This window comes from Oryctolagus cuniculus, chromosome 8, assembly GCF_051225735.1.
Source record: "Oryctolagus cuniculus isolate XC-2025 breed Fujian yellow rabbit chromosome 8, ASM5122573v1, whole genome shotgun sequence".
In the NCBI taxonomy this organism is placed as follows: Eukaryota; Metazoa; Chordata; class Mammalia; order Lagomorpha; family Leporidae; genus Oryctolagus; species Oryctolagus cuniculus.
This window is the reverse complement of record NC_142874.1, coordinates 139256053-139395708: the sequence shown is the minus strand read 5'-3', so window position 1 is coordinate 139395708 and position 139656 is coordinate 139256053. Positions and strand designations below refer to the sequence as shown.

The window sequence follows — 139656 nt, the reverse complement described above, 5'->3', positions numbered from 1 at the left end:
GGGATTATCTAGATCGGAGGACAGAAGGTCAAGGAGCACATCTGCAGATGCTCGGCCCGGGGAGGGAACACTGATCTGAGGCCGGGCTGCCCTCCCCTGCTGGAGCTGTGGGAACTGAGATGCGAGTCTGCAAGGTGCAGGGGCGGGCCCTCTGGCTGCCGGAACCCACCAGGCTGGCCCAGGTGGAGCCCATGCAGGGCCCCGGGCCAGCAGGACGCCTGGTGGTGTCCACGCTCAGCGAGAGCCTGTGAAATCCCCCATCCCAGCGTCATTGTGAGAGAAGGCACACTCGGGTACCCTCTACACAAACAAGGTCAGATCTGCAGCTGCCTGTGGAGGGAGAATTCTCTGTGTGTGTAGGGGCAGGGGGTGACCAGGACATTAAAACATGGCTTGGTTGGGGCCGGCACAAAGGGTTAAACTGCTGTCTGCGATCCTGGTATCCCATAGGCGCGTGGGTTCGAGTCCCGGCTGCTCCACTTCTGACCCAGCTCCCTGCTAATAGCCTGGGAGGGCAGAGGAGGCCCAAGAGTTTGGCCCAAGAGTCACCCACGTGGGAAACCTGGATGGAGCTCCTGGCTCCTGGCTTCCGCCTGGCCCAGATTCCGGCCATGCAGCCATTTAGGGAGCGAACCAGCAGATGGAAGATGTGTGTGTGTGTGTGTGTGTGTGTGTGTACCTCTCTCTGCAACTCTGCCTTTCAATTAGATATAATCATAAATCTCTCTAAAAAAATGCAGCTTTGGGGTAACCCAGAAACTTCATTTCAACACAACCCAGACGTACAAGGCGTGGTCTCCCCGTTTGCAGCCGGGGCCTCTCCGGCCTCCTCCCTGGGTCGGGGAAGCTGGGAGAAGCTCAACTCTTTGTCCATGGTGGAGGCGGTGAATGGAGACTCCGGATGGGAGTCAGCCCCCACCGCCTCCCAAACCGCTCCAGCACCCCAGCACTCCCAGCCTTAGATGCCCTTGAACGAATCCTATTAAAGAAACAGCAATGACGTCAGATCTACAGTGAGCCCTCCTCCTCCCACCACACACAGGCCCCCAGAACAGTGCACTGCCCCGGAGTGCGTTTTCTGTATTCTGCTTGTTTTACATACACAATCGGATGGCATACCTATTATTTTGCAAATTTTTTCCTCCTGTTTTAGTTAAGCTAAATTAATCAAAATGGTGTGTGTAGTATGAAACTCATTTTTCATAAATATGCAGCTACCTGCGAACTTTCATTCGAAAGACAAGCAAGGATGGCACCCAATCAACCACAAGGTCTCTCTCGATGTGGAATTACAAGTTATCTTATTTTTCATGCTGTTATTATTTGTATTTTCCACCATTAATAGGTTGCACTTCTGTAAAAAGAAGAAATCCATTATTATAGTTATAACATAAAAAATTTGCCATATTATTATTCACTTTTTTAAAAAAGATTTATTTGTTTGAAAAGCCAAGTGAGAGAAAGAGGGAGGGAGAGAGAGAGAGGAGAGAGCTCTTCTGTTCTCTGGTTCACTCCCTAAATGCCCCTGACAGCCGGGGCTAGGGTAGGCCAAAGGCAGGAGCCAGGAACTCCATCCGGGTCTCTGATGTATCAGGGTGGCGGGAGCCCAGGCGTTGGGACCACCTGTGCGGCCTCCCTGCACATCAGCAGGAAGCTGCATTGGAAGCAGAGGGGCGGGACTTGAGCTGGCTTCCCAAGGTGGGAGGTCCCGGCCGAGGCTCCACCCCCTGCCCCACAGTACCTGTCGCTGCTCTGAGCCCTGATCACTCTGCAAAGACCCCTCCATCAAGGGCGTGGGCGAAGCTTTGTTCCTTCCACACGGCCGAAGCGAGGGTGTCTCAGATACGACATATTCTCCATAGGGTCGCTCGGATTTGATGCCAATCTAAGACCCTGGGGGAGGGGCTACCGGGGCCAGTGGGCCCAAAGCAGCCTCCAGCAGGCTCCTACAGACCCCTTAAAATTTCCATCTTTAGAGTCTGATTTCTTTGAGAGGCAGATGGAGAGACGGAGGCAGAGACAGAGACCAGAGACAGGCAGAGAGAGAAAGAGAAAGAGAGGGTTTCATCTGCTGGTTTTTTTCCCCAAAGGCCCACATCCATGAGGCCAAAGCCAGGAGCCCCGAACCCAGTCTCAGAAACCAATGCTCCAGCCATCACTGCTGTCTCCCAGCGTCTGAGTCGGCAGGAAGCTGCAGTCGGGAGTGGAGCCAAGACTTCAACGTGCTCTGAGATACAGGACATGGGCCCTGGCCCGCGACACAGAACGCCCACCCTGCGGCTCTGCAGTCCTCTCTGTGGGCCTCCTCCCTCCTGCCGCGTGCCGCCTTCCCATCTGGATCCCTGTGGCCTCCCCGTCTCCCACTTCCTTTGCGAATGCCTTGGGTGGCCAGCCTCTCCCCCATGCACCCTCCCCCACAAGGAGATGACACTATTATTAGCTCCCAAACTTCCATTTCCACCGTGTTGAAATCCGGGACGCGAGAAAGCAGCAGCAAACATGCTCAAGTGTCAGGACCAGGACACCTGCCCCGAGGGCTTGTCACAAGCAATAACCGCTTAGCTCTGCGGCCACCATGAATAGCCTTAAAAAAAAAAACCCTGCACTGAAGGTCATTTACACACGTTTGATGCTGTTTCTTTGAAGTCTTGAATACAGCGCAGTGTTGTCCATGCCTATCTGGAGAGGCAGCTGCACAAGGAGGGTTATTTTTAAGCCTATCGGATGCATGTGATTTGCAGGCTGTTACAGATGGAGATTCCTTGCCTTCCCGTGCTGACGGCGTTAGCCAAGCAGACCGAGGCGGCTGTAAGCACAGATGCTCCCACCGCTGGGAGCCCGGGGTCTGGGCCAGGGGCTCTCTGATTTGGCAGTCCCGCCGCCGTCCGTGGTGCGTGATAGCCCCGTCTTCCTCTCACCGCCTCTCTGTGGCTTGATGACGCCGGTCACTTTCATAGAATGGCAGAGCTGGCAAGCACCCTTTCCCAGTAATTGAAGCGCAATTGGCAGAACAGGGAATGACTCACCCTGAAGTGGGAACACTCTGGCCTTCGCCCGTTCAGTGTGAAGCTGCCTCCACCTCCATCCAGTTCCAAAACTGTGCCCTGTCTCCCCCGGGATCACTTCCCCTAGCCTCCCAGCAACCAGATCCTGGGCACTGCTGCTTCTGGACGTGTTTCAGAACGCAGTGACACAAAGCTGACCGTTCGTGCTGGCGTCTTTCACGCAGTGACATGTATCTGAGGCGTGCTCGGGTTCTGGTGGGTGTCCCGTAGCTTTCCTCGTGGGGCTGAGTATCCCATTGTACACAGTATTAACCTGTGCTCATCCATCCAGCCCCTGATGAACATCTGCCCCCACGAGACTGCAGACGGTAAAGCTGGCTCAAGCACAATAGGGAATGGTGGGTATTGCGGCAAACCGAAGACCCAGCCCAACTGGAGGGGGACGAGGAATCAGTCGGAGCTGTTGGGAGCCTGGAGACAGCCGCCTTCTAACTTCTCAAGGGACACAAAATCCGGGTTTTTTATGAAAAGGATTTTAGTTTGTTGCAGACTATCGGCTAACTCATATTTTGTTATGCAAGCCAAACCAACTGAGCTAGTCGTCCAATTGAGTCCACTGGATCCGGGACTGCTCAGTTATTTGGGATTCAGCGCTGTTAGTCCCATTTTGTCACACAATATTGTATCCTTGCCACAAAGGACGCCATCATAGTCTCTGACTTTTGGGGAAGGTAAAATTAAGAAGACTGATCGAATGAAATTCCTTTAATTATCAAGACCCACTTGCAGCATTTGTTTCTAACTCCACCAGCATTTTGATGGAGCACCTGGTCTCAGACTGGTGCTGGCTTACCAGGCCATAAGTTCTTAGAAATGGACAAAGATGAAGTATCTTACACTGGCTGTAAATCTAGCCTGTGCATTGCACAGCCGGATGGTGCAATTGTATGTTGTACCATGTAGTATCTTATTTAGAAAGTAAGATGTGCTGTGCACTTCAGAAAATCTGAAAAGTACAACGCAGGTGAAAAATGGGATGACCGTGGATACTCCCCGCACGCAGAGATAATGTCCCCGTTCGAGTGGGTTTCCTTCCAGGCTTTGTTTCGAGCCAGAGTGAGTGATTCTGTGGGTGTGTCTCACCTGAAATGAATTTGAGGTCCGTAAAGAATTTCAGAATGGGATGAATATAAACTCGAATTACCGGAATCCAGCGCTGCCTGGTTCAAAGCCGTGTAAAGCGAGAGTTTTCTGTTTTCAGATGAGCACAGTGTCAGCATTTTTAACTTGCCCGATATGGCACCCTCCCCCTGTCTCTTTCCCGGCTTTCAGTATTCTCACATCGTTTTCAGCATGAAGTTAAAATGTCCATGTGTGTTTCTAATGAAGATGAACTCTGCGAGATCCTCCTGACACACCTTGGACAGCCGGGATCCTGGTTACGGTCCTGCAAATCGAAGGCTCTCAGACAGCGTCCGGCACAGGGCATCCCTCCCGCGGCTGAACAGCAAGTTCGAGGGACGGCTCTTTGCCGTGCACACACTAACTCCAGCGCGTAAGGCATTGTGTGAGTCCTCGCAGGCCCCTTGAACATCGCAAGTGGTAACGAAGCAAAAACCCGATCCACCAAATAAGACCCCAGCGGCCCACGCTTCCACAGAAGCCGATGCGCATGCGGTCACTGCTACCCTAAGCCGGTCTCCACTTCCCCCTTCCTAGCGGGACGCCCACTTGCAACCACACATCTGTTTATTACAGCCCAGAGGGGCATGAGACCCCCCGAAGCCCGATCAGAGGGCTTCTGATGCCATCTCCCGTTGAGGAAGCGTTTCTTCCGCTCCTGCCACACTCAAACAAGAGAGCAAGAACCCAGACTTGCACTCGCAGCCGAATGGCTGCCCAGAGTGAACGCAGGCTGAGCTGAGGTCGACGCCGGCAGAGGGGAGATGTGCCCGGGCGCTCACCCACCAGGATGGGCTGCGTCTCGGTAAACCCGGCACAAATGGAAACGCTCCTACGTCAAACCTGTCTGATACCTCGAGCTCCTGACCACCATCGCTCGGCCCCGCTGCCTTACACGCCCAAACCAGGGGCAACCCCACGGAACCCAGAGCCTGTCCTACAAAACCCGCTGGATAGCCCACGTAATTCATTGACTGCTATACTGACGTGCAGAACAAAGTGGTTTCTATGGCACACTTTTGTACCATTGCAAAGTCAGAAATGACCGTAAGTCGTTTTTCTTCAAAAAATTCATGAGAAACTTATATGATGAAAGAATTATGCCCAGATTTCAATTTCTTTTGCACTCAAATAACCTTTTATTTCAATTCCACTTTCCACAGAGTTTTTTTTTTTTTTTCAGGATTTTTAAATTTATTTCAAAGTCAAAGTTAGAAAGAGGGAGACAGAGAGAAAGAGAGAGGTCTTCCATCTGCTGATTCACTCCCCAAATGGCCACAACGACCGGAGCTGGGCCAGGCTGAAGCGGGGAGCCGGGAGCTTCATCCAGGTCTCCCACGTGGGCGCACAGGCTCAGGTGCCTGGGCCGTCTTCCACTGCTCTCCCGGGCCATTAGCAGGGAGCTGGATCAGAAGCGAGGTAGCTGGGACATAAATTGGCACTGCAGGTGGCGCTGTACCTGCTGCGCCACGGTGCCGGCCCGCCCACAGACCTTCTGAGTACACTTGTGTATATTTTTAAAGGAAAAACCGGCACCAGCTCACGAGCTGGGAGTACACTTGCAATAATCACGTGTGTTTAACTTCCCGGCACAGACTACTGCTGGAGCGCCTAACAGTCCCTGGAGAGCGGCAGCCGGGGGCGGGGCCGACAGACGGCCGTGGCCGGCCGGGGTGGCTGCGTGTCACTCTCGCCGTGGTGAGTTCGGTTAGGACAGTCTCCAGAGCTGGAGGAAGCTTGCCCTCACCCTTTACCCTTGGCCGTACTTCCGGCTCAGTTCCAGCACTAGGGAACCTCTGAGACGTTGCTGTATGGCGGGCAAAGCAGCTGCAGTGGGGACTGTCCAGTGTGCGTTGGTTGGCAGAAAGTTGACAAAAGACTCTGGTTTGGGCTGGCGCTGTGGCATAGCAAGTAAACCCCCGCCTGCAGAGCCAGCATTCCATACGGGCACAGGTTCAAGACTCAGCTGCTCCACTTCCAATCCAGCTCTCTGCTATGGCCTGGGAAAGCAGGAGAAGATGGCCCAAGTCCTTGGACTCCTGCACCTGCATGCGAGACCTGGAAGAAGCTCCTGGCTTCGGATCAGCACAGCTCCGGCCATTGCAGCCATCTGGGGAGTGAACCAACGGATGGAAGACCTCTCTCTCTCTCTCCCTCTGCCTCTCCTTCTCTCTCTGTAAATCTGACTTTCAAATAAATAAATAAATCTTAAAAAAAAAAAGACTAGTTTTTTTTTTTTTTTGACAAGTGCACTTATTTGATAAAGGCTATCACTTTTAAAGGATTTATTCATTTATTTATTTGAAAATCTGAATGACAGAGGGAGAGAGATCTTTCATCCTCTGGTTCATTCCACCAAATGGTCATACCAGCCGGGTCTGGGCCAGGCCGAAGCCAGGAGGCAGGAACTCCATCCTGGTTTGCACACGGGTGGCAGGAGCCCAAGCATACACCCCAGGCATATTGGCAGGAAGCTGGGTCAGAAGTGGAACAAACAGGACTCGAACTGGCACTCTGACATGGGCGGCCAGCGTGGCGGGCAGCTGCTTAACCCACTGTGCCACCACGCAGGCCCCAGCTTGGCCTTTCCCGCCTCTCCGTGCAGATCCTCTGAACCGGGGTGACGAGGTCTCCGTCAGCCGCCCTTGGTGAGCCCCGAAGGCAGCTGAGGGACCTCCGGGTGGCAGTTCGTCTCCGGGGCACACGCTGGCCGCGCTCGGTGCTCCTAGGTCAGGGTGTGCTTGGCGAGGCTTCGATGCACTGTGTATTCCGTACTGTCAACATGTGCTGCCATGTGCACGGATACCACCCATTTCAGTTAACTAAAGTAGTAAGCAGGGCATTAAAAAGAGGCACCAGCTGTGTGCGGTTAACTGTCGTGAGCGAACCTTGCCCATAGGGCCTGTTCAGACCTTGAGAGTAAGGCCCTGGTCTTGTACTCTTTTTTTAAAAATTAATTAATTAATTAAGAAATAGGTAGAGTTACAGACAGAGAGAGGGAGAGACAGAGAGAAAGGTCTTCCATCTGCTGGCTCACTCCCCATGTGGCCCCAACGGCCAGACCTGGGCAGATCGGAAGCCAGGAGCCAGGAGCTTCTTCCAGGTCTCCTACATGGGTACAAAGGCCCAAGGGCTTGGGCCATCTTCCACTGCTTTCCCAGGCCATAGCAGAGCAGGATTGGAAGTGGAGTAGCCGGGACTCGAACCGGCGCCCATACGGGGTGTCAGCGCTGCAGGCAGAGGCTTAGCCTACTACGCCATAGCACCAGCCCAGATCTCATACCCGTTTAACTTTTGGAATCCACCCCCCACAAAGAGTTGGCAGCCAGATAAATATTTGATCATTAAAGGAAGTAATTAGTAAGTGTGAAGGTTCTATCTATCTCAATACGTAGAATAATTATCATATGAGACAAGGGTGACCCAAAACAGATTCCAAACAATCAAGATTTTTATGCTCCTAAAGCTGTCTAAATGAAGTACATGAAATTTGCTCACCTTAAAAATATCTTAAAAATTAAATTTAAATTTAAAAAGTAGAAAATTATTGAAAATATTTTGCATATATATTTCAATTGATATGATTCATTTAAATACATTAGTATAAAATGTCTGAGTAAAATGCATTAATGAAATCTTATTTTAAGTGCTTCAGGGACTAAATATTTAAAACAGTGTATTTCACAGGATTTTAAAAAAAGAATTGGTAGAATACGCCCACCAGTAATACTTAGGTGGCAGAATAATCGCAGTATAATCGGTCTGTTTCCTAAATTCAGAAGTCTAGGTCATGGGGCGGCGCTGTGGCGTAGTGGGTAAAACCCTTGCCTGCAGTGCCGGCATCCCACATGGGCGCAGGTTCAAGACTCGGCTGCTCCACTTCCAATCCAGCTCTCTGCTGTGGCCTGGGAAAGCAGGAGAAGATGGCCCAAGTGCTTGGGCCCCTGCACCCACATGGGAGACCTGGAAAAACTCCTGGCTCCTGGCTTGTCTCACTCTCTCTGCTTCTCCTTCCTTCTCTGTAACTCTGCCTTTCAAATAAATAAATCTTAAAAAAAAAAATAAGTCTAGGTCCTATGTTGCCTGCCGCAGGACCCAGCTGTGCTTGGATGAGGCCCCTTCCTGGGTCGTGCTCTGACGTCCACCTCACTCGCCCTTCGTATCGTTCTTGTGGACGAAGGGGGATGAAAGGCTAAGGGGAAAGCAGGCAGGACCAGAAACTCGAAGGCGGTGGAGCCGTGGAGGCCCAAGTCGCTTTCTGTAGCAAAAGGGGAAGAGAAAGTGTGAGCGGGGAGCGGCAGGTGGCTGGGTGGCCCGGGGACGGGGAGGACGGAGGGTGGGGACGCAGGCAGGGCTGACCGCTCCTCTCTGGTCTCTGACTGTTAAGGGAGCCCTGGTGTGAGATTTCTCTCGGGCAGGACGATCTTCGAGTCACAAAGGCCAGGGGCCAGCAGTGGAGGTGGAGAGCTACAGCTGTGCTGGCTTCTGACCACAACAGCCGCCCGTGCGGCTCAGCCCCAAAGAGCTGGTTCCTTGATGGCTTCGGTCTTGTTACCAAAAATGGGCAGGGGGTGGGGGAGCAGGTTTTCTGCTGGTGTCTTGCTTTCCTGCCTGTCCAGTGGGGACTTGGTTGGATGTCCCCAGACACTGCCTTTCCCGGCTGTGTGCTCACGGGGATGTGGCGGCCCCAAGGTGGCTGCTGTTCTGGCCCCGATGCTGGGGCCACCCCCATACTGCTCCCTGCTATGGACGCAGCGCTCAGGAGAGGAGGAGGGACTGGCGGGTCCCCGTGAGTGAGCCCCCTGGGTCTGGCCCCTCCTCTCCTCGCTGGCATGGGGGCCCCAGGTGGGCTGGGACTGCTGCCTGCGCTGGCCACCACTGCCCGTGTCCCTAGCACCCAGCATGGTGCCTGGCAAGTGGTGGGCACCCAGGAAGTACGAAGAGGCTTCGGAAAGTTCACAGAAAACGGACCTGAAAAATAAGCTTCATTTTGAGCCAAAAGTTTTGAAATCCATGCATGGTTTCCTTCATCAAGCGCATTTTTTAAAATAATTATTTATTTATTTGAAAGGCAGAGTTACAGAGAGGCAGAGAGAGGCAGAGAGAGGGAGAGAGATCTTTCATCCACTGGTTCACTTCCCAGATGGCAACAGTGGGAACCGTGCTGATCCGAAGCCAGGAGCCTCTTCTGGGTCTCCCACGTGGGTGCCGGGGCCCAAGGACTTGGGCCATCTTCCACTGCTTTCCCAGGCCATAGCAGAGAGCTGGATGGGAAGTGGAGCAGCCAGGACTTGAACCAGCGCCCATATGGGATGCCGGCACTGTGAAAAATGCGCTTGATGGAGGCTTTACCCGCTATGCCACAGTGCCAGCCTCCATCAAGCGCATTTTTTCACAGACATTTGAAGACAGAGCGAGCTGCTGCCCACTGGCTCACCCCTGCGTGAAGGAGCAAGCTGGTTGAATGACAGGGTCTGGGCGGAAGACGGGGGAGGGAAGGGTCCCAAGCACCACACTGGGGTCTCTGTGTGGGGTCATCTCATTGCTGAGAAGGGGCCTTGACCAACTTGGCCATGCGACACTCACCCATTATTCTGCAGTCACCGTCACCGCTGGCCACCGAGGAGGATCAAAGGCACAGATTCCCCTCCCGTAGGCGCCTGGCACAGCGATGCGTTACCACAGAGCGTGCTGGACCGGCTTCTGCTGAAAGCAGAGACAGGTGCTAGCCGGCCGCCGCAGCAACCTCCCCGCTCTGAGCTCACCTGGCCGCTTTCCGCGGCGGCTTCCCTCCTGCTGGCCGAGCAGCCAGTGTCCCCCGTGGCGGCCAGTGTCCCAGGGCAACCGAGAGGCGAACACGGAGCCCAGCAGCTCAGGACGGAGACGAAGCTCTGAAGACAGCAGGGTCTCACCCCTTCCTGCAAGGGCACTGGGCTGTGCACCCGTGCCAGCCAACGCCATCGTCCCCAGCAGGGAGGATGGTGCTGCATCCCCCGCGCCGCTCACTGCTCCCCTGGCGTGCGTTTTGTTCATAATATCTGGATGCTTGAGCACTCACCTCTGCAGGTGGTTTCCCGATCAGTTTTCTTACAGTGTTTATTATCTGGGAGGCAGGCAATGCCGGGAGCTCTATCCTGCTCTCCACACGGTGGCAGGGACCTGGCCACTGGGCGTCATTACCAGCTCCCAGAGTGTGCATTGGCAGGAAGCCGGGGTCAGGAGCCAGAGCCGGGACTCGAACCCAGATGGTTAAACATGGCCGGCGAATGTATTCGCCTCGAGTAGGCATGTAGCCTACTCAAGGTCAGGTTCTGAAAATCCCAAGTAACCACCTCACTCCCTCTCCTTTGCATCGGGCAAACGAGCATTGATGCAGATACGTGGGTTAATTCCGAGGGGGTGTAGACCATGGTGTAGACACAGTCCCACAACTCCCGGAGCAGAGTGGGTACTGTGACGCCTTCCCTGACAGGCTTGTTCCAGGAGTCGGCGGCTCGTGCGCCGTGCGTGCGGCTTCTCCACCGCTGCTGCCTCCATCTTGAGACAGGAGGCCTGCGTGCAGAGACGCGGTGTAACGCAGCCGGAGCCCTGCGGCAGGCCGGGGCCAGCACCCAGGGCAAACGTGCTGTGGGTTCCCCAGAGGACTTCCTTTGGGAACCAGGAAGCAGCACAACAGCCCAGGTGTCCAGGGCCGCCAGCACACCTCCATCTCTCGCTCGTTTCAAAGGCGAGGACTGGGGACCCGGGGGCACAGGGCCAGCGGCCAGGCACCACGGAGGGCAGAGGCTCCGGCAGCGGCTTGAGCGGCTGCGTGCCTGGGCACCGGCCACGGATGCACTGCTGTGACTCACCCCAACCGAGTTGGCGTAGTTGGCCCATCTGGAGAGAGAGCCCCTGGCGCCTGGCTACCCTGTCATGCTGAGGTGATCTTCCAGGATGCCAGCGACTCCGTCCCGCCAGGAGGCCAGAGTAGGGGCTTTGGGTTGGAAACCGGACGCTGGGCGTGCGTCCTTTACCTGGCAAAGCCTCAGTTTTGCAACTGCGCAATGGGAGAGCTGAGAGGCGTGCGTGCGCAGTCCCTGGCAGACGCGACCCACCACAGCGACTGTCATAGGCCCGTGAGTCCCCGGCGGCTGGTGGTCCTTCAGGCCCCTGAGGACAAACGGGAGCGGCGGCCACAGAAGAAAGGACTTCCCCCCGCGGAGTGCGCCCTGGAGCCCCGGCTGCTGGCTCAGTCTGGTGGGGTTGGGAGCCGGTGTGGGGCCGCAGGCAGACTTGCTCTAACTGGCTTTCTGTCATCAGGAGCCCAAAGTCAGGGTCAGGTGCTCCCTTTCCCTCTGGTGGGAAGATGTCCTTCCAACCGCCAGCAGGCTGCGCTGGGGATGGCCCAGATCTCTCCTGGTAAATAAAATCCTACACCATGGACTACTGTGTATGCGGTTAAAACGCAGTGAATTGAAATCCATTTGCATCATAATGTCCCATGCAGGAGATCTGCTTGTGGTAAAGTGAGCCGTGAGAAAAGGCAGCTGTTTCTTGGGACGGGGAATCCAGGTCTGAAGTTCTGACTGACAGGTGTCGCCCGTCAGCCTCACCGTCCGTCTCGCCGGTCTCTCTGTTCGGGTCCGCAGGGGGTCCTCATGCCCACCAATGTCTCTGGGCACGTCCGCCTGATGCGTGCGAAGCCGGGGAGGTCAGCAGGACGTGCTGTTTGAAGTTGGAATCGTGCGTGCTATCTAACAGCCACACGCCTGCCTTATCACCCGGCACACGTCAGCCTGGAAGCCGCCGAAGCGCACCGCAGCCCAGGACCATCTTATGACGCGATGCTATCACACCGGGCGGTTGCTCGCCCTGCTCGTTCTAAGAGGCGGCAGGGGTCGGGGGGAGGAGGGCGTGGGTGCCCAGCACAACTGCCCCCTCGCCAGCAGCATTGTCCTAAGCCAAGTTCTCCACCTCTTCCAGCCTCAGTTTCCCCATTTGCGCCGTGAGAACTGTCCTGCGCGAGACTCGGCTCCTTTGGGGAAAGAGTCACCTCCAGCAGGCCTCTCGCACGGCATGCCCGACCCAGGGAGCTGTGCGGCGCTGGCTGAGGCGTGCCATCTGCGCCACCGCTCCTTGAAGCGTCACCCGATCCTATTTTCTGGAAGCTCGGTGGATTGCCAACTCGCTGGCCTTTTGGACACTTTGAAAACACTTTGTAGGGAGGTTCCACCTCAGGCAGGTGCAGTTTTGAATAAATAGCCCGTGGGCAGGACTCAGCTAACCGTCCAGCCGGCTGGGTAACGTAATCCCCCATGATGGCCTTGCTCCCAGAGGTAACCAGAATCCCAAGGCAAGGCCTGCGCCTGAAGGGTGCACTGCGTCCAGTGGCTCCCTGGGTTCTTATTTCCCATGCACGCAAGGTCAGGAGCCCCTGTTCAATATTCCAAGCCAGCTTGCTCCTTCGCGAACTCATTTCCCCAATAAAATGTCACTTCCGCTCGCCTAATGCTAATGAGACAAATGTCTGATGTTGATCGGAGATTTAGACAGTGGAGTTCGATCCACGGATTGTATCTTTTTTTTTTTTTTTTTTTGACAGGCAGAGTGGACAGTGAGAGAGAGAGACAGAGAGAAAGGTCTTCCTTTGCTGTTGGTTCACCCCCCAATGGCCACTGCGGCCGGCGCACCACGCTGATCCAAAGCCAGAAGCCAAGTGCTTCTCCTGGTCTCCCATGGGGTGCAGGGCCCAAGCACTTGGGCCATCCTCCACTGCACTCCCAGGCCACAGCAGAGAGCTGGCCTGGAAGAGGGGCAACCGGGACAGAATCTGGTGCCCTAACCGGGACTAGAACCCGGGGTGCCAGCGCTGCAGGCAGAGGATTAGCCTATTGGGCCACAGCGCCGGCTGGATTGTATCTTTAAAATGCTGACACATCCCCTGGATTATATATTTTCGTTCGAGGAACTACCAATGCTAACTACAACAGCCTCCAGGTTAGGGACCCGAGCTGGCCCCAGCTGCACCAAGGTGTCAGAGCAGGCACGGACAACACGAGTTCTTGAGTTGCCCTCCGGAATGTCTGCAAGGATCAGTCCCGGCTGCTGCAGACTGTGTGCCGAGGGTGGCAGCCAGCAGGTCATGGCATCTATGCCTGTCGTCATCATGACACCACGAAGCAGACAGAATTATCAAATGACATGTGCTCCAATGATCACACAATCAACACGAATGTTAGCATCATTCCCAGTGCACAGTGAACATTCAGGAAACAGTAACTCCTCCAGTTTTTGCAGGCCCAGTGACTGTGTTGTGGTTCCCAGCTGCCGAGCGGCACCTGAGCGAGTGCCGTGTGTGCAAGCTGACAACCCACACGTGCCGTCGCGACCCACATGGCGCTGGGCTGGCCTGAATTCTCCAGGGGCCAGCTCAGACCTTTCTGAGTCAATGACACGTTCCCGCGAAGTTCAGGTGCATGGACAGTGACGGGAGCCGATTCATTCTGCACAAATAGAATTAACCCACGTTTGGACGCATGCATAATTTGTTAAAGTCCCGGCGGTTTTTGTAACAAGCCTTTGAGAAACAGAGTAAAATATTCACGCAGTCCTGAGGCCTTTCTGCCAGGAGCCACCAGTCTGATGCCCTCTGCACTAAATGACTACACGACACTGTGTGGATTCCTCGGGGCCAGCGCGGTGGCACAGCCGGGCAAGCCATATGGGCGCTGGTTCGAGACCCGGCTGCTCTGCTTCTGATCCAGCACCTGGGGAAACAGTGGAGGCTGACCCGAGTGCCTGGGCCCCTGCCATCCATGTGGGAGACCCCAAGGGAGCTCTGGATTCCTGGCTTCAGCCTGGCCCAGCCCTGTTCATGGTGGCCATTTGGGGAGTGAACCAGCAGATGGAAGATCTGTGTGTGTGTCTCCCTCTTTCTCTCTGTAACTCTACCTTTCAAATCAGTCAACCACGATTCTATCATCAGGAAGGGCAGAAATCTAAGACCTTCCAAGCAGCAGCCAAATCCAGTCCCTGTGTATTTCTGACTCTGGTTGACACTGGGACACGATGGGCGAGATGCGGGTGTCTTTCATGCTGAGTCATGAAGGCATGCCCCCTTGGGCCTTCCCCCTTTTCCCTGGAGCCATCTCCTGACATCCCCCCGCCTCAGGCTTCCCAGGAGTCACATGCTCCTGCCTCACAAGAGGCCACGAAATTGCCACGGGAATGCCACGGGAAGACACGCTGAGCCAGGCTGATCAGACGCCAATGGGCGGAGACCACACTTGCAGCGGCTCTTTCTCGGCTTCCTGCTGTGGCTTTTGCTGGAACTGGCAGCCCCAATTCCCCGCTGCTGGAATCGAGGGGGTGACAGGAGGGAGCGAGGCCCAGAAAAGTAAGTTCCCTCGGGGAGTGCAGAGAGCGGTGGAGAGCAAAGGGAGAGGAAGAGCTGGCTTCAAAAAAAACCTTAGAATGGGCACTTGTCCAAAGGCAGACGCATGTGACATTTTCAATGGGTCTGGCTTTATGGTTGGGCCCCTGGAGGGAATTCAAAACAACAAAGGCACGGATAGGAAGGCAGGCTACGGCCAGATACAGAGGTCCGAGACGGCAAAATGCTAAATGGTACCAGCGCATCCACGGAGACAAGACAGCTCATTCCCCGCCGCAGATATAATTACTAGATTACGAGAGCAAGCGCCCTTCTTCAATTCCCACAGGCAGGTTGTAAAAAGCACTTAATTTAAGCCACAGCCTACCTTTCGGTGTGAAAACACAGCAGCCCTGGAGCTAAGACAAGTGATAGAATTAATTTTTACATCAACTTTTGAATGAAGGGAACTATTTCGCCGTTATTTGTCAACCTCGCAAACATTAAGGAGCGATTAATGACTCTTAAATTCAACATAGCCATTACCAAACTCATAAAGGCAACCATAGCCAAGATTCGGTTAGTCAAACCCAGCGGTGGGAAAGACTAAATTAGCGGAATGAAGTCCGATGATGGATTTTAAGACACAAATTGAAAACCAAGAACCACCCCCGTCTCGGATGGAGATGTTAAGAGAACTGCTCCCAACTCCTCCGACTCTGTCGCACCCCAGGCATCTCTGCTCCCGTCTTGTCTGCTGATGGCCTTGCTTCCGTTACAAGGACAACACTCAGGCTGCATTCCAGGGTGCTGCGTTGGCATTAGGTGGAATATACGCTGAGGTTCATTAGTTCACGCTCCCAGCAAATGGTCACTGTATTGTATGGGGAGCAAAGCATCAATCTGAGTTGTGCGTAGGTGAAAAGCTATGACCCTGACCTTGGAGGAGTTAACGGTCCAGCGAGGGCCACACACATAAAGGGAAATGCAGTGTAATGTGCACGTATCCATAACCATCATTACGACTGCAAAGGCCTGGTGGGAGCCAAAGCCAAGGAGGCTGAGGCCTTGGTGGGTGGGGAAGCGGGGGGCTCCCGCGGAGGGGGCAGGCTGAGAAGAGGCTGGCTGTGCACTCAGCGACAGCCCCTGGATCAGATGCAAGCCTGGAGTTCATGGGCTAACGCGTCCCTGCCATAGAAGCCCCCGTCGGGCCAGAGTGAGCCGCTGCCCCATCGTCTCACTACGGCGAAAGCGAGTGTCGGGAGGAATCGGCCAACGCGAGGGAGACAGAGCGGTTCTGCCCCGGTAGGTGAAGTGGCAGCTCCTGCCGTCCTTGGACGCCCGGCGGGCTGGGGCCACCGGGCAGCTCAGGTGGACGCAGTCCCATTCCAGGTGCAGGATCCTGCTGGCCTCGCAGGTGCCAGCCATCAGGTGATCACAAGTCCTCCCAAACAGTGCCCGGCACGGGGCGACCTGGAGGCTCCGGTTCAAGGGCTCTCCTGGGAGGGCAGACTTCTTCACTTGTTGTAGTTTGTGCCTTTTTATTTGAAAGTATTCCAAATAATACAGAAGAGTATAAAGAGGAGTTTGGTGAGCACACCACATTGACTCGTATGAAATATCGAATACATCCCAATTCGATAGCTGGGATGGATATATTCATAGCATAGAATGTGGGGTTCCTGACAAAGACCATGAAGGGAGGGAAGACAGGGATACAGCCATGTAAGAGGTATAGTTCAGTGGGGACAACGTTATAAACACCTGTATTCCAAATAATAGGGCGCCCACCCATTGGATATGTATGTAAAACTCCACCTATGAGAGAAAACGCATGGGACGTGTCTCGGCCTCTGGCTTGTTTCGCTTAGCATCGTGATCTCTGCTTCTATCCCGTCGCACTTGCCAGAACTTTACTCTCTCTCTGACCGAGTAATGCTCCATTCTGCCTGTGCGCCACGTCTTCTTTGTCCACTCATCCATTGACGGACATCTGGGTTGACTCTTGTCTGTTGTGAATTGGGCTGCAGTAAACCTGGCCGTACAGCGTCTCTTAGAAAGGTTGATTTTCTTCCCTTCCGTTACCTACCCGGAGGTGGCCTGGCTGGGTCAGATGGTAGACCATTTGGAGTTTTCCGAGGAACCTCCATGCTGTTCCCTGATGAGCACAGATACCAAGGCTCTTAACAAAATACTAGCAAGCTGAGTCCAGAAGAGACTGAACAGTGATTGAATCCAACAGCAAATGATCAGAAATACTCACCTCGTCCACGTGAAACTTATCGTAGGAAGGCAGGGATGGTTCAACATATGCAAATCAATCAGCATAACCCACGCGCCAACAGAACGAAGGATGAAAATCCTGCAATCAGTCCAGTAGTCACCGTTTATCCACTTGGTGCAATTCAGCGTGCATTCATGATAAAAACCCTGAACAATTGAGGTTGTCGGGGAGGCCTCTGGCTCGACCCAGTCCAGGTCCTCATCTCCATGTGAGAAAGAACTCAAGGAGGAGACACAGATGGAGGTGAGAGGAAAGTAAGATGCGCTTAGAGGCAAAGGGAAAGCACACACCCAAAAGGGAGTGCGGGCAACCTCAGGTCAGTGCAGGATGGGAGTAGGGGCCAGGTACAGGATGGGAGTGGGGTCCAGGTGCAGGATGGGAGTGGCGGCCAGATGCAGGATGGGAGTGGCGGCCAGGTGCAGGATGGGAGTAGTGGCCAGGTGCAGGATGGGAGTGGGGGCCAGGTACAGGATGGGAGTGGCGGCCAGGTGCAGGATGGGAGTAGTGGCCAGGTGCAGGATGGGAGTGGGGGCCAGGTGCAGGATGGGAGTAGTGGCCAGGTGCAGGATGGGAGTAGTGGCCAGGTGCAGGATGGGAGTGGGGTCCAGGTACAGGATGGGAGTGGGGGCCAGATGCAAGATGGGAGTGGCGGCCAGGTGCAGGATGGGAGTGGGGGCCAGGTGCAGGATGGGAGTGGGGGCCAGATGCAAGATGGGAGTGGCGGCCAGGTGCAGGATGGGAGTGGGGGCCAGGTGCAGGATGGGAGTGGGGTCCGGTACAGGATGGGAGTGGGTATGCTGAACCTGCAGCCATGTTGGATATTTGTAGCCCATGCGACCCTGGCAGCTGGGTCTACACAGAAGTGGGTGGGGCTTGGGTACATTCTGGGGCTGTAACACAGGTGCTGGCAAGTCCATGCTCCTCACCCCCTCCTGCCTACAGCAGGAACACTGAACTCCACGCCAGTTGTACCCCAGCACCTGCAGAGCCCAGTGCTTCGTTGCAGAGGAGGGGTAAGTCTGACAAGGGTAGGGCCGGAGGTCTGTTCAGCTTTGTTGGCACGGAACTGGTGTACAGAAATGGTGAACAGGGATGGCACTTGGCGTAGTGGTTAGACGCCTGTGCTCCATACAGGGCCCCTGCGTCCAGGTCTCGGCTCCACTTCCGAGCCAGCTTCTGCTAACAAGCATCCGGCGAGACAGCAGGCTGTGGCCCGAGTACTTGGGGCCTGGCCTGCCTTGTGGGAGACGTGCACTGAGTTCCGAGTTCTTGGCCTCAGCCTGGCCCAGCCCTGGCTGCTGTGGGCATTTGGGGGAGTGAGCCAGTGGATGGAAGAGCTCTGTCCGTCTCTCCCTTTCAAACACAAAGGAAGATAAATACAGTTTTCAGTTTTTCGAAAAGTCTTCGGGGGCTAAACGCTCACACCTTTGGAAGGAAAGAATACCAAAACGCGACGGATGCAGCCTATGGAGTACGGGCCGCAGTCAGAGCCGTGCGCGAGTGCTCACGCAGAGAGAGGGCTACAGCGTGCGCGGGGAGGACGGGGTAAGCAGCACCATTCGCGTGTGCCCACTGCAAACAGACACACACGCGGCGCCATGAAGGAGTGCGTGTCTGCTAAAGACACGCGGGCAACCCGTGAAAGCAAGTCCCCGTGGAGGCAGGGACAGGGAGTAGAGACTGGGGATGAAGGAGACTATATAAAATAAGACAAAACACGGGAACCTCGCCCGGGGCAAGAACAGCAAGGTGTTACAGATTCAGAAGTAGGGTTCCCTCCATCCTCAGACTGCAAGAAAGTATAATGCCTGCTTTAATAGCAAATTATGTGCTGTGAAGTGCTCTCAGATGCCTTCAAGAGTGTGGGCTCCCTGCCCAGGCCGGGGTTCAGCAACCTTGAAGGTAGAGGCCCAGCTGGGTCAGCCCAGCTGTTGCACTGCCCATGTGTCAACCCCGCTCCGCTCAATTTCAGCTCTGCACGTGACTCATGTTGCAGACAATGCCTGCAATACAGGCAAAACATTTCTTTAAACTCACTGCTGAAAAAAAATCTGTGGGGGCCGGTGCTGTGGCGTGCAGCCGCCGCCTGCAGTGCTGGTATCTGATACGGTCGCCGGTTCGAGTCTTGGCTGCTCCACTTCTATCCAGCTCTCTGCTATGGCCTGGGAAAGCAGTGGAAGATGGCCCAAGTGCTTGGGCCCCTGCACCCATGTGGGAGACCTGGAAGAAGCTCCTGGCTCCTGGCTTCGGATCAGCCCAGCTCCAGCTGTTGCAGCCAACTGGGGAGTGAACCAACAGATGGAAGACCTCTCTCTCTCTCTCTCTCTGCCTCTCCTTCTCTCTCTGTGTAGCTCTTTCAAATAAATAAATAAATAAATCTTTAAAAAAAGAAAAAAAAATCTGTGAATTGGCAGATCTAAACGAGGGCCATGGATGGACTTGAACGAGATGTATCGGATGAGAGACACTCACTCCACCATTCGTAAGGCGTTGTCATCCAAACGACATGCACTCTAACGTGAAATACCAGTGACGGTCTCATTCCACAGAGTCACTGACCCACAGTGTAGAATAATCTGGAACGTAGGAGACACAAGCCAACTCCACCGGTCCCAGAAAAACCAGCTAGACTAAACTAAGTTGAAACGAAACCATGGTAAAATTTCCAACTCATCAACTAAGAGATCATGAAAATTCTTCAAATTCAGCTAAAAAGAACGCCGTCCAAATCATATCGGTGCCAAGATGGTGAGCGGTTGAAAGCAGTAGGTCAGCGGCTCGGCCAGGCAGACTTATCGGAGAATCTGACCGGTCATTTGGCCAACTGCTCTTCTGCGAGAGGAAGGAGCGTGAGGCCGAGTCACTTCCTCCGCCCGCCCCGCGCTTGCCTTGGCTGTTGCTCGGAACGCCGGGCACCTGGATCCAAAGGCGAGGGCGTGGGCTGGGGGAGGGGCGGTGCGCTGCCAGCCCCAGCTGTGAAGTGGCAGGATCTCGACGCATCGTGCCCTCCTGAGCCTGATTACAGGAAACCAAGTGGAAACAACTCCTCTTGGGCTGAATCCAGTGCACTTGCAGCTGCAGCACGAGTGGCCTTTTGGGATCCTGCCGCTCCTCAAGGATCAGGCTCAAGTTCCAAGGGCATGCGGGGCTTTCAAGGCCCTTCAGGGGCAACCTGGGTCTCTGCTCCCAGCTGAAACCCCCTCCTCCCCACCCGCCTGCTCTCTGCTCCAGCTGTGCCCGGCCACAGGACACCTGAGCTTTCCATGGGCACCCGCGTTTTCTTTATCCCTGCTTTACGCTTCACCGGGAGATCTATCTTCCTTCGCCTCCCGCCCCCAAGTGCCGGCGGCGCTAGCCCCAACCCCCAGACATCTGCGAGCTCACCTTTATGGCTCCCCGACACTGCAGGACTGGGGACAGTTACCCACGGGTCTCCCACACGTGTGCACATCTTGCAAATGCACACGGTCACTGCCCTTTGCAGGAATGTTTGGAAAACAAACAGATTTAGAGACAGAGTGAGCGTCTCTCCAGGAGCCCAGAGCAGGTGGGCTCCTCCTGTCCACCCAGAGGTCTATCTGTCCCCAAGCACAGGGCATGCGGGCTTCTTGCCCGTCATGAATCGTGGGTTCCCGAAGCGCAGGGCCCCTCTCCCACAGGGCAATCCACAGCGTGTGTGGCTGGTGATGGGAGCATGCGTGTTGCCTCTGTGGAATTCAGAGACACCGGAAACTGACACGGACAGATTGTTCGCGCCCTGTGCTGTGCTCTGAGTGCTGGTGTCTCATGACTTCCACCTCTGGATGAGTCAGCTTGTTGGCTTGCAGGAAGGGGAACACTCAGACCCTTCTCTGTTGTTGGCAGCACTATACCCCCGCCAACGTGCTGATTGAGACGGTTACATCGTGTTGAGTAGGGCTGTGGTGTGGAAGCTCAAGGCACGGGAGTGTTGGGGCATCCTGTGGGCAGATTCCTCTGAAGGTGTCGAGAGTTTGCTATTGTGCTGGGTATCGTAACTTGCACCTTTTCCGCAGGTTTGAGATGATTTCCACCCGTCCTACAGATTGACAGGGGAGGGCAGACATTCGGCGCAGCAATTAAGATGCAGGTGCCTGGGGGTGGGTCCCGGCGCCACTCCCGACTCCAGCTCCCTGCTAATGCACCCCCTGGGAAGCAGCAGGTGCTGGCTCGGAGTTGGGTCCCTGCCACCATGTGAGAGACCCAGAATGTGCTCCTGGCTCCCATGTGTGGGCTGGCCCATGTAAACACATGAATAAGTACCTGTGTACAAGATCGACCTGCAGAGTCCAGTGATGTCAGCATGAACCATGCGACACAAAGCTCCCTGCCGGCAGCCTCTTGGGGGCTTTTGGCTTCCTCTGCCCAGATTTCTAACTCAGTTACAGGTTGAGCATCTTTAACCCGAAAATCCAAAATCCAAAAACGTTCCCAGGCCCAAACCTTCTTGGGTGTAGGCACGATTCCACAAGTGGAAAATCCCACATCTGACCTCACGTGTGTGCTCTAGTCCAACATAGGCACACTAAAGACATGGTGTAAGATCACCGTTAGCTTAGGCGTGTAAGACATATATGAAACATACATGAACTTCGCGTGTAGATGTGGGTCTCATCTCCAAGATACCTCGTTGTGTATGTGTGTGTGTGTGTGTGTGTGTGAATGGTCTAAACATCTGAAATTTGAAACATTGCTGGCCCCCAGCATTTTGGATAAGAGGTATTTAACCTGTATTCCTCATTCATTTATTTGAGTAATTCTTCGACAAGGAACATTTCCTCATTAAATTTTTCTTTGCCCTGAAATGAAATTTACACAGGAAAAAAAATTCCGTTCCTAAATTTTTAAAGTGGTGACTATTGCCGTAGGAAATGAGCACAAAAAATATGTTCTTGATTGTTGGCATTGTGAGCTTGCCATTTTTTATATTTCATATTTTTTAAAGATTTATTTATTTATTTGAAAGTCAGAGTTACACAGAAAGAGGAGAGGCAGAGAGAGAGAGAGAGAGAGACAAAGAGAGGTCTTCCATCTGCTGGTTCACTCCCCAGTTGGCCGCAACGGCCGAGGTGCGCTGATCTGAAGCCAGGAGCTTCTTCCTGGTCTCCCACATGGGTGCAGGGACCGAAGGACTTGGGCCATCTTCTTCTGCTTTCCCAGGCCACAGCAGAGAGCTGGATCGGAAGTGGAGCAGCCGGGTCTCGAACTGGAGCCCCTATGGGATGCCAGCGCTTCAGGCCAGGGCATCAATCTGCTGCGCCACAGTGCCAGCCCCTATATTTCATATTTTTAACCAGTGGAGGTCGCTGTTCTTTTAGATGCTCAAACTGCCCATCTCAGACCAGTGCCAGCCCCTTCGAGATGATGCCGTGTTCTGTCGCGGCTTTGTCAGTCTGCCCTTGCTTCCTGGCTGGACGCACAGCAAGAGAGTCCAGGCCCATCTCCTCCGTTTCCTTTCTTAAAGATTTATTTATTTGAAAATCAGAGTTAGAGAGAGAGAGATCTTCCAGGTCTTCCATCCGCTGGTTCACTCCCCAAATGGCCGCAACAGCTGGAGCTGCGCCAGTCTGAAGTCAGGAGCCTGGAACTTCCTCCAGGTCTCCCATGTGGGTGCAGGGTCCAAGCACTTGGGCCATCCTCCACTGCTTTCCCAGGCCACAGCAGAGAGCTGGACCGGAAGTGGAGCAGCCGGGACACAAACCGGTGCCCATATGGGATGTCGGCGCTGCAGGCGGCAGCTTTACCCACAGTGCCACGGCTTCGGCCCCATCACCTCCTCCATTCTTGCTCCAGTTTGTTAATCATTCTTTCTCCGAGGATCTGTACTCTTCTTAAAGGGGGCTGGGTTCCTGACCGCTGATACGTAAGTGTCTATATCTTGCACTGTAGTATGCCGCCCGCCATGGTTCCAAATCAACACCGCAGCAAACACTAAGGCTACTGAATGTAGTTCAGTGTCTCTTGTGGGTATCAAGGATTTCACTAGGGTGACCAGCTGACCCGCTTGTCCAGGAAGGGGTTTCCCCAGCTCGTCTCCGAAGCCGGGATGGCCCCAGGCAAACCAAGACGACTGCTCACCCCACTTCCTGCAATTTCCGCTCTGTGCCAGCAGCCACCAACGTGACATGGAGTTGGGGTCACTTGCTTCTGGCTGTTTTCATTTTTTAGGCATTCCTTTTAACGATGCTTTAAAAATATAAAACTTTATGCTCTTCCAAAGCCCAATGCCTTTGGGAAGGCACCCTCAGGGAGGGCCGGCTCCCATCTCTGCCTCTCCATCTCGTTCCCTCTCTCCCAGCAGGAAGCATTTTTCTCTGTTTTTGTTGTTTTTTTGAAAATATAAACAACGATACACATAGAATGATATCTCCCTTTTACAAAAAATTAGCATTCTACAAATACTTTATTTTTTCAAGATTTATTTTATTTATTTGCAAGGCAGAGTTACAGAGAGAGGGAGAGATAGAGAGAGGGAGAGAGAGATTGTCCATCTGCTGGTTCACTCCCCAAGTGGCCACATCGGTCAGGGCTGAGCCTGGCTGAAGCCAGGAGCCTGGGACTGCATTCGGGTCTCCCACATGGGTGGCAGGGGCCCAACCACTTGGGCCGTCTTCCGCTGTTTTCCCCAGACACATCAGCAGGGAGCTGGATCGGAGGTGGCACAGCCAGGATTCGAACTGGCGCTCATTTGGGATGCTGGCATCGCAGGCTGCAGCTGAACCCGATGCGCCAGATGGCAGTCTATAAACACTCTGTTCTTATGCTGGTTTTGAAAGGTATCCCACATCAGCATGTAGTCTAGGAGTGTAAAATCCTGCTCCCAAACAGCACACTTCGCATCCTCAGAGCGGCCCCAAACCTTGGATTCCGGAACAGAGGGGTGGGGGTGGGCGGCATCCCACAGTGCAGGCACAGAAAAGCAGGGATGAGTCGTGTTCCACTCCTGATGTCTCGCCCCTGCACAGCCAAGCCTCACCTACCCCGTCACAAGGAGCTTTAACCAAAGCCGGTGCTGAGTTCAGGCTCGGCGCGATTAAAGATCTTACAGAATGGGAAGCGACTGCTTTGAGGTCCCAGCTACGGGGGAGGGGGACCCGCCAGCCAGAGGCAGCGGTCAGCTCAGGCTGCGGTACCAGCGTGCACGGGGACGCGCACGCACGGGGACGCACGCGCGGCCCCCAGCCTGCTGCTGTGACGTGGCTCCCGGAAGGGGCGGGCTGAGGGGGGATCCCACGCAGGAGCTTTTTGTACGGGAGGAGCGGCTGGGGCCTGCAGCAGGAGGCATCGTGAGACCCCGTGGTGTCCTTGAACTACAGACAGAAGTAGGCCCCCATTTGTGATGGAGGGGCCAGGCTCTCCTGGGGGCAGACTGGGCCCCACGGCCTACACCTAAGGCACCAGGTCTCTGTGGCTGCCCGGTGTGGTCTGTGGCTCATGGGCGGCTGTCCACAGGTCAGCCACGAGTGCCCTGGCCTCCGCCACCTCCCTCCTTGCAGGGCCTGAGCCTCTCCCTTCCTCTTGCTGCTGGAGTGGGGAGTTCACTCTCCCGAGCACACAGCAAAGGTGGGCACTTCTAGAAGCCCACACTTCAAGCCCACTTGCACCCCGCTAGGGAGACGGGGATGCAGCCGCTCTAGGCAGATCAGCCAAAAACCCAGATCCGTGCGGACGCAGAAACGCAAATGCTCAGAGAAAGCCCCGAGGCACTGCCCTTGTGGGCGTGACACCCAGCCACGCTGCCCCCTGCAAGGGCTCGGACACATCTTCCGGCCCTCCTGTGCCCCGGCGCCTCACTCCCCAAAGAGCAGACACAGAACTCTGCCGACCTCGACCACTTGTTGGAAGCCGGTTTGAGCCGGCTCCCAGAAGCCGGGTCTGCCCAGAGCCCCGGAAGGAGATGACTTGATTTTAGGATGCACATGTGCAGACATAATTGACTTAGAGATCGTGAGATGTAAGCATTTCTGGGTTGACTGCAAGCCCTGGATACAGCGCCTGGTGTCCTTAGGGAAGAGAGGGAGGTTTGGGTCTGGAGACACGGGCAGGAATGTGTGTGATGGCAGAGAGGGGAGGGGCCCACCTGCCAGTGAGGGAACCAATGCCAAGGCTGGCGCAGGTGCCCTCTCAGGGCCTCCGGGGCCCACACCTGAGCACAAGACACCCAGAGACGTGTGTCTGTTGTTTGAAGCCACCAAGTTCATGGGAATTTGTTCCACAGCCCAGGAAGGTAGCACGGAGACGCGACCGCAGAGTACGGGCAGAGCAGCGCCCATAGTGTGGGTTCAGGAACACCCACTTCACTCAGAACAGGGAGAATACAGAGGTGGGCAGATGCTGTGGTGCCGTGGTCAAGTCGCCGTGTGGGGTGCCCACACCCCCTAGGCCAGCACTGGTTCGAGTCCTGGCTACTCCGCTTCTGTTCCAGCTTCCGGCTCACGCATCCTGTAAAAAAGCAGGTGATGGCTCAAGTGCCTGGGCCCCTGATCTCCGGGTGGGAGACCCAGATGGGATTCCTGGCTCATGACTTTGGAAAGATCTCTCTCTCTCTCTCTCTCTCTCTCCTGTGACTCTAGTAGATGAAAATAAACATAAAGCAGGAGAGAGAACAAAGATTTAAGTCAATCAGAGTAATCAGAGCGGGAGCCGTGTGTCTGAGCTAGAGGAGGCTACTGGAGAAAAAGCGAGAGCCAGGCAGGGGAGACTTGCAGCTGGGTGCAGCATCCCCGCTCGCCTGCGCCCTGGAGGTGAGCACTAACACAACCTGCCCGTCCGTCTCCGAGAGCCAAGTATCTAACAGGCAAACGGCTCCCACCCAGAACATCCAGCCAAGGCGTGGCTCTCATCTGTGCACCGCGGACTCTCAAATGCTTATCCTGGGGGCCGGCACTGTGGCGTAGCCGGTAAAGCTGGCATGTGCACCACCTGCATACCATATGGACACAGGTTCAAGTCCCAGCTGCTCCACTTCCAATGCAGCTCTCTGCTAATGGCCTGGGAAAAGTATCGGAGGATGGCCCAAGTGCCTGGGCTCCTGCTACCCACGTGGGAGACTGGAAGACGCTCCTGACTCCTGGCTTCCGATCTGCCCAGCTCCGGCTGTTGCGACCATTTGGGGAGTGAACCAGCGAATGGATGATCTTTCTCTCTCTGTGTCTTTGCCTCTCTCTCTCTCTCTGTAACTCTGACTTTCAAATAAATAAGTAAATAAACAAATCTTCCAAAAAATGCTGATCCTGAGTGGCCGTGCTGATATCTCTAGAATCTGGGATCGGGTGAGCTAACGCCCCCTCCTCCGCCCCCACCTCGCCCTTCTGACTGGTGAACTCGGGTGAAAGACCCTGGAGCCCCTGGCTTCTAAGTGAGAACACCGTGGGGCACAGCAGTGGGCGTGTCCCTAGACCCGGGCCCTGGCTGCCCCACCCCTGGATCCCTACAGTGGGCGCCCCGATGAGGCCCTGTGCCACCTCCCCCTCCACTTCCTGGCCCAGCCACAGGCTCCACCCCCTGCTCTGTCATCCAGGTGCAGACTGAGAATCATCCCAGGCTCCCTTTCCCCAGCCCTTGCACCCAGGGAGCCACAGCGGCCAGCCCAGGGAGCCACAGCGGCCAGCCCAGGGAGCCACAGCGGCCCACCCATCAGGGAGCCACAGCATCCCACCCATCCAAGGAGCCACAGCGTCCCACCCAGGGAGCCACAGTGACCTGGCGATTGGCTCTTGCTGGGAGCCCTCCCATCTCTCTTTCTTCACTCGGGCAGGTGCTGTGTCCCATCGGATGTGTAGCAATGTCCTTCCACCCGTCTCCATCCCTCCCACCACGCCCCAGCCCCTGGCCCTGCGTCCTCTCTCTGTGCCCTGCAAATCTGATCTTGCTCTGTGCCCTTAAATCTCAAGGTCACTCCTGAGCACACAGCTGCCGAACAGCCTGGGGCCCGGGGCCGGACAGCACAACAGGAAATCCAGCACCGAGCAGGCTGTCGAATGCTGCAGGTGCAAAGCTCAGGAGCCGAGGGCACAGCTCCGCAGGCCCTGAGAGCAGAGACACCGCCCAGCTGTGGTTTCCCGCGGTCCGGGATGAGTGACAGGCGACGGGGCGCAGGGGGTTACTGACATCGACCCCCGAGAAGCCAAGCTGGCATTCAGATGCGCCCCTGGCTGCTGCATTGCGGGTTAAAGTCTGCCTGCCCTGCGCAGCACACGGGCGCCTGCCTACGCCAGCGCCGCACGCAGCGTGGATGCCCACTCGTGCGCCGTGTGTCTGGGGTAGGGGCGCTGCCACGGAGGCCTGGCCGCGGGGCCGCACATTTTCTGGAACATTCCATCTCTGAAGGGGATTACTTTAGGGGAAGTCTGACGGCTCCCTGATGTCTCAGAATTCTCTCCAACCCGCCCTCCAACTGAGGGCCCAGCAGGTGCGGGACTGGTGGGGGCGGGGCCGCCCATGAGCTCAGGGCCGACGCCCCTGCCTTGGTGGACTGAAATGAACTGGAACGAACTGCAAAGCCTGCTCCCAGCACATGGGACCCGCCCTTCCCGAGTGTCTCTGGGGGCCAGGAGTCCCCGAAGCCCCTTGGCCTGCCTGGCTGATGACTTCCTGTAGGACGATGGGGCAACATTTCTGGACGTCAGAGGCCATGAAGAGCCGGGCGCACCGCAGGGATAGGGGAAGGGGGATGAGGAGCCGGGAGGGACTCAGGACTTGAAGGAGGCACCGGGCCCTGCAGAAGTGTAAAGGCTGGGGCCAGGAAGCAGAGACGGGTGTGGGAACCTGTAGGTGGGCGCCTCTGTCCCCCGCCGGCAAACGCTCCCTCCCCAGAGTGCAGCGCACCCAAGTTCTGGAGCCGGGGCGGGTGCTCCGGGGATGAGGTCAGGTCTCTCGCCCGCCCTACAGGACTGCCCAGGATGGAGTCCCGGCGGCTTCTGATCCAGCTTCCTGCAGGTGCACACCCTGGGAGGCTGCTGATGCCAGCTCAAGTGCGTGGTCCCTGCTGCCACATGGGAGACCCACATGGAGTTCTGGCTCCTGGTTTCAGCCTTTCTCAGCCCTCCCTGTTGTGGGCATTTGGGGCAGTGAACCTTGACCTTGTCTCCTGGGGTTGGAAGCCAGCTGCCAGGGCGGGGGACTGAGTGTGTCCGGCCAGGGGTGGGTTTTCCTGCAGGAGGGCCCAGCACACAGAAGTCTCTAACTGTGTTTGCAACTTGCGCACTTGAAATATCAGCAGCTAAATCCCGTCCAGACTGCTGCACGCACCACACCAAACAGCACAGGAGGCTGTCTGGGCCTCGGCGGGGAGGCCAGGGAAAACCCAAGAGCAAAGGGAGGCAGCTCAACGCCTCCATGTGTCCCAGCAGGGGACCTGGGGCATCGTGGTGGGGCCCGGCTTCTCGGGACAACTGCACGATCAGGGTCCAGGGACACAGGTGCCTGCGATTGAGACCGGCGCACCAGGAGCCACTCAGGGGAGAAGCTCCCTCGCCGGGAAGTGCTACAGGAAAGTACTTCCGGTTTACGCCAGGAGAGGCAAAGATTTCAGCACAAGGGGGGATGAAGCAAAGCCCGGGACAGAGAATGAGGGAGGCCGCCCGTTTCAGGCCTGCAGGCCACAGAGCGGAGCGCAGCAGGTGAAAGCCCTGGCCTGTAGCACCGGCATCCCACATGGGCGCCGGTTCGAATCCCAGCTGCTCCACTTCCGATTCAGCTCTCTGCTGTGGCCTGGGAAAGCAGTAGAAGATGGCCCAAGTGCTTGGCAGGGGCTCACGTACTTGGGCCATCTTCTGCTGCTTTCCCAGGCCATTAGCAGGGAGCTGGATGGGAAGTGGAGCAGCTGGGACTCGAACCGGCACCCGTATGGGATGCCGGCCCTGCAGGCAGAAGCTTAACTTTCTGGGCCACAGCGCCAGCCCCCAAATCATGTCGCCTCTGCTCAGATCTGTCCAGGGGCTTCCTGTGCTGCTCAGGGAAGAGGTGCCGTGGGATCCCACGCTAGTCTTTGGCCTCACTGCCTCCTGCCTCCCCTCCAACGTCAGCTTCCTCGCCATACTTGGAACCCTCTGAGTCCATTCTACCCCAGGGCCTTTGCACCCGATGCCCCCACATCCAGAAGGCCTTGTCCCACACAGCAGCATGGCCTAGTCCTTACCCCTCCAATGTCACCTTCCTGGAGCAGCTGTCCCCGATCAGCCCATATAAATCAGCACCCCGCTGTGACCCTCTGTCCCCTTATCATCTTTAGTATTTGCCGCCACCTGGCCCATTCTGTGTCTGCTTGGCGTCAGCTGTCTTCCTCGGGAAGGCAGGAGGGATCTTGTCTGTTGGGGGAGCAGCCTAGAACGGGCCTGGCAGACTGCAGGCACGCGGTAAATGTTTGATGACGGCATGCATTCATACGAGGTGTCGACTGACAGGTGCATGTGTTCTGTCTATAGGCTGAATCCAGAAGTGAATTCTACCAGGCTCCGGCTTGACGAAGCCCCCTGAGGCCCAAGGACTCCGAGGTTGAGCGCCTTGCCCTTCCAGTCCCCTGGGGGCTCCTCGCAGGAACCGGCAGGGCCTGGCACGGAGGCCGCCCCAGTTAGCTGCTGGCGGCACCGGGGCACCGCAGAGGTGTCAGGAATGAATGGGTCCATTCACACGCTGGTCGCCCCTCAAACATGCTCACCAGTGAGCCCGACCCACCCGACACAAGCGCTTCTGCAGCCCTCCCGCCCCCACCCCTGCCTCTGAGCGCTCTCCTGTGTGCCCTGCTGCTTCTCGGTGGAAACCTCCAGCTCCCAGACCCTTTTATTCTCGGACCCCTCCTCTGATCCGAAACACGGCTCCCCATCTGACCTCTGGGGAGCGGGGCCCAGCGTGTCTAATCACCCCTATCCCTTGGCAGCTGTGAGGTTGTCCTTGGAGTGCGAGTCCCGAAACTCTGCACCCCGTGCTAGGTCAACAAATCTGTTTTATAAGGAAGTCCCGTGCAGGCCTCTGCCCGGGCAGGTGCAGTGGGCGGGGGAGGGGTCAGAGCCCAGGAAAGGAGGCCCACTGCCCCTGCCTGTTGTTTTGCAAGGATTGTCCGTGGTTCTTGCTGGCACCGTTTTGAAAAGCTGAGCACTTGCAGGCTACGGGCAGAGAAGCCAGAGTTCAGTCTTCTAAAGGCACAGCCGGCACCCGACGGAGCTCCTTACCCCGAGGTGGGGGTCCTGGGAGAAACAAGCTTCCAGCAATCCTGAGGACACTCGCAGGCACGGGTCCACACTGTCACATGCAATCCAGTCTGCACCCAGCATTCTGTGTCTGTTCTTCCATGTGTTCAGAGCTCCAGTGTGAAAAGGCAGCTGGAGCCACCCACTTCCCCGGGGGCTGTCGGTGGGGCTGGGAGGGTGAGTGGCAGTCCAGGATGGAAGCAGGACGCTGAGCTGATTCCCGTGGGAGCCCCTGCCTGTGAAGAGACCCATTCAGGTCCACTGAGACGGAGCGATCGCCTGCGGCCAGATTGCCGGGCCGCGTCCCCAGAGAGAGCCGAAGTGGGAGCTGGGCCGGTGCCTGGGTCAGCCCAGGCTTCTTGTTTTCCCCTGGGGAGTTGGCTCAGGGCCCCAGGAACTTGCCTGCGGCCGGCTGCCCCGCCAGGTGAGTCTGGGTGTCCTTGGGGAGGCGTGGGCTGTGAGCACGGGGGCACTGGAGCAGAACACGTGGTTGGTGAGTTGAATGACGCTGCGATTCTGCACCCGGGATTAGCCTGTGCCTCCGGCCATCCCTTCCCCCACGGAGAGCCATCCCCCACTTCCGGAAGAGCCCCTGCCTTTCGCTGTCTCCCGACTCTAGGTTTTGCTGCCCCCCCCGTCTTACTGGGGTTCACTCAAAGTGTCCCCCACTGCTACTTGAGCCACACGTCCTCTTGTCTGGACTGAGCCCCCCCAAGGAACCCACGTAGTGCAATCATCCACTGGTGCACGACCCCTCCAGCACGGCCTGCCTGTGACAGGGACAAGTTATCAGGAACGGGCAGACATGAAGCCAGTCTCGGGAAGTAGGCAGCGAGAAACGGGGGCCACAAATTCCTTTCTCAATGCCTCCATCGGCTCCCTGCGTGACCTTGGCCTTCCAAGAGTTATCAGAAATACACAGAGCCTCGGATAACTTCCCGGGGTGATTCTGAGTAATCCATATTAATGAATCAGTTACATGACGCCGTGATCCTGATCCTGCACGGCCTCCTCCACAACGGTGGAAGGCGGGGCTGGAAGTCCAGGCGCCACAAGCACACAGCAGGTGCGTAGCGTGCACGGCCTCATGTGATTCCCCCATCCACCCTACGTTGTCAACACCTACTTTATTTTCTCCGTTTTACAGATGTGGATACTTGGGCACCAAAGAGTTGAATAATTTCCCCAAGTCTTGCAACAGAAGGAGCCGGAACCGGGACATGGGCTCTGAGATGCACTTCGCGACCGGCAGAATGTCTGCCTGTGCCTGGAGGTCTCAGGCCACTCAGGAAAGCTCTGGTGATTCTACGTCAGTAAGATATTCCGTATAGCAAACAACTCATACTTGCAGAATAATTACTGGGTGCAACCACACCTGTTAAGGTATTTAATTCTGGCATTAACGCTATGAGGTTGATTCTAGTTATTTCCAGTTTAGACATGAGGCACGGGGCTGTGAAGAGACTTGTCTACGGTTACACAGCTGGCAGGTGGCAGAGGCTGGCTTTGAACCCTGGACAGATTTCTTGCTCTTTGTTAACAAATATGCTAGTGCTGGCGCTGTGACATAGCAGGTAAAGCTGCCACCCTGCAGTGCCGGCATCCTATATGGGTGCTGGTTTGAGACCTGGCTGCTCCACCTCCCATCCAGCTCTCTGCTATGGCCTGGGAAAGCAGTGGAAGATGGCCCAAGTCCTTGGCCCCTGCACCTGCATGGGAGACCTGAAAGAAGCTCCTGGCTCCTGGCTTCAGATCGGCACAGCTCTGGCTGTTGCGGCCATTTGGGGAGTGAACCAGTGGAAGGAGGCTCTCCCTCTTTCTTCTCTGTAAGTCTGCCTTTCAAAAAAATAAGTAAATCTGGCCGGCGCCGCGGCTCACTAGGCTAATCCTCCACCTTGCGGCGCCGGCACACCGGGTTCTAGTCCCAGTCGGGGCGCCGGATTCTGTCCCGGTTGCCCCTTTTCCAGGCCAGCTCTCTGCTGTGGCCAGGGAGTGCAGTGGAGGATGGCCCAAGTGCTTGGGCCCTGCACCCCATGGGAGACCAGGATAAGTACCTGGCTCCTGCCATCGGATCAGTGTGGTGCGCCAGCCGCAGTGCATCAGCCGCGGAGGCCATTGGAGGGTGAACCAACGGCAAAGGAAGACCTTTCTCTCTGTCTCTCTCTCTCACTGTCCACTCTGCCTGTCAAAAAATAAAAAAAAAATAAGTAAATCTTTAAAATAATTATCATAATAAATATGCCCTGGCAATATAGATACGCCTCGACTTATAATGGCATTATGTCCCAACAAACCCACTGCAGGTTGGAAATGTCCTGGGATGCCCGCAGTACACCTGACCTGCTGGGCGTGGTAGCAGCCTGGTCTACGGCGAGCACCCGGAGAACGCACACACGCAGTCACCGTGGGCAGAGTCGCCTCACACACAGCCTGTCTTAGAATGGAGTGTTGACTGTGTCCCGTGACTTACGGCGGAGGGGGCCAACACTGGCACCCTCTGTGTGGGTACTCACTTGACTGACTAACAGATGTGCACAGTCACTGATGAACCCGGAACATTCCCAGAGTTGAAGCATGCTAAGAGTTGAGCATGCTAAGAGTTGAAGCATGCTAAGAGTTGAGCATGCTAAGAGTTGAAGCATGCTAAGAGTTGAGCATGCTAAGAGTTGAGCATGCTAAGAGTTGAGCATGCTAAGCCAGGGACTGCCCGTAGCTGGGACTGTGGAGCACACAGAATCTGTTGCACTCTCCGGGAGTGGACTTGGCCGTGAACGAGCTGAGTAGTCGGGGCCTTAGTCGCTTTATCTGTAACGTGGATGTGTTCCACTGCCCCCCCCATCTATCTGTCATCGTGCATTTTTATGTATCTGAAAGGGAGGGAGGGAGAGAGAGAGAGAGAGAGAGAGAGAGAGAGAGTCTTCCATCTGCTGGTTCACTCCCCAAAGGCCTGCAACAGCCAGGGCTGGGCCGGGCCAAAGCCAAGAACTCCATCCAAGTGCCCCGCCTGTGTGGCAGGGACCCACGTACTTTTTAATTTTTTTTTAATTTTTATTTATTTATTTTTGACAGGCAGAGTGGACAGTGAGAGAGAGAGAGACAGAGAGAAAGGTCTTCCTTTTGCCGTTGGTTCACCCTCCAATGGCTGCCGCCACCGGCGCACCGCGCTGATCTGATGGCAGGAGCCAGGTGCTTCTCCTGGTCTCCCATGGGGTGCAGGGCCCAAGCACTTGGGCCATCCTCCACTGTACTCCCGGGCCACAGCAGAGAGCTGGCCTGGAAGAGGGGCAACCGGGACAGAATCCGGCGCCCCGACCGGGACTAGAACCCGGTGTGCCAGCGCCGCATGGCGGAGGATTAGCCTAGTGAGCCGTGGCGCCAGCCTGGGACCCATGTATTTGAACTATCACCCGTGGCCTCTCCAAGGGTGCGCATTGGCAGGAAGGCGGGTGGGAAGCAGAGGCAGGCTCCGCCCCAGGCAGGCCAACACCCGGATGTGGGGATCTCCGGGGTGGCTTAACCCTTTACGCCGCCAAAGCCCCCACTGCAATCCCACATCCTAACGTGTTTGCTTTTCTGCCTAGGAGTGGAGCGAGCAGTCGCTGCTGTTCCAGGAACACGTGGGGAGCACGGACGACGGTTTGGGGAATTGGAAGGAGGTGGGAAGACCTCGTGGGTTTGGGATCTCCTCCCGGAGGCCTCACTGTCCGAGAGCAGTGTTTCCATGGCTGGTGTGGAGGACGGGGCCTGGAGGGCTCACACAGCATGAGTGCGAGGGGACAGCTCAGTGGACCGCACTGCCCGGTGTCTGCCGCCCCGGGCCGCAGCACCAGGCTGGGAGAGCCCTCCCAGGCGCAGGTGTGGGACGCGGGCAGGCACCACAGGCCGCGGCATCCTCACTCCTGGGCGGTTTCTCCTGGCGAAGCGGGGCCCCCACCCAGGCACTGAGCAGAGACCCGGCCCGGCTGTTTTCCATTCCAAATCCCTACCCCGCGCCCGAGCAGATCAAACCCCAGCTAACTGCCCAGCGGTGAGGAAGAGCTTTGATCTCAGCTGGGCCAGGAAGGCGGGGAAGGCTGCCAGGCCCCCGAGATGAAAGGGGCCAGCTTGCTCCCGAGATGAGACACAGGAGGCGCCCACCGAGACAGCACCCCGCCGCAGCCTGTTCCCGCGCCCCCTCCCTCGGCAGGGCTGCTCCGACGAGGGGCTCCCCCCACCCCTCAGGGCCGACAGCGGGAAAGCAGGAGGGGCGACAGGATCGGAACCCCCAGATGCACAGGGGTGGGTGCAGAGCGTGCTAACAGCTGGTCCGTGTCTGTTTCCTGGTGTTGCCACGGCAAACGGCCCCACACCGTGGCTCGCAGCTACAGCCACCGCCTGCAGCGCCAGCATCCCATAAGGACGCCAGTTCAAGTCCCGGCTGCTCCACTTCCTCTCCAGCTCCCAGCTGACGGCCTGGGGAGGGCTGTAGACAATGGCCCAGGTGTTTGGTCCTTGCCACCCATATGGGAGACCCAGATGAAGCTCCTGGCCTCAGCCTGGCCATGCCCTGACTGTGGCGACCACTTGGAGGAGTGGATCAGCCGATGGAAGGTCTTTCTTTCTCCCTGTGTTTCCCTCTCTCTGTGTGTCTTCCCGGTGGGCCAGCAGGGCAGCTGTCGGCTGAAGGCTGCCGGGGAGGCCCCGGCTCTCCATTTCCAGCTTCTCGGCTGCAGTGTGAAGCCACCCCCAGCCCTGCTCTGTCCTCCCGTCCCCTCTGACACCGACTCTGCTGCTTGCCCCTGGTCGGGGTGCCCTGGATCCTGCCGGCTGCCTCCCCATCCGCGGATCCCGGAGCCAGTCCCATTTGCCATTTGCCAAGCCCTTTTGGCCGTGCTGACTGATGGCGTCACAGGTTCTGGGCTCTGGTGGGACAAGGTGTGCCAAGTCGGGGCTGGGCTTGTGTGGAGAGGTTTCGGGCTGAGCGGGAGGAGGTGGTTCATTGAGACACCTGGGCCTGGTGAAGCTGCAAGGTGAAGCTAAGCTGAACTCACCGTGCAATCTACAACCGTTCCATCCGGTTAAACTTGAACTTGAACTTCAAGCACTCTAGCACTCGCACGCCTGCTGCCGTCCCTGTCATTCGCTGGCTCCCATCTCTTTTTCCGTCTGTCCCAGCCTGGCCCACCCGTGGGCTGTAGGAGGAGCGAGCGCTCAGCAGGGGGCTGGGCCCAACTCTGTTTCCGCCGGGAGACCCAGGAGTGCCTGTGCACACCCTTCACGTTGTGATGAAACGCCTGGGCAGCAGCTCACAGGGAGAAAAGGCGTCTGTAGCTCACGGCTTTAGAGGCTCCAAGTCCAGATGGCCTGGAGCAGGTGTTGGCTGTGCCGAGGGCCCCCTGCTGTGCGGATCGCGAGGTGAGCGAGGAAGTGGGGGGGGGGGCAAGCACAGGTTGTAGAACTGCGGCCTCATGAGACCGCCCTTCCGAGAGCTCGCCCCATGACGGAGGAGACCCCCACCCACCCAGGCCTCACCACCTAAAGGGGCTGCACTTCCCGGCACTCCCACCCAGGGACCAGGTCTTTACTGCATGGCCATTGGGGACATTCCACGTGCAAACCACAGCGGAAGGGGGTACGGGAGCATTCTCTCTCACCTATGTTTTTTTTAAGTATTTATTATTTGAAAGGTAGAGTTACAGACAGAGAGAGGTAGAGACAGAGAGAAAGGTCTTCCATCCACTGGTTCACTCCCCAGATGGCCACAACGGCCGGAGCTGTGCCAATCCGAAACCAGGAGCCAGGAGCTTCCTCTGGGTCTCCCACACGGGTGCAGGGGCCCGAGGACTTGGGCCATCTTCTACTGCTCTCCCAGGCCACAGCAGAGAGCAGGATGGGAAGTGGAGCAGCCGGGGCTCGAACCTGCGTCCATAGGGCATGCCAGCACTGCAGGCCATGGTTTAACCCTCTGCACCACAGCGCCGGCATCTCTCTCCTTATCTTGCTCCTCCTGCTCTAGGCGGTGGAGAACCTGGGGCGCTCGCTTTGAGGCTTTGACGTTCCTTTGCAACCTTGCCACCGTGCTTGGTTTTCAAGCCCAGCTTGTTCGGGACACGCCCTGCCTGCCGGGCTCAGGCTGGCTTCCCTGATGTCCCTCCCTGCTCCCTCCCCGTGAGGGGACAATATCAACAAGCCACAGGGACAGAGCAGGTCAGGTTTCTGTGCTCCTGTCAACGGTCTCCAAGAGCACGCCCCATTGGCTTTGTTCAGCTAAGCCTCACAACAAAGTGTTTTCTGCAACTCTGGGGTCAGACTTTTTTTTTATTGTGGGCAGTAAAACAGCTGCACCAAGTGCTTTGACAAGGGAGCGATCCTGCTGTGTGCGTCTTTCAGAATCCAAAGAACTCGTGGTGACCACAGCTCTTGGCGTGCGTGGGGATGATCAGCCAGCAGGGTCATGCCCCCCGCCTTTCATCTCTGTGGACATAAACTCTACGAAAGGGGGCGCGCCGAGGGGGGACTGCTGAGCTGTCTGCTTCCCGGGTGGCTGTTCATATCGGAAGGCGTACTTGACTTCCAGCCTTAGGGTTTGGTTTCCTGGAAAAGATGAAAAGCAGGCAAACAGTCCCAGGACGCAAGGGGAGACCCCTAAACAGGATATACCTGGAATCAGTGTCCTTCTACACACCCCCCCCCACCGCCGTGCCGATGTCCTGGGGCGGGCAGTCCACCCTCAGTCATAATGAGATTCCTCCTACAGTGGCCTCCTCACTGGTGTCCCCGGGGCAAGGCTTAGCCTGCCCCTGGGTGCTTTCTGTGTATACGACAGCCAGTGTGATGGTCAAAGAGGGTACATTAGTGAGTGACTCCCTGAGCTGGAACTCCGTGCAGTGCCCCGAGTGGTTTGACCCCTGGTGTCCCTCCAGGACCCGCTGAGAACACCACCCCTTGACTTAAAGGCTTTAGGGAAGCTCTTACAGGCCTCAGGACATTTGCACATGCCATACCTGGAAATCATCTTCCAATCCCAGCCCCCTCTGCCAAGGGACTCTTTCTTCTTTAGGAGTCAGCATCAGTGAGGGCCTCCACGACCACCCTAAACCGGGCTTTTGGTTCCTGTCATTCGTCTCCAGCTTAGTCTCTCTCGTGAGAGTTACGATGATCTGTCAGTCATTGTTTTAACCTTTAAAAAATTCTTATTTATTTATGTGAGAGGCAGAGACGGAGTGCCCACCTGCCGGTTTACTCCCCAAGTGCCCCTGGTAGCCGGAGAGTCAAAGCCAGGAGCCAGGAATGAGCGGCAGGAACCTAATGTCCTGGGCCGTCGCCGCTCTCTCCTGGGGTCCAGCTTAGCAGGCAGCTGGGGCCAGGAGTCGAGCGCAGACGCTCTGCTGTGGGTGCCAGCGTCCTGACCACTCTGATGAATGCCCACCCTCCTCTACTTATTAGTATTTTTTTTTGACAGGCAGAGTGGACAATGAGAGAGAGACAGAGAAAGGTCTTCCTTCCGTTGGTTCACCCTCCAAATGGCCACTATGGCCAGTGCACCGCGCTGATCCGATGGTAGGAGCCAGGTACTTCTCCTGGTCTCCCATGGGGTGCAGGGCCCAAGCACTTGGGCCATCCTCCACTGCACTCCCTGGCCACAGCAGAGAGCTGGCCTGGAAGAGGGGCAACCGGGACAGAATCCGGCACCCCGACCGGGACTAGAACCCGGTGTGCCGGCGCCGCAAGGCAGAGGATCAGCCTATTGAGCTACGGCGCCGGCCTACTTATTAGTATTGATTTGGCTTTTTTTCTGCTTCCTGCACCTGGGTGTAGACAGCTAAAATCATGTTTTTCTTTCTCACCCTTACTTGGCCGAAGTTAGGGACCCGGCCAATACTTGCTGAGTGAAGAAACACTTTGGACGGGGCTGGAGCCTTGGCTGCAGCTTCCACTGAGCTTACATGTGCGTTTCACTGGGCTGGTTCTGCGCAGTCCTGTGTCTGCAGTACCTAGAAGAGCACTTGGCGTCGAGCAGACGAGCAGACGATGTAAAAGCGACCCAGGGTCAAGTGCACAAGGCCATGAGCCCCTGGGGCAATGGCTCTCACAGAATTTGCGGACCAGAAGCCCAAGCAGCTGGAAGCGGATTGTTTGACCTGGGAGGTGTTTTACGTCATCGTCAACAGGTTGCCAGTATTTAAAAATGGGAAGATTTCACACAAAAATCCCCATGCCGACTTCTTGACGAGCCGGAAGGTGCCAGCCTGGTGGCCGCTCCTCTTTGCTCGGGGCGCAGGGGGCTGGCGCTGGGAGCCTGAGCAGGTCATGGACTTCCTGTTTGCCTTTTCTGACACCTGTGTTGATGGAAGGATCCCCCCTTCACAATCACCCTGAAATAGTGGTGGTCCCCCCTTCACAATCACCCTGAAATAGTGGTGGACCCCCCTTCACAATCACCCTGAAATAATGGTGGTTCCCCCCTTCACAATCACCCTGAAATAGTGGTGGTCCCCCCTTCACAATCACCCTGAAATAGTGGTGGACCCCCCTTCACAATCACCCTGAAATAGTGGTAGTCCCCCCTTCACAATCACCCTGAAATAGTGGTGGTCCCCCCTTCACAGTCACCCTGAAATAGTGGTGGGGGTTTTTCAACTCGGTAAGTAAACAATTCCATCAGGCCGATCATCAGAAGTGGAGAACTAACCCAGGGGATGTTTGTGTAAGACTGACTTGGTGTTGGGCCCAATTAGTCCTTCTGAGATTGGCTCAAAGCTCTTGTCAAGAGGCCCAGGGGCCTGGCTGTAATAGGGACGAGGTCCTGTGTGTTGTTAACTTCCAAACGTGGAGTAAGGAGCTAAGCTAAATCCTCACTCACGTAGACCCAAGCCAACTCAGTGCATAATTGAATAATGTCACCGCACCTCCAAATTCCACAGAAGGGAGGAGACAGTGCAAAGACAGACTTCAAATTTGCGAGCCCCAGGCCTTGAAAGGTAGCAGTGGAGGATGGTCCAAGTGCTTGGGCCCTGCACCCGCATGGGAGACCAGGAGGAAGCGCCTGGCTCCTGGCTTCGGATTGGCACAGTGCCAGCCGTAGTGGCCATTTGTGGGGTGAACCAATGGAAGGAAGACCTTTCTGTCTGTCTCTCTCTCACTGTCTAATTCTGCCTGTCAAAAAAAGAAAGAAAGAAAGAAAGAAAGAAAGAAAGAAAGAAAGAAAGAAAGAAAGAAAGAAAGGAAGGTAGCAAACAACTAGTGCCCTGACAAGATGAGTCACAGTGCGTGTTCTGTCTGTTAGGATGGACTAGCAGCAGTCTAACGTCATCATCACCATCACCAAGACCATCATCATCCTCACGTCACCATCACCTTCACCACCATCATCACCACCACCACCACCATCACCATCAACACCACCCATATCATCACCACCACCACTATCATCACCACCACCACCACCATCACCATCACCTTCACCACCATCGTCACCATCACCATGACCATCATCTTCACTAACATCACCATCATCGTCACCAACATCACCATTACCATCACCATCACCTTCACCCATATCATCACCACCACCACTATCATCACCATCACCATGACCATCATCTTCACTGACATCACCATTAACCATCACCATCACCAACATCAGCACCACCAGTATCATCACCATCACCTTCACCACCATCACCACCACCACCATCACCACCATCACCACCACCACCACCACTATCATCACCATCACCATGACCATCATCTTCACTGACATCACCATCACCATTACCTTCACCATCATCATCATCACCATCATCATCACCTTCACCATCATCGTCACTATCACCATCATCATGACCATCATCACCTTCACCATCACCATCACCTTCACCATCACCATCACCTTCACCACCATCATCATCACCATCACCATCATCATCACTATCAGCACCACCATCACCATCACCGTCACCATCACCATCACCACCATCACCACGACCATCATCTTCACTGACATCACCTTCACCATCACCATCATCACCATACCATCACCTTCACCACCATCACCATCATCATCACCATTACCATCACCATGACCACCATCACCTTCACCATCACCATCACCATCACCACCATCACCATGACCTTCACCACCATCACCATGACCATCATCTACACTGACATCACCTTCACCATCATCATCATCGTCGTCACCATCACCATCACCATCATTGTCACTATCAGCACCACCAAATCATCACATCGCAGGAATCAGTTTTCACACAGCTTTTCAAAACAAGTTAAATCCCCAGACAATGTATGCGGCAGCTTGAGCGTGCTGTGTGGTCAGGAAATTCTCCTGTGGCCAAGAGGCGCAAACCCGGGGGTGATTTATGAGACCTGGAGGTGAGCTGTTGGCCCAAGTAAATCGGACTGGTTTGAAAATGATGATGAGCTTTATGATAAGCGTTCGCTTCTCAGATTTTATTTTTGGCCTCTGTTCACTCGTTTTGGTCAGTTACGGAGAAAATCAGGCATGATGAGGGTAGAGAGCCAGCCAGCGCTGCTGAGCCTGATTTAGCCTGGCAATTAAATCCATTTTTCTAAGTGCTACTAATTGTCCCTTAAAATAAACCGGAATGCTCTGAAAGTGTCACAGCCTGAAATTGCTCATCTATTTTGAAATCTAATTCATGGCTTCCACTTAAATGTTTACAGATTATAGTAAAAAATAAGAACTATCAAAATTACAAAATGTTTAAGTCTAATTTATGAGGAATTTATCATTCATGATTTAATTAAGCAGTTCATTGCAGCTGTTCAGGCTTATTCCTGAATAAAAATATCTCGCTCCTGCAGTATCGCTGGAAACCAGAAGTTTTATCGTGAAGGTGTTCTCTTTAAAAATTGTTTCTTAAAGGTGTGAGAAAGTAAGAAATACAGGAAATTGGAAAAGCAGGATTTTTTTAAATATGTTTTTACTTGTATTTATTTGAGAGGTAGAGGAGAGAGAGAGAAAGTGAGAAAGTGGGAGAGAGAGAAAGAGAGAGGGGGAGAGAGAGAGAGAGAGAGAGAAAGTGAGAAAGTGGGAGAGAGAGAAAGAGAGAGGGGGAGAGAGAGAGAGAGAGAGAGAGAGAGAGAGAGAGAGAGAGATCTTCCATCACTTCACTCCCCCAGTACCCTCAAGGGCCACACTGGGCAAGGCTGAAGCCAGAAGCCAGGTCTCCCAGGTGAGCTGTGGAGACTGAGCTGCTGGGGCCATCCCGCTGCCCCCTGGGGTCTGCATTGGCGGGAAGCTGCAGTCAGGGGGCCAGAGCCAGGTGCTGAGCCCAGCGGCTCCGATACGGGGCTCCAGCGAGCTAAACGCCCCACCAGGTCTTCTCGGCGCGCAGAACGTTCACGCACGAGCACCTGCTGAGTCGGCAGCTCTGCTCCACGTGCAGGGCCACTGCCTGGCGGGAGATGGATCCGGAACTCGTGCTCCGCATGGACTGCCCCGCCCGTGCTGCGCATCGGAGTCACGGATGGAGTTTAGGGAAAGTACACGCGTCCCTGGAGTCTCGGATGGCCGAGTCGAGGCTGGGCCCTGAAGGCTGTTGTTTGTAAGCTCTGCAGGTGGACCGAGCGACGGCTGTGCTGGGCACGCATGCTCCCTCCAGAGGCGGGGGCCCAGAGGGTCCTTCACGCTCGCGTGAGCCCGGAACCAAGCTCTGAGCCAGGCAAGCGCCCACCAGGCTGATTGGGTCCTTAAGGTTCCCAGAGACGGACTCAAAGGCGCAGTCCCGGCTGAGTGGCTGTGACTGTGCGGGCGCTGGCCGTCCCAGGACTCCGGCTCTGGCCCTCTCCTTGCGTCCAGTTGATTGATGACCGCAGCTTCTCGTTCAGTCTCTCCGTCTGTGCTGGACAGCGGGCACAGGACGACTCCTAGACAAGGACTATGCACTGGTGGCTTCAGCCCATGCCCAAGCAACAGAGCCATCTTACTGGGCCTCCGTGGCGCTTGAAAACGAATTCTTTTTTTTTTTTTTTTTTAAGATTTATTTATTTATTTGAGAGAGTTACACAGAGAGAAGAGGAGAGGCAGAAACAGAGAGAGAGAGAGAAGAGGAGAGGCAGAGAGAGAGAGAGAGAGAGAGAGAGAGTTCTTCCATCCACTGGTTCACTCCCCAGTTGGCCGCAATGGCCAGAGCTGTACCGATCCGAAGCCAGAAGCCAGGAGCTTCCTCTGGGTCTCCCACGCGGGTGCAGGGACCCAAGCACTTGGGCCATCTTCTACTGCTTTCCCAGGCCACAGCAGAGAGCTGGATCGGAAGTGGAGCAGCCAGGACTCGAACCGGTACCCATATGGGATGCCAGCGCATCAGGCCAGGGCTTTAACCCGCTGTGCCACAGCACTGGCCCCAAAAATGAGTTCTAGTTAGCTTCCAAACAGGGGTCTCTCTCTCTCTCTCTCTCTCTCTCTCACACACACACACACACACACACACTGTATTTTCAGGTTCCTTTGCACAAGTCAGAAATTCTGGGCAACACCAGGCTCGCGTTCTGAGCCTCGCTCTCTTGTTTTCCCACGGAAGCTGCCCCTGGTACCCACCCCTCGCCTCTCCGTTTCCTGGCCGGGCCCCGCAGCTGTGGGGCTGTCGGTCATCTTCGGAGCCAGGGTCCCTGGGTTTGCAGATTGCTCCTGCGGGCAGGGTCCTCTCGCCAGGCCCGCGTCCCCCCGATCGGCACCCCCAGCAGCTGCTCGCTCCTCGCTCACTTTTTGAGTCAGCAAAGCAAGTGGAGCACTTGCTGCGGTGTGGACGCGCTCTGTCCCCTCGCGGTGGCTGTGGTGCAAGCTTGGCGTGGCGAGTGGTGGCGCTCTCCGGAGTGGGACAGTGCAAGCCAATGACGTCATCGTGGGCACTGCGCGCAGAGGGCGTTAATGGGGTCAGCGCTGTGGCGTAGCGGGTGACGCTGCCACCTGCAGTGCCGCGTCCTGTATGGGTGCCGGTTCGAGTCCAGCCCGCAGGGCCGGCGGGAGCAAAGACGATACCAAATTGCCAGGGTGTTGCAACTCATGATGAAAACTGTGTGGTGCTGAGTGCAATGTAATAATTTCTGTATGACTGGAATCACTGAAAGGAAGTGGCTTTTCTGGGAAAACAAAAAATGGGACTTTTTTTTTTTTTTTTTTTTTTAGCTGTTTCGGAAGCATCTTAACCTTCAAGATGCGGGCGTGTGTTCAGGATGCGTGCTGTGGACGGAAGCCACCTGCCTGTGAGTTCGCCGTGTCTCACGGCTGTCAGGGGAGCGACTTAGTCCGACTGTGTTTTTCCGCATCTCTCCCACCTCAACTTCAACGCGCCAGAGGCAGAGTGGCCAGTGTCGACGTCATTCTCAGCTTCCCGAGGCAAAGCAGTGTCACGACGTCCCTAAACCAGACATTCTTGGTGCCGAGTATCCGTGTGATTCTACCACACAAAAGATGGATGAGGCTGGGAGCTAGTTACACAAATCTGTGCGCGTGACAACAGCACATCTTGGGGGGCGGGCGCTGTGTTCCAGTGGCCCAAGCCATTACTTGCAGGGCCGGCATCCCATATGGGCGCCAGTTTGAGTCCTGGCTGCTCCACTTCCAATCCAGCTCCCTGCTACGGCCTGGGAGAGCAGCAGAAGACGGCCCAAGTGCTTGGGCCCCTGCACCCGCATTCCCATATGGGATGCCAGCACTGCAGACCGGGGCTGTAACCCGCTGCGCCACCGCCCTGGGCCCCTCCTAGCCTCTTGTAATCACTATCCTACTCTCAGGTCAATTTAAAAAATATATATTTTTAAAAATTTTTTTGAGAGGCAGAGAGACGGGGTGAGGGAGGGGGGCATGTAGCAAGAGACCTCCTATCAACTGGTTCACTCCCCGAATGCCTGCCATGCCTGGGGACTGAGCCAGGCTGAAGCTGGGAGCCAGGAACACAACCCAGGTCTCCCATATGAGTGGCGGCAGGACCCCAGTCACTGGAGCCATCACCACTGCCTCCCAGGGTCTCCACTGACAGAAAGAGCCAAGAGGTGGGGACATCATAGTTGGCATTTTTTTTTTTTTTGACAGGCAGAGTTAGACAGTGTGAGAGAGAGACAGGGAGAAAGGTCTTCCTTCCATTGGTTCACCCCCCAAATGGCCACTACGGCTGGCACTGCACCTATCCGAAGCCAGGAGCCAGGTGCTTCCTCCTGGTCTCCCACGCAGGTGCAGGGCCCAAGCACTTGGGCCATCCTCCACTGCACTCCCGGGCCACAGCAGAGAGCTGGACTGGAAGAGGAGCAACTGGGACTAGAACCAGTGCCTATATGGGATGCACTGCAGGCGGAGGATTAGCCAAGTGAGCCGCGGCGCCGGCCCCAGAGTTCACATCTTGAGTGCAGAGAAGAGGCAGGATAGAAGCGACTTGCCGCCAGGGCCTGGGCAGCCGTTCCGTCATTCACCATAAAAGCTGCAGCTTCGCCCAAGCTCATCTGCTCCTTCCCACCAGTATAACCACGGTCAAGGTTGAGAGCAGCAGCGTGGAGGGTGGCTGTTTTGCCCAGTGGGTCTACACCTGTTGAGGTGCTCACACCCATGTCTGAGCACCTGGTTTGAGTCCCGGCTCCGTTTCTGATTCCAGCTTCCTGTGAATGCACACCCCGGGAGGCAGCAGGTGACGGCTCAGGTGTTGAGTCCTTGCCACTCACGTGGGGAGCCTGGGTTGAATTTCTAGGTCCTGATTTCAGCCTGGCACAGTGGGCACGTGGGAAGTGAACTAGCCAATGGGAGCATGAGAGCCAGACAGGCTGGAGGGCGAAGCTGTTTCCAGCTGACTGGCTGAATGGCCTGGAGCAAGTCGCCTAACCTTTCTCTGCCCCAGTGTTCTCATCTGTGAAACGGAGACAGCAATCTCCATGTTCGTTCTGAGATCATCAACACGAGATATTCAGTGAGAGCAGGCTTATCAACCCGGGCACTGGGGCCATTTTGCACCGATGATGCTCCGTTGCAAGGCGCTGTCCTGTGAGTTGCGGGATGCTCACCAGGGTCCTCGCCTCCACCCACTCCATGCCTGTAGCCCCTCCCCTGCAGTCCTGACACCTCAGAAGGTCTCAGGGTGCTGACAAATGTCCCCAGCTGGCCAAAAGCACTCACTATCCCAGCCAGTGACGCTGGGCATACACCTGGCATGTAGTGCATGCTTTAGAAAGATGCTCCATTAGTGGGGCTGGCGCTGTGGCACACTGGGTAGAGCCGCCACCTGCAGTGCCTGCTTCCCCTATGGGCGCCTGTTCTAGTCTGGCTGCTCCTCTTCCAGGCCAGCTCTCTGCTGTGGCCCGGGAGTGCAGCAGAGGATGGCCCAAGTCCTTAGGCCCCTGCACCCACGTGGGAGACCAGGAGAAGCTCCTGGCTCCTGGCTTCAGATCGGCTCAGCTCTGGCTGTTGCAGCCAATTGGGGAGTGAACCAGCAGATGGAAGACTTCTCTCTCTGTGTAACTCTAACTTTCAAATAAATAAATAATTTTTTAAATCATTAATTTTTTTAATGATTTGTTTATTTATTTGAAAGGCAGAGTGACAGAGAGAGAGGGAGGGAGAGAGAAAGGTCCATCTTCCATCTGCTGGTTCACTCCCCAAACAGCCACAACTGCCTGGGCTGGGTCAGGCTGAAGCCAGGAGCCAGGAGCCAGGAGCTTCCTTCAGGTCTCCCATGTGGGTGCAAGGGCCCAAGTCCTCGGGCCATCCTCTGCTGCTTTCCCAGGTGCATTAGCAGGGAGCTGGGTCCAAGGTGGAGTAGCCGGGACTCGAACTGATGCTCTGATACCGGATGGTGGTGTCTGTTAGGAAAATGGCACAGTTTTATCTATGGTGCGATCTACACCCTGACACCATCCTAGGCTCTAGCTCTGGCCGCCATTGCTGGAAGCCAGGTGGCCACATGGCCCAACCACTGGGGTCAAGCTCCACCCCCATCCTAATGGGATTCGCTGCTCCTGCTTCCCTGCCCGCCCCCCGGCAAAATTTTAAAAGGACCCGCTTCTGAACAGGTGGCTCTCTCGGCTTCTCTCCCCTCTCCTCTCTCGCTCGCTCTCTTCCCTCTGTGCTCTCTGCTCTCTCTCTGCTCTCTCTTCTCTCCTCGCTAGCTCCTCTCCTCTCTCTCTCTCCCTCTCTTACACCCTCCTTCTCTCTTTCCTTCTTCGCCCCTTCCCTCCAGTCTGCTGGGTTCTCCCCAATAAATCCTTTCCCTTACTCCAGTGTCTGGTGTGTTTTGTGGCAGCCTTACAGTGTCCCAAGCGGCAACTTAACCAACAGCGCCAGGATGCTGGCCCCTCTCGCATCATCATTGCCATCATTATTGTTATTGTTTTTATTGCTGCTAAACAGCTGCAATTTTGTGCTTAGAAAGTCTACTTGTTGTTGTTGCCTACGTGAGAATGCAGGAAACATCGTCACATTCCAGGAGCCGAGGGCCAGGCGCTGCCCACGCTGGGCCACCAGCCCTGAAGAGTGCTGGCCCCCACAGCGATCTGCTTTTGTTCTTCCCTAAGGCAAAGCCCTGAGGTCCTTCTTGATGTTTCCCAAATTTCAGCAGAGAGAAAGTCGCCTGGGTCCCGAGCCTGCCGTGGGCGTGGAGGGAGAGGGAGCAGGAGCGCCTGCTGCCTCCCGCGTCCCCCCCTCCCCCCTGCAGGTCACCTCCCTGTATTTCTTCCCCTCTCACCTTCCACCGTCATCGCTGTCACTTAACCCACGGACCCTGAGCGCTGCTTAGGGACACTGGAATCCGTGGGGAAGCACAGAAGAGGAACACTGGAATCCGTGGGGAAGCACAGAAGAGGAACACTGGAATCCGTGGGGAAGCACGGGGGGCGTTGCTGGGACAGGGAGAAGCCTCTGATTTGCTTTCAGCTCATTGCCCTGGAGCCATTACAGGAGGAATTCTTCAAAGCTGGGCTCTGTCCTTTCTAAAACCGTGGTGTGCATTTCATTTATGCAAGGCGCTTCCCCTCCCCCATTCCCTTAATGACTGTTGATGAGCTCCTATTGTAGTGGCCGCTGTGTGTGTGTGTGTGTGTGTGTGCAGACATGGGGTGTGTTTCCAGCTGCCTGTGCTCTGAGAGGCATGTTAGGAGACAGGTTAGGACGGCAGGTGTGTCCGGAGGTAAAAGGGGGTTGGGAATGTCCCCTCCAAGGGGCTGTAGCCCATATCCGAGTGCCTGGGGGACGGCCCATCTCCACTTTAGCTTCCAGCTTCCTGCTAAATGCGCGCCCTGGGAGGCAGCAGGCGGTGGCTCAAGGACTTGGGCCCCTGCCACCCATGGGAGACCCAGATTGAATTCCAGGCTCCTGGCTTTGGGCTTGGCACAGCCCTGGCTGTTGGGGCCATTGGGGGACTGAACCAGCAGGTGAAAGATCTCTCTCCATCTCCTCTCTCTCTCTCTCTCTTCACTCTGTTATTCAAATAAATAATTTTTTTTAAATTTCTAAAAAGTTTTGAAAACAAAAACAAGTGAAAATAAATAAGTAGTGACATTGAGAGGAAAAGCTGGATTCGACCAGGAGGGAACATGGATGTTTTGATCTCTGAAGCGTGCCTTGCTCAGAAATGCAAGTGTCCTAGGATAGGAATGCTTCATTTGACTTACAGATACACTTTTGAAGACTTCTGTCTTTATTTGAAAGGCATCATTGCAGAGAGAGAGAGAGAGAGAGAGAGAGAGAGAAACGGAGAGAGAACTTCCATCCACTGGTTCACTCCCCAGACACCAGGTCTGAGACAGGAGGAAGCCAGGAGCCAGGGACTCCATCCAGGCCTCCTGTGTGAGTGACAGGGTCCCAAGCACCTGAGCCATCTTCGACTGCTTTCCGAGGCACATTAGCAGGGAGCTGGATCGGAAGTGGGGCAGCCAGGACTCGAACCCATGTCCATAGGGGTGCCAGCATCGCAAGCTGCGCCTTAACCCACTGCACTACAACGCCGGCCCCGTAAGTATGTTGTAACTCTCTCGTTTATTACAGAAAATATTGGAAATAGCAACTTTTATTTATCTTTTAATTTATAAGAAGAATATATGAACGTATCTGAATAAAAGCTGAAGCAGTTCAGAAACAAATGGAGGTGTCCTCCTGCGAGACCGGCCCTATGCACCTGCTGACCCCTCCCAGCCGAGGGCGGACGGGGAACAGGTGGGTGTGTGGCCCCTGGGGGGTGTCAGCCTGGGGCAGAAGTGTGTCCAGTCGCTGCTTTTCATGGTCAAGGACGGCTGAAGTAGCAGCAGGTCCACATCGCGCAATCTAATACCTAACGCCCCCGAGTCCTGCTAGCCCTCGTGTTCCGTGACCTCTGCCGTTCCTCCTCTCTACTCCTTATGCGAACAACCGGAGCGCCATCTCATCTCCCTGGCACACGGCATCTCTAAAAGTCTTATTAAAAAATCATCTCGAGAGGGTGGATGAGCCCTGCGGGGAGGGGGTGCTGGCGAGGTGGTGCTGCCGGGAAACAGGACTCCCGCCGGAGCCGCCCTTTAAAAGCTGGCTCCGGTGACCCTGGGTCAGCTCGCTGCACGGGCCCCGTTTTGCAAGGGGCCCAGCGCGACCGCCTGGCGGAGGAGTTCCCCGCGTGCAAACAAAAGAACGGCCCGTCCCCTGCCCGGCGCTGGGCTGGCTCGTACTGGCTGCTGTAATTTACCTTCCAGCCACCCAGGGCTCGCCAGCCCCTCGGCGCGGGCTCCAGGCTGTCTGGGGGAGAGGCCGGCTGGCTCCGGGAGCCAGGGGCCGCTGAGTTTTTGTGTTAACAACAAATGTTAACTTATTTCCTGGTGAGCGCTGGAGGCCCAGGACACTACCTGACCCTCCCGGATGGCTGTCTCGTGTCATTTCTCATGACCGTGCCCTCCGAGGGGGGCTGGAGCCGAGGCAGGCTGGACTTAAGGGCAGACGCTTGCGTTTCGCCGTCTGCTCTGCAGACTATGGAAACGGATGGACCTGGGCTAGCCCTCCCCGCCTCGGCTGTGCAATGGGGCAAAGTGCTGCCTGTTGGGAAGCAGCAGGCCCTGGTCTTTGTGCGCACATGGACATGGGCTCACAATGCCTGCGCTCATCCGGGCCTCGGCTGTGATCCTGACCCTCCTGCTGCCCCACTGTCCGCCGCCGCGGTCGGATAGCTTGCCCGGGGTCACCTGGCGGGGCGGTGAGAGTGCCATGGACACAGAGGAGCAGGCGTGGGGTTAGCAGCTCAGTGTGGCCACGGTGGAGCCGGGGCACAGACTTGGGGAACCAACCCCCCCATCCCCTCCAATACCCACCCCCCCCCCCCCCGCTAACTGAATCGTCCAGTGCGAGAGCAGGATATGGGACCTCGGAGCCTGCCGGGCCAACGCTGTCATTCATTTCAGGGGGGGACACTGGGCGCAGCCAGAGCACTTAAGGACTTGGGCAGGGTTCAAGTTGCTGATGACGGTGCCAGGCAGAGGCTTTGCTGCCAGCGGCTCTGCCATTCCCAGGGCTTTTTCCATTTGCTTAAATACCACAAACGACTTTAAAAAAAAAACTGTTTATTGTGGAAACAGCTAAACATCTACACAAGCACCCTGGCCTCCCACGCCCTGCTGCCAGGCTTCAGCCACCGCACGGTCCATGGAGCTGCAGCCGCGTTCCCACCGGCTCCCCCGGCCCCGGCCCCCAGTGCGAAATCCTGAGCTCAGACTCAGGCGCCACAGCATTGCCTCTCCGAGAGGGCGTACATCCTTACCCTAGGACCACTGAAGAATAACACTGGGCCCAGCGTGGTGGCGCGGGGGATCGAGCCACGCTTTGCAACACCCGCATCCCATATGAGCACTGGCTATGTCCGGCTGCTCCACTTCCCATCCAGCTCCCTGCTAATGTGCCTGGGAGACCAGCAGAGGATGGCCCAGATACCTGGGCCTCTGCACCCACTTGGGAGACCTGGGTGGAGTTCCAGGCCCCTGACTTCAGCCTGGTCCAGCTCAAGCCACAGGGGCCATTTGCGGAGTGAACCAGGGGATGGGACATAGTCTCTCTCTCTCTCTCTTTCTCTCTCTCTCTCTCTCTCTCCCCCTCTCTCTCTGTAACTCTGCCTTTCAAATAAATAAATTTAAAAAAAATCTTGCTAAAATGGTCAAATACCTTGGCAGGGTTCAAACTGCTCCAGTTGCCACACACAGTGGGTTTGCCATAGCAAGGCTGAACTTTGACCCTGCGTAAGACTCCATGGAGGGTCCTGGGATGGTTACACAGCAGTCCCTGGGATCTGAGCAGCCCAGTGTGGAGTAGAAACGGCTCCAGCGTCAGTGCAGGGCGGGGGGACCTGGCCTGCCTTGGTTTCCCCCTCTATGGAGACGGGGCTGTGAGCACCTGGCCAAGGGGCTGTTTGAGGGGGAAGAGCCGCCTACAGAGGCTCTTAGAGAGGCTGGCACTGCAGGTGGCAGCCCTGCCCGCTGTGCCACAATGCAGGGCCCTGGCTCTGGCTTTTATCCCTCCTGGGGAGGGGTGTTCTCCAATCCGAGATCCCGTAAAGAACTGCACACAGATCTCACACAGCCCCGCCTCCTCGGCCCCCACCAATCAGGAAGCGGCACTGATCTGTACTCTCTAGGGTGGAACGCACACTCGCTCCTGTCGGAGTCACACAACCATCCAGGATGGTCAGCCTTACGTCAGGTTGTTCTTCCTTCTCCAGCCGTGCAAGGCGACTTCTTTATCAGATCAGAAGGGAAACACAAGGCAGTAAAAAGGTGACGCTGTTCACCGGGATATTGACTGGGCTTTGGGTCATACAAGTTGATGACAATAATCGTAATGAAATGTGTGTGGGATTTCCTGAGGCCAAAACAAATGGGGATGCCATAAAAACCTAGGAACATGGGGCCGGCGCTGTGGCATAGCAGGTAAAGCCGCCACCTGCAGTGCCGGCATCCCATACGGGCACTGCTTTGAGTCCTGGCTGTTCCACTTCCGATCCAGCTCTCTGCTATGGCCTGAGAAGGCAGTAGAAGATGCCCAAGTCCTTGGGCCCCTGCACCTGTGTGGGGACCAGGAAGAAGCTCCTGGCTCCTGGCTTCAGATCTGTGCAGCTCCAGCTGTTGCGGCCGTCTGGGGGAGTGAACCAGCAGATGGAAGACCTCTCTCTCTCTGTCTCTCTGTCTCTCTCTGCCTCTCCTTCTGTGTAACTCTGACTTTCAAATAAATAATAAATCTTTAAATAGTAAAAAAAAATACCCTAGGAATAAACACAGGCGCTCTGCAAGCATGCAGCGCCTACTGCGTGCCTTTGGGGAGACTCGGAGGTGAGTTGAGCGTCTGCGGCGAGGCTCTGCAAGGTGACAAATCATTCTGGTTGGAGGCAAGGAAGGATGAGTGACTTCGGAGACAGAGGCTTTAGGGACTCAGGTGAGGCTGAAATGTAGAGACATTGCTGCTAAGCCCGGAGGCCGCGGGGATGGAGACGAGGAGCCGTGTCCCCGCGTGGAGCTCTTTATCTCTGCACAAGGCTCTTCGTAGGACGTTCTGTCACACAGCTGTTGACAGTTATGACAAAGCGAGGTCTGGGGGTCATATTTTATGCACACTCACACAGGGTGCACGGCTTATACGCTGGCCCTCTACAGAGATCGTCCCCTGGACTTGGCCCTTCCTTTTCCTTTTCTTTTTTTAAGATTTACTTATTTATTTGAAAGGCAGAGTTATAGAGAAGAGAGAGAGGGAGAGATGAGAGAGGTTTTCCATCCACTAGTTCACTTGCCAAATGGCCGCGCCCAGGTAAGTGGCGGGACCCAAGCACTCGGGCTGTCTCCCACTGCCTTCCCAGCTGTGCGGCTGAGAGCTGGATTGGAAACAGAGCAGCTGGGATATGAACTGGCATCCATATGGGATGCTGGCGCTGCAGGCTTAACCCGCTAGGCCTCGGTGCAGGCCCCACCCCCTCTGTTTTCCAGCTCCCATTCTTTCAAGGGGTTGTTGAACCCTGGTCCACATTTTGTATAAGTTACTTAATTTCCTTGTACCTCTGTTTCCTCATCTGCAGAATGGGTAGAGCATAAAGACATTTATTTTATTTTATTTTTAAAGAAGTATTCATATAGTTGAAAGGCAGAGTTACAGAGAGAAGAAGACACACACACACACACACACACACACATCTGTCATAGATCGATCTGTCATCTGCTGGTTCACTCCCCAGATGGCTGCAATGGCCAGGGCTGGGCCAGGAGGAGCCAGGAGCTTCGGGTGCAGGGGCCCAAGGGTTCCTTTAACATATCAGCAGAGACCTTGACCGGAAGTGGAGCAACCGAGACTCAAGCCAGCACCCACGTGGGATGCTGGTGCTGCAGGCAGTGGCTTAACCCACTTCGCCACGCCAGCCCCCACAAAGTCATTCTGAGGAGGAAAGAAGTTAGTGCACGGTGGCAGACGGTGGCAGCTCTTGCGGGAGCAAGCCTGACCTACGCCTTCCTGCTACATCTTGTTTGGCCCTCCCTAGGAGGCACAGCCCAGAGCCGAGCACCGCAGATCTAGAGTCCCAGCCTCCCCATTCCTGCTTTATCAGAACGAGAGGATCACAGTGTGGCCCAAAGTCTGAGTTGGCTTTCGCATTTGATTCCAACACAACGGAACCAGGATTTCCATGATTAGAGGAGGCTGGGTTTGGAGGCAGCAGAGGGGTGAAGAAAGCAGAAAGAAAAACCAAGAGGCAGTCAGGGCCGGAAGACAGACAATAGAAAAATAACCACTGGTTAACATCTGCCTCATCCAGGACCTTGTTTGTATGCAGGGATTAAGGGGCGGGGCCCTCATTATCATGCTGATTAAGGTGGCTTTGGGGGGAAGTTGTCTGTTATCTCCCTAACTCTGATTTCTGTCCTATAAACAGCTTCCTTTCAGCTGGTGGTGACCTGGAACTCCTTTGTGATTTTTAAAAAAAGATTTGTTTATTTGAGAAGGGGGCGGGTGAAGGAGGAAGCAGGGGGTGGGGAGAGAAATCTTTTTTGTCTGCTGGTTTACGCCCCAGGTGCCTGCTGCAGCCTGGGCTGGGCCAGGATGAAGCCTGGAGCCCTGGTCTCCCACTAGGGTGGTGAGAACCTGAGGACCTGGGCCATCACCCGCGGCCTCCCAGCACAGTAGCAGGGAGTTGGGTCAGCCGCGCACAGAGCAGCCGGGGCTCGAACCCAGGCACTCCGAGGTGGGACGCAGGCGTCCCTGTCACACCACAACTCCCTATTTCAATTTCTCGCCTGGCCTGTTGGGGCCTGGTGCAGGAGCTCCGTCTACAGCGGTGGCCTCCACACCCGTTCCCCGGGAGACAGCGCGTGCCCTCCGCTTCCCGGGTAGGGGTCTCTCCCGAGGGAGCTCACTGAGCTGGAAGTGCAGCCCTCTCTCCACTGCCCGCCCTACACTGCGCCCCAGGCCCGTGTCGGACATGAAGAAAAAGCAGCCTCAACTCCAGGCCTGACTTCCATGGCCGGCAGCTCCAGGCCTTGCTGGAGGGAGAATATGGCGCTCCCACCCTCCTGGGGGCCCTCTGTGCAGCCCCTAGGAGAACCTTCTGTTAGGTAGCAACATCGGGAACAGTGGTGCCCCCCCACCCCGCCCCGTACCACCCAGCATCGCACCTGCTGCTGTTCCCAAAGCGTCTGCACCCATCCAGTGTCCCGCCAAGTGCAGCAGGCTCGTAACTTACCTAACGAAAACACACAGCCTCTAAGTAGAGATCAGGCCGTGTGCCATTTCTATTTTGTTCCTTATGATTTGTGGTGTCTTCCACCCTTTCTGTAATACGCCTCTGTACCGTGACAATCAGAAACGCAACAATATTTTCGGAGGTGGGGATCTGGGCTGAGCGGGGCTGTGGCAACATCTTTTGTTCTATGCAGTGTCACTCTTCCTTCAAGGAGAGGGCCTCGATTTCTTTTTCTTTTTTTTTTTTTTAAGATTTATTTATTTCTTTGAAGGGCAGAGTTACAGAGAGGCAGAGGCAGAGAGAGAGAGAGAGAGAGAGAGAGAGAGAGAGAGAGAGAGAGAGGTTGGTCTTCCATCGGCTGGTTCACTCCCCAAATGGCCACTGCACCCATCCAAAGCCAGGAGCCTGGTGCTTCTTCCAGGTCTCCCATGTGGGTGCAGGGCTCAAGCACTTGGGCCATCCTCCACTGCTTTCCCAGGCCACAGCAGAGAGCTGGATGGGAAGAGGAGCAGCTGGGCCTCGAACCATTGCCCATATGGGATGCCAGCGCTTCAGGCCAGGGCGTTAACCCACTGCACCACAGCGCTGGCTCCTCAGCGTCAGTACTTTCATAGGCGATGTCTACAGGAGCTATGCTGAGAGCTGCCACAATGCACAGGTGTATACACGCATGCACACGCATGCACACACACCCCCACCACCCTTCAAGTCCTGGTTACTTTGGATCCTCGAAGCCAGCAAAGGCTGGATCCCTTACCACCCCTAGACTTGCCAGTGACAAAAGCCAATGCCTGTTGGTTTGCTTCAGCCAGTCTGGGTTTCTCCAAGGTACAACCAGGAGCCCACATTAAGGGGCCGCATTGGGTGCAGCGGGTTAAGCCACTGCTTGAGATGCCAACACCTCATATGCGATCACTGGTTTGAGTCCTGGCTGCTCCGCTTCTGATCCAGCTCCCTGCTAATGCTCCTGGGAAAGCAGTGGATGATGGCCCAAATCCCTGGGCCCCTGCACCCACATGGGAGACCCAGATGGAGTTCTGGGCTCCCCTCACCATTGGGGGCATTGTGGGAGTGAACCAGAGGAGTGAGACCTTCCCCTCTCTGTCATTCTGCCTTCCAAATACATAAAATCTTACAAGAGAAAAGTAATTGGCCTGCGGCTGGCGCTGTAACATAGCAGATGAAGCTCCGGCTTGTGCAGACCGCGTCTTACATGGGAGCCTGTTCCTTTGCTGGCTGCTCCACTTCCCATCCAGCGCCTTGCTTATGCACCTGGGGAAGCAGAGGACATGGCCCAAGTATTGGGCTCCTGCACCCACCTGGGAGATCCAGATGAAGAGCCAGTGCTGGCTGGTTTGGCCGTCTGGGGAGTAAACCAGCAGATGGAAAATCTCTCTCTCTCTCTTTCCAAATAAAGAAACAAATCTGTTGCCCAGCACTGTTTCGAAAGGCACCCCAGAACGGACCCAGGATCCCACCTGATCCGGGAATTCCCACCCAAGATCTCCTGTCCGCCCATGGAGCCCATCCCATAGCCTCCGCCACAGGGCAGCCAGGAGGGGGTGTTATTAACAACAGCTAACAAGCCCGGGAGCCCAGGCACTGCAGTCTGGGGGTCTCTAGGGTGGGCTTGGGGCGTGGTGGGGGTTGGGGGGGCTTTTCCTAATCAGTACAGAAACACAATGCTGTCCAAGCAACCCAGTGCTGGCTGTGGTCTCAGGGTTTATCGCCTCGTGTGTGCGTGTGTGCGTGCTGCCTGTTGAACTGGGAGTGCCCCTAAGCAACCAGGGAGCTGGCCTGACCCATTTTTGCACTTCTTGTGCCTGCTTTGTGCCCAGTGAAAGCAGCAGGCCCTCCTTGTGCAATTCCCCATCCCGCGGCCGGTTCTTTCACTTATTTATTTATTTTGTAGAATTGCCTTGTCTGGAATTAAATCGCAACACGGGCTCTCTCCACCGAGTCTCGCGAAGCCTTTATCCTCGGCATCATCAGTTGATTGAAGAAGGAAATCTTGAATTCTCGCTCTTAGGCATAATGTTAGTCTAACTTCGCGATTCCCCCTCACGCCCGCTCCAAAATGGATCCGAGGACGAAATCGAGATCCCAGAAACTGGCTGTGAGGGACGAGCGTTATCTGGGTCCGGTCTGAGGCCCCCCAGCTGGGCGGTGGGCTCCCGGCAGGGCAGGGAACGCGGCGGGGCTGCGCCCTGGGCCCCGCACCCCGCACCCCTGCGCCGCGCACCCCCCAGCCCGGCTCCTCTCGCAGCGCAGCAGGCGCCCGCACAACGCTTGATGAATGGATGAATAAATAAATTTAAAGAGAGGCAATTATGCACATTGATCATCCTCTAGTACCGATAATTTTGAAGTGATTAGCTTTTAAAAATCATTTTCCTTACACCGGCTCGGGACTTGCGGACGGGAAAGGGCGGGGGAGGCAGGGGCGCGGCCGTGTCGGGCGATCCCGGGCGTCGGGCGCGGGGTTCCGCGGCGGCTTCCCGCGCTCAGCCTGCGCGCCCAGGCCCCCCGCAGAACGCGGCGTCTGCATCGCGGGGCGCGCAGGGAGAGCACGGGGCACCCGGTCTCGGAACCAGAGCTCCAGCAGGGGCTCCCGGCGGTCAGCGCCCTGCTCTCGGGCCGCTTTCCAAACTCGCCTGCGCTGCGCACCTTGCAAGGTGCAGTGAGCAGGCACCCCGGGGTGGGGGCAGCGGTGGCAGCCCCGTGGGCCCCCGCGCGGGCGCGGGCGCGGGCGCGGGCGCGGGCGCAGCCGGCGGCACCCAGCTGGCGACAATTCCTTTATTTTCACCTCGCTGCTGGGGCCGGGGGGATCGTCGGACACCCAGGCCGGGAAGCCGTGCTCCCCTCCCCCACCCCACCCCCTGCCTCGCTCCCCAAGGCGCCTCGGGGGCGAACGCCCGGGCGCCTCCAGCCACGCGGGCGGGGGGCGTCTCCCGCAGCCGCCCCCTGCCCCGCCCGCTCGCCCGTCCACGGGGGTCTCGCACGCGGCCACGCCCACCAGCCGCAGCGCTGGGCGTTAGCATAGGTTCCCGAGCAGGTAGAGGAAATGACCATCAGCCGTGACCTGCGCCCCAGCGCCACGCGCCGGCGCCCCCTCCGGCTAACAGGAGCCGAACGGAACGCAGGGGGCCCCCGCCTCCTAGCCCCGCCCCTGACCTTTATTGTCCCGTGGCACCTGCCAGGTGGCGGCAGGGTGCACCCGAGCGCGCGGGCAGCAGCCCCCTCGCTCCCCCTCCCGGGGGGTCGGGGGGAGCGCCCAGACGCCCGAGGAGGGGCTCCGGGGTCCCCGAGGCGCAGCCCCCGGGACCGCACGTCCGAGCCGCAGAGGCCCGAGGCCGCCGGGCGCGGGCGGGGCGGCGCGCAGGGGCGGGGCGGCGCGCAGGGGCGGGCGCGGGAGGAGGGGCCGCGGCTCGGGGGGCTCGGCTGTGCGGCGCGCGGTGCACTCGGGCGAGGGCTGGAGCGCGGCGCGGAGCTCCGGTCCCCGCGCAGCCGCCGCGATGAGAGGCGCCCGCGGCGCCTGGGATCCTCTCTGCGTCCTGCTCGTCCTGCTCCGCGCCCAGACAGGTGGGAGAGCGTGGCGGGCGCCCGGCGGCCCCGGGACCCCGCTGCACCCGCGCCTCGCTCACCTGCGCCGGGCGCCCTCCGCCGCCGAGCCGGGGGTCCTCGGCGCACCGGGGCAGCGGCGGCGGCGTGCGGGAGGCTGCGGGCGAGTGTGCGGCGGCTTTTGTGCCGCCGGCGCGCGGGTGGCCGGGGAGGCCGGCTCGCACGGAGCGCGCCGTGTCGCCGGGCGCGGCGCGGCCGCGGCTTCCTTTTGTTAAAAGTTGCGTGTGTGTGACCGGCGGAGGCCCGGCCGCGCCGAGGGCGAAGTTGGAGCTGCCGCCTTAGCCACCGCGGGCGCTCTTTGTGCCGGGCGCCGGGACCGACCCGCCACCGCCGCCCGTGGAGGCGACCCCGGGAACGCAGGGGGACTCCCCGGCTGGGGTTGGGCCCCCGGGGGTGGCGGCCACCTGGCAAGCTGGACAGGGCGTTGGGGAAGCCGCCGCCAGGTTGCACGTTCCTGGCTCGCCCGTGTGGCGTCTGCCACGCGCCCCGGAGCGGCTGGCGGCTGCGCTGGCCGCGCGGAGCAGGGACCGGCCGCGGCCGCCTCGCGGCGTCCCGGAAGCCTCCTTCTGGGCGTGTGCGACCTGTCGTCGCAGGTGCCCGCTTTTTGGGGGGGGGGACTACGATTCGCGACGCTCCCCCTTCCCCCACGTGGCGTCCACGCTCCAGGGCGCCGTGGAACTTTCTGCAGGTGCAGCTCGGCTCTCCACGCTGTCGGCGGCGTCCGCGCGGGGGCCCGGGTCCCCAGGTGGAGGGGCCCTTGTCAGACCCCCGGTTCCCCCTTCCCTGCCGCCCAGGTGTTATTCGGCCGCCCCCTGGAGCAGCCCACCACGCAGACCCTTAAGGTTGCCCTGGTGACGTCCGGGCGGCGACTCCGCCTGAGCCGGAATCGGGCCCTCAAAGGAAGCGGCACAATGAAGTATTGTGCGGCTGCTGACCACCGGTCAGTTCCCCCAGCCCGCCAAGTCCCCGCACGCAGCGTCCCGGCCTCGTGACGGGGTGGGGACCGCTGCGCGCAATAGGGGGCGGCAGGGGTCGCCGGGGAGTGACCCGAGGCTGCGCGCCTTGCAGTTCTGTGCCCTGGGCGTCCCGGTGTGGGGACCGGAGCCCGGCAGGATGTGGGGAGACCGCCGGGGTCTTCCCTTCTCAAAAACTAAGTGGCTCAGCGGTTTGCGCCTCCCTTGCGAGTAGCCCGTTTTGGCGAGGGGAGTTTTCAGGGCTGGCTCCTGGCGCGCGCGGTTTCTCAGGCGTTTGCTGGCCGCGTGCCTGGGGCAGGGGGCTTGGATTTTCTGGGGCACGTCCTGGGGAGGTTCTGAGCGTGGACTTAGCGCCCCCGACCCCGCGCCCCCAGGCTGCTGCTCCTGCATCGGCTGCAGGTGCCCAGCGTGTAGTGACGGCGGCTCCCGCCGCCCCGGCTGTTTACGGCTCCCGTGCCCAACAGGATGAACCTGCGCGGGGTAGTGAATCATTGCCTCCCCGGTTCCTGCACGTGTGGGGCCGGAGTCATGGGCGGCAGCTGGCCGCGGGGCTATTATCCTGCTTGGAATAACAGGATGGTGTTGGAGAGGGAACCTCCCGGAGTTCCTCTGCCCCTCCGTGGCTTTCCCAGCGGCCAGCCGTGTGCCTTGTGCCCCTGCCGTCATGTTCATGGCGCTTCCACCACCGTTTCGAGCGGGCCCTGGGCTCCCTCTCACCTGGGTGTTGCACGCAGTTGGAAACCTTGCCAGGCCGCGTGCGGGGGGCTTTCCCTGCCGGATCCCGCACTCGCCAGCAGCCCAGGAGGTGGCGCTGTTCCCAGCTCTCCTGGAGGAGCCACTTGGCCCACGTAATCCGTGGCAGAGCCCGAGACCTGCCCCTGGTGCCTGCCTGACTGTCCTTCGGCACAGCTCTCAGCAGCGGGGAGGAAACGCTTAATGAGCGCACAGCAGGTGCCAGGCATTGTCGGAGGCGCTGGGAATCTTTGGGTGAAAAGACCCCGGGTCGCAGGTAGTAGAGGGGGCTTGGGATAGGTAGGCGTTTGACTCCCTGGATGAGCCTTGGGTCTTAGCTGTTCCATCCCAGTTAAGCTCCCCACCAAGCAATGGGCAGGACTGCCCCAGAGTGATGGCACAGTCAGTTGGCATCAACCCCACCCCCCATTCTCACTCCAGAGTGTGCACACATTAAGCGCTGGTGCAGCCTGCTGAAGGGGAAAGCCCACCGTGGCTGAGCCCGTGGGCCGTGCGCCCGCAGCCCTGCACAGCTCCCGGCTCCCAGCCCGGGAATGAGCCGAGCGTGGGGTGGGCTGCCGTCCGAGCGGCTTAGGTCCAGATGTTGCCTCGTGTGATGGATTTTGCTGCTGTTGTTGACAGCCGGTAGAAGTTACCCTTAGGATTCTGAGTCACTTCCTGCAGTCTTCGCCAGCCGACTCGGGAGGGGCCCCAGAGGAGGCGGCCGTCCACCAGGCTGCGGCAGCATCTCCCAGGGCGGGGATGCAGCCAGCGCCTGGGTGTGTGCGCTCCTGTGCCCCGTCTTTCCCAAAGCAGGCGGCAGGAGGCCAGGACGCAGGGTCCCACGGGTGATTCCACGGCTCCGAGTCCCGAGCGGGGCGGCCGTGGAGGGTGAGCCTGGCCTGGGTCGGGGTGGGGGTGGGGGTGGGGGTGGGGAGGGGGCTGGTTCCGACGTTCTGGGGTGTGATCCTGCGCTTCGTCTCGCCCAAGGTTCTCAGTGAGCAAAGAGTAGTTGTAGCTGGTAAGGGTCACTCGCTTCGTGTGGCCTACGTGAGACTCTAGGGAGTATGTGCGGATCTAGAGGGTTTGTGTCCGGGCTGGGTCTGGCCATCTTCTTGGAGACACTGGTCACTTGCATGGCTTGGACTTGGACAAACTACTGAGCCTCTCTGGGCCAATCTTGGTATAACATCTTGCAGCAGAAGCAGAGAATCTGAACTTTATTTGAGAGAGAATGAGCGAGCGAGTGAGAGAGCAAGCGAGCTTCCAGCCTGTGGTTCACTCCCCGAATGCCTGCAGCAGCCCGGGCTAGCAGGCTGAAGCCGTGCGCCTGGGCCTCCCACATGGACCTCGGGCGCTTTAACCATCATCTGCCTCTCAGGGTGCAGCAGCAGGAAGCTGGAACCCAGGGACCCCAAAATGGGATGCAGACATCCCAAGCCGCCTCCTAACCGCTGTACCCACCGCCCACTCTTGATGCTGCAGGGGAAACTCGTGGAGCAACGCCCCAGGGGTCGCGCCGGGCGTGCAGGCTCTGACTGTTGTCCGTGGTCATTGTCCACGCGCCAGAAGCAGGATTTTCCCAGGGCCAGCACCGAGTCAAAGGCCGAATCCCCCTGCTGGCCAGGACCTGGTGGCTGGTTTTTGGATTCTTCCGCGTGAGTGCCCATGCGCACTAAGTTGGTGCTGTGCACAGGACGTAAATAAACTTTTCCTGTTGGCTTGGGTTTTATATCGCTGCTGATAAATGATAGTTGGAATCACTGGCCTTGGAGAACAGGTGGATGTGGCCCCTTCTGATTCCCAGGGAGGGTGGCAGCCCCTCCTGCCCCCACCCCTTGTCTCTGGTGGCTTCTGCGGGACGGAGTTTCGTCCCTGATAATTTCCCATCACCTCCGCCTCGGCCCTTGCCGCCCACGTTTTTGGTCAGGACACTTCCCTTAGACACCTCCCGACGCCTCCCTGCCTGCCAGCTTTTCTCCAAACTTTAAGCTCCCGCGAAGTGATTCTGCAGAGCACATGGCGTCTGCGCTAAGAGCTGGGTTTCTGAAATCGCCACCCTGGGACTGAGAACTGTGTGGTCTGGAACCAGACAGGAGCCTCCCCGGGCCCTGCAGTCCCTCATCTGTGAAATGGGGCCATGGGCAGAGGGCTCTGGCGTGGGTGCTGCAGGCACGGCGGCCCTCCTGGAGGAAGCTCGCGCACTCCACCTTCAGGCTGGGTCTTTCAGGTTCCGCGCCAGCTTGGTCTTGTCAAAAAAAAAAAAAAAAATTCGGAAACAGTGTAAAACCAGATTATACAGGATGTTTGAAAACCTTTGGTATTAGGATGAAATTTATACATTTGACGTCGCGTTGTTTTAAAAGTCCGCGGTTAGTGTACTTCTCTCCCAGTTCTTTGTTTAACCTGGCTCTCGGCTTACTTTCCAGCAAAGGAGACAGATTTCTGGATGGAAGCCTAGGGACGGAAAAGTCGGGAATGGCCGCTCTCTGCAGGGCCCGGGGCCCCCGTCACCGTTCGCAGTGGCTTGCAGTGCACCGTGAGCGCCCGGAGCTTTGCGGGGCCGGCCTTTCCCGGAAGCGCAAGCACTGGACACAGAGCGGCCCTCGGTGAACGCTGGTCGAGTTTCTCCTGGCCCTGGGCGGTGCGGCCCAGTGGGTTAACACGCTGCGTGGGATGCGGGCAGCACGCTGCCTGCAGTCCCGGCGGCTCCCCGTTAGCACACTGGGAAGGTGGCAGATGATGGCCCGTGTGCTCAAGACCCCTGCCCCCACCTGGGAGACCCGGATGGAGATCTAGACTCCTGGTTTCCGCTTTCCAGCCCTGACTTGCAACCATTTGGGGAATAACCCCTGGATGGAAGGTCTCTTCCCCCTCCTCTCTCGCTTTGCCTTTCAAATAGCAATAATGAGAACAGACAAGCCCCTTTCCCCAGCTCCTGGGCCACGCGTCCGATGTAACAAGCGCTCAGGAGACGGCCTGGCTTCCGTCTCGCAGCTGGGTTCCCACAGGGCCACGATGCCAGCGGGGCACAGGGGCGGGGTGTGAGGACACGGCTGTGATGTCCTCGTTCAGCCCTCGCGGTTGGAGGGCAGGAAGTACGAGGGGACTTCAGAAAGTCCATGGAAAATGGAATTGATACAGAAGTTGGTTTTGGTGCGAAGGGTTTTGAAATCCATGTATGGCTGTTTAATAATGTGCAAGTCCCATGGACTTCTTGAAGCCGCTTTGTAGTACCCGTCTGGGATCAGTAAGATGTCCTCGTGGGAAATAGTGGTTGAGGTTGATTTCTACACCTTTTAAAAAAAGATTTTTTTTGAATGCATTTGTAAGAGTGACAGAGAGAGAGAGAGAGAGAGCACTTCCATTCGCTGGTTCACTCCCAAAAGGCCCACCACAGCCCCGGCTGGGCCAGACTGAAGCCAGGAGCCGGGAACTCCATCCGGGTCTCCCACCTGGGTGCAGGAGCCCAAGCACTTGGGCCATCTTCTGCCCCTTTCCCGGGCCATAGCAGAGAGCCGGGTCAGAAGCAGGGACTCCCATAGGGAGCTGGCATCCAGTCAGCGCCTCAACCCATGGCTCCCACCCCAGCCTGACGATTTCTTCAAGGGGGGGTCACAGGGTCATCGTGGAGGCATCTCTGATCTCCATGTGGGGGACGGCTGGGGCGGGGAGCTGGAGGGAGAGAGGCTGGAGAGGCCCCCAGAGGGAGGGGAGTGCATCTGGAGAACCTGGCCTAGTCCCTGAGCGGGGCTCAGGAGTTGCCCTCTGCCTCTGCGCACGGTGCAGGCCCCCTGCCCCACGGTGGGGACGCTGGGTGCGATCCTTGCCCTACAACTTGGATACCCCACTCCCTTGGCAAGGCTAAGGGAGAGTCGTTTTTTTAAATTTCAGTGAAGCACACGTGGTACCGAGTTCACGGCCTTAACCATGTTCAAGTGTGCAGGGACAGCCGGATGTGTGCAGCTCGTCCCCGGCCCCAGGGTTCTGCTCTCCGTCTCTGAGTTGGAGCAGCGTGCCCCGTGGGAACCTTCTGGGGGGCCTCTTCAGAGGGTGGTCAGCCACGGCTGAGAGCTGGCCGGGACAGTCGCCAGCTTCGGGCACCTTCGGCTGCAGGGCCTGGGGGACACAAGGAAGACAGAGGCGTGGCCCGTGAGATCTGGGGGCCTTCTGTGCATGGGGTGGGCTGAAGCTGGGGCCCGAGCTGGGGCCATCTGCTGCTTTCCCAGGCACATTAGCATGAGCCTGGATTGGAAGTGGCGCAGCGGGGACTCGAACCGGGGGCGCTCTTGATAGGGGACATTTTGGGTGTCGGGGATGAGGGCGCTGATGGAAGCTTGGGGCTGTGGGCCCCTGGAAGGCACTGAAGACAAGTGGATTTGTGCAGCCTCGAGAGGATCAGCGAGGGAGGGTGGTGAGGACGTGTCTAGTGTGTGGGTGAGCAGCGTGACAGCGCCGGAGCCAGTTGTCCCCAAGGGGGAGGTGTCTGTGCGTGTTTTGTCGTTTGCAACAGTTCTTTAGTGGAAGGATCTCCTTGCTTTACGCGAGCTGGGTACAGGGTCTGCTCTGAGATGGGAGCCCAGCCAAGTGGAGTGTGGCTCTGGGGACGCCTGGCCCGTGAGGCCCCCAGGGAGTAAGGGCAGGAGCAGCTGGGAGCAGCCGGGCTGCATGCTCTGCGCTCCCCCCCCCCCCCCACCATGGCTGTGCGGTCAAGTGGTCCTCGTGTCGGCTGGCGGGTTGCAGCTGGATTGAAAACGGCCCGTGAAGAAGCCACGGCCTAAATGGGGGTCCTTGATCTGTTGGGGGAGGGGTGGCCGCGACCGCGCTGGGTGAGGGACGGTCCCGGGTCCAGGGGCTCGGGGCCCTGTCGCCCACATCCTCCTCCCTTCTCCCCCTCCCTCCCATCTGTCTTTCCCCCTGGTCATTTCACGGTCACCGCTCGCACTCCATGGCCCACCTGGGACCAGCGGGCTGTCCAGTGGTGGGGCAGGTGGTGGGGGTGAAGCCATGCTCCAGTGGCTTCTGGGTGACGACACGTCGTCACCTGTCACCGCCCAGGACGGCATCCCTGCCTTGAAGGTGCCTGGGGTCTGTGGGACCCTCAGTGCTGGGTAGACAGACGCTCAGGTGCTGAGACGGGTAAAATAGGATGCAGACCCCGGGTGTGCTTCCGTCGGACGTGGGCGTCGCTTCTTGAGTAGGGTGGCGGCTTCTGGGCGGAAACCCAGGCGTGGGCTGGGACCGGGTTCCGGTGTGGACGGTGCCAGCAGCCGGGGCTCCCGCAGGAGGGGTCTGCGGGGATCCGCGCGGGGGCGTGCCGGGCGGAAGTCCCCGGGACTCTGATTCCTGAGTAATTGACGTATTGTGACAGTGCCATATGTGATGAGATGTTTGTGCAGATGAAGCCTGGTGATGGACCTGCTGAGTCAGAGGTGGCAGCGGAGGGGGTGAGAGGCGAGCTCGCTGCCGCGTGGTCACCTGTGCGGTGCCTACAGTGCGAGCTCAGGACTTGATGCGGACTTTGCGCTGTTTGTGTTTTTAAAAAAACTCCACTTCTTTATTTGAAAGGCAGAGGGACAGAGAGAGGGAGGCAGAGTTGTTTTTTGTTTGTTTGTTTGTTTTTTTCTGTCTCTTGGTTCACTCTCCAAATGCCCACAACAGAAGCCGGGAGCCCGGACCTCAGTCTGGGTCTCCCACATGGGTGGCAGGCACCCACAAGTTGAGGCGTCACCGGCCACCTCCTAGGCTGTGCATTAGACGTGGGAGTGGAGCTACAGCTGAGACCTAGGCGTTCCCACGGGGACGTGGGCCTCCAAGAGGTGCCATGGCTGCAGTGCCAACTGCCCGCTCCGTCCTCTGGTCGTCTGCAAGTCCAAGGCTGATTGATTGTCTTCCCCCACCTTCCTCTCCCCTCCCCCCAGCCAGGATTCCAGATCTTGTGGCATTCTGGTCTGTGCCTGTTAGCAGGATTTAAACATTCAGTAAGATGGCAGCCTGTGTATGTCAATTCCTTGGTTAAGGCTTCAAACAAACCCTACGCCTTGATAAGGATCCTGTGTGTGTGGTTTGAGGCACAATCTCTCCCCCTTGTTCGTTCGTTCTTTCTTTCTTTCTTTCTTTCTTTCTTTCTTTCTTTCTTTCTTTCTTTCTTTCTTTCTTTCTTTCTTTCTTTCTTTCTTTTTTGAAAAGCAGGACAATGGAGGGAGGGAGAGAGAGAGAGAGATATCTTCCATCTGCTGGTTCACGAATGGCTACTTTGGTCTGGGGTCTGGGCTGAGCCAGGCAGAAGCCAGGAAGCTGGCACTCCATCCGGGTCTCCCACACGGGTGGGTGTCAGGGGCCAGCACTTGGGCCCTCCTTCGCTGCTTCCCCAGGCGCATGAGCAGGGAGCTGCACCAGGAGTGGAGCACCTGGCCTCGTAAGGGCTGCTGGTGTGGCAGGTGCTGGCCCCCAACAAATGCCTTGTTCTTGACCAGGTGGGGCAGGTGGAAAGGGGAGAACCGGCTCACTCCTTTAAGGAGTTGGCGGAAATGCCCCCCTTGGTTTGCTTGGTGTGCGGTTACCCAGGTGAGTCAGTTATTTCAAAGAATGGTTGTTAGCCGGTAATCTCCATAGAATAGCCAGGTGGATTCCTGAGTGGGGGGAGTCAGAACAAAGGAGGGCGGTGGGGGAGGGCTGTTATCAGAGAGAACTTTGGAAATGTATTCAGATCTCTGTTGGAAGGGAGCTCAGTGAGCCCCCTGTGTAGACAGGGATTCTGCCTAAGGCTGCCTTCTGGGGAGAGGTGGCTGGAGGCACTGGCTATCTGTCTACTGGGTTAGAACTTGACTTAAAAGGAAAACAAGACTATGTTTAAAAAAAAAAAAAACCCTCCAGAATTCTACTTGGAGAGCCTGGGGGGAGGGCAGGACGGGTGTTTGGCTTGTACAACACTGTGGGTGCGTCTCCGCCCAGGGCCCCCGGGTGGGTGTTCTGTGTAGCTGCAGGTGTGCTGTGTTGGGCAGGTTTGCAGTGAGAAGGGGGTGACAGGTGATGGCTCTGAGTGACGGGTGTCGTGAGGGTCGCTGGTGGGCGCTTGTGCTCAGTGTAGTCTGGTTTTGTCACAGGGAAGGAGTCCTGAGGTTTTAGTTGGAGCAAAAAGCGTCAAGAGGCGCCCCTCTCCGCCTGCCTTTTTTTTTTTTTAAGAAGCTAGCATATGTAGAAGGGGCTGTGGATTTTTTTTTTTTAAGGGAGATTGGAATGTGTTGCCTAATTTGCATTCTAGCATTTTCAAGGGATATTATTTAAAAGGAGCCTCCTAGTTTCAGAGCCACAGCCCAGAGAGAGGCTGGCCGCGAGGGGCGGTAGACCTGGGTGTCTGTGCATGACCCCCGTGGCTGCACAGCTCCTGCTTGGCCCCCCGCCCCCGGCCTCTCTGCACCCAGCCTCTGCCAGGCTCCCACAGGTGTGTTCCCGAGACGGCACTGAAGCTGGAGTAAGGCGGTGAACATCCAGGCAGACCCCTGGCCTTGGGCTTATGCGCCAGTGAATTCTTGGTGTCTGGAGACCCTGGGTCCAGGAGCCCAGAAGGAGAGGAAGGAGTGGGTCTCTCGTGGGTCGCAGTTGCGTGTCAGTTTCCCCGGCGCCCTGCTGTGGCTGGTGGGGGGGGGTGGGGCCGGTCCTGGCAGGAGCGAGGACCAAAGAGAGGACAGAGGCTCCCTGCGAATGAATTGCTGAGTGTGTCGGGGGTGCACTGGGAAAGCCCTCCCTCGCAGGACGCCGGAGGCTTTATGGGGCCGAGCGGGGGTGGGATGGTTCCTTCCAGAATGTTCCAGAAAGTTCTTCCACAGCTGGGAGCGGTGTCAGGAGTCCATGCTGGGTGCTGTCTGGAGTCTCTCTGAGGACTGGGTGTTCTGCAGCTTCTTTCACTGTTCTTTCCTCTTTCTCGTGTTAAACTCCAGTGCACTTCTGTTTTATGGGAACCACGTTACGCCGATGGCTCTTGGCATTTGACCGTGCCATTTCTTTTTATTATTTTTTTATTTGAAAGTCAGTGTTCTAGAGACAGAGGGACACACAGAGAGAGGTCTTCATCCACTGATTCACTCCCCGCGAGGCTGTAACAGCCAGGGCTGGGCCACACGGGAGCCAGGAGCCCCATCCGGGTCTCCCACGGGGGCGTCGTCTGCCTCCCCGGCGCCTTTGCGGGCAAGCAGAGACAGGGTGGGGTCCCAGGCACGTGGTTGTACGTGGCACCCAGCCCCGGAAGGGACTCCAGCCCCCGGCTGAGCGTCTTTTCCAGACTTGGTTTCCCGTCTTGGTGATGGCCCCGTCTTGGTGATGGCCCCGTCTTGGTGATGGCTCCGTCTTGGTGATGGCTCCGTCTGCAGTGGGTGCTGGCTCGGTGGCGCAGGTGCCTGGGTCCCACCTCAGAGCACCCAGGTTCTGCCCCCAGGTCCCCTGCTGACGCGCACCCCGGGAGGTGATGGCTCCATCACTGGTCCCTCCCACCCACAGAGAGGCTGGGGGACGGGGCGGGAGGACGGGGTTGAATCTCTCCTCTGGCTTGATTTAGCACCCCCAGCCCCAGCCCCCCCCCCCCCCCCCCCCCCGGCATCTGGGGTGGGGACTGACACATGGGTGCTCATTCACGTGTGTTCTTTCCCTCTGAAACAAACAGAGAGCCCACGGAACTCTGTCCCACAACAGGAAACGAGCAACTTCGTGACTGCGCACAGCGGTTACACGCTCGTCTCGCCTCCGCGAGTGTGTGAAGCTGTCCGTCTGTCCGTCTGTCTGTCCGTCTGTCCGGATGTCCTGCGCTTCCGGACACTTGGTTTTCGGAGGCTCAGCTCGGAGGTGCCGCAGCAAGGGTGTGCTGATGGCGCGCTCACGGGCTTGTGGTCTGGTTCCTAAGGTCAGGCCGGCAGAGAGCACACCCTGGCCCACCCCGCCTTTGCTCAGATGCCGGTACTGTTTTCCCGTGTCCTGCCGCGAAGGGCTGGACACTGAGCTGGCCGAGATAACCGAGGAAATTTTTTTTTTAATTTTTAGCCTTGCAAGTCCAGTCCCTTTTGGTGCTGGCTGCTGAGGGCTGCTGTGTCCAGACTCCGCGGGGCGCCCTGATGGCAGCGCCGAGCCTGGTGCCACTTGTGCGCATGTTGTATCGTCTTTGCCTGCCTGCTGTGTCTACCGCAGTCGCAGATCCTTGAGCTCCTTCCTGATTTGCTTGAGTTGTAAAAGGTCCTCCTCTCCACCTGCGGGAAGGCCCGGCCCTCGGCTCTTGTGTTTGCTTTGTTCACCCCTGGCTTCTGATAGTTCATCTCCCTCGACTTCAGTTCCTCTTCGGCTCCTTCGCATCTGTTTTTGTTCCTTAGTTTGCTCAGCCAGCCGGTCCCCGAGCCTGCGCCCGGTCCCTGAGCGCAAGGCCGGTCCCTGAGCCTGCGCCCGGTCCTCGAGCCTGCGCCCGGTCCCCGAGAGAGGGGCCAGTCCCTGAGCCTGCGCCCGGTCCCTGAGCGCAAGGCCGGTCCCTGAGCGCAAGGCCGGTCCCTGAGCCTGCGCCCGGTCCCCGAGAGAGGGGCCAGTCCCTGAGCCTGCGCCCGGTCCCCGAGAGCGGGGCCAGTCCCTGAGCCTGCGCCCGGTCCCCGAGCGTGCAGCCAGTCCCTGAGCCTGCGCCCGGCCCCCGAGCCTGCGTCCGGCCCCCGAACGTGCAGCCAGTCCCCGAGAGCGGGGCCAGTCCCTGAGCCTGCGCCCGGCCCCCGAACGTGCAGCCAGTCCCCGAGAGCGGGGCCAGTCCCTGAGCCTGCGCCCGGCCCCCGAACGTGCAGCCAGTCCCCGAGAGCGGGGCCAGTCCCTGAGCCTGCGCCCGGCCCCCGAACGTGCAGCCAGTCCCTGAGAGCGGGGCCGGTCCCCTAGCGTGCGCCCAGTCCCTGAGCCTGCGCCCGGTCCCCGAGTGTGCCGCCGGTCCCCGAGCCTGCTGGATTCCGAGGATCGCTGTCACTACTTCATGGTATCTCTCATCGCTTGTGTCTCTTCCCGTTAGTTTCCAAGTGCAAGGTTGCAGTTGTGTGTCCTTGTCGGGATTTTGTCAACGTTACGGCTATCATCCTGCTCCTTAGGTTTTCCTTAAAACGCTGTCTCTGGAGTTAAACTGCAGCCCCTGCCCCCCCCACGCTGAGTTTTCCGTTTTCCTGACCTTTTGGGAGGCCCAGGCAGGCAGTCTTTGCACCTCTAGGCGTCCACTCTCGGTTCTTCCCATGAGGCGGTGAACACACACTGTGCTTCCCCCACCCTGGGCTCTTCCTCTTCCTGGTCCCGTCCCCACTCCCTGCCTCTCCAGATCTTGTATTTGCTCGTTTTGCTCTTAATTCCACTCCCAGCTGATTCTCCTCAGGGTGAGGCTTTGTCCTGGTCAATACATGGGAATCAGACCACCACCGCTTAACATTCCGGCACACGCCAGAACATTCCAGCACATGCCAGAACATTCTGACACACACTCCGGAACATTCTGACACACCCCGGGGCATTCCGGCACACACTCCAGGACATTCTGGCGCACTCTGGACCATTCCGGAACATGCCGGCTCACTCTGGAACATTCTGGTGCCCCCAGAACATTCCAGCGCATTCCAGAACGTTCTGCCATGTCCGAGGTACATGGGTTTAGGTGACACAGGCGTCTCTGCTTCACCTGTAGAACTGGAACCTGCCAGCTCCTCTCCCAGAGTCTGGGGCTGCTCTGGGAATGGCCCGAGGCGCTTGTCCGGGAGAACCCCATGATGACCCCTCAGCCCTGGGGACCGTCCCCACCTCTGCCTCCCTAGGGCGGCCAGGCATGCTCTCGCCTCCCTGATTCTGTCGTGGATGCTGTCTGTGGGTTTTTGGGAGAGTCTGTGCCCGGGCCAGCACATCTGCAGCCGTCACCATCCACCACTTGGTGTCTTGACCTTTTGACTAAAACTCGGTGACCTTTGGGTCTGTCAGATCCGGCCCGAAGACTGCAGCATTCCCTCGCTAGTAGCTGCTTTCTTGTAAATAGTATCTTGCAGGGCAGTTACACATTGGTTTGGGACAGGAGTCTGTGGCATGGAAATAAACCCGGTACGGCAGGTGACAAGAGGCAGGGGTTGAAGTCACCCGGGTATAGTCCGGACCGGGCGACTGTGCCACTGGAGGGGGCCACACGTCCACCCTTAGCCCGCTAATAAAGACCACCTCATTACTTAATGAGCTCATTTTCCCCTCAGCCCCCCCACATTTGCATATCTCTAATTATAGTCATTTGGAAAAAAAAACGCTGCCAGGGCTTGACATAACATTAATTTCGATTTCCAAAAATACGAATTTGCTTCCTCCGGCTGGCGCGGCCTCCGGTGGCCGCTGGCTGAAATTCCGCGTGAAGGGGGCAGTTTCAGAACCGGCCTCTCCTTGGGTGGACCCAGAGCGTTCCCAGTGGGCCGGCTGGGAGCTGGGTTCTGGTCTCGTTCCCCCCCCCCCCCCGCCCCGGAGACCGAGGACAGAAGAGAAGCCCCCGAGCGCGGGGCGGGCATGGGGCGGGCATGGCCTCCCGGGCGCCCGCAGGGTCCCACGACGGATGCCGCCGCTGGACACAGACCCTGCGTGCTGGCGCGGGCAGGGCCCTCGGTGCCAGTTTGAAAGGACAAAGGGGATGGCACCCACTCCTCTGAGGCCAGGACTCAGCAAGCCCCACAGGGCTCTCCCCACCAGGGGCTCTGTTTTGCACACTGCCTGCCCAAGGGCTCAGCCTCTGCTCCCCTCCCCCAGGGCTCTGTTTTTGCACAGGGCCTGCCCAAGGGCTCAGCCTCTGCTCCCCTCCCCCAGGGCTCTGTTTTGCACACGGCCTGCCCAAGGGCTCAGCCTCTGCTCCCCTCCCCCAGGGCTCTGTTTTGCACACGGCACTGCACCGGCTTGTGGCTGTCCTGTCCCTGCCGCTCCCAGGACCCTGGGCTGGTGCAGGGACCGGGTGACCCCCAAGGTGTCCCCCACAGTTAGGGAGGCCTGGCTTCCCCAGGCCGCAGGTCCCGCACAGCAATGCACAGAGCTCGGAGTCGGGCGGGAGCACCCAGAGTCCATGGAAAATGGGTGCTGTGAAAAAACCGCGCGTGGGTTTCATTCTTTTTTTTTTTTTGCACTGTTAACAAGTTTACTTTCTAATTCCATTTTATTTCCAAAGACTGATTTATTCGAAAGGCAGAACTACAGAGACACAGAGAGATCCGTGTACTTATTAAGGGCTGGCTCACTCCCCAGGTGGCTGCATAGCGGGGAGCCAGGAGCTGCATCGGGGTCTGGTGGGTGCAGGGGCTCAGGGGTGTGCGCCATCTTGTGCCTTCCCAGACATTTCCAGGCCTTGCACCCGCGCTCACGTGGGCTGCACAGGGTGCCCCCCAGTCCCACGGTTGGGGGCTTTGTGTCCTGCCCCGAGCCCTGGTCAGCAAGCAGCTCCTGGCGCATAACAGGGGCACCCAGGAAGTCTGCGGGGCGGTGGCTTGTCCTCTGGCCCTCCCCGGGCCTGCAGGGGCCAGCATTGCTCCCTGCCCCTCCTAGGTCACTTCACGGGTGTCTGGGTCTCTCCGTGGCCGGTGTTGGTGTCCTGGCCTCGGCCAGGCTAAGGCTGGGCTTCTCCGGCCGGCCTGGGCGCTCCCCCTGCTGAGAGGGGGCCTGGCCAGGGTACTCACCCTGCTGAGAGGGGGCCTGGCCTGGGAGCTCCCCCCGCTGAGAGGGGGGCCCCTCGGAGAGCGGCCTCTGCCTGGGTCATTTGTAACAACGCCTGTGTAGCCAGTGCAGCCTCCAGTTTTCTTGAGTTGGAAGACCTAGGGGCTAAAAATGCAGCTGTGGGCTTAGGGAACTCTTTTTTTTTTTTTTTAATTTTCATTTTCACTTTTTTTGAAGGGCAGAGAGAGGTAGATATGGAGAGCCCTCCCGTTGCTGGTTGATGTCCCAAATGCCTGCGGCAGCCTGGGCAGGACCAGGCCAAGGCGGGAGCCTGAACTCCATCTGCGTGTCTCACCTGGGCGCCGGGTGCGGTAGCTGAGCCATCACCTGCCGCTCGCGTGTGCATTGAGATGCTGCGTCAGAAGTGTAGCTGGGGCCGGCGCTGTGGCGTAGCGGGTAAAGCTGTCACCTGCGGTGCCGGCATCCCATATGGGCACTGGTTCGAGTCCCGGCTGCTCCACTTCCGATCCAGCTCTCTGCTGTGGCCTGGGAAAGCAGTAAAAGATGGCCCAAGTCCTTGGGCCCCTGCACCCACGTGGGAGACCAGGAAGAAGCTCCTGGCTCCTGGCATCAGATCAGCTCCCTGCTGTGGAAGGTGACGGCGCCCGGGGCAGGCTCCTGCGCCCCGCGTGTCTCCAGGAGCCGTGGTTCCTCTGCACGCCGCCCTGCCCCGCCGCCCTGCCCCCCGGGGTCCCGGGCAGGCCGAGGCCATCAGCGGCTGGCTTTGCCTGCCTTCCCCTGCTGGGAGCTGCCCAGCCCGGCACCTTTTGCTTTGTGTAGAAGGCATTGAGAGGCCGCATGAGGGCGCTGAGGACTTTACCCCCAATTTGCAGATGTCCAAAACTGAGGCCGGGACCAGGCCGGCCCCTGCCTGGGAGAGGGGGACATTGCCCCTCCCCCCTTCACCTGCTCACCCCTCGAGGTCTCCAATCCTGTGTCTAGACTTTCAGATGTGGCCCAACAAAGTTACAAATCTGTACCCGGGGCTTTTTTTCATGGTCTGTTCTTGGGGGAAGATTTCAACCTTACAGAAAAGTTGCAAGGAGAGTGTACAGAGCCCTGCAGGACAACGGGAGTTAACGTGTTGCTACATTCATGCTGTGTGCATATGGAATACGGCCCCCTTCCTCGTGCCCCACCCGTGACCTCCTGAAGACCAGCGTGTGTGTGTGTGTGTGTGTGTGTGTGTGTGTGTGTGTGTTGATTGATTTGAAAAATCAAGTGACAGAGAACTCTCCCACCTGCTGCTTTACTCCCCACGTGCCAGGTCCTAGGTGGGTGGCGGGGACTCGGGCGCTTGAGCCATCCCCCTGCTGCCTTCCCAGGCGTGTTAGCAGGAAGCCGGACTGGCGGCAGAGTAGCTGGGACTGACCTGGCCCTTCGGCGTGGGATGCAGGCGCCCACAGCCGCCTCGTGTGTTACGGGAACGTCCAGGGCACGCCAGGCCCCTCTGCCTCCACGCACGCACTGGCTCCCCCCTGTCCCGCCGGGGGCTGGCTCTCTCGCGCACCCAAAGCCCAGATCCCCTTCCACGCAAGCCGGCCCCAGGACTGGGGGAGGTGTCTACCTGGGCCTCGGGTAGAGGTGTGGCCTCCGGTTATCCACAGCGCCCGGCTCACCAGCAGCTGCCTGGGCAAGATTCGTTGGTTTTTGTTTTTCAAACTCCTTTGGCGGAGAGCAGCTCTGTGGCTGGGAAGTGACACGTGAACGTGGGAACAGAAAGAAAAGCGGCTGGTTTACGCCGGGGGGCCGAGGGGAAGGGCAGCTCCTTATCTGCCAGGCCCAGTCGGAGGCCCTTCCGAGGTGTGGGGCACGGTGTGCACAGGGTGTGCGAACTGCCCACGGGAAGCCACCGGCAGGTTAGGGCGGAGGATGGGTGAGCGCGGTGGAATACTATTCAGCCCGGAACAGGGAAGGGGTAGTGCTGACCCCTGCTGCTACACTAGAGCGGGCAGTGTGCGGTGCCCGCCGTGGGGGCCTCCTGGAGCAGTCCTGGTGACCGGCCGTGGGGAGCTCGTGTGTCACAGGCAGGCTGTCAGTCTATGGAGCAGCAGGGTTCTGGGAACGGCGATGACAGTCGCAGGGCCGTGTGGGTGCGCTCCGGGCCACTCGCCTCTCCTGACCTGTCGTTCAGATGGTCAGTCTTGGCTCTTATGTGTTTTGCCATCGTTAAAACTTGTCCTGAATGCCCCAGTTGCCACCCCACCGTGCGCGCGTGTGTGTATCTGTGTGTGCAGGCAGAAGCCAGGCGGCTGTGCCCCCGGGGAACCGGTCCATCCTTGCTTGGAGTCGTTAGCATTCACTGTGTTAGGACCTGAGCGCGAGGTGTCCTGCTGCTTCATAGTTCCAGAAGCTTCCACCTGTCACAGAGCCTCCTGATGGGGGGAGTGGGACGGTGATGCGTTCGGCTTCACCTGCACACGCCCTGGGCGGGCTGAGAGGGGGCCGTCGGTGCTGGGCCGGTGCAGAGCTGTGCCCTGAGCACCCGGGCTGCTTTGTGCCGGCTTGTGCCCCGCATCCCGACCTCCGGTCCACTCTGTCCTCTGAGTCACGGCAGTTCGCATGGGAGGAAGTGGGGAGCCCCCTGCCCGCTCCTCCCTCCAGCCCGGCTTGGCAGACGGTGCAGGCCTGGGGCGGGGTTTACCGGATGGCAGTCCTGGTGCTGCTTATCTGATTCCTGCTTCAGCAAGAAGTGCGTTCCAGAAATCAGAGTGTGGGGAACCTGTGTGTCCTCAGCAGGAGCCGACTCGGCTGGCGGGAGAAGCCCCCGGAGGAGTCCGTTCCTCCCTGCTGCGCGGGGATGGGTGCTGTACTTGGTGCTGCCAGCCCCGCCTGCCTGCGCCCTGGCCGGGAGGCCCGCCCTCCCCGTGGCCGTCTCAAGCGCTGGGCTCACCTCTCTCAGGCTGAGCAAGTGGGGCGCCCCCGTGAAAGTGTTTGCTGTGGGGAAGGCGTGTGCCTTTAGAAGTTCTGCACGGTGCCTGGCTGAGTGCCGGGTGGTCCCCGGATGCACGAGCCACGTGGTGCCCCCCCTTGGAGTCTGTGTCCCGACAGTAATTTAAACACAAGGCAGGCGGCCAGGTGTGTGATTTATACCCAGGAGAGTCCCTGCCACTCCCTCGCACCCCTTGGGGGACCGCCTGTGTGCAGCCCCAGGGCCGTCCCAGGGCTGTCTCTGTGTCCCTCTCACGGCCCAGGTGTCCAGGTGTCGGGCACAGGTCCTGGATCTTAGTGCGGGTGCCTTTCTGCTGCTCTGTCCTCAGGGGCGGACACGCCCTCGGGGGGGCCTCAGGGGGGCCTTGGGGCGCCGGACGCCTTGGCCACGGCTGCACTTCCACAGCTTTCACTCGGTTCCACCGGGACATTTTTTTTCCTCCCTCTTTGTGTTCTTCACTAATTGCTTGAGAGCGAAAATGTGTGGTTACGTGTTTTAATTTTTTATATTTTAAAGATTTATTTATCTGAAAATCAGAGTTACACAGAGAAGGAGAGGCAGAGAGAGAGGGGTCTTCCATCCACTGGCTCGCTCCTCAATTGGCTGCAGTAGCCAAAGCCAGGAGCTTCTTCCGGGTCTCCCAGATGGGTGCAGGAGCCCAAGGACTTTCCCAGGCCACAGCAGGGAGCTGGATGGGAAGTGGAGCAGCCGGGTCTCGAACTGACACCCATATGGGATGCCGGCACTGCAGGTGGCGGCTTAACCCGATATGCCACAGCACTGGCCCCACGTGTTTTACTGGAAACGCACACATGCTGCGTATCATAGTGGACACCAGACATCGGGTAGTTTTGCCGTCTCCTGCAGCCTGGGGAAAGTGAAAGACCCTCTCCCCCCACCCCCTAGATTCCTGAGAAGCCCTGGGTGTTGAGCACCTCCTGGGTCTGGGGTGTGGTTTTCCTAGGGCAAAGCCCAGCAGAAGGAAGGGGCCAGGCTTCGGCCAAGGCCGGGCAGCCCGCAGGGGGCCGTGTGAAGGAATTCCAGGGGCCAGCGATGTGGCATGGCCAGCTAAGCCTACCCCTGTGACGCTGGTGTGTCTTAGTGCTGGTTTGAGTCCTGGCCACTCCGTTTCTGACCCAGCTCCCTGCTGTGGCCCGAGTTCGTGGGCCTCTGCCACCCACCTAGGAGACCCGGATGGAGTCCCAGGCTCCTGGCTTCCGCGTGGCCCAGCCCTGGGCGTTGTGGCCATTTGGGGCATGAGCAGCAGATGGAAGATCTGTCTCCCTCTCCCCGCCTCGAATAAATAAGCGAAGTGTCTGTTCCCAGTGGGACACGCGTCATAGCGGGGAGTGAGGGCTGCAGGATCTGCCCGCGTCACGGTCGCCCCAGGCAGGAGTCTAAGAAAGTGCAGCCGCCTCAGGAGAGGTGCCGTGGGCCCGGGAGAGTTATTAGTGCCGAGTTTGTCCCTGCGGTTACAGCAGGAAATAGCAGGGGCGGGCAGGGCCCAGACCACAGGTGCGTCTCGTCCGCCCGGCAGCTCACACGGGCAGCTGGGTGGCCGGGCGGCCCGGCCCCTCCTGTTGGCAGAGGGACATCCCTCCTGGCCCGGGGGGTGGGGGACCCACACGGAGGACCACGGGCTCCCCACAGCCACAGGTAGCTTCCCGACGAGGGTGGGCCCGAGCTGGGGGCTTGAGGCACTGTTTGCGTTCTGCCCCTTGGAGCCCGCAGTGGGCCCCCGCCTGTGGCCACACCCTCAGCCCTGGGCAGGGCAGCTTAGAACCCTGTCCACCTCGCTCCCTGTCCTGCCCCTGTCTTTTTCTGCTTTTCCCTGTCACCCAGCTCTGTGGGTACTTGTCCCCTCCCCCACCCGCACCCCCACATCAGCCACTGTCTCCAGTGGCTCTGAGCGTCCTCGCCGACACCAGTCAGCCCCCAGGTGCCCCTGCCCCACAGCCCTGCAGGGCGAGGCTCCCCGTGCCGTGCCCATGCCCGGACCCCTCTCTCGCCTGGAGTTCCTGGGGCGATCGCCCAGCGTCTGTGCCGTCCCGGCTCTGCAGCTGCTCCTGGTGCAGCCGGGCGCGGATGTGATGCCAGTACCAGGACGCCCCTCCTCACTCTGTCCCCGCCCACCCTGGGCACTGAAGGCTTGGGGCCGTTCTCTGCCCTCAGAGACGCCGGGGTCCATTCAGAGGGCCCTTCAGCCGTGGAGTCCTTGCCAGCTGCTCCTGTCCCCAGCCGCCTTGGTCTTGTCACTTCTTTCTCTGTTCCTTGCCCTTGCGCCCTGTCACAGACACTCCTGGTCACCGCCCTGGCTGCTGGTGAGGCTGCAGGGCGTCTGTGGCCCTGGCCGCCCTCTGAGCCCCTGCATCCCAGGTTCCAAGGCCTGCCGGTGCAAACCGCCTCCTCCAGTCTCCCGGTGCCCCCGCTCCTCCCCGGGTCCTCTCCCCTCCCCTGCCCAGGCCCGGTGCAGCTGAGCCCCACACTCCCAGGCCTGCAGCCTGAGCCCCAGGAACCCTGTCCCGCCCTCTCTTCGCCCTGCCTCCGGTTGCCAGCCTCCTTGTCCTAACCGCAGGTGCCCTTGCCTGCCGGTGGCTTCCACGCCGTAGACTCCCTGTGGATGAAGCCTCGGCAGGGGGATGGCGCTCCCCTCTGGACAGGGGAGCACGGCCTGGCCACCCTGAGCGTGCTCTGAGCACTCGCGTCAGGCCACGCTTGGGCCATCTCCCACGGCGCCCCTGTGACCGGTGACAGTGTTGAACCTCCCTGGCTGCTGTCTGGGAGCTGCAGCTGGATGCTGTCAGCTGAGCCGACCGCGCTGGGAACAGACCCGATGGCAGAAGCCCCCTGTGTGCTGAAGGCGTGTCGCTGCCGCCTCATCACAGAGGGGCCGCCCTCAGCGAGGCACGGTTCTCCGCCCCAGGCTCTTGCCTGCCCTGCGCCCCCGGGTGGGGGTGTGAGCCCCTTCGTGTCCCTGGACGCCGGCTCCTCCCAGGGGAGACGCGTTTCCTAAGCTCTTGCTGTGTCACCAGCTCTGTCCTTGGTTACCAAGGCTCTCCCATTCGCTTTATTCTCTCCCTTCCGTCCTGTCAGGCAGTTCATCGTGGTTAGACCAACCTTGAAAGACAGGTAAGGAGCTGCTTTTTATTTTTTATTTTTTTAAGATTTATTTATTTATTTGAAAGAGTTACATAGAGAGAGTAGGAGAGGCAGAGAGAGAGAGAGAGAGAGAGGGAGGTCTTCCATCTGCTGATTCACTTCCCAATTGGCTGCAACCGCCGGAGCTGTGCCGATCTGGAGCCAGGAGCTTCTTCCAGGTCTCCCACGTGGGTGCAGGGGCCCAAGGATTTGGGCCATCTTCCACTGCCTTCCCAGGCCACAGCAGAGAGCTGGATGGGAAGTGGAGCAGCCAGGATATGAACCAGCGCCCATATGGGAGCCAGCACTGCTTTACCCGCCACGCCACAGCGCTGGCCCCCAGGAGCTACTTTTTAAAAAACGGTGCTGCAGTCTATAGTCTTGGTGATTTTATGATTAACTGGTTCTCAAGAGGCAGGTCATTGCACGGTGGTAATTTCTAGTGTTTGAAACTGCAGGCCGCCCCGAACGTTGAACCAGCGTTGGCATGTCCACTGAATATCTTGGCCCTGCTGTAACACTGAGACCTGCATGCAGCTACAGAATTTCTGGTTCTTTTGTTTATATAAGATTTATTTTATTGATTTGAAAGGCAGTTATAGAGAAGGAGATGGGGAGAGGGAGAGAGAGACCTTCCATCTGCTGGTTCACTCCCCAGGTGGCCACTACTGCCAGGACTGGGCCAGGCCGAAGTGGGGTGTCAGGAGCTCCATCCGGGTCTCCCCTGTGGTTGACAGGACCCGAGTTCGGGAGCTACCACCTGCTGTTTCCCAGGTGCGCTGGCAGGAAGCTGGATCAGAGGTGGAGGCGACTCGATCCTAGGCGCTCAGGTGTGGGATGGGGGCACATCCTGGTTTCTTTAGTTTTTGAAAGCCAGATGAATTTGCCCCATGCCAAGGAGTTGTTTTGCTTCTCGGGCCCTGAACGCAAGTTTGCGGTTAGAGACGTGGCAGTGTGGCGATGAAGCCCAGCACTTCCTCACGGTTTGTCTCAGGTCTGAACCCCAGTGAGTTGATTTTAATGATAATTCTGCTCAGCAGGAAGTAGAGAAGTGGGAGGGGTGAGGTCAGGGCCCTTGTTGGGTGGGGGGAATGAGCGGGGGCGGGGGAGGGGGCTGCTCTGCTGGGGCGGGGCCGCTGGTGAGGCTTGCCCAGGTACTTCCCGCTAACGCTTAGGTAAGCGCCTCCAAAGACTCCTGATTAGTGGGTGCTGTTGTCCTCTGGTCCCCCAGAAAGTCCGCAAGCAAAACGCTAGGAGCGTCCCTGAGACCCGTCGCCACGCCCTTTGCCCTTGACCTGGTCCGGGACCACGCTGGGGAAGCTGTGTTTGGTCTCTGAAGACACACACGTTGTAGGATGTTGAGCGTCTCCCTTGAGCTGTGCTCGCGTGTGCAGTGGATCCGGGCGCGGCGGTCTCTGTGCCCAGCGAGCAGGAAGCCTGTGTCCCTCCCTGGGCTTCGATGGCATTAGCTGAGAGGAGCCGTGTGTCTGCAGCGTGGGCCGCTGTTCCCGCTGTCGCCTGTCAGTGGCAGGGCACGGGCGGATGTTCTTCCTTGCAAGCCGAGGTGCCGGTCTGCGGCTCCCAGCCTCATCTCCGACAGGGTCTCCTCCCTTCTTACAACAGGTTCCCCGTGTGCAGACCGCCGATTGCTCTGGGGGCGTTGGGCCCCAGAGAATACAGGCAGAGACACACGCACACACACATGTGCAGTTCTCCTGGTGTGGTTCTCGCGGCCCATCTGCCCCAGCCTTCTGTGTCCTTCGGGGCTGCCTGAGAGCTGGTGGCCACGTGTCCCTGCCGTGGGCCTCCTGGCCAAGGCCGTGGGTTCCCGTCTGCCCCACGGCGGCCATTGGCCTCTGCTGCTTGAGTGATGTACAGGGCTACGGCAGCCTCCTGGGAGCTCGTCCCCTCCCCCCAGCCCTGCTTTGTTTCCTGTGTCAGCTGTCTGTCTCGAAGCCTGCTGGGTGCTGTGGGCCATCTCTAGGCCTGCTCCATCCTGGTCTCATCCCGACTGTTCCCACGGAAGTGTTAGAGCGTAGCAGGGATACTGTAACGGACTGGTCCTCCACTGTTTTTTTTAAGATTTTATTTATTTATTTGAGAGGTAGAGTTACAGGGACAGAGAGAAAGGTCTCCCATCTGCTGGTTAACTCCCCAGATGGCTGCAATGGCCGGAGCTGAGCCGATCTAGAGCCAGGAGCCAGGAGCCTCGAGCCTCGAGCCTCTTCCAGGTCTCCCATGCGGGTGCAGGGCTCAAGCACCTGGCCCATCCTCCACTGCCCTCCTGGGCCACAGCAGAGAGCTGGATTGGAAGTGGAGCAGCCGGGACTAGAACCGGCGCCCATATGGGTTGCCGGCGGTGTAGGAGGAGGATTAGCCTGTGTCACAGCGCTGCCCAGTGGGTTCTTGGCTTTTAATTAGCGACCGTGGTTAAGCAGGACGGGCGCTGCGGGGCCGTTAGCTCAGCACGGCCACTCTGCCTCCATGGCCGTTCTGCTCGGCTTCCCCAAAGCCAGAATGGAGCTCTCGACGTGGGATTTCTTCCCAGCCATGGCTCTGCCTGCTTCCTTCTGTGTCCAGAGCGGGGACCGTTTGGAAAGGACTTCGTGCTTTGAACCCCAACCTGAATCCAGTCCTGCAGCTGTAGACGCGTGGGAAGGGTGTCAAGGCGTCGTGGCAATGGTGACACTGCAGGTGACCAGGGACCCCGAGTGCCAGCGCCAGTGGGGGTGGCCACTTCCACCGGCTGTCAAGTCTGGAGCTGGTCTATTGGTTGACACATTATTTTAAAAAAAATACAAGTATGCCTTGGTCATCCTATTTTTGTTTGGAAAATGAAAGATGGACAGGTGGCATGTGTTTTGCCTTGCCTGGGAGCCTTGACTGACAGATTCTCTACAGTTCTTCTTCCTTTTTTTTTTTTTTTTTTAAAAAGATTTATTTACTTACTTGAAAGCCAGAATTGCAGAAAAAGAGAAGTCTTCCACCCACTGGTTCATTCCCCAGATGGCCGCAACGGCTGGAGTTGTGCCAGTCCGAAGCCGGGAACCAAGAGCTTCTTCCGGGTCTCCCACGTGGGTGCAGGGGCCCAACGACTTGCTTTCCCAGGCCATAGCAGGGAGCTGGATCAGAAGTGGAGCAGCCGGGTCTCGAACCGGCACCCATATGGGATGCTGGCACTTCAGGCCAGGGCTTTAACCCACTGCATCACAGAGCCAGCCCCCATCTCCGCAGTTCTAAGCCAACTTCCTTGCCCTGAGCCCCTCCCCAAATACAAGATCTGCCACTTCGGTTTCGGATTTTGCACCCGCCGAAGTCTGAATACAGAGGTCCCCCAAGAGCTTGTACATGGAGGCCCCTCTGCCCCTCCCAGGGTTTCGCCAGCCCTCAGTCCACGGGAGACTTGTGGCTGAGCCACCCTCAGTCTGTCTGAGTTACAGCGCACCCACAGCTCTCAGCCCCGTGACACACTCATTTGTCATCGTTTTCATAACGTGGACTTCACGTTGACCTATAGGAGTCCATAACGCAATGTCAGGTGCGGCTCCCGTGCGCAGGGGTGGGCGCAAAACCAGATGACTCGAGCGAGGGGGTGGGAGAGCAAGGGTAAGCTAGGGAGTAGCACCTGCTGACCAGGGGCCGCAGATGTGCCTGGGCCGCGGCCGGTGTGGTTAAAGCAGAGCTTCTAGACCATTCTGCCCGATCAGCATCTACTGTGTGCACTTGGCGGTGTGGGGGACGGGACACGCCCTCAGCACAGCTGGGCGGAGCCTCTGATTAGACACCGTGATTGACAACGTCGGAGGAACTCCCAGCTGGAGAAAGAACTGGGCGTTAGCTGGGCCTGGAGGAATTGCTGAAATTTTGTTTTCTCTTTTTTAACTGTAAAGTGGACATGACGTGAAACGTACGCTTTAAAAAAAAAATGGGTTTATTAGAGAGAGAGAGCTCCCATCTGCTGGTTCACTCCCCAGCCCCCAGCCGGAGCCGAAGCCACGAGTGGGGGACTCCGTCCAGGTCTCCTGCGTGCGTGGCAGGAGCTCCAGTCCCTGCGGCCGTCCCCTGCTGCCCCTCCAGGGCCTGCACTGACCGGAAGCTGGGGTCAGCGCAGAACTGGTGACTGAGCCCGGGCTCTCTCATCAGAGGCACAGGCGCACTCACCACTAGGCCCCCCTCCCTGCCCGAGGTGGGTACCACTTCAAGGTCCAATTCGGTGCCATTAATTTCACAGATACGCGGCCGCCTCTGTTACCCACTTCCATGCTGTTTCTCCCCCAAGCAGAAACCGCTCATCCGTCCGCCCTCCCCTGCCCGGTCCGCTCCTTCCGTGGGCGAGCCCCCACCAGGCCCCCGGGCGAGCGACGTCCTACAGCGTGCCTTTGTGCCTGGCTCGCTGGGCTCAGCACGGCGCTGTCCGGGTGCACCGGGTTCCCCGTGCTGCTGTCGGACTTCCCTTCCTTCCTGTCTCTGGAATGTTCCGCGGCACGTGCCTGCCACGCCGTGCGTGTGCACCCAGGGTCGACACCCGCGCTGTTGCCACCTTGGAGCTGCTGTGGGGGTGCTGGGGATCTGAGGGCACCTGCGGGGGGCAGGGCGAGGTCTGTACTGGGGGAGGGGGCGTGGGCCGCGGCCGTGAGTACCCGGGAGCTGTAAGCCGAGACGGGGACATTTCTCGCCTTGACATCTGTGCTGCTGACTGCCCGTAAGGGCCCCCTTCATTCATCCCTGCACTTGGAAAGCAAGGGGCTCTCTTAGGGCCAGCACCTGCAGGGCACTGGAATCGCTGGTGACTGACAGGTTCCTGGGGAGCCCCGCCCCAGAGCTCATTACAGGAGCTGGGCCCCAGAGCCGTGGGTTTTGCCATCTCTTTTTTTGTTGTTGTTGTTGTTTTTTTTGGGGGCTCATTATTAACATGCATCCAGGGAACAGAAAACATATTAGCCGTAATATTAGCCCTGGCCACGCGTAATTAGGGAAGTGCATTTGCGAATGCACAAAGTCCTGATGTGCGTAAAACACTTGAGCAGAGCCGGCGCGAGCGCACTGTTTGCCAGACACATTTCGGCGTGTGCAATTTGAGAGCAATTTCAAAGCTCAGCTGGAATACCTTATTGAGAGTTGCTCCTTTAAGACGAATCTATTTTTTTTTTTTTTAGCATGAGTCAGTCTCTCTCCTCTATTGTGAGACCATTCTAGCCACATCGCAGATAGTTTGTAATAAAGGGAATATCCACTATCCACCGTCCGCCCCATCAAGGTGCTATTTTCATTTCGTAGTAGGAGTTTGAGAGCTGAGCTTGCAAATCATTTGTTTTGAAAATAAAAGCCAAGTGGTGATATGTTTAAGAGCGTGTTTTGAAACTCTAGAGGCGGATTGTATATGAACCACCTGGGGTTGGGAAGGCCCCCTGCCCCTTACCTGGGCGCCGTGGGACTGGGCGTGGATGTGGCTGGGGAGAGACACATACAGCACAGGGTGGGGGGTCAGGACAGGCCACACTGGCCGCGAGGGTGGGAGTTAACGAGGACAGGCTGCACGGCCCGGCGCCCGCAGGGACCACAGGAGAGGGGTCCTGGGCAGAGATGGGCGTGGCACGGGTGACCACCAGAGAGACAGGGAAGCATCTGGAGATGAATGCTGGGAAAACGTGGCTGTGCGTGGCCGTTTGGTGGCCGTTGTGGGCATTTTGAGGAGTGAACCTGAAGGTGGGAGAACTCTCTGACTTCCAAGTAAAGAAGTAAATGAAACGACTTCAAGGCCACTCTCCGTGCAGGGGCTGGGCTGGGGCCTGCAGCGTGGAGGCCCCCGTGGGGAGGGGGAGGCGGGCAGAGCCCCTCTCACAGTGGGAAGTGGTGAGTGTGGCTGACTGGCAGCAGTGATAAGCGGGTCTGTTTGTGGAGCGTGGGGCACTTCACAAAGTCCCTGCACGGTGGGCTTGGAAGATAAGTTTATTTGAAATCCATGCAGGGTTTTTCACAACACCCATGGCCCTGGAAGGTTAGAAAGACCCCTTGTGTGCTTGGCTTTTACGTCTTTTGCAACAAAGCAAACACCTTCTAACAACATTTGTCACACTTTTTTTTTTGAAGTGCCCTCATCAGCGCACCTGACAGGTGTTGAGTATTTCTCTATTCCCAGGAAGGTCTGTGTGCAGGCACAGCGAGGTGCCATTGGCGCCGGTTCAAATCCCGGCTGCTCCACTTCCGACCCAGCTCCCTGCTAATGCGCCTGGGAAAGCAGCAGAGCGTGGCCCAAGTGCACCCACGTGGGAGACATGGATGGGGTCCCAGGCTCCTGGCTTCAGCCTGGCCCAGCCCAGCGCCGCCTGCTAGGTGAACCTGCAGATGGAAGACCTCTCTCTCTCTCTGCCTTTCTATATATGTGTAGATCTATACCATCTATACCATCTACATGTCTTAAAAACAGGGGCCGTAACTGCCCCCACTTTCCGGATGGTGACCCCGAGGCGGCCCTGGGGAGCGACTTGCCCGGGCGGCCCAGCTGGGGACAGAGCCAGGCAGCGTTAATGGAGGGCCGAGCTCTGGCCCGGCGTGCAGAAGTGCTCCCCCGTTGAGCCGGCGTTTGTCCACAGCTCACCAGTCTCACCGCTCCTGCACCAGTTGCCACCCCGGAGTTTTCTCTCCCGAGAACTCGGTGAGAGGAGGGTGCTGTGGGTTGTCATCTTCCAGGTGTGGGAGCCGGGACCCAGGGCGTCCCCGGGGCCGGGCCTCGGCGAGTCCCTGCATTGTAGTAGCTATCTATCTGTCCTCCAGATCAACTCATGAGAAGGCTGAACTGAGTGAGACACACTCCAGTCCAAACCCTGGAAGAATTTCTGGGCTGCGTTTACTGTCAACAGTATGTCTCTCCACATGGAACTACTAGTATTTTTTTTAAATTTATTTGAAATAGTTACTGAGAGGGAGAGGCAGATCTTCCCCCTGCTGGTTCACTCCCCCAGATAGCTGCCACAGCCAGAGCTCTGTCCCGGTCTCCCATGCAGGTGGCAGGGACCCACGCCAGGCGCACCAGCAGGGAGCCGGCTCGGAAGTGAGCAGCCAGGGCACAAAGTGGCACCCGCACAGACTGGCTTTACCTGCTATGCCACCGCGCCAGCCCCCCACTCCTTTTTTTTTTTTTTAAAGGACCAGTAACTGAAACAGTAGTGCCTCCACCTAATCTGCGTCCCCCGCCTGGGGTGTGGCTGGAGACCTGGGGTGCAGGGAGTCCCCTCCACCGGACCCCTCTGCGCTCGGTGCGCACTACGCTGTAATGGTTATAATTGGCCTGGCTCTTATCTCCTGCACATCAGGGCTGCTGGCGCCTTTTGATCCGAGCTGTGCCGTTGGTGCCTCCGGGGAAGTGTTTATCCGGGCGGCAAACAGGAAGTGGGAAGACAGTTTTGGCTCCGGCCCCGTCGGTTGGCGGGGGCTTCCTTCTGTGTGCGCGCGGACAGGTCTCCCACGCACTACATGTTTGTTTTCTGGTTTTCCACGGCCCTAGAAGTCTATGCTTGGGGCCTGACCATTTAACCTTGGCGTGGACAGATTCCCACTGGACTGAAATGGCACCCATGGACTCCCGGGCAGCCCCAGTGCACCTGCTGTGGTCTTGCCCGACCTTGGGCTCCTGCACGATGCCACCACCGTCCTGCGCCAGGACCGGGGTTTCCCACTGGAAGCAGCCCGCTGCTGGGGCGTCCCTTCCGCTCCCGCCCCTGCCCCTGCCCCGGCTCAGCAAGGCCCAGTGTGCCTCGCCCTTGTGCCTTCGTCCCACTGCTCCTGGCCGCCCCCTGCCCCTTCTCCCCAGCTCCGTGGAGGGCTCCTCTTCTGCGCGGGTTGGCTGCGCGTCAGCCTCTGGTTTTCTCCCCGTGGTGAGGTCACAGTGACAACTCCTGCGGGTTGTAATTCACAGACGGATTGGAGGATGCGCGAATCTGCTGGTGTGAGTTTTCTGAGGTCCAGGTTTCGTGGTCGCTGTCTGAAGCTTGCATCTCGTGACTTCGTGCCACAGAGCATCTCACGGTCTCCTCTTTGAAACAGGGATTGCGTTTCTGCCTTACCGTGTAGGTTCGTGGCTAGTTGTGTCAATGAGCAAGCACTACCATGTAAGGAGAGCTCTGTGGAAGCAACTGGATGCACAGAGCCTTCAGAAAAAAACCAAGAGTGTCACGATCACGGGCACCCCGCCGAGAGGGGCGGGCCAGTGGCTTAGCTGTTTCTTCTCCCTCGTGGTGTGAGATTTTTGTTTTCGTGCTTCCTGAGCTGGATGGCGGCGTGTCAGGGCCACGGCAACAGCCGGTATTCCCAAGGGCAGCCGCCCGGCCGTGCGTTTAACCCGAGGGGAGCCGTGGCATCCAGCTAGCCCTTCCCTGGACCCCAAGTGTGACTCCCAGCAGAATTGCGAGTTGCCGAAAATAGCCCGATTTTCGAGATGATCTTAGCAAACTTTGGACGGAGCTCTCTTTCCAGCCCTAAATAGCAGGACAGCCTTGTCCTATTTTTATTGTAGCGCACACAGAAGATGGGGCTGCGTTGGAAGAAATGCTTTTTTTCCGCCAAAGAAGCAGCTCGCACTCAACGAGATCTTGGTTTTTCTTGGCAGGCTCTTCGCAGCCATCTGCGAGCCCAGGGCAGCCGGCTCCCCCCGTCATCCAGCCAGCACAGCCGGAGCTGACCGTGGATGCCGGCAGCAGGTTCTCGCTGGAGTGCATCGACCCGGGCTCCGTCAGGTGGACTTTCGAGAGCCTGGGTCAGCTGAGTGACAGCGAGCACAGCCAATGGACGCGCGAGGAGGCGGAGGCCGCCAACACGGGCAGGTACACCTGCACCAACGCGGGCGGCCTGAGCAGCTCCATCTACGTGTTCGTGAGAGGTGAGTGCCCGGCTTTCCGTGACGCTGCCCTTGATCTTGACACGCAGATGCCGGAGCGATGGAGTGTCGCCCGCTCGCTGGGTCGAGATGCCCGAGACAGAGGCCTCTCTCTGTCCCGTCTTTGGCTGGCACTGGCTCTGGGGCTGGGGGCCACGGGGGCTGTGAGCCTCTTCCTGCTAATCTGCTCAGTCCCTTGGCCCCCTAAAGTTGATTCACTTAAAAAATTGTGACCTCTTGGCAACAAAAGAGAAAGACACAGGGCAGGTGGATGTCTGTGCCTCGCTTCCTGTGGCTAATTCGCCCGCCCGTGTTTGCTCTTTGCAAATCTTTGTAGAGACCAGGTTTGCCAGAAGGGGCGTGTCTTCTGGTGGCTGACGGCTTGGGAGATGACTTCTCGTCCTGAGTGGGTGTGGATCGCAGCTGACACTGAAACAGGCCCGAGGCGAGAGGCCTTATTAGCCAGGGGTCCTGCACAAGTGATGGGGGTGACTGTCCTCGGTGGGAGCCCTTAGCCGCCCCCTGCAGTGCCCGGGTGAGCTCACTGCTCCGTCGTCCTCACCAAGTGACAGACGTGTGCACGCCCTGTGACCTGCAAGCTGGCCGTGACGTCCAGGAGTCCTGTCCTGCCTGAGTGGCCAGTGGGCCAGAGACGGACGCCGACGAGATACTATTTAGCTCTGCTCGGGCTGTGCTGTGCCACTGAGCCGGGGCCTCCCCGAGTTCTCACGGGAGTCCCGGCTTGGACGAGAAAGCGTTTGTCCTGGGTTCATTCCTGACACCAATGAGCCCCCTCCCCTTGGTCTGCAGCGACGGGGTTTGCGGAAGCCCTGCCCACACGGGGCCCAGGAGGACATGCAGAGAGGGGCTCGCGCGCTGCTTGCACTGGGTTCCGGGGCTCCTCCCCGACAGCAGCTGTCACTGTCACGCCGGTTGTTACCCCTCTGCAGCCACTCCTGTGCTGTCACCTCTTATGGAGAAACAGCTTTGCTATCTTCAGATGCTCTGGGGGTCTTTTATTTTTATAAGATTAATTAATGTATTTGAAAGTCAGGGTTATAGTGAGAGGCAGAGACACACATGTACACACACACACACCATTTGCTGGGTCACTTCCCACACGGCCCCAACAGCTGGGGCTATGCCGGTCCAAAGCCAGGAGCTTGCACTGGGTCTCCCAGCTGGGGCACGGGATTAGCCGGGAGCTGGATCAGACTCTACCTGCCACTCCTATGGGATGCCGGCGTCCCAGGCAGCGGCTTGGCTTAACCCTTACACTGTAACGCCGGCCCTGTAGCTTTCAGATTTTTGGATTAGGCTTGCTCAGCCAGGAAAGTTTATGCAAATATCCCAAAATGCTAACGTCTCTGAACTATGAAACACTTCTGGTCCCAAGTGTTTCCGTCGGAGATTCTCGGCCGGCAGCACCCATCACACAGGGGCCTATGGAAGATTAAATAAGATAAAAAAATGGGTGGTGGCTCAGGCTTAGTGCCCGGCTCGTGGAAAGTGTCTTAGGCGTGTTAACTCTTTCTCGCCAGTCCCGTTTGCATGCGCTCCGGTTCTGGCTGTCACGCTGCCTGCCGTGTCGGCACAGCCATGCGAACCACTGACGCCCAATGTGTTTGTAGATCCGCGGCAGCTGTTCCTCGTGGGCCTGCCCCTGTACGGCCGAGAAGACAGTGACACGCTGGTCCGCTGTCCGCTGACCGACCCGGACGTGACCAACTACACCCTCAAGGAGTGCGAGGGGAAGCCTCTCCCCAAGGACTTGACCTTCGTCCCGGACCCCAAGGCCGGCATCACCATCAAGAACGTGAGGCGCGCCTACCACCGGCTGTGCCTGCGCTGCGCCGCCGACCGCGAGGGCACAACCGTGCAGTCGGAAAAATTCATCCTGAAAGTGAGAGCAGGTGGGCCCCCTTCCCTCCTTCCTCTCCCTGAGGGTCGGCCTGCCGGCGCTGGCCCCTCCCCGTGGGCTGTTCCCCAGCCTCGCGGGAGCACCGGTGCTGGTGGAGCCTCTGTTGGAGAGGCCCAGCCCCACACCCCTGGACCACGGCCACCTCTAGCCGAGGCAGGTGCGTCTGCCATGGACCGGCATCCAGGCTGGGCACGGTCATTACCGGCTGTGCCTGCATCAAGTACTGCTTCCCAGAGACCCCCTGGACAGCTCCCACCACACTGTTGGCAAAGCTGAGTTGTTCATTTTGATTGGCTATTGCACTCTCTCCCGCTGGTTGACTGCAATGCATCCTGGGACCGCGCGAGGCCTGGGGAGGAACGTGCAAGCTGACCGTGAACTTGTCATCATGTGGCATCCTGCAGAGTGTTTTGGTGGCTGGGATAATCCAGGTCTCTGTATCTCAGAGGCCATGTGATTCAACACCAGCTGTTCAGTAGTTTTTTTTTCTTTTTTTCCTTTTTTTTTTTTTAATTAAGGCTTTTGGAAAGATGCCCTCATTGAAATGAAGGAAATTTGCTTGTTTAAAACCTGGGGTGTTCAGGAAGAAGCGAGGTGTTACTTCTCTGTGTACGAGAGAGGTCTGTGTGGATAAGAGAATATAATCCGTTAGAGGCCACATGCTCAAGAAGCCATCAGCAAATTCACACCATTTCACGGAGTTGGGGTGGTGCAGAGGGGAAGAGACAGGGCGATCTTCTACCCTCTGGTTCACCGCCCCCCAGGTGGCTGCAGCAGCCAGGGCTGGGCCCAGCCGGAGCCAGGAGTTTCAGCCGGGCCTCCCACGTGGATGCAGGGGCCCAAGGACATGGGCCGTCCTCTGCTGCTTTCCCAGGCACATTATCAGAGAGCTGGATCGAAGTCGAGCAGCCGGGACTCGAACTAGCGCTCAAATAGATGCGGGCATCGCAGGTGGTAGCTTAACCCGCTATGCCAGCGCCAGCCCCTTCTTCCTGTCTTGAGCAAGCCTTTTCCAGAGGTGTTACAGTCCCACAGGGGACATGTCTGTCTCTTTCACGCAATATTGATGAATGTGCTGGGTGGGGGCGCGGGCTTCCCGGCCTTCCGGGGAGACCGCAGGTTAGTGCCGGATTCCAAGACGACGAGGTAAGCCGTGCTCGCTGGGGAAGAGGGATGCTGGCGTCGCCTGCTGTGCCAGCCCGGGCTGTGCGAAGGCCCCCTTTCTTCCCGCCGCAGCCATCAAGGCCGTCCCGGTGGTGTCCGTGTCTAGGACGAGCTGCCTGCTTAGAGAGGGGGAAGAGTTCTCAGTGACCTGCACGGTCAGAGACGTGTCCACCGCCGTGCTGTCCGCGTGGCTGAAGGAGGACGGCCAGGTGAGTGGAGGCTCCTCCTCTTTGTTCTCCCGGGGTTCTGCCGTGTGGGGCTGCCCCGGGGCCGGGACCCCACCGGCGAGGTGGCACTGCGCGTGGAGACGGGGCCTTTCGTTACCAGTGACGGGTCCGCGTGCCACCAGGAGTCAAGCTGAGAACGGGGGGCGGGGGCGGCACCCGGGTCTGCAGAGGCCTTCCCTAGGGAACTGGAAACCCGCAGCTCTGGCTGATCCTTCCGTATCGAAGGCCAACAGAGCGTCCCCGATGTTAACCAGAAAGCTCTTTGCCGAAAGACGGCCTGCGTGTGCGTCAGGGCAGCCCGTCTTGCCCACGCTGCTCGGAGCCGCTCACCTGGGGCTCACTTGCTAATGGTTTTCTGTTTGTTTTAGCAGCTATTAATATAATGGTTATCTTTCCCCTGAAAGCTGTGGACGTATGTAGCTTCTCATTCATTTAACAAATGCACATCGAATGCCTGCTATCTGTCAGATACGTGGTAGGCGTATCTTAAGCAAATTTCAGGAGTTGTATTTGAAGAGGTATTTTTTCCCTCCCTCTCCTGTTAATACCAAGCGGAGTCTTTGAGCCGATGGATTTCCTACCATTCTCCTTTATAATCCCTGTTGAGTGAGATCGCAGTATTTTTTTTTCAAGTCCTCTTGAGCGTGTGGTTCGTCGGCTGTGCCGAGGCTTCCTCCTGGTTGCAGGATCCCTGAGCACGTCACGGAAAAGTGTAGGGTGGAGAACGAACTGCGCGGGCTTCAGACGAGTTTTGCACCGAGATGACGTACCCTTCACTTGGGTGCTCCCCTGAGCTTTTCAGAGGACCCGCGTGATTCCTTCCTGCCCCCCCCCCCCCCATCCCCGACACCGGCAGCTCCGTGCCTGTTCAAAGCTCTCTGCACACAGGCCCACGGTGCCTGTGCCCTGCAGAGCGGCGGCCGGGGTGCGCAAGCCGACTGTGATGGATGGTGTCTCGCTAATGAGGCCTGCTGGTGCCGTGGAGAGAGAACGGCTCTGTTCTCCCCTCGCCCTTTCAACCCCCTGGGAAGTTTAGTTCTCAAAGCGGATAATGTAATAACAGCGGTAGCTTAGGTATAGATTGCTGGCTACCCTTACAGGACGCAACGCCACGTTAAGTGGCTTCCTCCAAGCCTTGATTCCAGATGAGAGGGCAATCTGGACTCCGTGCGTGTGTGTGCGCGCGCCTCTGTGCAATTTGAAAATTAGCCTTTTTGAGATGAGAAATTCAGTTGCCTCAGGCAGCCTTGTTTGAAGCCATTTGTCCCAGGAGTGCTGTGTGCCGTTCCCAATTAACCCACGGGCGCTGGCGCACACGCCTTCCGAGTCGGGGGCTCTTTGGGGAGGTCCCAGTGTGCGCCGCCGAGGGTTAAGGAGAGCCAGGCCGCGTGCAGACAATATGCAATGCGTGACTTGCAGATGGGCTCCTGGCCTCCTGCCAATCTGTGTGGCTACCCTGTGGTTTAATTTGGAGTGCTGTTAGCGCGATCAGATTATTTTCCAGATCCATAATGGTATTTGGTTCTGACCACTTAGAATAAGTTTAACCCCCAGCGAGACCCAGGGCAACGTGGCTTCAGTGTTGTTGGATTTGTTTCTCTAAGCCTCAGCGTCTTGGACTTTATTCAGTGCTTGCCGGTCTTGGTTGGGCCTTCCAGGCTTTCTCCTGGCCTTTGGTGATCACCCCCAGCAGTCTTTGGGCCCGACTGCCCCATCAGTCCCTGACCCGCTCTGAGTTCCCGGGCAGCTCCCCGTGTGGACGCCTGGGCTGTCTCGGCTGCCCCGGCCCTGTGCAGAGCCAGGCAGCCTGCCTGTAGGAGGAGGCGGCTGTCTTCCAGCCTGCACAGCGCCTCCTGCTGCCTGTCTGTTCTCCCCTCCCCTGTTCTGTGTCCCCAACTCTTGTGTGTGTGTTTTGCTTTTCGCTAACCGCTGTACAAGGCCCTTCAGAAAGTGCGTGGGAAGTGGAAGTCAAAGATGAGCTTATTTTGGTAAAAATTTTTTTTGAAATTCATGCATATAAAGGGACTTCAGAAAGTCTCTGAAAATTGTATATTTTGAAAAAAAAAAAAAAAAACCATATTCTTGGGTTACAGGTGTTTTGGCACCGAAGTGACCTTTTCATTTTTCTAGAAACTTCTTGGAGTGGTCTTGTGCACACGTGCCTTTGGCCCGGAGGCCTGATGTCCGCCGCCCACGATAGGTGTCTTGTCAGTGGGCTGCTGGTGTCACCAGGGAGGAGCCACAGCGTTTCTGCTCAGGCTTGCGTAGTTTTAGGCTTGGCCTGCGCGTCTCAGAGTCTCTGGGACTGCTCTCGGGTTGTCGGGATTCTGCTGCGTAAGGGCTGTGGGGTGGCTCTGCGAGGTGGTTGTCGACACACGGATTCCATCCTAATCCCCACAGAAGCAGCCGCTAATACCACAGAGCACGGTCGTCACGCACATGGTTTTAGATCACAGGAAATACTTATAAGTATTCTTAGACTGTAAGATGCCATAAGGTTTTTTCTTTTTTTAAAGATTTATTTATTTATTTATTTTTATTTGAAAGGCAGAGTTACATAGAAGCAGAGAGAGAGGTCTTCCATCCACTGGTTCACTCCCCAGGTGGCTGCAACGGCCGAACTTGGGCCGATCATCGAAAGCCAGGAGCTTCCTCCGGGTCTCCCACGTGGGTGCAGGGTCCCAGGGACCTGGGCCATCTTCTGCTGCTTTCCCAGGCCATAGCAGAGGGCTGGATCGGAAGCACCCGGGACCCAAACCAGTGCCCATATGGGATGCCGGCACTACAGGCAGTGTCTTTATCCGCTACACCACAGTGCCGGCCCCTCATAATGTTTCTTATAAGAACTTGAAAGTTAGTGCTGCAACTTCGGAATTACACAGACTCTGGTCAAGCAATGAATTTTCATCTGCTCCCCGCCAGTCACTAGTACCGACTGTCTCTCTTACGGCCCTGTGATAGGAACTGCGCCAGCGACACCTGTGGCTTTAGTATTTCCCCCTTAAGTCGCTGTAATGAATGCAAATATGGAGACATTAATTGCTGCTATTTTTAATTTAGGGAAGATCTGAATATTAATGGTATGGTAATTCTGGATTCTCTTTGTCCCCTCTGGGAACCAGCGGACAAACGGCCAGGTGAGGCGCCACAGCTGGCATCAGGGCGACTTCCACTACGAGCGCCAGGAGACGCTGACGATCGGCGCGGCGAGAGTGGCGGACTCCGGGGTGTTCATGTGCTACGCCAACAACACCTTCGGGTCGGCGAATGTCACCACGACCTTGAAAGTCGTAGGTAAGTACCGCCGCGGGAAGCCACACGTTTGGCAATCCTGGAAGAAGAAATGACGAGCCAGTTTCCTTTCAATGTTAATGCAATGCTAAGCAGATTCTTGGACGTGATCATCACCAAGCGAATGAATGAGTGAGTGAGTGAGTGAGTGAATGAATGAATGAAAATATCACTGCAATTCAGCACCAAAGCAGATTCTTCCTTTTTTCGCCTTGAGGAACGCCGCAAGCTGGGCTTTTTCCAGCGGGAGCCCCAGCCCTGGCTGAGCTAGGCCACTGTGCAAGCAAACGTAGCCTTTCGCTACTGGGGCCAGAGCCGGGTCTCTCTCCTCATCCGGGTCCCACGCGCTCCTCTGCCTTCTGCCGCCCAGTGGCTCTGTCTGGGGCAAGGGTGCCCAGGGCGCCCCCACCTCCCCTGGTCTCCAGCTTCGAGCACAGAGCGGCACCCTTGAAGCAGGGAGCCCCCGGGGTGCAGCCCAGGGCGCAGACGGGGTCCCCTACCGCACATCAGCCCTGGGGGCCTCCCTCAGTGTTTTCCTCGGCTGATGTGCAGAGAATGAGAATAATTGCTTCGAAATGGCCTCTTTGACCTGTTTTTCTTTGAGTGTCGTCCTGTCCTGCTGACCCAACCTGGTTCTTAGTTGTTGACCGGGCCGCAGGGCTCAGAAGGAGAAACTCGCCCTGTGCAGCAGGGACGACAGGAAGCAGTGTCTGTGTTCTCCCCGCCCCGCCCCCTCCCCACGGGGGTGCCTCGTGCCCCGGGCAGGGTTGGAGCCCGCTCTGCCCCGCCATGATCCCCGAATGGCTCCGGGCTTCTGCCCGGGTCAGAGCAGAGCGGGAGCTGTCCCCGACCCCGGGTCTGAACGTGCAGAGACCCCTTCCTCGCCGTCCCAGGAGCAGCGGGAACGCGTCCTGCCCGTCCCTCCGCGTGATCGCGAGCCATTTATTAATTGCAATGGAAGGCTGTGCTTTTAAAATATTAAGCTCCATAAGCGCTAATTTGCTAAGTTGATTAGGGAGCTTGTTGATAGATCAGCGTCAACTCCAGGAAAGCAATTAGCAAGACTGTTTTGAGCACATCGCTGTACGTAATCGGATTTTTAAAATCCATTCTTCAGTTTCCAAGAATTATAGCCGCGTGCCTGGCAGGGCTGGCAGCCGTGAAATCTGAATCCGGGCTGTGGCGGGCCAGGAGCGGGAAGAGACGTTGAGAGGCCGGGCAGGGATTTGGACGAGACGTGGGCGGGGCGGGTGGAGAGAGGGAGGTGGCGGCCGCACCTGCGTGTTTGTTTGTTGCCTTTAGAGAAAATTGTGGGTACTTGAGGCCTGCAAACCCGGAGTGAGGCCAGTTGACCTCTGTGGTTTCTCCCGGGGGTACCTGCTTCGGGTTTGTTTTGAGGCCTCGGCAGCTCAGCTCTGACCTGGTTTCGAGGCGGGGCCCTGGCCCCGGGCGCTTGCTGTGGCCCTGCTGTAGCCCTGCTGTGTTCTCCGAGCAAGAGTGGAGACCCCAGTGGGTGCTCTGGTCCCCCCACCTCAGTCGCCCTGGTGGAGGCCTGGTCGTTCTCGGAGGCTTCCCTGCGGGACGCCAGCCACAGGAAGCAGACGAGACGCAGAAAACGCAGCAGGCCCTGTGTCTTGTGCGGTGATGGTGAGAAATCATTTCAGGGCGGACGCTGCTGTCTGAAATATTTGCATTGGGGATTGTCTTGGAATTTATGACTTTGAGAAGCTGGAGCTATTTTTTATTTTTATTTTTTAAAGATTTATTTTACTTTAGAGTCAGAGTTACACAGAAGGAGGAGAGGCAGAGAGAGAGAGAGAGAGGTCTTCCATCCACTGGTTCCCTCCTCACATGGCTGCAACAGCCTGGGCTGGGCCAGGCCAAAGCCAGGGGCTCCATCCGGGTCTCTTGTGGGTGCAGGGGCCCAAGCATGCGGGCCATCTGCTGCTGCTTTTCCAGGAGCACTAGCAGGGAGCTGGACAGGAAGTGAAGCAGCCGGGACTCCCAACTGGTGCCCATAAAGGATGCTGGCCTTGTAGGAGGCGGCTTAACCCAGCGCGCCGCAGCACTGGCCCTCTCTTTCATTACTTTTAAAATGCTTACGGTTAGTCTAGATCACGCTCTATCCTAAGAGTTCTCACACAGAAACGACAGGATTCAGTAAAAGAAGTGGGATTTCAAAATTCTCTGCTGCTGGGGCCGGCGCTGTTTGCTGTCTAAGAGAGTTGTGCCAGGCGTGGATGCCTGCTGGGCTGCCTGCGTCTCGTATCAGAGCGCCTGGGTTCGAGTCCTGACTGCTCCGATTCCCGCTCCCTGCCCACGCACACCCTCAGAGGCGGCAGTGGTGGCCCAGGGAGCTGAGAGAGACCTGCACCGAGTTCCTGCTGCTGGTTCTGGCCTGGTCAGCCCCAGCTGGCGCAGGCAGCTGAGGAGTGAACCAGTGATGAGAGCTCTCCTGTCTGTCTGTCTCTCTCTCAGATAAAAAATGAAACACTGCCGGCGCCGCGGCTCAATAGGTTAATCCTCTGCCTTGCAGCACCGTCACCCCGGGTTCTAGTCCCGGTCGGGGTGCTGGATTCTGTCCCGGTTGCCCCTCTTCCAGGCCAGCTCTCTGCTGTGGCCAGGGAGTGCAGTGGAGGATGGCCCAAGTCCTTGGGCCCTGCACCCGCATGGGAGACCAGGAGGAAGCACCTGGCTCCTGGCTGTTGATCAGCACAGCTCCAGCCGTGGTGGCCATTTTGGGGGGTGAACCAACGGAAGGAAGACCTTTCTCTCTGTCTCTCTCTCACTGTCTATAACTCGATCTATCAAATAAATTAAAAAAAATGCAACTTTTAAGTTGCTATCTGTGGTTTACCTGTGACAGTGGGAGGAGAGAGCTCAAGTCTTCTTCAACACTGAGAGGCAGCCGTCCAGTGTCCGCAGTAGCCCGGCCTCTTGTCTTTCCTTCGTGGCAGCTTCTTGCACACACGGTTCTGTCGGCTCTGGCTGCGGGCTGTTGGGTTTAATTCCATGAATATCGCGAGCAGTCGGTTTAAGAGACGTTTAAGGGAGGGGTGGATGTGTGGGGGCCGCGGGAGACACGGGTGCTTGGCCGGGCTGCGTGCGTTCTTGCTTGGTGGCGGTGATTTTATAAGAACGGAAGGGGACGTCGCCTGACTGCCTGCAGGTGCCCTGGCTTCGCCAGCCGCCGGCCCCCGTGGCTCCGGAGCCTCGTGTTTCGGTCGCGGAGCTGCGGCTGACGCTGTGTTTCTGCCCGCCGCTGTCCCCATTAGATAAAGGCTTCATCCGGGTCTTCTCGGTGACCAACACCACCATGTTTGTCAACGACGGAGAAAACGTGGACTTGGTGGTGCAGTACGAGGCGTACCCGCGGCCCACGCAGCAGCAGTGGCTGTACATGAACAGGACCTCCGCCAGCAAGTGGGAGGACCACCCAGAGTCAGAGAATGAGAGCAACATCAGGTGAGCGGGGCCGGCCCACTGCCCCCCGGCACGGGTCTGCCCCCCGGCACGGGTCTGCCCCCCGACACGGGTCTGCCCCCCGACACGGGTCCGCCCCCCCAACACGGGTCTGCCCCCACTCCACGGCTCTGCCCCCTCCCCACGGGTCTGCTGCCTCCCCAACATGGGTCTGACCCCTGACACAGGTCTGACCCTGACACGGGTTTGCTGCCCTCAACACAGGTCTGCCCCCCACGGGTCTGCCCCCTCCCCCATGACACGGGTCTGCCCCCACCACAGGTCTGCCCCCACCACGGGTCTGACCCCCGACACAGGTCTGACCCTGACATGGGTCTGACCCTCCCCCGACACGGGTCTGCCCCCCCACAACACAGGTCTGTCCCCCCCACGGGTCTGCCCCCACAATGGGTCTGTCCCCCCCACAGGTCTGCCCCCACCCCGCAACACAGGTCTGTCTCCCCTATGAGTCTGCCCCCTGACATGGGTCTGCCCCCCAACAAGGGTCTGACCCCCGACACGGGTCTGCCCCCCGACACGGGTCTGCCCCTCAACATGGGTCTGCCCCCCGACACGGGTCTGACCCCCAACATGGGTCTGAGCCCCGACACAGGTCTGACCCTGACGTGGGTCTGCCCCCTCCCCCCGCCACAGGTCTGTCCCCCGACACGGGTCTGATCCCCCCAACACAGGTCTGCCCCCTCCATAGGTCTGCCCCCCAACATGGGTCTGACCCCCGACACAGGTCTGACCCTGACATGGGTCTGCCCCCCCCCCCCACGGGTCTGCCCTGACATGGGTCTGCCCCCCCCCCACGGGTCTGCCCTGACATGGGTCTGCCCCCCCTCCACGGGTCTGTTCCCCCCACGGGTCTGCCCCCCCCCATGGGTCCATCCCCACCATGGGTCTGCCCCAACACGGGCCTGCCCCCCCAACACGGGCCTGCCCCCCACAGGCTCACCTGCTGTGTGTGCACGTGGGAAAGGGGCATGTTTCCTTCCTGGGCTCTCAGTGGCCGTGACTCGGGACACAGTAAATGGCATCTTCCACTACGTGGCCTTGGGCCAGGTCATAGGTCGGGTTCTCTCGCCTGACCCACAGAGCTCTGGGATCAAGACAGCAGCGGCAGCCGTGCTGCGAGCCAGTTAAGCTGCGTGGGTACAGCATCCTGCGTGTGAACACCTGAAATCCAAAATGTCCCCACATCTTTTTCTTTATTATTTATTTATTTATATGAAAGTCAGAGAGAGAGAGATCGGTCGGTCTGTTGGTCTTCCATTCACTGGTTTACTCCCCAACTGGCCTCAATGTCTGAAGCTGCCCCAGTCTGGAACCAGGAGCCAGGAGCTTGCTCTGGGTCTCCCACATGTGTGCAGGGGCCCAAGGACTTGGGCCATCTTCCACTGCTTTCCCAGGCCATAGCAGAGAGCTGGATCAGAAGTGGAGCAGCCAGGACTCAAAGCAGTGCCCATATGGGATGCCGGCACTGCAGGTGGCGGCTTTACCCACTTTGCCACAGCTCCAGCCCCCTTTTTTTCAGTTACTAATTTTTCCCTCCAGAAACCTTTTATTTAAGGAATATAAACTTTATACATTTCTTTTTTTAATTTATTTTTTAAGAAATACAAATTTCATAAGTACAACTTTAGGAATATAGTGATTATTTCCATTATACCAGTCCTCTCACCCTCACTCCCACCCCTCCTCCTCCTCCCTCTCTCTTTCCCAGACCCATTCTCCACTAAGATTCTTTTCAGTTAACTTTGTTCACAGAAGACCAACTCTATACTAAGTAAAGATTTCAACAATTTGCACACATACCACACACACACAAAACTGTTTGAGAACTAGTTTTACAGTCAACTCTTGTAACACAACTCACTGAAGACAGAGGTCCTGCATGGGGAGTTAGTGCGCAGTGACTCCTGTTGTTAATTTAACAATCAACACTCTTATGTATGATGTCAGTGATCACCCGAGGCTCTTGATGGGAGCTGCCTAGGCTATGGAAGCCTATGACTCCACAGACTCCGTCAGTATTTGGACAAGGCCATAAGCACAGTGGAAGTTCTCTCCTCCCTTCAGAGAATAGTACATCCTTCTTTGATGGCCCCTTCTTTCCACTGGGGTCTCACCCACTGAGGTCCTTCATGTAGAACATTTTTTGCCAGTGTCTTGGCTTTCCATACCTGAAATGCTCCCATGGGCTTTTCAGCCAGACCAGAAGCCTTAAGGGCTGATTCTGAGGTCAGAGTGCTACTTAAAGCGATTGTCATTCTGTGAGTCTGCCTTAAGCACTCCTGTTTCCTGCGTGGTTTCAGGAAGAGGGAGCTGAGGCAGGCAGCAGTGAAGTAATTGGCCAGGAGCCCACGGCTGGGTGGAGTTTGTGGATTTTCTCAGTGCAGAGCTGTAGGCAACTCTGGCTGAGAGGTGGTAACGGCCTGCTCTAAGGCTTGGAGGGAGCAGGGCCGAGTCGGGAGGGGTTTCAGCCCCCTTTTCAGCCCCCTTTTCGATGGGACTAGGTGGTTGGGGGTGGGAGGGCCTGGACACACCCCTGGTGGTGTTCCCAGGTCCACTGTGGGGTTTGTCCGATTCAGCGTTGACAGTGGGAGCCCAGGTAAGAGGTGTCTTGGTTCCCGTTCCCCTGAAGGTGGAATTGAAGGTTTATGAAGGGATGGAGGGGGAGACTCTCAGACTTGCTGGGCGGGGGCAGGGGCTCTGAGCAGGGCTCCTGGGCTGTAGACCTGGCCTGGCCACTTCTAAGCAGGGTTAAGCTCCCGAGGGCCCTCCCTGGTGGGGAGGGGAGGGAGGATTGCAGGGGTGAGGCATTGTGAGCTGCACCCCCCCAACAGGGGGAGGTAGCAGCGTGGGAGGCAGGTAAAGATTGCAGGAGGGGAATGAGCACCCTGCAGGTGGATTGTGGGCGGGGGGGGGGGGTGCCGGCGTGCCTGTACCACCTCACACACCCCTGCAGCCAGGAGTGCAGCTGAGGTTGGGCAGGAGGCAGAGCAGAAGTGGGGCTGCGTGGGGGGGGTCGGCTGAGGTCAGGGTGCTGTGGGCAGAGGAGGAAGTGGCCGTGAGAGCACCCGGGGCTGCAGGGCCTGGGAGGCCTCTGTGCACCAAGGCAGGCTTTGCACGCACAGGCGCTTGTCCCACACCGACACCGGGCGTGTGTTTGCTTAGGAGGGTCGGGGGGGACACTGAATTCACTGGGCCATCTCCCCCGCCCCTGAGGCAGGCCAGGGCTTCCCCAGGGGGCTGATTTCTTGTCTGCTTTTCAGATACGTGAGCAAGCTGCACCTGACCAGACTGAAGGGGAGCGAGGCCGGCACCTACACGTTTCTCGTGTCCAATGCTGATGTCAACGCTTCCGTGGCCTTTAACGTTTACGTGAACAGTAAGTGGCTCGAAGCCTCCTTGTCTTCACATTTGTTGTTTTAGCTTTGTGATAGCCCTGGTGCCGAGCTCCCCGTGTGCTGTGTAAATAATGTTTCATGATAGACTTGCCCTTGACCACGACCTTGTGGTTTGGTGGTGAGAAGAGAGCTGATTCCTTGTCCTACATTGCCCTGGCCACGGTTCCGAGAGACACCTTGGACGCAAACAGGAGCTGTCCAGAGAATGGGAAAGCAGCAGTTGTTGGGGGCGCTGTGGGGTGTTGGGTGGAGCTGGGCCAGGGTGCGTCGAGGGACAGAGATACTGTGAAGCCCTGGGTCCCTAGTGAGTACCGTGCGGGTGTATTGGGAGAACACAGCAGGTGGTGAGGATGGGGGGCTGCCGCGGCCACACCCTGGATAGCCGAGCCCTGCAGGTCCCAGCCCTCTCACTGGCACCCCCACAGCTCTAGAGAACGGTGTCGGGCATGTGCCCAGAGCTCCGTGTCCGGCGTGGCGGGGGAGTCGGGAACCTGAAGGAGCTTGCACGCTGCCCGCTGGTCACATGGGGAGCTCTGCTCAGGGATGTCACTGCCACTTGGAAGTCTTTGGTCTGTGTCCGTGTTTCCAAAACCCTGCTTTGCGAACAAGATGTTAGCGGGAGTTCGGATCATGGGGGTCACGCTTTGTGTAATTGAGCGCGTCTGCTCCTTGCTGGGGTCCCTGATGCACCGACACGGGCTGTGCCCCCCGGGAGGGGCTCGGGGGTCCGTCATCCAGGCGTGCCTGAGCTCAGAGCCCAGCCTTTCAAGGGAGCTTCCGCAGAGCCGGGTAGACCATGGGAGGTGCTGGTGGGGACGGCGCAGGCTCTGTCGCCCCGGGTGAGGCTCTTCGTGGACGTCACTAAACTGGCGGCAGGCGTTTGTCTCGCTTCCGCAATGACAGCTGAGCGCCTCCGTGTGAACCCTGCACCGGCAGGTGAGGCGCGCCCGGCTCCTCCTCGTAGGTAAGCTTAGGGGATTGGTGATGGTTTTGGGGGGACAGCGATTGAAAAATTCTGGTTACTTTTATAAGTCACGGTCTCTTAGTGTCCCATTTTAAAATCGACAGCTAAAATCATTTTAAAACATGTTTAAAACATAAAGGCCGGGCCGGCGCTGCGGCTCAATAGGCTAATCCTCCGCCTTGCGGCGCCGGCACACCGGGTTCTAGTCCTGGTTGGGGCACCGGATTCTGTCCCGGTTGCCCCTCTTCCAGGCCAGCTCTCTGCTGTGGCCAGGGAGTGCAGTGGAGGATGGCTCAAGTCCTTGGGCCCTGCACCCCATGGGAGACCAGGAGAAGTACCTGGCTCGTGCCATCGGATCAGCGCGGTGCGCTGGCCGCAGCGCGCCAGCCGCGGCGGCCATTGGAGAGTGAACCAACGGCAAAGGAAGACCTTTCTCTCTGTCTCTCTCTCTGTCCACTCTGCCTGTCAAAAAAAAAAAAGGGGGGGGGGGCCGGCTCCGATATGGCTGTTTTGGCAATATTATGGCTGAAGTGGTTCCGGGTGCGGGTCTGCTGTGTGGCTGATTCTCTCGCTAAGCTCAGCCCCAAAGCATGAGGGGGACTGCATTCCACAAAACACTGGACTTGGTGAAAAGGACGCAGGTGACGGCAGAAATTCGGGCTGCCTTGAGTCAGCGACTCTGACAGATAATTGTTTAATGGCTTCGGCCGTGAGACACGCTAGCGAAGAATCCTGACATTCGGTGCTTAAGAAGGCCATTTGCTTTGAAAATCCCAGGCGTAGATTTGAGTCTGAGGAGTGTGTGTGTGTCCCTGGTGGTGGTGGGGAGGGGGTGCTTTAATGGCTTCGGAAGTCATAGCCTGGCAGTTTCTGTAAGGAGGGTGATGACATGGGTAAACAGTTAGGCTTGACCATGTCTTAGTGCCGCCTCAGCCGCCAGCCACGCCGTGGCAGGCTGGGGCCGTGAGCTGGGCTCAGGGATGCAGGGGCACTCTCTGACCGTCCTCAGATGCACTGCCTGCTGTCTCTGCGTGGCAGGTGCAGGGGAGCCCAGGGGAGTCGTCTTTGAAACGCAAAGCAGAACTTGGAGAAGCGGTGATTCTTCGCGTTGCCGTAGTTACTCTTGGGGTTGCTTGGCGAGGACTGTGTCTGTAGACATCAAATTCTTGGCCCTGACATGCTAGAGATTCCTGAGTGAAGAGGGTCATCGGGGAAGAAAATAGAGTTCCAAATCCTGAGGACGTGACCCCGTCCGTGTGGACGTGCTTGGTGGGCTCCTGGGTTGCGTGCAGTGCCAGAGAGGAAGGTTTGTCCCAGATCGAGGGCGGAAGGCAAGGCCAGCCGTGCACTTGGCTCTCTCCCCGGCCGTCCGTTATTTCTTGAATGAGTAATAATCTCTACAGTGAACTTCAGTAGTAATCAGCCAAGTACATATGTAGTGTGTGTGTTTTGGCATCTAATTTCAAAGAAATTATTGATTGATACTATTCTTCAGCTGTTTTCCTAAGGCTTCGGGATGATTTTTCCAAGATCTAATTACCTTTAAAATGTTGCTTCAAAATCTTATCTGATAGCATTTCCAAAAATATGTGCAAGCTGTATTCAGGGGTCATAATAGATCTCTCGCCAACCTTTTTTATTTTGTAATATTTATTTATTTGAAAGGCCAAGTTACACACACACACACTCTCTCTCTCTCTATCCCATGAATCATTCTTTTTTCTTTTTATTTGAGAGGTGGAGTTACAGAGTAGAGGTAGAGTGAGAGACACGTAGAAAGAGAGGTCGTTCGTCTGCTGGTTCACTCCCCAGATGGCCGCAATGGCCAGAGCTGGGCCGATCCAGAGCCAGGAGCTTCTTCCAGGTCTCCGTGTGGGTGCAGGGACCCAAGGACTTGGGCCGTTTTCTACTGCTTTCCCAGGCCATAACAGAGAGCTGGATCGCAAGTGGAGCAGCTGGGACTCGAACCAGCGCCCATATGGGATGCCGGCGCTTCAGACCAGGGCGTTAACCCACTGTGCCACAGACTGGCCCCTCTGATTCATTCTTGAAATGGCTGCAACCATCAGGGCCTGGCCAGGCTGAAGCCAGGAGTCAGGAGCTACTTCCAGGTCTCCCACGTGGGTGCAGGGCCCTAGTACTTGGGCCGTCCTCCACTGCTTTCCCAGGTGCATTATCAGGGAGCTGGATTGGAAGTGGAGCAACTGGGACTCGAACCAGCACCCACATGGATGCCTGTGTCACAGGGGGCAGCCCCCTCTCTTCAGTCCTTTGGGTGGAGGGAGCAGGGGGGCTCACATGCGACATGCAGGGCTTGGCTTCCCCATCATCACAGGCCCTGCATGGGGAGCGTGTTCCACAGAGTCCAGTTCCACTCCCGGGTGTTCACAGGGGGTTGAGAAACAGGGGAACGGGGAATAAGGTCTTGTCTCCAATTCCCGCATCTCATCACTGTGGCAGTTAGCGGTCCATCACACAGCGCCCGGAGTCTCGCCCTCCCTGGATGGGGACGTCCTGTCTGGCCTCACTGGCAAGGCCCGAGCTGTCTTGTGTGTGTCTGACGTAGTTTCGGTCACAGTTAAATCAGGTACAGGTGGCTGATACAGCGCTAGGGAGGCGCATGGGCAGCCGTCATTTGCCATCAGCGAGGGGACACCTGGGCAGCCAGCCGTGTGGGTGGCTCTGGACTGCCTGCCAGCCGCCTGGGTCACCCACCTGCCAGCCTTGAGTACCAGCGAGGAAGTCATCCCACGTGAGACGGGGCGAGCGCACAAGCAGAGCCGCTGGGTCCTTACCGCTTTTGGAAGGTAGGAGCCGTCTAGTTCTTTCTGTATCATTTAGGAAAAATAGTAGGACCTTCCAGAAGCATGTCCCAGCCGTCCTTGGGGGCCTGAGGACTTTGCCACGGGCACATTTGATCAGTGAGTTTTGCTGTGAGAGGTTTTGTTTATGGCACCTGTTCTCTGGGCGCAATCAATTCTGTGTTAAATAAGTGGAATTCCTGAATATTAACCAGAGCCAGGGCTGAGCGGAAAGAACTCCCTTCTGACTGGTTGGCTTGCTTTTCAGAGGTTCCATAAGGCTACCACAGTACCAGGACGGGGGCAGGTTTGTGCCACTGTTGGTCTGTGTAGGTTCTTAAGTGATGTTTTTTCTTGTTAGATGATGTTAGGAGATGGAGAGAAAAGTTTGAAAACGTGTAAGCAAAAATAAAAACCAGCAAAAAATGTTTTTTAAAAAGATTTTATTGGGCCGGTGCCGCTGCTCACTAGGCTAATCCTCTGCCTGCAGCGCTGGCACACCGGGTTCTAGTCCCGGTCGGGGCTCCAGATTCTGTCCCGGTTGCCCCTCTTCCAGGCCAGCTCTCTGCTGTGGCCAGGGAGTGCAGTGGAGGATGGCCCAAGTGCTTGGGCCCTGCACCCCATGGGAGACCAGGAGAAGCACCTGGCTCCTGCCTTCAGATCAGCACGGTGCGCCAGCCGCAGCGCGCTGGCCGCGGCGGCCATTGGAGGGTGAACCAACGGCAAAGGAAGACCTTTCTCTCTCTCTCTCTCTCTCACTGTCCACTCTGCCTGTCAAAAATTAAAAAAAAAAAAAAGATTTTATTTATTTGAGAGGTAGAGTTAGAGAGAGGTCTACCATCTGCTGGCTCACTCCCCAGATGGCCACAGCGGGCCAGAGCTGGGTAGATCTGAAGTCAGGAGCTTCTCCTGGGTCTCCCACGTGGGTGCAGGGCCCAAGCACTTGGGCCATCTTCCTCTGCTTTCCCAGGCCACAGCAGAGAGCTGGATCGGAAGAGGAGCAGCCGGGACACAAACTGGTGCCCATATAGGATTCCCACACTGCTGGTGGGGGCTTAGCCCACTGTGCTACAATGCCAGCCTCCATCAACTTTTTGAAATGTATTTCAGAGACAGAGAAAGAGATAGGTAGAGAGAGAGAGAGAGAGAGAACTCCTGTCTGCTAATTCACCCCCCAAGTGACCACAAGGGCTGGGTCCAGGCTGGACCAGAGCCGGAAGCCAGAGTGCAACTCAGGTCTCCCCCATGGGCGGCAGGGGTCCACTGAGTGGAGGCATTCTTGCTGACCCCCAGGTCTGTGTTGGCGGGAAGCTGGGGTTTGAACCTGGCAGCTCCAACACATGGGTGTAGCCAACCTAACCCCTGAGCGAAATTCTACTCTTGTCTTACGTGTAACTGAAATTTTATTTGAAATTTTCAAAAAAGAGATTGATTTCTGTGAAAGGCAGAGTGACAGAGAGAGCGCGATCGATCTTCCACCTGCTGGTTCACTCCCCAAATGACCCCATTGGTCAGGGCTGGGCCAGGCTGAAGCCGGGAGCCCAGAGCTATGTCTGCCGCTGCGTTTGTAGGCGCATTAGCAGGGGCTGGGCCAGAAGCCCAGGAGCTGGGACTTGAATCTGCATGCGGATGCGGGGATGGAGGTTGCAGGTGCCGCAGCGGCAGCCGCCGTTTGCATTCTGTAGTTCACGGTCAGTAACGTCCCTCATCATCGCTGTTCCTCCAGACAGTCCACGGAGGGTTTGTGCACGGAAGCTGCATTCCCTGTTTTACTGTGGAGAACGTCTTCCTCTGCGGTAAAGCAGTTATCTGCCAGCCCCCGGGGGTGGTCTTTCCTGACTCCTTTAGGTGGTGTCTGATGAAGGATGGAGCCACCGTGGGACGAGACAAGCCCGACACTGAATTTGCAAAGAACCTGTCAGACGCAAGTTTAATGTTGGCAATTATCTCGTTTAATCGCGAATGGGCGACCTTGCTGGCAGCTGGCAAGGTCGCCACCCACACTCTCCTGTCGTCCTCTGCGGTGGCAGGGAGGCCGTGGTGAGCACAGGGAGCTGTTTCAGTCCCGCGCGGGCGTGAAGCCGCGTGGACACAGTGGCTCGTCTTCCCGCGCGCGTCTGTGTAGGTGACGCCGGGTCAGTCGATCTCCCTGGCAGTGTTTGTGTTTTCTCTTCCTGAACTTGAAATGGGTTTTTGTTCTCAAATTGCTTGGGAATTGTGAGTGTTGTGTTTGCTGTGATGCGCTCTGGTCCCTTTTGGTTTATAAAGAGTATCCCTGTGGAAGCAAAACTGTTCGAGACGTGTGAATCGGCAGAGGCGGGGCGGGGCAGGGGTGGGGCGGGGGTGGGGAGAGGATATGGCACCTGCTGTTCCAGGAGAGCCAGGTGCTCGTCTCTCCTGGGAGGACTGAACAGAGGTGGCGCTGAGGGACCGAGCGTGTCCCCGTCACCTGCACACATCACGCCCAGCTTAGACGCACCAGAGCCCATCTGCACCAGCTGGCCACCCCCTCGCAGCCCGTGTATGTGGTTGGAGGAGTGGGAGAAGCAGATTTGGGCCTGTGACCCCGTGGACTGTGGGGTGGCCTGGATTGAGGCTGAGCCTGGGGAGCCGTGTGTGTGTGTGTGTGTGTTCATATCCGGGTAGCCCCTTTGTGCACAGACGCCCGGGGGGCCACCTGTAATTTAAACAGATCCAGGGTTAGGAGCGGGACTTTTCCACTTCTGAGTCATGTGACAGAGCGAGCCAGCCACTTTCGCGGAGTCGGGAAGCTGTGGCTCATCCCTGGCCTGCCCCGAGCTGCACCGCTGGCCCAGCCCCCACCCACCGGGCTGGGCTGTGCCAAAGCCAGCATCCAAGCAGGCATCGCGTTTGCAACTTCATCTCGGATGGAGAGATCCGTTTCTCTTATTATTGCTTCTCTTGTTTATTATTGTGTGAAGCAGAGAGACACAGGGACAGACCTGCCACCTGCCGATTCACCCCGCAGATGCCCCCATCCGGACTGAAGCTCAGAGCCAGGACCTGCATCCGGGTCTCCTGGGTGGGTGGCACCTCCTGCCCCCCGGGGTGTGCATCAGCTGGAAGCTGGGTTCACGAGCGGAGCCGGGACTTGAACCCTTGCAGTCGGATATGGGAGGCTGACGTCTTAACCGCTGGCAGACTTTAGGGAGGGCTCGGCCAACCACAGCCCATGGACCAGATTCAGACTGCTGCCCGGTTTTAAATGACTCACAAACTGGGACTTAAATAGTTGATAAAAAATCGGGGAGATTTCAGGACACATGAGGATAGAAAACTCACATGTCAGCATCCATCAGCCCCGTGTCACGGGAACAGCATAGTGCCACTGTTTATATGCAAAATATGCATGTGGGGGATTTTTAAAAACTGTGATAGCCCCTTTAATAAGTGGAAGCCAACTTGAGTTATTTTCATATTGCTGTTTCAGCCGATTTTAATTCCTTTATTAAACAGCATTATGGCAGGAATGTCGCCTTCACCCAGATAATAACCAGGGCAGGGACAAATCGCTGGAGCGCCAGCCTGGAGTTGTGCAAAGCCAAGTTCAGCCTCCGGCCCCTCTCTGCTTAGTGCTATTTGCAGACTCCGGTCTGTGTTCTTTGTCCTGCTGATGAGAGCAAGTGTGGGTATGGGGAGAGAGGGGTTGGTGGGGCGGTTCCGGGAGAGGAGAGACTTCTAGAAACACCTCCCCTGCCCCCCCGCCCTGGGGCCAATTCCTCGCGTGTCTCCCCCCAGCCCTCGGCTGCCAGCTCTCGTTATCCTTGAAACTCATTTTGTTCTTGCCTTCTGTGTGGCGCGGATGGTGGTGCAAGGGAGTGTTTTCCAGGATTACAATCTGGGGAATAAGGCAGGGGCTGCTCAGGCTTTTGAGCTGCACACACAGCGCGTTCTCCAAAGGTGACTGCCTGCACGCCGGCCATCGGCGTTGCTGGAGACGCCAGAGCGACTCGAACCCGCTGTCCTTGGGAAGTCGGAGAACCTTTCCTTTCTCCGCACGGGGAAGGCAGGACCTGCACATCGCACAGGCTTATCTGCAGCTCCAGCTTGGGAGGAATTAGGGAACGCTCCTCGCGGAGCAGCCGAGAATCCGCGCTCGGGCCTCACCGGCAGAGTCGTACAGAGCTGACCTATCTTTAAAAGCAAAACGTACATTTAATGCCGCGCGCGGTGCACGGAGGCCCTTATAAGCTGCGGGTGAGCCAGGTTTTCACGTTCAGGAATCCGATTCCCACCTAGCTCATTCTTTATGCAGGAAACATTTTCACAATGCCACTCGTGGGGTGTAGCCCACGCTGCTGGTGTCACTGCCGCTGGGCGGGGGGTGGTCTCCCAGCACCGGGCAGGGGGCAGGACTGGTGAGAGAGGAGGGACTTGCCTTCTGTGACTTCACCCCCCCGCCGGTGCTTCTCCTGCCTCGTTCTAGCCCTGGCCTTGCGAGCGGTTTCTCGAAGGAGCTCTTTTTAAAATTATTTTTAGGAAGCGCGTTGTTGGGTCAGCTCCTCGGCTTGCTGCAGCTCTGCAGATGGGTCCGGGGGCTGTACCTCTTCCCTGTGTGATGCTGACACACGTAGACGTGCTTAGGGCGCTCCAAGCCCAACCGGACCAAAGCTGCTCAACCCGCCTCGGGTCCTGACCCACCTGGGACCGCAGTTAGCCAGCACTCAGCAAGCAGGCCAGGCGGCCGGCATCGCGGCCAGCCTCGGCGGCAGGGCAAGTGCCACCAGGTGTCCCGCTGGAAGGCTTGGCTCTCACAGCGCTCGCAACCGGAGCAAGACATAGCTGATTATAAAACTTTGAGCCGTTCCAAATTTTTAATTAAAAAGGTTTTAGAGGCTTATTTTTGGCTACATGTTCCTTATAACATAAAATTAGAAAAATATAGGACTCTGCGTGCGCCTGCTGCCGACACAGCGTCTGAAGGTGGCCGCTCCCTTTGTTCCTCTTTGTGTTAGTGTCGCTTTCAGCTGCAGATCTGTTGTGACATTGCGGAGTGTGGGTGTGCATCTGCGGGAGGTCTGTTCCCATCCCGTTATCCCTACCCACTCTGCGTAGAATTCCCACTCAGTGTTAAGTGGCAGTCCCAGTGTTGAAAGAGAAATTCGCCCAGCCAGGCCTCCACGAGGGTTCTTCTTTTTTCTTTTTTTTTTTTTTTTATTCAAAGTTTTATTTATTTGAAAAGCAGAGTTACAGAGAGGCAGAGGCAGAGAGAGAGTCTTTAAGCTGCTGGTTCACTCTCCAATTGGCTGCAACAGCCGAAGCTGCGCGAATCTGAAGCCAGGAACCAGGAGCTTCTTCCAGGTCTCCTATGCAGGTGCAGGGCTCCAAGGACTTGGGCCATCTTCTACTGCTTTCCCAGGCCACAGCAGAGGGCTGGATCGGAAGTGGAGCAGCTGGACCTCGAACCGGCGCCCATATAGGATGCTGGCACTGCAGGTGGCGGCAGCTTCACCCACTATGCCACAGTGCCGGCCCCATCCACGAGGGTTCTTATTCTGTTGCGAGAGCGGTGGCAGGAGTTCCCCCTCCCCCGGAAAGCCCCCTTCAGGCTGCTCTCCCGACCCCATCTTGTGGCTTGCGTGTGGCTGGGTGTCTGCAGTGGGTCCCGCAGTCAGAGGGAGGGCCAGCGAGACGATGCACCCACTCTGGAGAAGGGACAGTCCGATGGAGGAGGCAGCCTGGGATCTGGCACCACAGCGTAAGGCACTCCGTGCGGCAGGAACCGGGAGAGGAGACCCACTGACTGGCCTCGGGAGTTGGGGGTGGCTCAGCAAGGGAGGTGACTCTTCAATGGGCCAGGGCGACACAGAGTATGGCGCCGGCAGTCTCCCAAGGGGCCACCGTCTCCCTGGGCTGTGTCCTACTTCTCAGCACGTCTACACGGCTGCCCGTGGTAATTAAGTGAAGCGTACCAGATGGATGCTTTCGCGAGAGGATGGCTCGTCATCTTGCTCTATTCATGAAGCTGGCATCGTAGCAGACTCAAGGCTGCTCCCACCTTGACATGGCTTTGGAGACTGGCCGGCGTGTGTGTGTGTGTGTGTGTGTGTGAGAGAGAGAGAGAGAGAGAGAGAGAGAGCGAGCGAGCGAGAGAGCGCGAGCCTAGCGCCTGCCCATCAGCAGGGCCAGGCTGAGTGGCAGGTGGGGGCCATGAGCATGGACACTGATCCCGGCCAGGGCTCTCCAGAGATGTCACTTGTCCGTGTTCCCTTGCTGAGGGTGGCGAAGCCTCCCAGGCCTCTGATCACTCCGTGTTTCCTCGCGGGGGCTTGAGGACGGCAGGTCGACACCCTTACACGTCACCTCGCTGTCTTTGGGAAACGCCAATCAGGGGTCAGCGTTTGGCCCACGGCTGCGGCCCCCTCGTCAGCCGTCGGACTACCCCGAGTCCAGAACTGGTTCCAGCTGCCTGCTGATTCACATCCGGGGGCGGGGGGCGCGTGAACGGGCCCCCCTGCTGCCCATGGAGGTCTGGATGGGGCTCTCTCTGCCTCTCGGCGAATAGTGATCTCAGACAAATACAGTTAGCTTGAGCTACAGCAGACTTGGTGCACAGTGAGGGGTTGGTTTCCGGCTGCGCCCCGGCCTTGGCGTGCTCTGTGCTGTTCCACGCGGCCGCCCCAGCGTCTGCTGTGAGCCGGGCACTGTTGTCCCCAAGGAAGCAGGCGTCAGGAGACAGGTTCAGCCGTGTGACCGAGGGCAGAGGGCGGGCAGGCGTGGGGGCCGGCACACGTGTCCCTTGTGCCCAACCCACGGGCGCCCCAGGGAAGCAGGCTGCGACCCCCTACCCTCCATCAGGACACTTCAGGGCGAGTTGGGCTTCCTCAAAGGGCTGGAGCCTTGGAGCAGCCGTGCCCAGGTTCATCCTCCGCCACTTGGGTAACGGCAGGAATTTGAAATTGCTAAGGGTCGTTGATTGCAGTGGCACCCCCGCCGGTGCCGTGTGCGTTCTTGGTGTCTGTAGCCGGGTTCAGACGTGCGCGGATGAGTAGAATTCGGGGGCTGATTTCCCGTCCGTGCTTTGCATTTGAAATACAGATCGGAGTTACCAGGGCGCGTGCAGTGTTTCTCCTGCGTTTTAGCTGCTCTGTCAATATCGGCACCACCTCCAAGAAGAGAGAGCAGGGCTTCCAGTTCCCGCGATGACTTAAACCCTGTGACAGGTGCACCCGCTTGACACCCCACTGGCGGGAATCCCTGGAGCAGACAGATGTCCATCCTTGGGATGGTTAGGGATCCCCAGGTCTTGTTTAGAGACAACCTTTCCAGTCCCCTTCCCGGAAGTGGCCACCGGCCCAGGGTCCCCCCGCCTTCCACGTCAGCCACCGCCCGGCTCACAGGTCCCGGGGCTCCTTGCCTGTAGGCCGGGCAGCTGCAGGTGGGACGTGTGTCTTGGCTGAACCCTGGCATCCGCCTCTCCGTGCCGTGCCCTCCGCCTTGAGCCACGTGGCCCCTGGGGCGCCCCTGCAGCCCGGGAGGTTCCTCGGCTCCGAGCGAGGTTTCCAGCAGTCTGACGTATGGCCGTTTCTCTTCCTGCAGCGAAACCAAAGATCCTGACTTCCAAAAGACTGGTGAACGGCGTGCTGCAGTGTGAGGCAGCAGGATTCCCGGAGCCCACCATAGACTGGTATTTCTGTCTGGGAACCGAGCAGAGGTGAGAGGCTGATTCTTGAAAGAACGGCCGTTCACTTGAAATCCAAACGCGTTTTCAGATGGTTTTTTTTCAAGCTTTGTTTTGATTATTTTTTTTCCTCTCTATGTGCCTTTTCAGAAAGGGGATAATGGCTGTATTTTTCTCGGTCGACATTAATTTTGTTTGCTAAAAAATGATTACTGAACGACTTGTCTGTTTGGGTGGTTATCTTTTTGGATTTATCATGCAATTTCTAGCCTGCAGGTAGATAAAGCGATTTTCCAGGACAGGGTAATTCGATTTCCATTCTGTACACAGGAGGTAATGTGTGTGGGAAATGTGGCTGTCATTACCATGAACAAATTACCTCCCAAGTTAATTGCCAAGTTGCCAAAAAGTCTGGATGGCGTCCGCAAGCTTTGCAACGGGGTTTCCCTGAGCAGGGCACGTCTGGAACCGGGTGCCTCGCGGGTGCTTCTCGGGGACCTGGTCGCCGCGGCCAACCGGGGGACATGGCCGTGACCGATATAAAGAGGGTCCCAGGCCCCTGGGGAAGCAAGCCCCATGCCTCGAGTCTCTTAGCACAGATGGGTGGAGGCCCACGTCGCAGCCACTCTCTGGCTGTGCGGGTGGTCGGGGCAGACTGAGCAGCCGGCACACGACGGGCTGGAGGCGTTGCGAGTCAGGTGGTCGGCTCTGCCCGGTTTTGGGCACCACCACCCTGTGCCCCTTCTCCACCGTTCACACCCCTTCCTCGCTCTGCTGGCCCACGGGGGTCTCTCCCATGGCAGCTGGTTCAGTAACCACCACCACCCCCCCATAACGTGGGCGTTAGCTGCCTGGGGCGAGTCTCGGGGCGTCCACGGGACTGGGCAGACGTGGACGGAGCAGGAGTGGGAGCGGGAGTCGGATTGTGGCCCGCGTTGAACTCCGAAGCCTGCCTCCCCTTTCCCGCCCGCTCCGTGCCCGCTGACCGCAGGCCGCGGGGCTCTGCTCCGGCCCACAGGTGCTCGGCGCCGGTGTGGCCGGTGGCCGTGCAGGTCCAGAATGCGTCGGAGCAGCCCTTCGGGAAGCCGGTGGTCCAGAGCGCCATCGACTCGAGCGCCTTCAAGCACAATGGCACGGTGGAGTGCAGGGCGTCCAACGACGCGGGCCAGAGCTCCGCCTACTTCAACTTTGCCCTTAAAGGTAACAGCAAAGGTATACTCCTCTTTAATCCAATTTCAGGGGATTGCTCACGCTCTGTTAAGTCCGTTCCCACTGGCCATGTGATTGATAACACCCATCCCACCGCATCGTCATCCATCTGTCGTAGAGTGTGGATAAGTTCCACTTTGCCTCGGCCGATTTTACCATGCCGTCATATACTCACTCACGTGTGTGCATGCGTGTGTGTGTCTTTATGTAACTGTATATTTACAGCTTGACTCCATTAAGATGGGCAGAGGAAAAAAGGGGAATGCAATCACTTTTATCTTTACTTACTTTTTTTTTTTAAGATTTTATTTATTTACTCAAGAGGTAGAGGTAGAGAGGCAGAGAGAGGGAGGGAGAGAGGTCTTCCATCCGCTGGTTCACTCCCCAAATGGTCCCAATGGCCAGAGCTGGACCAATCCAAAGCCAGGATCCAAGAGCCAGAAGCTTCCTCCAGGTCTCCCACGCAGGTACAGGAACCCAAGCACTAGGGCCATCTTGTACTGCTTTCCCAGGCCACAGCAGAGAGCTGTATTGGAAGAGGAGCAGCCGGGACTCGAACCGGTGCCGCAGTGCAGGCTTAACCTGCTACACCACATGCAGTCACGTTCTGCCTAGGCAAAATGGGCTCCGCTGAAATCTTGGATTCAATTTACAACCTCAGTGATTTAACAGGAGTCACTGTAGCGCTCTGGGAGACGCTGTCTCTGGAAGGCAGTGTCCGCGGTGTCTTGGGAGGTCGTGTTAGGCGGCTCCCCAGCCATGAGCCCCTCCAGCAGGTCCTGAGTGTGGACAGACTGATGAACGGGCACCCAGCTGTGGGGCAGAGGCTGGGCGCCCCGGCTGGTAGGGCCTCGGTGTTTGTTCTTGCCAGTTGGCAAAGACTGGTGCCAGGGAGCTGTGTTCTCCCAGGGTTGGAGGAGCGCGGGGAAGGGGCTTGCGTGGTCCCGAGCCATCGTGTCCATGCCGGGAGGTGGGGCACAGATGCATCCAGGTGTTGTTCGTTGCTAAGCGGCAGGGATGTGCTCTTGGGCTGCGGAGAGCTCTCCCCTGCCCACAGCCATCTGGTGTGGAGGCACCGGGAAGATGTGTCTGAGGAGCAAGGGAGGGGCGTCGCCAAGGCCAGGATCCAAGACTCGCCCGGCTGTCGGGCAGGCGCTGGCTGTCCAGGACCCCGTCCGGGGCCAGGGTGTGACCCCCCACCCCCACCCCCATTTCTCTCGCACCCCAGAGCAGATCCAGGCGCACACCCTGTTCACACCTCTGTTGGTGGGGTTCGTGGTGACGGCCGGCGTCATGTGCATCATCGTCATGGTCCTCACCTACAAGTACCTGCAGGTGAGCGCCCGCCTGTCCGTGCCCGGGGCGGGGTGGAGCGGGGCATGGCAGGGCATGGCGTGGCGGGGGTGGGGTGGAGCGGGGCGGGGCAGGGGTGGGGTGGGGTGGAGCGGGGGGCGGGACGGGGGTGGGGCGGGGCGCGGCAGCGGGCGGGGCATGATGTGGGGGCGGGGCGCAGGGGCGTGGCGGGGGTGGGTGGGGTGGGGTGGAGCAGGGTGCAGGGCGGGGCGCAGGGGCGGGGCGTGGCGTGGCGGGGGGTGGGGTGGGGTGGAGCGGGGGGCGGGGGGGGGGCGGGGCGGGGCGCGGCAGCGGCCAGCCGCTCACCTGCGGGCCCCGGTCCCCGCAGAAGCCCATGTACGAGGTGCAGTGGAAGGTGGTGGAGGAGATCAATGGCAACAGCTACGTGTACATCGACCCGACGCAGCTTCCCTACGACCACAAGTGGGAGTTTCCCAGGAGTCGGCTGAGCTTTGGTCAGTGGGCGCCGGGGGGCTTTCCGCGCCAGCCGTCCGCGTGCACCTGACGGCGACTTTAGGGAACTCGGGTGGCTGCTGTGGCTGGCGCAGCGGTGCCACGTCCATGTGCAGCCCTGCCCGCCCCCGCCCCCACCACTGACCCTGTCCCCATCCGTCCTGTTCCTCTCGCAGGGAAGACCCTGGGCGCCGGCGCCTTCGGGAAGGTGGTGGAGGCCACGGCCTACGGGCTGATCAAGTCGGATGCGGCCATGACCGTCGCTGTGAAGATGCTGAAACGTAAGTCCCCGCGTGTGCTGGGCTCCGGGGGCCGCCAGCCGTGGGCCTGGCCGCAAGCAGGCGTTTTTCGTTCCAGCGAGCGCCCACCTGACGGAGCGGGAAGCCCTCATGTCCGAGCTCAAGGTGCTGAGCTACCTGGGGAATCACATGAACATCGTGAACCTCCTGGGAGCCTGCACCGTCGGAGGTAAAGCCGCGCCGTGCGCCCGCCCGCCTGCCCGCCCGCCTCGCCCCGCAGCAGGAGGGTCAGGCGGCCCGCTTAGAGGCTGCTCGCGGCGTGTTCCTGCTCCGCGCCGGCCGAGGCTGCCCTGGGGCGCGTAGCCCAGGACCCAGGGCAGTCACCCCGCTCCAAGAAGGGTGTGGGAAGGACAGCCGGACGATGAGGTCATTTTGGTGCTAAAGAAATTTCTTTTTAAGATTGATTTATGTGAAAGAGAAAGAGAGAGATGTTCCGTCTGCTGGTTCACTCCCCAGATGGCCACCACGGCCTGGGCTGGGCCAGGCCGGAGCCAGGCGCTTCAGCCGGGTCTCCCACATGGGTGCAGGGGCCCAGGCACTCGGGCCACCATCCGCTGGCTTGCCAGGCCATAGCAGGGAGCTGGATGGGAAACGGGGCAGCCGGGACTCCAGTCGGGGATGCCAGTGCCACGCGGCCCCGGCACGAACGTCTGGACTGTGTCCCGGTGAGCCGAGGGAAGGCTCTGGGAGGCCTGGAGCCTTGCCCGTTGCTGGGCCGTGTTTGGTCATCGGGGCTAATATTGCTGTGGACACCCGCATTTTGAACGGGCCCCGCGCTCCCTGCTCTCCCAGTTCTCCGGTGCCGAGTCACTTCTGCAGAGTCGGCAGCCCCGTGGAGGGTCCCATCCAGGCAGTCTGCAGCAGGCCCTGGGGTCTAGCTGCCCCCGCAGGTGTGGAGAAGCCTGCGGTGACGTCCACCCAGGCCCTGCAGGTGTCAGGAGTCGTGGGTGAGCTGCATCCGCCCACACTAGTTAGCTGCCTGCCACGTGAGGACCACAGCTGGAGGCGTTCGGGGCACCCAGTGCTCTGCCAGCAGCGGTGGTCAGCGTGTGGCTCGCTCCAGGTGGCCAGTCCCGCTCTGCCCTGCCGGCTGCCCCATGAGGGCAGGAGCCTCCCTGTACACGTACATCCGGGGACCCTGGGCCCCAAGAACTGAGCTCGCCTGGGCAGGGGGAAGAGGGCCTTGCCTGTTGGGCTTTGCCCCCCCAGCTGCTATGATTGTGCAGGGACCACCGCCGCCCCCGCCCGGAGCTGGCCGTGGCTGCCGTGACGTGCCGCGGGTGCCGGCGGAGGCGGGGTCACCCGGGGCGCAGCCCCGTGTCCTGTGCCCTCAGCCCGTGTCCTGTGCTTGCAGGGCCCACCCTGGTCATTACAGAGTACTGCTGCTACGGGGACCTCCTGAACTTCCTGCGGAGAAAGCGGGATTCGTTCATCTGCTCCAAGCAGGAGGACCACGGGGAAGCCGCCCTCTACAAGAACCTCCTGCAGTCCAAGGAGCCGTCCTGGTAAGGCCGCCTTGCAGCGTCGCAGCTGTGGACGGGCGCTTAGCGGTCGCAATCAAGGCTGATTCTTGAAAAAACACACTGAGGCACCCGGAGGTGCCAAATCGAAATTATTAGATTATTTAACCGTGGTGACCGGTTCAGGCAGTTCAAATGGTTCGAAAGATGCAAAGCACGGTCACCTTAAGAGTTCGGCTCTTTTTTTTTTTCCTGAACTTTTTTTTCCTGAACTTTGCTCCGTGAGCCTGTGTGGGTTCTAGGCCTGGTTCTCCTAGCACAGCTCAGTTCCTGCGTGCACTTGCCCTGACGCCCCCGAGCCTACAGGGGGCGCTGCTCCCAGGGGACCGTGCTAAAGCCTGGGCCTGCAGCAGAGCAGCACGGAGCGCTGAGCCCCTCTCTCCACGTCCACTTCCCGGCGTCCCCCCCACCCCACGTCCACTTCCCGGCGTCGCCCTCAAGCCGGCCCTGTGTACTTGGCCCCCACCTGGAGCTCGCCACGCGGTAAAAAGGCGGAGCTGCCCCAGCGCCTTGGAAAGCTGCACCTGCCTCTCGCACCCTGGATAGCATGAGTCCCAGTGACGTGTGAAGGGCTCTGGGTTTCCTTAAGGAGAAACGGTTGGGTCGACAGCAGAATGCGATGGCCCCCGTAGACACTGCTGACAGGCCACTCCCTCCTGAAGCCGTTTTCCGTAGCTTTGGCTCAAGTCCAGAGCCCCAGGTGGTTGGTTGGTTTTTCTGTTTGTTTGTTTTGGTGTTGGTTTGTTTTATCCTTGCAGACTCGGGTGGTTTAACAAGGCAGCGAGACACTGCCCAGGCCCCCTAGTACCGGTTTCCGCTGAGTCTGTGCCCTGGCGTGGCAGCACCGAGCCCCTTTGCCCTCTTTCTGAAACCCCCGCCTGGCGTTGCCGCGGGCACCCCAGCCAAGGCCCGTGGGAGGCGGATTGGAAAGGGTGGCTTCCTTTGATGCCAGGAGCGTTTTCACGTCCATGCACGGGAGGGATCCTGACGAAGTCCGTGCGTGGGCGTGGAACCCGTCACTTGCCCCGTCTCCCCCGACCTCTGGGACGCGCCCACCTGCCCTCCCGCTCCCCGGGCTGCCGGCCTGCGTGGCGCGCTGCGCGCTGCGCCATCCCATCTGGGGCTGGAAGCCTGGCGCTCCGAGGGAGCCTGTTGTCATGGTGTCCCTATGCTAATGAGAAGCGGGAAGCACTAGGAATCTTGAAGAGTCTCCAGCCAAATGTTGCCGATTCGAGAGGGCCAGATGGTTCAGAAAACCGCCCAGATTATTGGCGTTCGTCTGAACCGCGCTGGGTTTCTCCCACAGACGCCGTGTGTTCGCGCCCTCTGCCTCCCCCCGGAACAGGCCTTGGAAGCTCTTGTTCTTTGTGTGTCGCTCGTCATGGGGGACAGCGTCTTTGTGCCCTGTTTCCCGTGGACACCCGCGGCGTTAGACGGGACACAGAAGGAGGTTTTCCCCACTCGGTGATAAAATCGGTCCCCGGGCTTGACGTGTGTCCCCTCTCCCAGCAGCGACAGCACCAACGAGTACATGGACATGAAGCCCGGTGTCTCCTACGTCGTCCCCACCAAGGCAGACAGAAGACGATCCGCCAGAGTCGGTGGGTTCCCGGGAGAGGGCGTTCAGCCCAGTGGTTAGCGCCGCCACCCCCCACGTCAGTGCCTGGCTCTGAGTCCTGGCTCTGACTGCTGCAGACCCGGGGAGACGGTGGTGGTGGCTCAGGCAGCTGGGCTCCCGCCTGCCACGTAGGAGACGTGGATCGAGCAGCTGGCTCTTGGGTGTGGAACCAGCCCAGTGCCAGCCTCTGGGGGGACTTGGGGTGAACCAGCAGATGGACCCCGCCCTGTCCCTCTCAGACAACGCAATGCAGGTGTAAAACGTCAAAGCCGTTTGCTTCTCCAAGGGTGTCATCCCCTGCAGACCTCTCTGTGGTCGTGGGTGACGTCACTCCCAGCGTCCTTTATGCCGGGGCAGGTGTTTGAGGCCGGAGTGTGTGTGTGTGTACTTGATCAGCTTATTGTAAAGTGTGTCTGTGTGTAAGTAAACAAGCATGCGGAGTGCGTAGTTGTAGGTGTGAGATTTTGGAAGGAAGCCACCATCGGCCTCCCACAAGGCTTGTGTAGCCCAACCCTGGCTTGTTTAACGTCCCCTTGTGGGCCAGGGTGGCGTCGCCACCTGCACGTGTGCTGCAGTGTGGTCCTGACCAGGCTTCGGGGCAGACCGGGCCTGGGAGGGCCCCTTTCTCTGCCAGGGTACTTGGAGATTTATGACATCATCCGTGGGCCATACAACATTACCAACCTAAAAGTTAGCCTGCCCTGTGTTTACTGAATTTTTTAAAAAAGCTTATTTATTTATTTGAAAGTCAAAGATAGGGATCGGCCATCTGCTGCTTCACTCCCCACATGGCTGCAATGGCCAGGGCTGGACCAGGCTGAAACAAGGAGCCAGGAGCTTCTTCCAGGTCTTCCACATGGGTGCAGGGGCCCAGGGACCTGGGCCATCTTCTGCTGCTTCCCTGGGCACATTAGCAGGGAGCAGGATGGGAAGTGGAGTAGCCAGGACTCGAACCGGCAACCATATGGGATGCGGGCACCACGGGCAGCAGCTTTGCCCGCTGGGCCACGACACTGGCTCTTGGGTCACTGAGCTTTGAGCCCCACCTGTGGTTGCCTTGGGGGCGGGGCCAGACCAGCCGTCTTCACAGGCCCTACGGGGGCCTCACCGGCGGACAGGTGGCTGCCGTCGTGTGTTTTCCTAACTCGGGGGTTTTATTGCTGAGAAGAGTCCTTTCTCACCAACAGGCTCCTACATAGAGCGAGACGTGACGCCCGCCGTCCTGGAGGACGACGAGCTGGCCCTGGACCTGGAGGACTTGTTGAGCTTTTCCTACCAGGTGGCCAAGGGCATGGCTTTCCTCGCCTCCAAGAACGTAAGTGGCGCTGAGTCTCGCGAGCCCTCGGTAGCCTGCGGTGTCACGGGGAGGCGTGGGAGCCAAACGCAGACGGAGCTCGGACCCTTTTGTTCCAGCTCGCCCCTGATTCCTGTTCTGACTTGGGAAGCTCTCAAGTGCAAACTGCCTAAATGAGCTTCCCAAGAGTGTTGTCTCCAGCGAGTCCGGGGAGGGCTCCTGGCTTTGGGGGGATGCAGGAGGGGCCCCAGGAAGTAGACCGACCATCATTTTATCAGCAGAAGCCAGGGGATGCTGCCGCCTCGTGTGGCCAGGCCTCATGCGTTCCCTGCGTGGCTCATGGAGTGGCAGGAGAGAAGGGGTCAGAGGTTGATGACTGTGGGACAGGACAGGGACCAGGGATGGGGAGAGGGGGAGGGGAGGAGGAGAATCCAAAACAAGGAGCAGGCACCCTGGCAGGATGCAGGGAGCTCCCCCAGAGAGCTGCTAACCAGAGTGGGAGGTTCACAGCCTCTCCGGTGACATTTGCAAACAATTACCAAACCAAAAGAGGATCCCGGATGGCTGAATACAGACCTCCCTCCTTCCGGGGCCCTGGGAGGTGTCAGGCTGAGGCTGCAAAGTCGTTTTAAGATCTCTTTGAAACAGACACTGAAGGAGGTGTATGCAAACAAGCTTTCAGCTTTAGGCTGAGGATGGGGCCCCATTCCCGCTGGGTTCCCCCCACCGGGGGTGAACGTCTTTGTCTTGCCATCCAGAGACGGGGAAAGCATTTGCCAGAACCAAGTTTGAAGCGATGCTAGTCCCGAGAACACGAGACCTCTGGGATGCCATTTTGCTTGGGGTTCTTGGCAAATGCTCTCTCCGCGCAGAACAAACGCGTTGGGTTTTTATGGTGGCAGCCGGGCCCTGGTATTGGAGTCTCTTTAGGAAGTAAAGTGGCCGTCCGCGGTTTGCTTTTCTCCCCGCCCTGGGCAGTGTATCCACAGAGACCTGGCCGCCAGGAACATCCTCCTTACCCACGGGCGCATCACCAAGATCTGCGACTTCGGCCTCGCCCGAGACATCAAGAGCGACTCCAACTATGTGGTTAAAGGAAACGTGAGTACGCGGTTGTGACGAGGACCGATTTGCTGGGATTTTCCCTCCGCGAATCCCTCCCGAGACGGCCTGCGTTTGAGCGCTCGGATGAGATGCGCTCCAGGCCAACTTGCATCCCGTGCTGCACCCCGCTCGGCTGACGCCTGGTCAGACTCCCGAATTCTGATTGTGTAGTCACAGGGCATGGCCGGAAACAGAGAGCTTCCCTTTTCATGGTCGCACGAGAACAGCAGTGACCCTGGTCTTGGCCAAGTGTAACAAATGTGGACTTGAAGGTCACAGCAGGAGAATTTTGTTGTTGTTGTTGGAGATTGACCTACCGTGTGGAAAGTCTACAGTCCTGTTGAGAGTTAGCCTTGTACCGTGTTGGCTGTTACCGCGCCTCGGTTGGTAGAGCGGTGAATTTTTCTGAGTGCTTCGTTCCATTGTATTCTCCCAACAAAATCGTGACCCAGGTGCCACGTCGGCCCATTTTTCAAAGCCGGGGAAACCTGAGAATCCTAAGGCAGCCGCTGGACATGGAGGCTGTGGCCAGAGGCCCTGGTGCCGGGGCTGTGCCCACCGGCCTGGCAGCCCCGCTGGCACGGGCCCGTGCTCCCCCAGGCCTGTCGCCCAGGCCGCTTTGGCGGTCTGCAATTCTTCCTGGAGGGGGGTGTCTCGTGTTGACGCGGTATTTCCCCCGTTCATCACCGCTGCTTCTCCGTTGTAGCTTGCACTGGCTGTGGGTCTGTAAAAATGTCGCTGGGTCTCTCCTGACCCAGGTATGTGAACCCGGAGTGGCTCCCTGGAGGTGAGGGAATTCAGTTCACATTTAAACGCACAGGAAGTCAGATAACGCGAGTCGTGTCGGTCTCACAAGGCCCGAGCTCTTGGTAGCGTCTATGCCGTGACCCCGTGCAGGGCCTGGGGGCGCACACAGACCCCTCATCAGAACACTGTACGGTGTGCACAGAGCAGGCGCGTAGGGTGCCGGAGAGAAGCAGCCGTGCCGAAGTACAGATATCAGAATCTCATAAAGCACAGCTGTGCACAGTCGACACACGTGCTTCCAACAGAGTCTAGCTGTGGTTCTAGAAGCTTCTGTAGGAGTAGACCTTTAGCGAGTGGTTAAGACGCACGTGTCCTGGGTTCACAGCCCCAGCTGCAGGCTCCAGCTTCCTGCTATGGGAACCTTGGGAGACAAACTGTCGTGGGCAAGTGAGTGGGCTCTGGCCCACCAGGGGAGGCCTGGCGTGTGTTCTGGGCCCAGCCGTGGGGGCGACTGGGGGGTGAACCAGCACGTGGGATCTCTCTTCTTCAAATACAAAACACTGTGAACTTAGAAAGAAGGAAGCAGGCAGAGTAATTTCAAGGTGGCGAGGACTGTAAGATTGTTGAGAGACGGCTGGGAGCCCCGGAGAGGAGTAAGGGGACGTTTGTGGTCGTTCACGGGTGGCACAGCCACACGTTCTGCTGGTACTCCCGTGGGGCCGTTCCAGTGAATGCCAGACTCTCCCAGAAGAGAGTGGAAGCCAGCGTGCTTTCTTTCCCATCCAAGTTCCAAGGCCTCTGGATCCAAGATGGTGACCGGTCTCGGGTTAGAGCCGCTTAGGGATGTTGGGAGTGTCCAACGTCGTCTGTTTTTACTCACCTGAAAGGCAGAGACACAGAGATGTCCCATCCACTGGTGCCCTCCCCAGGTGTTTACGACGTCCAGGGCTGGGCCAGGCCACAGTGGGGGGACCCAGGGCCTCGAGCCGTCCCCACTGCCTCCCAGGCCGTGCGTTAGTGGGAAGGTGGACTCAGACGAGGCGCCGGATTAGGCCCAGGCACGCTGACGTGGGTTGCGGGTGTCCCAAGCGGCACCGTGACCTGTGTGCTGAGTGCCCGCTGCTTCCCCTCTTGCAGCCACAAAAATAACTTTGAAGTGAGAAGGCGCTGCCTACCAGTTCTTAGTCCTAAATGGAGCCAGGGACGGATTGGCTTAGCTTTTTCTGGCAGGCTGGGATCCGGACCTGACGTGGGCGGGAGAGGGAGGAGCGAGGTTGGGCTGGGTGGTAGCCTCGCCCCGTGGGCGAGCCGTTCCGGGGCAGGCGAGTTTTCAGATCCTAACTGTCAGGTCTCGCCCCGTCTCCTGTATCCCACGAAACTCCAAGCATTGGTTTTGTTTTGCGGTAGAAGAGACAGGGGCTCGATTTTTAGTACCTGGGTGACTTCCTGCGTGGGTGAGCCTGCGTGGGTGAGCCTGCGTGGTTCTGCCTGCGTGTGACAAATCCCAGGATAAGGTGGACAGGCAGGGAGTCAGAGGGACGTGGGGCCTCTTTCTGGTGCCCTCCCACCGATCGCCCCTGTCCTCGGGGTCCGAGGCGACCGCCGGCTGCACGCCAGCCGTCACATCTGGGGACTGTGTTCTGAGGTTTACCCAAAGCTGCCACACAGTTTCCAGCGTGGCCCCGTTTCTCTACTGCAGGAAGAGAGGGGCGCAGGGCTTGGGGACATCGCTCAGGGCCAGGGGCAGCCGGGAGCAGAACCCACACCTGTGTGCTTCTGACCCTGCGGCTTTAACGACCATGCCGCGTGGAGTCGGTGTCCCCGTCCCTGGTGGAGAGGACAGACACGCCGACTGCCCGTTCCGGAGCAGGTGGTGGCCACATAGTCAGAGGTCCCGGAAGTTTGTCTGCCGGGGTGGCCTCAGGCGGGTGATTGTGAGCTCGGCAGTCGACACGGCTGGGCCGGCTGTGTTTGTGCCACAGGCCCGGCTCCCCGTGAAGTGGATGGCCCCGGAGAGCATCTTCAACTGCGTGTACACGTTTGAGAGCGACGTCTGGTCCTACGGCATCTTCCTGTGGGAGCTGTTCTCCTTAGGTAACCACACCCCGGGTCAGGGGTCAGGGGTCGGGGTGGGGGGGGAGGACCCTGCCCCGCTCTGGGGAGCGCCGACCCGCCCGCCGTGTGCGCCGCAGGCAGCAGCCCCTACCCCGGGATGCCGGTGGACTCCAAGTTCTACAAGATGATCAAGGAGGGCTTCCGGATGCTGAGCCCCGAGCATGCACCTGCTGAGATGTAAGCCGGCCCTTTGCCGTCTCTCCGTCAGGAGAGCAAGCCCGAGGGGGCGGGGGAGGGTGTGCGGCTGGCCTGTGGCAGCGTCTGGGAGTGGTGCTGAAGGCCCCTCCCCCGGCAGGTATGACATCATGAAGACTTGCTGGGACGCTGACCCGCTGAAAAGGCCCACCTTCAAGCAGATCGTGCAGCTCATCGAGACGCAGATCTCAGAGAGCACCCACCACGTGAGTCCCCCAACCCCCCACCAGCAGGCGGCCCGGGGCTTCGTGGGCGAGGACAGCGCCCGAAACCTGTCCTCGCTGCTCGCCCCCCTCCGAGCCTCGGCAGGGGGTGCGGTGAGCAGGGGGCAGGTGCACCCGAGCCGTGGAGCTTCAAGCTCCCGTCGGGGTTCACCGTGTTTCCTCCCCCGCCCCCCAGGGCTGGTCACGGGGTCCCTGGGTTCATCCTCGGGTCGGGGAAGAGGGAGAGACAGAGGTCTTCCGTCTGCTGGTTCACTCCCCAAATGGCTGCAATGGCTGGGGCTGGGCCAGGCCAAAGTCAGGAGCTTCTTCTGGGTCTCCCACGTGGGTGCAGGGCCCAAGCACTTGGGCCATCTTCCGCTGGATTCCCAGGTGCATTAGCAGGGAGGTGGATTGGAAGTGGAGCAGCTGGGACTCAAACCAGCGACCATATGGGATGCCGATGCCACAGGTGGAGGCTTAACCCGCTATGCCACAGCACCGGCCCCGGCTCAGGGCTTTGGAGCTGCTTTGATTCTCGACAGACAACGCCTGGAAGGGCCGTGGGCCGGCGCTGGCCGTGGGGAAATCTCCATGGGTTACATGGTGCTCGGCCCAGCTGTGTCCACCAGGACGGTGAGCTGGCCGTGTGCCAGTTCGGCCACCACATCTTGGGTGCAGCGAGGACCCTGGCAGAGTGCGGGGTCAGACAAAGCTGGATTTTGGCGCCCGCTGTCCCTGCAAAGGCAGCTGGCCATGTGCTGGCCCGAGGCTGTGGGTGCGCCCTTGGTCACAGGGACCCTCGCTGACCTGGGCTTTGTCTCCCCAGGTTTACTCCAACGTGTGCAACAGCAGCCCCAACCCCGCGCACCCCGCCGTGGACCACTCGGTGCGCGTCAATTCCGTGGGCAGCAGTGCCTCCTCCACGCAGCCCCTGCTCGTGCATGAAGACTGAGCAAGGCCCCAGCCCGGGCCTCCCCTGCAGGGAGGGGCCTCGGGCTCCGGCTTCCTCCATGGCCTCTCCCTTCCTCCAGGGTGGGGGCCGCCGTAATCCCTTCGCGATGAGCACACTTCCGTGGCCGCTGGGGCCGCCCCCTCGGCCACCACCCCCTTGCAGAGGTTCGAACTGTAAATATATTCCCGATAGCAGAGTAGCTCCTACAGGCCACAGAAAAAGTGTGACCGGGCGGGGGCGGCGGGCCCGGGGCCCCGAGGCCTCTCCAAGACTTGCCGATTCTGTCCTCCTAGCGCGGTGGAGAGTTTGATTTGCTAAGCAGTGTAGTTGTCACATTCCAGTAGCCGGCAGAGCCTGCCATGACGCCGGGGCACCAAGAGAAGAGACGCGAGCGCGAGCCCCTTGGTGGCCGTGCGACACCGTGAGCACGAAGGCTGGGGACAGGGGCGTCGGGCTTTGGGACTCTGGTGTTTGACGCTGTGGACGCTGCCCGGGCTCTGGCTCAGCTGACCTAGCGTGTCCCCGCGCGTTGGCGGAGAGGGAGGTGGCCTTGTGCGTGTCCATGCCCCCGGGGGCCCGCGGGTCTGGCTTCTGTCACCACCTCCCCGTGCAGGGCACATTCAGGGCCTCCCAGGTGTCAAGCAAACAGTTGCCAGTTTTTGTTTTGTGGGGAGAAAGATGCACCTGCCAGGCGCAGTCGGTGGTCTCCGCGGCCAGCCGACGAACTTGCTCCCTGGTTCTGCCGGATGACGCCCAGCTGCCCAGTCGATGGATTTGATGTCATTTGCCAAAGAGGTTGACGGTGCGGGAAGACGGTGCTGCCTTCGCGCGGGCTCTCGCGTGGCAGGAAGCACGAGTGGGGTTCAGTTCCGTGGCAGGCGTGTCCTGAGCGTTGGGCCAGTATCTGTGGCTGTGTGTGTGTGTGTGTGTGTATGTATGAGTGGGTTTAGCCGAATAGTGGGGGTGGTGTCCTCACCCCAAGTCCCAGGGGGGCTCGGCCCTCCAGCACCAGGGACAGCGCCCAGCTCCCAGCATCCATGCTGCTGCCGCGACTCCCACAAAGCTTCCGGGCGGCAGGCGGGCCACGGGGTGTCCCCAGCATACTGTCCCCATGCTTACCACGCACACGTACTTCAATGTTGCCCTGTAGGCTAGAGCCTGGATGTTATTCTTGTAGTTTACTGTCTGTTCTTTCTTTTCTTCTCATTGCCCAGCGTAAGAGGCGGGTGGCCAGGTTTAGGATTGGGTTTAGGCTTAGGCATGCTGTCTTCAGGGTTCCTTCTGCGCTCTTGCGTCCCTCAGGCCACAGCCCGAGCGCCGTGGCCATGGCAGTGACCATAGGCACTGGAGTTCCATGCTCTCACACCTGCCCAAAGCCAGCCGGTTCTGGGGTTGCGTTGTCACGTAGGAGATGGCCGCCGTTGGCCAGATGTGTCTGAAAACCATTCCTTTGCGTTCCTGTCGACTTGGATTATGGAAAGGAAATCAGTTAGTGGCTCGTGGTGGATGTCTAGGTACTTCAGGGCACTTCACTGAGAGTTTTGTCTTGGATATTCTTGAAAGTTTATATTTTTATAATTTTTTTTTTACATCAGATGTTTCTTTGAAGTGGCTTTAATGTTTGAAATTATTTTATGGCTTTTTCTGTAAATATTGAAATGTAGCAATAATGTCTTTTGAATATTCCCAAGCCCACGAGTCCTTGAAAATATTTTTTATATATACAGTAACTTTATGTGTAAATACGTAAGCGGTGCGACCCGAGCGGTTATTGGTGTTTTGTCTTTTTTTTTCCTGATGTGTTGTCCAATTGTTCACAGTTCTGAAGAATTCTAATAAAAATGTAAATATATAAAATAAAATGGAGTTTCTGGATTGTTTCAAGCATAGTGAAATGGAACTTTAAGGTGTGTTTGCCCTGATGCTGGAAACATTTTGTACCCAGTTTGCATGAAACACAGGCAGGGCTCTCAGATCCTTGGGGGCTTTATACACGTAAGCATTAGGCAAAAGACACCACGTTTTATTTGTACAACTTGAGGCCTCCGATCGCACAGTCAGCGAGAACACTCGGAGGAGTCTGCACGAACCTACGATGCCCACGGTCAGACTCAGCTTCCTGTGCGGACCTGCCGTCCACACCTGCAGAAGGGCACCTGCACACCGTCAGTCTCGGCTGTGTGTGTGTGTGTGTGTGTGTGTAGCTGTTTTCCTGGCTGGCCCAGCGTGTGTGTGTGTGTGTGTGTGTGTGTGGTCTCTGTAGTCTCTGTAGCTGTGTGTGTGTTGTCTGTAGTTTGTGTGTGTAGTCTCTGGTCTCTAGCTGTGTGTGTGTGTGTGGTCTCTAGTGTGGTCTCTGGTCTCTGTAGCTGTGTTTGTGTGTTTGCGTGTGTGGTCTCTGTAGTGTGTGTATGGTCTCTGGTCTCTAGCTGTGTGTGTGGGGGTGGTCTCTAGCTGTGTGTGTGTGGTCACTGTAGCTGTGTGTGTGATCTGTAGTGTGTGTGTGTAGTCTATAGTTTGTGTGTGTGTGTGTGTGTCTGTACCTGTTTCCTGGCTGGCCCAGCTCTCTGCAGCCTGGTCGCAGTGGGTGCCTGTTGGTGCTGCTTCACACCGGGGCCCGTCTCTGCCACTGAGTGCCGTATGCTCTGTGCGATGAACGCCTGAGGTCTCCGCGCCGTCAGTGGTCGTGTGGGTCTGGACGGGAGGACACGGAGCTGCCAGGGCCGCCGGGGCTTGATGCCCATCAGAATCGGTGACTCATAGCTGTTGAGGCCCCTGAAGGCGGGAGGGGGAGGGTGCCCCGTCCCGGCGGGACGTGCGTAGGATTGTAGGGATCTGCCTCTGCCCGCTGTCTTGTGCTGGTGAAACGGCCATGCTACCCAGATCTCTGTGCTGTTAGTAAAATCCCGAAACCCCAGGCAGGAGTTCAGGGCTCTGCATTCTGGCTCCAGCCTGCCGTCCGTCTGGTCTGCCGTCCTTGTGGGCCCCACATCCGCAGGCTCCTTCCTGTCCTCTTTCCCGCCGAGCCTCCATCTTCCTAGATTCCAGATCAGAGTCCTCTATGGAAGGTGTCTGTCCATTCTGCCTCGCTCTTAGGTCCCCTCTTACCTCCTGCACTATATTCTTGCTTGCAATCAATCCACACAAAGTACCCATGTGTGCTCTGGTCACTGGCTCACGGGTATCGTTTATTTGTTTAAATTATCCCCACGCTTGGAAGCTAAATTGCCCAAGAGGTTGCAAGAGTTGTTTGAGACTTGCTCCAGTTTACCAAGCAGGTGGAATCAGAGTTTGAATCCAGGTCTGTGCACCTCAGTGATGGTAAATGCCTGGCCGTCCACCACCGTGCCCATGCAGACATCATTCATCTATCCCAGCACTCTCCCACTGAGCCAAGATGTCTCGGAAGTCAGCCCTCTGCAGGAAGCCCATACCGATCCACTGTGCTTAGACTCAACCTGTGCCCCGTAAATGGTCACCAGGCCTCCGTGTTCGGGGTGGGGGGCAGGGAGCATGCATTCCCTATCCCAGACATGCCTGAAGCGGCTCACGTGTGCTTGGTGAGTCATTAGTGGCTTCTGAACGAATAATTAAACATTCCATCAGCATTGAGGGTGAGGGAGAGCCATCTGGGAGGAACTGACTCCAGGGAAAACAAGATGGGCGAGGGGCCTTGGGGAGACGGGAAAGGGGAACAAGGAAGGTCCCTCTGGACCCTAGCTGATGGGTGCCTGCATGGGGGATGCCCACAGGAGGGGTCCCGGGTGCAGAGGGAATGATCCGGAAGTACCGCTGGCTAGCTTTGTCACCAAGTGGTGCTCTCCCTGTGGGTGTCCGTGGCCAGTGATACGGGATCAGAGCCCCACCTTGCTCCACTGTGAACCCAGCTCAACTCACTACTGCCCAGGAAAGTCACAGGGGTTACTGTTGGGACTTGCGCGTGAACTTGGCAGGGGCGGGCACACAATTCTAGCCACGACGGAGCCCCTCCCAGAGCCCCTCTGTGTTGTGGGAGGTGACCTGTCCCCCACCCCCCGGGCATTAAAACAGCTCCGTGGCCATTGCAGAGCCTCCCTCTTGGGTCTGTCGCCCAGAGCAACGTCTGCACGGTACCCAGTCCGGAGCAGACGCTCGGGGCTTGTGGGACGAGGGAACCGCTTTGCAGAGGGACCTGTGCTTGTCACGTGCCTCGTGGCCTGTGTCCCCAGTCCTCCCCATCCTCTCTTCACCCACCGCCCTTTAAAGACTCGAGGTCCAGCGTCTGGTCCCTAACTGTCCCCTCTCCTCCTGTCTCTGGGAGCGGCTGTCCCTTTCAAGGTGACAATTTCCAACTCTGTCTCTACCCCTGCAAAGACCAGGGTTGCCAGGTACAATGGTGGACACCCAGTGACTGGAATGTCACACCGACAACAAACAACATTTAACAGAGTATGTCACAGGCTGTGTCTCAGACACACCACAAACGCTTAAGACTGCAAGAGGAGCAGGCACTTGGCTACTTGTGACCAGCGTCCCTAAAGCATCGATGAGAATGTGGCTGGATTAAAAGCTGAGTGCTGGGTAAGCTGCTGTCTGCAACAGCGACATCTTATGTCAGAGCACTCGCTGCTCCGCTTCCAACCCGGCTCCCTGCTACTGCGCCTGGGAGAACAGCAGAAGTCGGCCCCAGTGCTTGGCGTGGAGTTCTGCTTCACCCTGGCCCAGCCGCGGCTGTTGTGGCCATCTGGGAAATGAGCCAGCAGATAGAAGATCTCTCTTTGTGACTCTGTCTCTGTTTTTCTTTTTTATTTGGGAGGCGGAGTGACAGACAGAGGGAGAGACAGAGAGGCCTTCCACCTGCTGGTTCACTCCCCGAATGGCTGCAGCGGCAGGAGCCCAGAGCTGCTTCCGGGTCTCCCACGTGAGATCAAACTGGGTTGGGAGTGGAGCAGGTGGAACTTGAGCTGGCACCCATATGGGATGCCGGCACTGCAGGCCGGCGCTTTAACCCGCTGTGCCACAGTGTTGGCCCCATAGGGTAAGACTCTTGACCTTGGGCCATCTTCTACTGCTTAGCGGAGAGATGGCTCTGAAGAGAAGCAGCCGGGACTCGAACCAGTGCCCAAATGGGTTGCTGGCGCTGCAGACGGATGCTTAGCTCACTCCACCACAGCACTGGTCTCTAAATAAATCTTAATAGTAATAATAATTAAGCTAAGAAAGGCCCCACCAGGGCGTCACAGGTCCCTCATGCCCCATGGTGCCTTCCCCGTGTCCTCCAGGAACCAGTCTCCCTCCATCGCAAGCGTCCATCTCTTTCATCTGAGTTGACTCACAGAGGAATGTAGGTTTGCAGCACACACAGGGGCACTGGAGGGGCGCATCAGGGATTTCAGATCCCTGGGGGTGTGGATGCAGACGCCACCTCCCCCTGGCTCGCACAGCGGCCACTGCTTCCCACCCGGCTCCTAAACCCTGTAGGCAGCTTCTGTGACGTGGGCTCCTCCGTGGTCGGGTGGTGGGGTCTGACCCCGCGAGGGCTCAGACCGCAGTGTGAATGCCCCAGCTGAGATCAGCATTGTCCAGGGGCTTGCCTGTGGGCGTCCACCCGTGGCTGGCTCTGAAGCACGGGCATGGTCCATGGTTCAGCACTCACTCTCCTGCTGTACAGAGGAGGATGTGAGCAGGCTTTTGGGGCAGCTGGGAACACTCGTGTCCACCCAGCAGGCACCTGGCCTGAGGGCCGGGCCTCCCTGCCATGGAATCATTTGCTTCTAATCAGGGAGCATTGAGTGCCCGCGGAGGGTTCCGGTGTGGGAGACTGGGATGGGCGACTGCAGCTGCATTCAGATATTCCAGTGGACATGAAAATAGGATGTGACAAGGTTTTCATTTGGAGAATTAACCATTTAGCAGTTACAGGAATGGGTTTGCTAACAAGCACACGGAGATTTCACACAGGCTCAGTGAGCAAGAATGCTGTAGTTGATTAGTTATGTCTGCCTAGACGTGGGTATGGGGCATTGCAGTATGTGTGCTAGGTTTCACATAGCACTCTTACCAGGCTCTTTAAAAAAAAATTATTTATTTGAAAGAGTTACACAGAGAGAAGAGAGGCAGAGAGAGAGAGAGAGAGAGAGAGAGAGAGAGAGAGAGAGATCTTCCATCTGATGGTTCACTCCCCAACTGGCCACAATGGCCGGAGCTGCATCGATCCAAAGCCAGGAGCTTCTTCTGGGTCTTGCACATGGGTGCAGGGGCCCAAGGACTTGGACCATATTCCACTGCTTTCCCAGGCCACAGCAGAGAGCTGGATCAGAAGAGGAGCAGCTGGGACTTGAACCAACATCCATATGGGATGCTGGCACTGCAGGCTGGGGCTTTAACCTGCTGTGCCACAGTGCCGGCCCCATAGGGTATGACTCTTGACCTTGAGTGAGACTCTTGACCTTGCAAAGGGAGCTTCAGCAAACAGAAATGAAGAAATGCCAAGGGTGGACAGGCTCTCAGGGGACAGGCACACCGCTGACATAACCCAGGCGTCTGAAATACAAGGTGCCTAAGGTGACAGGGAGAGCCGGGGCCGTGCCGTGTTCAGGGAGCTCCAGGCCTGCGTCTTGCCTCGCCTGTGCCACTCCTTGCAGTCAGGCGACCTCTTTTCTAAAGGGACCGAGTCTTAAGCATAGGCACTTAAATCCCATCCTTTTTCCTGGCCTCACAACAGCCCTCGGAGACAGGGATCAAGCAAACTGAGACTCAAGCAGATTAAGTGAATCCTGTTAGACTCCACGGCCCCTCTCCACGGAATCGGAGCATTCCACCTGCTGCGGCTGCTGCTGTCGAATCCCCATCAGGAAGCCAGCAGCAGGGCCCCAGACAGGCACCTGCCGGGCTCTGGACCCTTCCCCACTGCCAAGGCTCTTGTTTTCAGATTTCAACTATTTTTAAAAAGATTTTATTTATTTGAGGGGTAGAATTACAGAGAGAGGGAGAGACAGAGAGAGGTCTTCCATCTGCCGGTTCACTCCCCCAAATGGCCACAATGGCTGGGGCTGAGCCGATCTGAACCCAGGAGCCAGGAGCTTCTTCCAGGTCTCCCATGGAGATGCAGGGGCCCAAGCACTCATCTTCCACTGCCTTCTCAGGCCGTAGCAGAGAGCTGGGTCAGAAGAGGAGCGACTGCGACATGCACCTGCACCCATAGGGGACACAGGCACCACAGTGGAGGCTTAGCCTGCTATGCCACAGTGCCATCCCTCCTTTCAACTTTTATTTAGTAGACTGCTGTCCCTTGCGCCCACGGGGATCCCAAATCCCACACATGCTGAAGTCCCTTGCACAGGATGGTGCGGTATTTGCAAAGAACCTACACAGGACCTTCTCTGTATCTGAGACCACCCCTAGATGACTTAGAATACTTAACGCAGTGTATAGACCTGGCATCTATGCAGCCAGATGCTATACTGTGTTGTTGGGGAATAATGACAGGAAAATTCTTGGAATATGTGCAGTACAGGTTTAGGGATTTTTCTTTTAAATTTTAAAAAATATTTTATTTGAAAGGCAGAGAGGGGGAAGGCATAGAGGAAGAGAGAGAGGGAGGGCGGGGGGAGAGATCAATCTTCAATCTGCTGATTCACTCTCCAAATACCAGCAACAGCCAAGGCTGGGAGCCCAGAACCCCATGGGTCTCCGATGGTGGTGGCAGGGGCCCAAGCACTTGAATCATCACTTCTGTCCCCAGGATGCACATTAGCAGGGATCTTGGTCAGAAGTGGGGGGCTGGGGGTCAATGCAAGGGTTCCATGTGGGGTACAGGCGTCCCCAGGGGTGTCCTAACCTCCCTGCTGGACGCCTGTCCTTGTCCGTGGTTGGCTGATGTGTGGATGCAGACCCCATGGCTATGGAGGGTAAACTGTACTGTTATTTTGAAAAGATTTTTCTCAATTCCTACTCTCCCTTAGGTAATCAATGTTAACTTTGATGTGACTTTTTCTTGCCTGCCTATTTTTATACATATGTGTATATTTGTTTTTGAAAGAAACAGGATCATACATGTGTATGTTTACATGTATAGGTGTTTACATGTTGTGCATGTATGTGTGTATATGCGTGTGTGTGTGTGTTCTACAAATTAAACTTTTTTTTTTTTTGACAGGCAGAGTGAACAGTGAGAGAGAGAGACAGAGAGAAAGGTCTTCCTTTGCCGTTGGTTCACCCCCAAATGGCCGCTGCGGCCAGCACACCACGCTGATTGGAAGCCAGGAGCCAGGTGCCTCCTCCCAGTCTCCCATGGGGTGCAGGGCCCAAGCACTTGGGCCATCCTCCACTGCACTTCCCTGGCCACAGCAGAGAGCTGGCCTGGAAGAGGGGCAACCGGGACAGAATCCGGCGCCCCGACCGGGACTAGAACCCGGTGTGCTGGCACCGCAAGGTGGAGGATTAGCCTAGTGAGCCGCGGTGCCGGCACAAATTAAACTTTTAACTCACTAGGTATAATGACCATCACACAGGTCACCATGTGTTACATAAACCTAATAATTTCCCACAGGAGGCACCAGTACCAAACCCTCGTGTCTTTGACGAAGAACTTGATGTCTTGACGTCTATTACAAGTCTGAGATCTTGGGTTTTCTGCTCCACTTCTACCAAATGAAGAGGATGGAATTTATCAGCTTGTTTGGATTGGAAGCCAAGTCGGCTCATTGGGTAGAGGTGGCCCCGGGGAGAGCCTGGCACGGGCCCCGGGAGCGGATCTGGATTCAGCCTGAAAATACTTGTGCAAGCAGGGACAGAGCGAGACAGCAGAAGGCAAGCGCCGTGCCCTGCAGTGGGTTGTATTGAATATGGTTTAGACGTAAGCTCGTTAGCTTTTCTCCGACGTCTCCAGGAGATTGGCAGAAAAGGAGTTATTTTCCAATCACACACACACTTCCACCGTGCAGGCGCCAAACCACACCAGGGCTACACTGTTAGCTAACAATAGGTTATCACTTTCCCTTTGAACGGCTCTCCAGCGAACGGGCCCCTCCTCCCAGGAGTGTCAATCATTCCTCACTGCCGCTCGGGCTGATTGGTGAAGCATTAGCCCGCTCTTAACCCACGAAGAAAAGAGCCGCACTCCAGGTACCTGTCAGCCCGTGGAGCCGCCACCCCCGACATTCAGAACCCATCAAAGGCTTTGCTGATGGAAACAATGCCTGTGCACCATTGTCTCCATCGGGCCGTCTGCCTTCTCCTTGGAAATGCAAGGTCTGTCCGGGAAGGTAGGGAAGCTGTGTGCATGGGTTGGGTTGTGTTCTGCTGTAACCCCCCAGTGCTTTGGCTAGATGATCCTCTGTGCTATCCCGTCGGCTCCCACCCTAGCCAGAAGAACCGTACCGTGAGTGACAGTGGGTGGCAGGAGCCCAGAGCTTTGGGTTTTGTCTCCGGCTCTGCCATCCGCTTGCTAGGACTTCAGGGGAGTTGTGTCATTTCTCTGTGCCTCGGCTGTGTCACCTGCTAATAGGAATAAGAACAACTCCCAGACCCAAGGCTGTTTGGGGAATGAAATGAGCTAACCCGTGTGACGCGTGGGCAGCGTGGCTCTGCGTGCCTGGTGTGACCGGAGCAGCCGTGGTTTCCACGAGCGACTCAGCTGCTGAGGTCCAAACCCCTGCATGCTCTTTTTTTTAAAAGATTTATTTTATTTATTTGAAAGGCAGAGCTACAGACAGAGGTAGAGACGGAGAGAGAGAGAGGTCTTCCATCCGCTGGTTCACTCCCCAAGTGGCTGCAGCAGCCAGAGCTGAGATGATCTGAAGCCAGGAGCCAGGAGCTTTTTCTGGGTCTCCCATGTGGGTAAAGGGGCCCAAGGACTTGGGCCATCTTCCACTGCTTTCCCAGGCCACAGCAGAGAGCTGGATCAGAAGTGGAGCAGCCGGGACTCGAACTGGTGCCCATATGGGATGCCAGTGCTGCAGGTGGTGGCTTCACCTGCTACGTCATAGTGCCGGCCCCTGCTGGGTGCTCTTGACCAGTGGTCACTCTCCGGGTCACCAGCCCCCTCTGCTTACACCACAGAGTGCGCTTGCCTGCATGAGTGGTTTCCTTTGAGCCACACCAGGGCAGGTTCAGCGCGTCATCACCGTAATATAGTTCAGCATTTCAATGAAATAGTCCAAAACGTGTGACGGGCGCTGTGATTTCCACGGAAATCCAGGGAACGGTTGGAAGGGCCCTCCTCAGGGGCAGCAGCCCCCAGCGGTGCTGCCAGAGTCGAGGGGGCTGGACCACCTGCTTAAAGGTGACGAAACTCCCGGGGGAGAAATATACACTCGGGAGGCTTCACACACTGTCTATTTCACACTGCATCCGAGAGGAACTGAGACGGCGGGATGCTCTGCTGTGGGTGTTGTTTACCCGAGGAAGACGGCACCGGATTTCAATCCTACAGCCCACAGGGAGAGCCTGGGGTGGAGCGCACCCTCCCAGGCTAGTTTAAGAGAAATGTTTCCTGAGCGATCACAGCGCCGTCTGTAAATAATTAGCCACTGTAGCCAGCATTTTTTTTTTTTTTGGTTGTTTTAATCAACCAATGCCTGGGCCCGATTGCTGCTAATGCATTAGCATTAACAGCACTCTTAAGACTCATGAGAGAAATTTCTTTCTGGTCCCAGAATAAGTGATTGCATTTAAGGGATTTTTGTGAATCAAATCATTGATTCTCCTCTTTTCCGAGACAAATATTGGGACGCTCCCTTGGAGAAGGGAGCTGAAGGGGCATTGGTAGACCAGAGAGCCGAGTTCAGTTCCACCTCTCACAGGCCATGCCCCCCCACCAGGCCCCCAGAGACCCCACCTTCTCCCCGACTCCAGGAGCGTGGCGGGAACCCCTACCCTCCCTTCCTGTCTCACACAGCTCTGTCGGGATCAAAGGAGAGAACAAGGCAGGCGCCGGGGTCCCTCTGTTGGCATTGGCGTTGGCATTGGGAGGGTCTCGCCTTGTTTTTAGAACACGCATTGCCACGCATTGCGTTCCATTTGCTACATCAAATTGTACCCTCGCTCCACCTCCAGCCGACCAAGTGGCAGGAGGAGCCTTCATCCGAGTCATTACCGGGCCCCCCAAACGCGTGGAAGGCACTGGACTGACATGGCGAGGGGGCTCTTCCTGCAGTATTGGGTCCACAGAGCCAACACTAGACGTGCATTTCTGCTTCGCGCACACTCCCTTGAAGCGGGGCACTGCTGGCTGCTGCTGGGCTATCAGTGGGGGAAGCCGGTTTGGCCCGGCTGCAGATCCAGACGCCTGGGGGCCTGGCGCTTCCCTACCTTGGAGACCCCGGGGTCACAGTGCTCCTCTCTGCTCTGCTGGGAGCAAGGAGGTTCTTGCTGCGCTGGGAAACCCCTGTTCCCCGTGCGGCTCAGGAGACCTCCCCTGTGTGGCCCCTGCTTGCCCCGCGCCCTCCGGGAAGACCCCACAGAATGCCTCCCACCAACCAAAGGGTTGGCAGGGGGAGACCACTGTTGGAGGGGCATAGAGGAAGCTGGCTACTGGACACCAAAAATGGGGAGACGGGGGAGCCCTGGCCAGTTCTGGTGCTCTGAGCACAATGGGGCGACAATGGTTCCCAGTGCCCTATTATGTCTTTCATGAAGAACCAGAAGAGAGGAACGGGGCGCCAGGCGAGTGGTGACGCGGAGACGAGACCTTAATTACCCCGACATTGTGTGTGTGTACTGAGATATCGCAGCGTACCGCGGACATATGTACGCTGATACGCGTTCAGCCAAAAGCTGTCTTCAGTGTAGGAGGAAGTGCGAATGCTAATTGCCTTGGTTTGATCACTCCACACTTTCTTGGAGGATTGAGTTACCGCACTGCACCCCAAAAATGTATGATAAACGGTTTTATAAAAGGAGGTGGGGACTGTCTTCTAGCAACTTCTGCCTGTTGTACAAATTGATCTCTGCCCCATCTGTAAAGGAGTTTTTAAAGCTGTTAGGAGTGATACAAATGCATGCAACCCAACTCTGGGCTTCACTTTTCTTTTTATTTTTTTTTAAATTTGCAAGGCAGGTGGGAGGGGAGAGAGGGGGCAAGGAGAGAGAGAGAGAGAGAGCGCGTGCAAGAGTGAGTGAGCAAGCTCCTCTTTTGCTGGTTCACTTCCCAGGTGCTCACAATGTGCTGGAACCACAGCAGGAGCCAGAAGCTCAATCCAGGTCTCCCGCTGGTTGGCAGGAACCCAGTCACTTGGGCCATCCACTCTGCCTCTTAAGATCTGCATTAGCAGGACCGGCACTGTGATGTGGTGGGTAAAGTCGCCACCTGCAGTGCCGGCATCCCATATGGGCGCTGGTTCAAGTCCCGGCTGCTCCACTTCCCATCCAGCTCTCTGCTGTGGCCTGGGAAAGCAGTAGAAGATGGCCCAAGTCCTTGGGCCCCTGCACCTGCTTGGGAGACCCAGAAGAAGCTCCTGACTCCTGACTTCTGATTGGCCCAGCTCCGGCCGTTGCAGCCATCTGGGGAGTGAACCAGCGGATGGAAGACCCCTCTCTCTCTCTGCCTCTGCCTCTCTGTAACTCTGCCTTTCAAATAAATAAATAGATCTTTTAAAAAGATCTGCATTAGCAGGAAGCTGGAGTTAGGCTGTCAAGCCCAGGGACTCCAGCGTGGGCTGTGGGCATGATCGCTCCACCTAACACTCACCCCAGGTCTTCATGTTTTGTCAATGCGGTCCTGCCCAGCCCTAGGAAGCTGCAGCGTTTGGCTGTGGCTCCAGCGACCGCCCTGGAAATGCCCGGCCCGCAGCCTCCCCAGCACTGTTCAGGCACTCGCTCCTTAGGAAGGAAGCGGAGGGCGGAGAGGAGGAATCTTTCTGATCAGGCTCAGCCGCCGCCAGGGCAGCCGGGGACTCTGCACTGGTCTCTTGGGCTCTGGGGTGGGGGAGGGGTGGCTCTGTCAGCTCTGAAATGAGACAGTTGTGATGGGCCAAGATAAGTTTCTTTCGGTGCAAAAACATTTAGAATCCCATGACTTTTCATAATACGCATATTTCATGAGCTGTTAGAGGACCCTCGTCTCACTGGGCTCTAAAAGCCTCAAGCAGCGTGAGGATGGGGGTGGGTAGGACCTTGCGTCTCCACCCTTGTTTGAACCCGAGCTATGGGTGTTTATCTACCTTCCGTGTCTGCTTAGAGGAAAGACTTCTGCTACTCAGAGCGTGAAAGAGGTTTTTGGAAACCACTGGGCTGGTTGATCTCCAGGGTCTGTGATTAGGCGAAGACAGCTGAGAGAGCGAGAATGGGTGATGATCTCTCTCCAGCACATCGCCCAGCGAGGCCAGCAGCTCAGAGCCCAGGGATGTAACAGAGACCTCACCCCGCCCCCGGGACGGCCCCAGCTCGTCGGAACCGTGAGCTGCTGGGGCAGTGCCCAATCCCCTCGCTACCTCTTTCCTTGTGTTTTGTTTTTAAAGGTTGATTTATTTATCTGGAAGGCAGAGTTACAGAGAGAGAGGAAGAGACAGAGACAGACACCGAGAGGAAGAGACAGAGAGAGAGAGAGAGAGAGAGAGAGGTGTCTCCCTTTGCTGGTTCACTCCCCAAATGGGCCAGGCCAAAGCCAGGAACTAGGAACTCCTTCCAGGGGCCCAAGCACTCGAGTCACCTTCTGCTGCTTTCCCAGGTGCATTAGCAGGGCGCTGGACTGGAAGTGGAGCAGCCGGGATGCCAGCTGGTGCCCACATGGGATGGCAGTGTTGCAGGTGGCGGCTGAACCCGCTACACCACCACACCAGACCTCCTTGCTTTTGAAAAATCGTAATCTCCACCCCCCACCCCGATCTTACTTTGCTGCACCAATGTGAGGGCATGAACGGGGGCAGAGACAGGCAGCCTCGCGCTTCCTCCCTCGGCCGCCTTGGCTGCTGCTTCGGCGTCTTCCACACCAGGCGGTGGGGCGCTCCAGGCTGGAGTCTGAGGCAGGGCTCAGGAGTGGGAGCCGTGGTATCACTTAGTGAATCACGTAGTGCCCCCAGCTTCCGTCCTGCATGGGACCCGGTGCCAGGCACGTGAGGAGCGTGGAGTGGACGGCGGGGTCCTGGGGTTGCCGTCCTAGCACACGGCGGCGTGGGGCACACACGCAGAGAGAGGAGCGGTGTGGAAGCCATTCAGTGACAGCGGACGGAGGCGGGTTTGAGATGAGCGGCGTGGATGTCGCTGCATCAGGTGCACGCCTTGTTAAGTTGTTGCGTGTCTCTGGGCCTGCTCTCCTTCTCCCCCCCTTTGCTCCCCATCTCCTTCCCTTCCTCCCTGCAGCCTGCCTGCCCTGCCTCTCCCCCCGCCACCGGTCCCCCTCCATCCTCCTCCCTGGCCGCCCAGCCGAGCTATAAATACTTCTCCACTCTGCACCCCTCTTCCTGCAGCAGGAAGTGCGGTCCGGGGGACGAGGAATCGGTCTTTCCTGTGCTGCTGCCTCCCAGCTCGTCTCCGGCACAGCCGGGGCTGGGGTGATTTGTGGAGCGTGGGGGGCTGGCGGCTCTTGGTCTTCTCACTTTTCACTGTCAAACGCTCCACCAGGGTTCAGGGTTAAATGACAGCCGGAGCCGGGAAGAGAACCGGCCTGCTGACACCCTCAGGGGGAGGAGGGCTGGATCCTGGGCGAGGGGGCTACACTCAGAGGCGGATGCTCAGGCCAGAGAGGAGGGGGCAGGGCACCAGGGGAGTGGGCCTTGTGGGATGGGGGAGGGGTCTGGCCAGGGCGCGTCCCCCGAGGGGCCCTTGTGCCTTCCTCTACGAATGGTTCCTATGCCTCGAATTCTTCCAGGTTCTGGGGGTGCAGCATGAATGGGCCAGACAATGGCCCTGCCCTGCTTGGGCAGCTCTGGGGGATAGTAGACCAGGACCCCATGGAAATGTGACCAGGGCGCTGGCAGATCAGACATGGGTTCCATAAAGAAAATATAGTAGACTCGTTCATGGTGGGGAAAGAGCATGCTCTAAACGCCCTAGGGGAAGCCCTTGGAGCCAGGTCCTTGGTAACCAGAGATACCTGCAAAGCCCAGG

At 57.8% G+C, this 139656-nt stretch overlaps 1 protein-coding gene and 1 long non-coding RNA gene across 16 annotated transcripts; one reads left to right on the top strand and one right to left on the bottom strand.

Moving 5' to 3' along the window:
- Positions 1-1413: 1413 nt before the first annotated feature.
- On the bottom strand, positions 1414-3121 carry LOC149125181 (uncharacterized). The gene is made up of 2 exons (XR_016212593.1): positions 1742-3121; positions 1414-1654 (listed from the first exon to the last, which is right to left on the bottom strand). It is a non-coding gene; the product is annotated as an uncharacterized LOC149125181 (long non-coding RNA).
- Positions 3122-57104: 53983 nt separating this feature from the next.
- KIT (KIT proto-oncogene, receptor tyrosine kinase) lies at positions 57105-126494 on the top strand. Of its 15 annotated transcripts, NM_001329070.1 has the most exon segments (22): positions 85731-85755; positions 85881-85918; positions 86412-86685; positions 88314-88594; positions 89833-89976; positions 93117-93288; positions 96561-96750; positions 100029-100144; positions 111489-111603; positions 112589-112808; positions 112942-113065; positions 114707-114715; positions 114717-114866; positions 114943-115053; positions 116239-116389; positions 117914-118005; positions 119210-119337; positions 120295-120417; positions 123150-123261; positions 123360-123459; positions 123578-123683; positions 124507-124632. In NM_001329070.1, coding segments are annotated over 21 exon segments (2862 nt in total). In that variant the 5' UTR covers positions 85731-85755; positions 85881-85900.
- The last annotated feature ends 13162 nt before the right edge of the window (positions 126495-139656 follow it).

Coding starts and splice junctions, on each gene's coding strand:
- KIT (XM_089301738.1), top strand. CDS start 59,228: ATGAGCGCACAGCAGGTGCCAGGCATTGTCGGAGGCGCTGGGAATCTT. Junction 86,686..88,313: donor CATCTACGTGTTCGTGAGAG/GTGAGTGCCCGG, acceptor ATGTGTTTGTAG/ATCCGCGGCAGCTGTTCCTC. Junction 123,684..124,506: donor TCTCAGAGAGCACCCACCAC/GTGAGTCCCCCA, acceptor TTGTCTCCCCAG/GTTTACTCCAACGTGTGCAA.